Below are 144179 nucleotides of genomic sequence, written 5' to 3' on the forward strand. Positions count from 1 at the left end.
GACACCCAAGGCTTCGAAGAGGACTTCGGCACAGAGTGTGATTCCTGCTTGGAATGACGGTGTCGACCATGGCTGGAAAGCCTCAGAAATGACCTGGGAACTTGAAGCTTGTGTCTCTCTTTGGTTAGCTGGAGCGAGGAGGATAGTAACCACTGCAGTCTTTGGCCGATGCTGGGTGGGCGGACACTCCTCTGCTTTGACTCCCGAATAGGAAGCCAAGCTTCCCAGCGAGAAGGCCACCTCAATTTCAATGTCAGGGGAATCCAGTTCCTCTATAGCTTTCTCCTCCTCCTGCTCCCCAAAGAAGGTCCAAGATATCTTCTGCCTGTCGTTTTTTGTGTCATGGAGGCTGAAGCGATGCGTCAAGCATCTGGTTCTGAAGGGTCTTTTTGTTGCAGAACACAAGACACGCCAAACAATAGTCCTCACTGTTTTTGGGAGACAAGCACAAATTGCAGACTTTGTGGAGGTCTGACCTTGGATACTTGGCATGGAAAGTAGGACACAACTGGAATGGAGTCCTGGGGGGACATACTCTAACTAAAGTGGTGGAATTCCGAGAGGTCCGAGAAGTCTTCTGGAAGAAAGCGGTCGAGCAGTACTTGACGGTGGAAACCACTGAGTAAGTGTGATTGTTTCTATTGTCGAGGAACAGATCCGACAGCATGGTGAGACCATCATGCATTGTCAAACCAGAGCTCAAAATGACACATCTGAACCCGCCTGCAGAGAAAAAACAATTAAACAATGGAGCTGATGCCCATGTGTATTACAGCTAATAGGTTGAGTCACCAGGTTCTGTGAATTGAAAAGACCTTCTTAAAAAAAAAAAAAGTTGTACACATCTAAGCCCAACACTTAATGGCTGGAGTATGCACAGTATGTGTATCTACAACTTCACATGCCACAGAGAATTTTCCTAAGTAAGGACAATAGGGTATTCACATGCTTTAGAAGGCATTTGTAATGAAATAGTTTGTAGTGGAAATGTTACCCAGATTTTTTATTTTCTGTAATGTGGTTGAGGGTACCCTGGGTTCATAGACCATGTAAACAAAATAAGATAGGATTTGATTTTTGTTTTCACTCCTTCCTGGCAAATAAATAGTTCTATCATACAGTGATACTGTAGGTTAGGCATTCTGTGAGATTTTATTGGGTTTCCATTTTGTTGTCGCTTTGGATGTGAATTTGGATGTCATCAGCAAACATGCAGAAGGGGGACAGATCACATTGAAATCTACCTGCTAGTGGGAGCACATAAATTATCAGATTCATAATCCCTCTGACCAGATGTGCAAGTGCTAAGTTTAGATGGAGCAGGCACTTTTTAAGACATGTCAATTCATTGAGGTGTTGTCGTGGTCCTCTCTGCCACAGGTTGCAAAGCCGATGAGAAGTATCCACACGTGCGATCCTGAACCTAGGGTGAAGAGGCCTTCAATGATGTTAACTAGTGCAGTCTCTGCTCTTTTTGGTTGCTTAAAGCCAGGCTGAAGGTCGTTTAGTGGATGACTAGACTACACATTTTCCTAAAGTTGCCTTGCTACTACTTCCTCCACATCCGTGTTAGAACAAGTCGGTCACAAACTGATTGGCAGGTGATAAGGGCTTATGGGTTTGCTATTTGCTTATTGAAGGTGGGAGTGTTAAAAATGTACTTCCAAGGTAAAATAAATGGAGATTTGTGAAGAATCAATATCTCATTATATTTAAATTATCAAATAAATTATTCTAAAAATAGTAACAAACGCTGCAAAGCTCCAGGCTTACCGACTCACTTAAAATAGGCAGGCTTCATCTCTAGACCCTCAGAGAGGCTCCTGTGTTCAATTCAGTGATGCGACAGCTACATGGCTCAAGCGCTGAAGACAACATAATATTTCAAACAATTCAGTTACGCTAAACGGGTGTCTAATTAAATAAAAGTCACACGTGGAGGCCACAGTTCCCATTTTCTTCCACAAAATATTTTTTATACAGATTATCTTAAAAACATCTATGGAATGGAAGTGTGTTTATGGTCCTCTTGTTTACCTCAAAGAACCGAACACCTCCTCTGGGACTCTCAGCCATAGAGCTGGCTCCGGCTTGTACAAACCTGGGGCAATGCCGGACACAAACACATGATACCAACCCACAATCAGTGTGTCAGTAGAAGGACAAAAACCGAAACATCCAAATAATCACAGGATTACCTGTACATATTGTTCAGCCTCAGGGTACCAGGATCTGAAAAGCAGCAGAAGTAGCCTAGTTCCCACTTAATGACGACAGACAAAAACTTACCTTAACAGTGAGCAGCCAGCACTACCCACAGAACCCCAATGCAGGAGATCTTCCACTGCCAAGCAGCAGTATTGCAGAAACCATTCTGTGTTGTTTTACTGAAATGGGTTACAGTGACTGTACTTCACATCCATCAATACACGTTTTTTGCATGTGTATATGTCCCTCTCCATTTGTGCCCACTTGCACAGCATTTCTAACACTGGGAGTGGATACTTACCTTTCTCCATTAGTAGACACCTGTGGTCCAGCCAATGTGACACACAATTCTTAGGCTGAATGTCCTTACACGTGTGCATGGAGCGCGACCACTACATTGAATCCAGTACATCGCCAGGCTACTGTATTACCTCCAACACACCTCCTGATGTTACTTTGTCAAAGTTACATTGCAGAAAGTAAACTTAAGATTTATTATATTGAAAATAGGGTAATGGTAGCTTAAATTAAAAAAAGGATTGCAGGGAAGGTCTCCATCTAAGAGAGAATAAGGGCAGTTGATGTGGAGAGGATAGAAACATACCAACCCTTAGCATGAAATTATGGCCCGTATTTATACTTTTTGACGCTAAACTGCGCTAACGCAGTTTAGCGTCAAAAAGTTTTGCGCCGGCTAACGCCATTCTGAAGCGTCATGCGGGCGCCGTATTTATTGAATGGCGTTAGCCGGCGCTAACAGACCGGCGCTGCCTGGTGTGCGTGGAAAAAAAACACGTACACCAGGCAGCGCCAGCGTTGGGGAAAATGGCGTTAGGGCGTCTTAAAATGGTGCAAGTCAGGTTGACGCCAAAAAATCGCCTCCACCCGATTTGCGCCATTTTTAACGACGCCCAGACGCCATTTACATGACTCCTGTCTTAGTAAAGACAGGAGTCATGCCCCCTTGCCCAATGGCCATGCCCAGGGGACTTATGTCCCCTGGGCATGGTCATTGGGCATTGAGGCATGTAGGGGGGCACAAATCAGGCCCCCCTATGCCAAAAAAATATATAAAAAAAATAAAAAATTATACTTACCTGAACTTACCTGAATGTCCCTGGGATGGGTCCCTCCATCCTTGGGTGTCCTCCTGGGGTGGGCAAGGGTGGCAGGGGGGGTCCCTGGGGGCATGGGAGGGCAGCTGTGGGCTCATTTTGAGCCCACAGGTCCCTTAACGCCTGCCCTGACCCAGGCGCTAAAATCCGGCGCAAATGCGGGGTTTTTTGCCCCGCCCACTCCCGGGCGTGATTTTTGCCCGGGAGTATAAATACGACGCATTTGCGTCGCAGTCATTTTTTTAGACGGGAACGCCTACCTTGCATCTCATTAACGCAAGGAAGGCGTTCACGCAAAAAAATGACGCTCGTTCCTCATACTTTGGCGCTAGACGCGTCTAACGCCAAAGTATAAATATGGCGTTAGTTTTGCGCCGAATTTGCGTCGAAAAAAACGACGCAAATTCGGCGCAAACGGAGTATAAATATGCCCCTATATTTGTGCCATTAAATCAAATATCGAAAACAAAATATAATGCAGTTTTCATGTGCTAATACAACAAATCAATTCATTTCAAATTTGGAATTAATATTGCATAAACCTTGCATTGGTTTAACGATACTGTAAATGGCACGGGCTGTGTAGGTACTCAGGCAGAGACTTCCATCTATCAAAGGGATTTTTACTCTGTTATTCCCTGAAGGTTGGATATTGACAGGATAATCTTTTGAAACCACAAGGAGGGGTCACAGGCGTTACAGCTGAAGCAGCCTCCAATGAGGCTCTGCCTTCCTTTACTGTGCGTAGAATACTTGGCAAAGTTCAATCGTTTCTTGAGAGTTCCTGTGCAAGGTTATTTAAATATATTTGTATATATGCACAACAAAGCCAGTCAACTCAGTTTCAAGGAGTAAAGCAAGACAAACAACAATAAAACAAAATAACTCGCCCATCATGACAAAAGCCTTAACACATTAGTCAAAAGAAACTTATTGAGAATGTTAAGTGCAATAGCGCCTATATGTCTGCTCCTGTAGGTGCTACAGACAGGTCACAGCTTGGTTGTAATCTTCAAATGACCAGATCACAATGGTTGCCAGAAAAACCACAGAGGCGACATTAGGAAGCCAGCGTAACTCCTACATCATTTCTCTGGTAATAGGAACCATGCTTAAGACAGGAATATACCTGTAAATTCCAGCAGTTGCTGGTGGGATGTTGCAATTCAGCGTGCAGGAATAGACAGGACATTGTTAAAATAAATGTTGCACTTCTTTTATCCAACTAAATGTCTACATTAAAAAAATGCAGGAATGCCGGGGCTGCAAGTTTGCCTGAGAAGGGGTAGATTTTTGGGGTCTGCTGAATGACACATTTTCAGAGAGGAGGCTAGGCTGCAGAAAGCAAAAAAAGGCAGAATCAAAACTGTATAACACAAACTCAAAGAAAACCAAACACCGAAGGTCACTGGTTCCATTAATCTAACCTAAGAATACTCTATACCTGAAGGGGGATTGGAGAAGTATTATCAGGAATTATATATAGAGGTCAAGCCGAATGAGATGCAAAAACAAATGAGGTGAGGAAGGGGCTCAGACAATGTATCAATCCTGTCACAAACTGATGTAGATAAGCAAAAAGAGCCCTAGGCAGACCTAAATCAAGCAGTGGGTAAACTCCTTTCAGAAAGTGGTTTGAAAAGAGACAAAAGAGTAAGGGGATCGAAATCATGAAATCATATTTCGGTCACATAAAACCTATGTTGGCCAATGTTCACCTTAAAAAATGGAGGGACCTCAAGATCATACCATAACAGTGATTCAACACAACTAAAGTGAGGCATATACACCCAGGACTGTGGGAAAAGGGCACATCTTACAGATGAAATAGGCTAGTTTGGTAAACAGTAAGCTGTACTAGGCTACAATTTCCCTAGTCAAAGGATGGGATCATTTACAAAACATTATAGAAGAAAATTATAAAATATGTGCCTTTTTAACATGCTTTCTACAGGCTAAATGAGCGTGAAAAAAGCGTGCCGGAGACAATAACTAAGATTAACAAGATCAGTGAGCAGCAGGGCAGGGAAGTGAAAGGTTAAATCTGATGCTGGTGTTAGGATCTGTGTGCAGACTGCTGAACGTATAATAACCTCAGTGATGGAGCCTGCTCTGACATCTACTGCAAGGTTATTCCCAACTCAGAACCAGCACTGGATGATACTCAACCTGGAGGTAATGATGAAGAGGTTCAAGGCCTTGACGAAGACCAACATCAACATTAAACCTGGAGGTGGCCAAGTATCCTGCCATGTTGATACAAGAAACATCACAAAGATGCTGGGATGGGTATTGTTGTGGTGAAATGTATGACAACTACACATGAGCATTGTGTAAAATGTTAAAGACAAAAGTTGATAATCTCTTATAGCCTTAGAGTCCGCCAGAGAAACTCTACTGGCCATTAAAGGCCCACTCCAACGTTAAAGGCCCTTGCCAAAGCTATTGCTGTGAACAAAGAACATTGGAAAGTTGACACTCCAGGATTGTACCAGCCAGTAAAAGCCCAGAGCACTCCATTGTCTCCAATGGAGGTCCCAACATTCCAATATTCTATTTAGCATTAGAGAAAACTGACATTTATATTGAGTTGGGCGTGGCTAAAACCTAAACATTTTCATAGGAAATGTAGATTGCGTCTTTGAGTGGGAATACTTGCATCATAATTGAGGGCATTTCATGCTGTGCTGCAAAGTGCAAGAATGTTATAAAATTTATAATGTAGAGCAGGTCAGCATGGGTAAGGAAATGGATGTCAATGTGCCAAGAGAACTAATTTTGGTAGTGTTGAGAGAGCGTAGTTTAAATATTACATATTATAGATGTGAAATGCTTATGTTCTAACAAATACTGCATTAACGATATTGTTCATTGAAACATATTAAATGTGGAGAATTGTTCACATGTGTAAACTAGTGTCAACTATAAGAAATAATCATTCATATTATACCTAACATTAACACGTATAAAACTGCATTATTAGAATTCGTATATCCTAAGTTAGCGTGAGTCGAGAACTAGCTGTGTAACTCTCATATTAAAGCGTATTTTTCTGTTTCTCCAGTGTCCTGACTTGCAAAAGACCATGACCCAGCGATTGTTCTTTTCTTTACTTATTTGCAACAATGCTAGATTTTCTCATCCGCATGCATGCAGCTTTTAGTATAAAATTATGAACTTCGAAACAATTATGGAAACTTCCAAGGACGGTAAAGCGTGGAGAAGAGAACTTTTGACCTGATGTGTGCCAAAGAAACGAAGTAACCCCGGATGTGCCACCTACGAAAAACGTCAATTATGAAGACCAATTAGGAGTTAGAGAAATATCATGAAATGACAAATGCATTACTTAATGTATAATTTGATAGGTTACCGATGGTGGGGTGTAGTGACTGTCCAATAGAATTTTGGGGGAATGTATTACGAAAAAGGGATAAAAACCCATGACACAAGAGACAAAGCGCATTAGGTAGGGAATGATATCGATTGCATCCAGAAACTCTGTCACTCTGTTTGGTGATTTGAGACTTAGATAAAACCATCCTTGCCCATAGACTGCCCCATTATACTTTCCCCCTTATGAGGAAAGTGTCCCTTGCCTTTAACTTAGATAGACTGACGGTGATCTAACTGATGTCCTGAAGACGAAGACTGATCCTGTATGCTGACCTATTCCGAGGAGGGTAATTATAGATGTTGCTAATGGAAATTCATTTATTTGCCTTTTCTTTCTAGGTACCAACTGCTGTGTGTTTTTTGATTAGAGACCTTAATTAAATGTTTTCCAAATTGATGTTCTAAATTGTTTTGCATGAAGCCCAACATGCTAATGCCAATTAGAGGTTAGATGAGGCATTCATCCCTACTGACAAAACTGACGTGACTGACGTAGTACTATGCTGAACTAGGACCTTTAGGAGGTTCTATGTATCGCGAACTGCTTATATTCACCTGATTGTCTTATGCTTCTGATCTTTGCATTATTGAAAGCTTATCATGGTTGTCGTCTTGTGATTATGTTCATTTGCTCCTTGATTTTGAGATTAATACATTTGCTATTAGATTGTAATCAATAGGGAATAAAATTCACAAAAACTCCATTAAGGTGTGGTTATTTGTGACTGAAAGGTCATGGTTGCGCCGAAGGTATATTGATGCCTAAAGTGAAATACATTGTGGTGATATATGTTGACAATGTTATTGACGTATTGATAGACATACTAATCAGTTATCTCGTCTTACGGTGTCTCACCACTGGGTCCAAAGATTCATCGGCCTAAAACGAGTCCTGATGTGTATAAATTAACATAGACGGACGCGTTAACAGTGTAAAAAACAACATGCCAGGCCTAGCCACAGCAGACCGCAGATGGTGGAAGTAGATGCAGTGTTCACAGGAAATAGATATTTGTAAAATGTAATTACATCATACTGCGTGAAAATGTTTGTGAGTGGCAACTTAGCTGCAATATGAATTATTCTTAGAAGCACTGACTAAACTTCTGTATAATGCATGCTAATAATGACATACAACACCCAGGCAGACACATTGACATAAGCCATTAATACAGCTATATGTAGATAAAGGAATACACTTGCATACATGTGAAACACCACTCGTGCACAGGCATAATCATACCCCTGCCCATAGACCGATATCAATGCACACATCTGCGGCCTCACAAAACACATACCGGGACAACACACATGCAGTTCTGCATGGATGGAACCAGGCAAAGGCAGACAGAGGGCTGGACAGTGGAGTCTTCATGTTCACTTAAATTCGATTTTCTATACAAAGCAGCAAAATATTAAGTAGGAGAAAAAGGTAGATTATCAACAACCATTCAATTCCTTCGACTTTCCTTGAAAATATCACTTTTAGAAGATAATGGAATGCTTCAGCCGCGTACCACCATTAAAAATGTCACATTATCACAAGCAAAGGCTCCTCTGTGCTTGCATCCCACTTTTGTGCAGTGTAGGGCAAAGCTGGCAGTTCCCATCCGCTCCTCTGGCTCATGTCGCCACAATTGTTGTCATATATGAAGAACTATTAAAAAAAAAAAGAAAAATAGGGACCACCGATGGAGAATCGCTGGCTGCTTTTAGCTACTGGCAGCGGGTGTCTGTAAGGGATTACTGTGCTGTGGGTATGACTGTTGTAGTATGCTGTACACTGGAGCAGCAGTGTCTTTAGTGAAACACTACTTTGCGGCTGGAAATCCCTAGCTTGACATGCAATAACTTTAACGGTAATCAAGCATCAGAAGTGGACAAGGGCTACATCTCAGATCCGTTTGGCGGGTGTTCTGGATTCATATTTGCTCACAGGCACATTCACCAGCTTTGACGACGCAGGGCTGGTCCTGAATGGGAATCGTTCCCACTGTTCAGGCGAGGCGGAGGCGCTCACCAGGGCTGTCCACTACCCCCCTTGTTATCTGCCCTTTACACTGAAACCCTATGTGTAGATCTGACCAGTCTTGTTAAATGGGGTGGAACTGAAAATAAGTACGTATGCTGATGATGTGGCAATGTACGCATCGAAGCCCTTCCAAGCTATTGATCAGGTAGCGGATGCGGCTAAGAGATTCGGGGCTGTCGCTGCTTATAAGCGCAGTTTGCTGATATGCAGACCCGCAGTTGCATGGCTATATATATTTTGTATCATCTGTAGCATTTTTTATGTTGTTCTTTTCTTGGCTTGTGTATTACCAATTGTTGGTGCTGTAAAGTTTTACGGAATAATTCGCTGTGATCATATTCAGTTCAATTAAAAAACAATTTTAAAAAAGAGCCACATTTACTATAGCCTGAAAATTTGCACATCCTCATTGACTGTCTCTGGTGCAGGATGATGTTGTGCACCCGATTAACACAAAATAAAAAATAAAATGTATTTCGTAGTAGCCTACTCAAACATGAAGGAGGGGGCTGATATCCCTGTCAAGTATGGATCCAGTTATACAGATCTCCATCCCAGTAGGAGTCTTTAATTTACCACAGCGGATGGGGTGCAGGGTGCCACTGCAGAGTCACGGATAGTAAGGCTCCTCGTGTGCTGGAAGTGTCTCTGTAGATAAACTCCTAGCCCTCCTTTAGTAGGGTGCCAGGCAGTGCTTAATCTGTGCTTGTTGTTTCCGGTGCTGAGCACCGGCACTTATTTTTGAGGCCCGGGGCTTATTCTTCCGCCTCAAGCATTTGCTGCGAGCAAAAGACACATATGGGAAAGACGGAGGAAGAGAAAAACGAAAAAGTGCCACAAAGGGAGAAAGTAGAAAGCTGCCAGAGTGAGCTGAAGGGGCAGGGAGTGTTTGTACATGGATTGAAGAGGCCCGAGATGGCTTCAGGATTACTCTGCCTCAGTAATCCGTGTTCCCACATTAAATTGCGGCAGCAGCGTGTTTAAGAGGAGGGCTTTGGGCACCGGCACCTTTTTATTTACAAATTAAGCACTGGTGCCAGGGCCTAACCACGGGGAGTGCAGTCTGGTTCTGGATCCCTGGCCATTTTCATGCTCTCCCAGCGGCACTTTGTGGGGGTACACTAACCATGCATCACCTCCAAGATGCCAGACAGTCACGGCTTTGCTTGTCTGCGTCCCTAAATCGGTATATTGGGGTCCTTATTTACATGGTCAAGGCCCTCATGCTAATGAGGGATTCACACATTTTATTCCACAAGTATAACTTTAATTGCAGAGGCACTGCTCTTGCCCCAGCACAGTAGGCATCTCACACAGGGACGTACAAAGGTCTCTTCCTCCTTCTGTAATACTAAATTGCCCAGGGTTGCTAACAGTGGGCGCAAAAGCTTGTTGCAACAACTTGCTTAGAAGTTGGCAGCGTCTTCAATCAGATTTGCTCTTGTAGCACCAAATCTCACTGTGTTGACATGCTCATGGAGTTGCTCTCATCAATGAAGCGACAAGCCTGTCTAGGAAAGGATGGTTACAATATAAAGAAATCTGCAATGGAAAAACATTCACACTCCTGGGACGTTTTGATTCCATATAAAAAGTGTTTCTTTAAATAGTTCACAGATTAACGTAGGAAAAGTGCCATAATTTTTTATTCCTCATAAAATCTGTGTTGTATGTAAAGTACAACAGATTAAAAATAGCATTTCAGACTGCGATTTCCCTTCCTCATTCCAGCCAGTTCCAAGCAGCGCAGATTGCTTTTCTTTTATATTTCATTTGTACACAGACATTTCTTAACTTACCGTTTTGTAAACAGCCACACATACAGCATACGACAAATAGTCATTTTCGAACATTGAGGACTTTTATGTCAGCCTGGTTTGCTCAGTAGTCAAGCCTGCGGACTCTTCTAAGTACAGTGTAACCTCTGAGGGCACAGGGATCCTGGTGCCATACCTATTATGTACCCGTTGCCTCTCTGGCGGTTTTTCTGAGCATTCAATTCACAGCTGGGAAAACCACACATGATCATGTGATCTGTAAAATGGAAAACAGAAGTTAACTCAACTCCTGAGTCATAGTTTGGCACCTGTCACACCAAGGCACTCCACCAGCCATATACAGGCATAAAACAGGCTTTGGAACTGGTTCTGTTAGTGTCAGATGTGCTTTGGCCTAAGAGGGCGGAGCATAACCGGTCTATTGACGGCTATGCTAACTCTCTAAGTAAGCAAGGACAGTGCAAGGGACCGACATGGACATGTGCCGTGGTTGACCTAAGTGGAGTTACAGAAAACACACCCCTAATGTTGCTGCTGTAATTGGCCACTACAATAAAAGTGTTTATTTTACATAGTACGCTATTCGTTTTTTTTTTTTTTCAAACCAGTGTAAGAAGTGGCTCCTGGTGTTCATTTGTCCCGGAAGTATCCACACTTTGGGTTAAAACACCATCATGAGTAGTTGCGGAGAGGAATCCCATTTTTAAGTCTCCAAACACACAATGCGTTTAGCATATCTTTTACCCCACATCTGTTCCTGAAGAGCATGACTGTTGTAAACGCTGATCGACGCCATGTCTATACCTTATTCAGAACATTCATGCTTAGCTTCTCCCTGAAACCAGATCCCACAGTGGAGCGCTACACAATGCTGTGCCTTATTGCTGACTCAGTGTTACGAGTGTCCTCAGAAGACACCAGGCGGGCTTTGGCTGGAACGCTTGGGTGACAGCAGACACAGCTCAGGCAGTCAGTCACATTGTGCGTGAACAGACGTCTGCATGGATGGAGGTACTGGTAAAAGAGAAGCATGAAGAAGATTGCCATGCAATAGCCAACAACCAACTGCACCACCAAAAGTGGGGCACAAAAGTACTCAAATACATCAATCTTGAAAAAGTACCAGAGAATGATGAGGGCTGCGTTCTCCACCAGGCGTACACTGTAATGGATGGAGAGCCGCAACCAGTTCTGTGCCTGGTCTATCAAATCCCTGTCAGCCAAGTTTAACTGAACCGCAGACCAGCAGAACATGTTGATGCCGGCATACAGGAATGTCACCATGCCCAACACCACTATGGTGCCAACTCGACTAAAGTTCTTATCCACATTTTCAGGTAGTGGTGCTTTGCTCCTCCAGAACTGAATCCAAGGGAGGAGGAATAAGACAATCATGTTTATCAAAGCAATAGGTACAATCCACACCTTGAGGGCAGTGCAGAAGAGCACCAGGACCGTCACACGGGTGGCAATTTCCAGACTTCTCCACAATACTATGCACACCAAAGCCAGTGGGCGCAGCTGGATCTTGTAGTCATCGTACTTGATCTGGATGGCCAAAATGTTACAGACCAGCGCTCCATACGTGACAGATGCCAGGGCAATCACCATAAGAACAGCTGTGAAGAAAAAAAGGAAAAATCTCATATTATGGTTCAGCACGCTAAACAATGTATACACCATGTTAGCCTGCCTTGGTCTGCTACTCTGACCACAACGTGGATTGTATCCTTGCTACTCTGAGAGCTTCAAATTTCTGCTGATATCTGCCGATATGAAAGTTGTTAGCGCTCCGCGCGATGACTAACTTGTGATCCCGTTTGTACATTCTTGCACAAGAAATGAATAAGTGAGTTTTGATAAAATACCACCAGTTGAACAAACCTAGTCTCTTTGTGGTGGGCCAGCGAGTTCAAAGACTGGAGAGGAAAACAATGTAAATTTGAGCGTAATTAGCTTTAAGTAAGACGTTTAAGGGCCATTTCACAAAGACCTTTCCACAGGTATAAAATAGAATGACACAATCCATTGCAGGCCACAGTTGCTGTTTTCTAAGTAAAGAATAAAACACACAGATTTTACTTCACATTTAGCAAAGGCATTAATAAATATGGATTTGCACAGGTACAAAAATAGTGCAAGTTGATCCAGCCCATTTTATTTATTTTTTTACTTTTGATGTAATAGGGAATGATGCCTATTCATTTAGTTTTATGTTTCACAGCGCGTAAGCGATGTGAACAGCACAAAATTGATTTATTCAGGGATTTTTTATATGTTTACAGGTGATAATCCACAAACGTCTTACAACTTGGGCCAGGCCCATGAACTGCCTAAGTGGTGATATATTTTTGCTGTCTTTGTAACCTTTAACAAAAGTTTCAATTTGCAAGCTGTGTGCTACTTGTGTTCATTTTTTTCCCCCAGTCAGTGTTTGACCTCTCAACCTTAGTGTGGTCTTCCTCCAAACATTTTGCCTTCACCCTCCTATTCTTCTGAATTTGTTTTTGTTGGCCTTAGAACTCTATGTATACCATATTAACATATACCCAGGGCTGGCCAATTAAATGCTATGAATGAGCCTGTAGCACTTTTTGTGCCACCCACTTAAGTAGCCCCTTGAAACATATCCAGGGTCACTGGAATTATGCAACAGGGGAGGGTCAAATTATGTGGCAGGGTTGCGTAAATTAGGTGGCAAGAAAGGGCAAATTATGCAGCATTATGAGGCACATTTTGTGATAGTTGAACTTCATTATTTTGCCATTATTAAACTTGTTAACACTGTACCTCCTTAGCACAACCAAAAATAGCAATAAGCTACAAAAAGGTGACCAGTCAAACTTTGCAAAGGATGGCAACACATGGTGCTGTGTTTTTACTTACATTTGAACCATCCGAGCTAGGATCCATTTTTTTATAAAAATTTGCAGATTATGCTTCAGATAATGGATTATGGGGCAAATCTACAACTATGCGAAAAAAATTGTAGCTGCATAATCCCAAAGGCCTTGCACGTATTGCAGGCCTGCCATTAAGGCTTGCTGGAAGCTTTAAACTGCTGATTCCACATGGCAAAATAACCCCTGGCCAAGCCTTAAACTCCTATTTTATTACAAATAAATCACCCCTAAGGCAGGCCTTAGACAACCAACAGGACAGGATGCGCTGTAATTAAAAGTTTGGGTGTGTAAACTTAAGTTTTACATGTGCAGATAGTGAAAAACTCACAAATTCGTTTTTCACTACTGTGAGGCCTACCTCTCCCATCGGATTGCAATCCATGTTTGGGGTCTCATAAACTGTAATTGAAAATCCTCTTTAATGATAAACTCTGACTTTAAGTCACAATTGTGAATATGTCACTTTCTACAAAGTTGGCATTTTCCTGCCCTATTTGGTGCCTGCATCATGTTCCTGGGTCACATGACTGCATCTAGTTGACAATTGGACTTTGTACATTCCTCCCAGAGCTACAAAATAGAGGTATTAGGTGTGCCTGGATAGGCCATCACTGGCAGGATGGGGGCAGATCTAGGCACAGCCCGCCCTACAGGTCAACAGGATGTTCCCTACCTTCACACAAAGAACATCACACTAGACCATTCTGCCTGCAAAGAGGTTGGAGTCAGTGCAAGGATGCAGGAAATTCCAAGTACCTGAAAGGGAATCTCTAGAAACTTCTTCAACTTCAATGAAGGCACTGGGTATAAAAATAAGACCCTCAGATCCACTCTTCAGTTTACTTTCTGGACCTGCCAAAGGATTCTCAGAGGACTGCCTGCTGCTGCTGCTTGCTATATATACCGTAAGGACTGTTCTGCTGCCTCAAGTCTGCCTTGAACCCTCAAAAGCCTGCCCTGCTGCTTGAAGCCAGGACTACTCGAGTGACTCCAAGGGCTAATTGGCTGGCCTGCACCTGGACCCAGCCTGAGTGAGGCTTGACCCTTCAAATGGAGCTCATCCACTCCTGGACCCTTGGAAGTGGTGCTAAAGGTACCCAGATAGCCATAATCCAAACTTGGGACTTAGAAATGTTTTGGCTAAAAAGTGTTCTGAGGATTGAGAGAATCTCTGGATCTCGGGATCTATCTTCTTGTTGATCCACCCAAGGTGCATCACTGATCGGCCTGACTTAGCTGCAGCTCCCTCTACATTCTAGGCTGCAGCAAATCCTGTTCAGCGGCTCCTCCAAGAAGCGGTGTCTGGCCTCGTGGAGCCCTCGTCTGCACCAGCCTGCTGCTTCGTCCTGCTGGAGATTTTCGACTTCCAAAAAAGAGACTAAGGGGGTCATTTTGACCCCGGCGGTAAAAAATGCCTACTGCGGCGGCGACAGCCACCAAAAGACCGTCGCAGCGGCTACCAGCTGTCTACCAAATTATGACCACAGCCGGATTTCCGCCAGAAGGATGGCGGAAATCCGGATGTGGTCATGCCGGCGGATGGCTGTAAGGTGGCGCTGCAGCCAGCAGCAGTGCCACGCCAATAGACCGCCATCAGCTGTATTATGAGAATAATACGGCCTGGTGATGTTCTGCTGGCGGATGCTGCTGCTGGCAGCAGCGCCCCGTCTCCTGCAGGAGGGCCCCCTGGACACAGGTAAGTGGGTGCTCTGACAGGGGAGGGGGTCGGGGTGTTGTGTGTGTGGTGGTGTGGGGGTTTATGTGCGTGCGTGCATGCAGGTGTGTGTTGTATGTGTGTGTGCGTGTATGTTGAGTAATGTGAATGTGTGTCTGCGTGTATGTATGTAAGCTTATGTGGATGTGTGCATGAATGGATGCATGCATGGGTGGATGAATGTAGGAATAGGTGTGTGTGTGCGTGAAGGGAGGGGCATGTATGAAGGGTCTGGACAGGTGGGGAGGATCCTGTGGAGGGGGTGGGGAAGACCCCTATCAGTGACAGGGAAGGAGTTCCCTGTCACTGATAGTGCCTGCCGCCATGTTTTTCGTGGCGGTAAGGAAGCCTACCATAGCCGTAGGCGGGGTCATAATCATGCAGGCGGGCAAGTGATGGCCGCTGGGCTAGAGATTCTTGTCTCCAGCCAGACGGCTGTTACTGCCATGGCGGTTGGAGTGGTACATTGGCGGTTTGGCTTCAGCCAAACTGCCAGTGTCATAATATGGAGGAAAGTACCGCCAGCCCGTTGGCAGTACTTTCTTCCATATTACCCCCGACCGCCAGGGTCATAATGACCCCCTAAGTCTGAATGTAGAAAACTTCACTGTGACTTCGTGCAGCAGCTTACCAGACAAAGATGCCTGTTCTTCGGACACCGCATGGAGTGTTGCCAAACTGTACTTTACCTTCTCAGACATTTTTCCTCGAAACGTCTTCTAAGTCCAAAGGTAAGCACAGACTGAGCCCAATCCACTCCGTATATCTGGCTCGCACTCAATCAAGGTCAGTCATAACTTTGACTTTTCCCCAGACTGGCACTTTGATCTTTTAGACATTATTTCACACTTTAAACTTTAGAAATTCATAACTCCTATTCTACTGATTGGAGTTATGTCATTTTGGTGTCAAATAATTTATTAAAATGTACTGTATTTTTCTAAATTGTTGAAGGATTTTTCTTGTGTTGTGTTTCACTGTATTAGTGTTTGCTGCGTATGTACTTCACACATTTCCTCTAAGTTAAGCCTGACTGTTTTTGTGTCAAGCTTCTAGAAGGTTAAGCACAGGTTAATTTAGTGACTTTAGTGCTTCACCCTGAAAAGGACTGTGGCTTTTGCTTGAGATGGGATTTCACTCCACTCAAGCAACCCAATTTCTCATTGTCAGTACTTTCATTGTGAAAGCAAAAATCTATGCAGAAATTCTGTTGGATTTGCTGCACAAACAAAGGTGCAATGTAGCACACCATTTACACAAATACACAATTTCTACTAAATAACACTTCAGAGATTGTTAGCACAAACCAAGAATACAGCACGGGGGCCGTGTACGCCTTTCATTCTAAAAATTAATGAGGTCTGAGCAAAAAATGCTAACAGATGAAACCATCTCATCAAATCTCGGATCAATGAACACATTAACGTCAGATGTTTCCTTTTGGTGCTGGCGATAATCGATGTGCGCAATATGTTGTCTCCCTCACTTCACACAGTAAATGGAGCGCCGGTATCAAGATCTAACTTATTTAAGTCTTGTAACTTTGTACTTTTCGCTTTGGGGCAGGGAGACGTTTCACCCCATGGGAGGTAATTTATGAGCATTCTCCCTAACCCTGCATGTTAAGGGATGAAGATGCAACCCTCTCCAATCCCCTCATAGTAACTTATTCTGTGTCTGCCAGGTGCAGAGAATGATGCATCTGCACAGAGGAGACGTTGTTGGCGGCCGGCGTCATCACTCCAGTATCTGGGGGCCTCCGGGACCAGTGAGAGATCACGCATGGACTGGACAATCTTAGCAGAACTGAAACAGAGGTTTGTGCGTTTGGGAAGTCCATCTTCCAGACAGCGGTGTTTCTAATAGTGACCCTCGTGCATTTGAAGCGCTTCCTTCAGAAGGCCTCAAATCTGGATGCAGAATAAATAGCAGGAGAAGGATCTAACTGTCCCAAACAGGCTTGGCCAATACAGCGAATAAGCACTGAGGCTGAACCCCGACGTTCACAAGGGTGACAAGCAGAAATTATTTGCCACTCCAGTAAGTCGACCTAGCCTTATTTGTAATGGAAGAGAGGGCAAAAACCAAAGGCAGGTGTATTTCCCTTATTAATAGTTATTTTACAAATTAAAGAGCGATTCATGTTCTCTCACTTTCTCGCGTTTACACAACTTTGCAAGGAGGGCATCATCAGGTGTCAGGTCAGATTTTCTTTAATGTGAATTTGGAGAACGTCAGTTAACAGCGTGGACAAAAGGCTTACAGAATGGAACGAGCACTTGATATTTAGGTTTGCCGATTATCATTATTTGAAACCGTCAATCACTCACGGAAGGTGATCCATCGAACACGTGTACGAAAAACAGAAAAATAACACATCTCTCTTCACAGGTTGTTTGTTCCTTTAATTATTCAGATGGTGGGTAGATCACATACAAATCACTAGAAGGCCAGCAGATGGCACCACAAGACTATATATTTTGGGTCCTGGATAGTCAGAACAAGAAAGCATAAAATGTATTAAACGTAATATTCTTTAAAACAACTGTGTAACTGAGGGTTGGGAAAACAAGTTACTTTCTCTTCACTGGGCCTGTATTTGTGAAGAGCACTTTTCGTTACTGTGAACTATCCTACGAATACGTTTTACGCCGAGCAAATTAACGAGAGCAACGGAGAAGGTACATATCTGTCAACCTAAGAGAAAGACATATTTAGCAGGGCGTTCCCATTAAAAAACCGGGGAATTAACCTTTTTAGGGGGTGAGAGTGTCATTCTGCTGAGATCTATGGATGCTTATTGAATTTTAGGGGGTGGATATCTTTGAAAAGGGTGAGATACCCGCTAAATGCCGCGAGTTGACAGGTTCTGAGAGGAATGATTTTTGGTCTATTGAATATCAGAAAGTTATTTTAAAAATGGTTAACATAGAAGACTCGGAGGTAGAGCCACAGCGTAAAACTACAAATCGTCCCTGTGTATCTCCGATTGGAGAATGATGACCGTGGAATTGTGGATTGGTGGGGGTGGGGGAATTACTATGTGGGAGAGTATCAAAGAATGTAGGCGGGAGTAGCAGGCGAGAACTGAAATGGGCGCAAGCAAGTCTGACATGAATATACTACTTTTTTTCTCCATTTTTGGGAAGGCTCACACTCTTTGACAGCTCCGCGACACTCAGGTACGTGCATAGTGACAGTATTGGCAGCGGCAGAACTGATAACATCTGGGTCGTGATGCCCAGCTGTAATTGAATGTTCCTCAAATGCTGGGGCCACATGACCTAAGCCTGGTGGTTAACACCACACCAGGCCCGGTTCCAGGAATTTATATCTGGATGGGACAAGGGTGCGTTTGGGTGGGCCAATGTGTGCCCAATTCGACATTTCTGGAAGTAGCGTACAACCCAGGATCTGGTGCCACTGCACCTGCTGCATCACTGACAGGTAAACTCTTGTCTACTCTTCCTCAACACACACCTCCCCACTGCAGATTGCCTCAGACATGAGCTAAGGTCGCCATCGCGCTGTTTTCTTTTCACGAGCATGCTCAGAGTTTTATCTCAGACAGTAGAAAAATAGGGAAACTCATCTAAAGGCGGTATTTTTCTCCCTATCAGTACACAAGTAAAACAAATATTATTAAAACAATTCACTATAAAATGTGTTCTAGAGATTTCTAATTGACCCCGACTGATAATTAAAGTAAACAAAAGTGAAACAAAAAATCACATTTGCGGAAATGAAGGAAGCACTAAACAGGTGCTTTCTCTGTGGCCTCTTTTGCTGTTACTGGGAGGGCCAAAGGTCCAGTTTGGGTGGGCCTGTCCCACCCTAGAAGCGGGCCTGGTTAAAATCTGTAGACCTACAAACCTGAAGAACAGCACATGTGCGGGATCCGCTGGTAGTCATTATTGTGAGCTGCTGTTCCCATCACTGGCCTCTTCTGGATGTAGATGGTGGATGTCACTCTTCCGGAAGTCCGATCAAGGCACCTGCGGTACTCGTCGGTCTGTGGAGGGGCCCTTGCTAGGGTGACCAGGCCTCACGGATTTGCAGGGGCAGTACCGTGTTTTTTTTTACCTACCGTCCGGTTATATTTCAGTAAATTCGGCTCGTGGCCCGAGTTTCAGAGCAGGTCAACTCAAAATACTGGAAGACTGCTTTTGTGTATTCCAACGCAACACTGATTGGCAAATGTAATCAGAAAGCACGTTGATGAGCAGGTAAGATACCGTACATAAATTTGCATTTTATTTTCTTGGTACCTCGTTGTCTGTGTTATTATGTGAATGTCATTCTGTGCCCCTGGGATAATGTAAAACGGTTGTCCTTCGTCTATTTTTGTGAAATGTCCAGTTTTTTTTGGCTTAAAAAATCTGGTCACGCTAGCACATGCGCAAAGACCCTGGTGGACAGGGCTTTAAGTGGGATGAAAAAACTGGCAGGCCTGTCAAGGGGGAGTGTCCTATAGGATTAAGGGTCAGGCCTAAAAACGCGTAAGCTAAAAATCTGTGCTTCGCATAGTGTGCCGCCCAACTGGTATTTTGCTGCTTCTTTTTGTCATTGCATCCAAATATATAATACAATGGACATAACACCTAAAAAATAAGCCAGGACTCGTGGCTTTGTCAGAGGTTGCTGGAGTACAAATATCTCTTTGGATCAAGCAGCTGTCACAATGCTGTCTGCCAGTCAGGCTGGCACTCCCAGCAGTGGTTTGGAATAGTGCTGTTCACCACTCAGCACAGCAACTATGTTTGATCAATTTATAATATCTCCCCAAAGTAGTGGACTGAATATATAAAAAAAACTGTATAATGCAGAATGTACCCAAACGGTTTCAAGAACAACAATCCCCAAAAGCTTGTGGATAAATGAAACAACCGGAGCTAACGCATGGCCCAACACACAATGGGTTGGTAAAACCTAAAGCCATCTAAGAGCGTCAGGGGCATCAGGCCGGAGTGGCCTGCTGGTGACACTATTAAAATCAGATATGCATCTCTGGACCCCAAGTTGAATGTCGATCTTTGTGGATTGCTTTCAACCCAGTGCTGTTTCAGACAGTGGACAGAGTCCATTTTGGTCCAGATACACAAGAAAGGAAGCCGGCAGACCCCAGAAAACTACTGAATGATGAATTTACTGGACATAGAGGAGAAGTGCTATACGTGCATCCTGAACGAGGAGCTGGAACTGTGAGCCAAAGAAAAGCAATTGATTTCATGGTTCCAAACTGGGTTCTAAAGGGACTGCAACTTTGAGGACAACCTGTTAACTCTAACCACCCTGATCAACCAAGCAACATAAGCAAATACTCCACCATTGTACGCAGTTTTCATAAATTTTACACATGCTTTTGACAACTTCCCAAGAGGACGCTGTGGGCAAAATTAAGCAACTGGGGAATTTCAAAGTCATTGCTAAAAGCCATCTTGTCACTTTATAGTGAGACTGGGTTAAAATGAAGGTTGCAGCAAACTTGTCCACCTCCGAAAAGATCTCCACTAACAAAGGACTTAAACAAGATGGAATCCTGGCCCGTCTCTCTCCTTTTCAATTTAGGTATGTTAGATTTGGAAACAAACTTGGACTGTGCCAGGACTTGCCCCTCTCATTTATTCAGGAGAAAAGTCCACATTTTGCAAAATGGAGATGATATGGTACTGGGTCGCACCCGGTTGAGCACACAGAGGTCTCTGAATGCTTTATGCTGCTACTGCATACAACGAGATCACCATCAACTTTTCAAAAATGAACGATGAACGTTGGCAGGAAAATAATTAAACAAGGTGCTTGTTCATCATGGACACCCGGCTAGAAAGAGAAAAAAGCTTTAAATACTTGTGGGTTTATCTGGGCCAAAGGGGCGGCACGGAGGTGCAAGAATATTCTTTCCAGACAACAGCCCGAAATATAACAAGCTCTCTGGGATGCCTAAAAAAGAAACTGGTCTATCAAAACACCAGAGCCTTTGCTGATGGAAGTGGTGAGTAAACTAATCCCCGCAATATCTTAAGATGCCATCATGCTTAAAGACCAGCTCTTTGTGTAGCTAGAGAAACAACAATACGCCTGCTACTCTGGGCTGCTTGCCCTCCCCAGATTGCATAAGTCTTGTGCAAACTTGGTTGGTATTTAACCTGACAAAAAAGGATCTACTGCTCCATGCAAAGTATGTGTTGTATTGCAAAAAACTAAAAGCACAATAAAACACCTTCTTTTGAAGAAAATGCAGGAACTTAACTCTCTGTGGGGGTATTTATTGGTAATCGCAATCACAGTCTTAGAGGCGATAATAGGAGCGAATCTCACAACTAAACCTACATCAAAATTATTAATGAAACATGCTGAGATAGTTTCAGCCAAACAGCATCTAAGGTGCATAAAGTCCAAAGCTCAAGGCAGTTGGGCAGTAGACCTTTGCTCACCAAGCTTTCTTCCAGAATACCCGAGACAGTCATTCCCAAAGCAGACCAAATACAAGTTTACGAGACTCTGATTGGGACTGATTCCTTTAAGAACCCATTGGTCTGGGCGCAAGAAGGGAGAAGCCATGAACTGCTGCAGATTCCGAGATAAAGCTGAGGAGTCACTGACTCATGCGATATGCATTTGCCAAAGATTGAAAGTCCTACAAACCTGTAAGACTGCAGTTTTGGGCTGCCTAAAAGGAGAATCCTGCCAGTTATCAGGGCACTTTTTAAATTTCATGAACGCAGCAGTGGAAGAATTGAGTAAGGCAGATCGAGGTAGCCTGAGAGCAGAATGAAGTTCTTGGTCCCCACTGATTCCAGCATTTTACTGAGTCAGGTTTTCATCCCTTGTGGCTACTGAAACCCCATCTCAACAGTAAAGCAGCTATGTCATTTCTTGAGAAATGGAATCCACTCTGTCTCGCTCACCAGCTCCTTGCATCATATAGTATTCTCTTTTGCTCACCCTTTGGATTGCTACTACAACCCTATTGGCAGTATGGCTTATGGTACACTCGCCAGAATGTTGAAAGTGCAGATTCAAAGTTTTCACCACAGTATGGACAGCCGAAAGCCACAGACACTTTAAAACTTGCACTTTATATAAGTATTCCATGGATTGTTTGTACAATCCAATTGGTACTATGAATAGTGAGACACTCAACAGAATGCTGGAGGTGCAGACTTGAGGCTTTCAGTTCAGTGTGTATTATATATATATATATATATATATATATATATATATATATATATATATATATATATATATTCATTCTAAACAAAGTGGAAAAAGCATTATGGGACAAGTCTCGCTAGGCGCTCTTGAAGTTTTGACAAGAAAGAGGACCGGCTCATCGAAGGATAATGGTGAGCACATATCGTCTCATCGATGCGACCCATAATTGATTGAAGAAATGGGCCCGGACATGAGCAACCTTTATTTAAGTGACAGCATTTGTACAAGAGACTGCCGTATTGAATGGAGAAAAGAGATTTTTGTCAATTGATAGAACCGTTGACATCATTGAGTTGTAAATACTTGAACTACTTTAAAAGTAATTGAAAGACTTCCGAGTATATAAATGAAAGAACCACATCTCCCATAAAGCCTTTTACCGGATATAAGGCATGATAGTGAGATCACAAAAATGGACTAAACCACCAAGATGAGGACGAAGGTCGAAAGGCGTTGTGGTGTTTAATGCTGTATGCCTATTAAAGAATGCTGCTAATTTAAGTTTCCGGGTGTGCAGCTTTATCTACTTTTTTCAGTGTTTTTCCCCCTTATAAATAATTTGGCTTGTAGAGATAATGTGTAATAATAGCTACTGGAGGACGAGGCAGGGAATGGGCAAGACAAATGTAGTTTGTAATGATTTAAATTTATTGGAACATCATTTAATAGCTACCCCTTGTAATATTCTAAATTATATAAAGCGGTGTAGAAGCATATTTGATGTTGGAAACAGTGTATTGTGGGGTGTGAGAGAAGTTTGATTGAGGACAGCGGGATGGTAGCTAAGGTAAAGGTGTTAACATGACTTGTGAATTGGAGGTTATATAAGGTGGCCACTTTTACACCTACATGAAGCATAACTCTTCTTTTAACTTGCAGACTCTCATTGTTTTTAAGATTCATGGCTTTGTCGGTGGTGGAACAAATTACAGTACCAGGTCAGTCATTGGAAAATGTCCAAATTGTTTTATGTTGAAGGAGGATAGGGACAGTTTACAGGCTTCCTAAAGTTGTGTTCTCAATTGTAAAGCAGGCTCTGATGTTGCTGTCAACTATACTACTGTGCGTCAAATAGAGGCAGCAAAAGATGACTGGGGCAGGTTACACCTGACACACAGGGTCAGATTGGGAAAGCGGGTAGTCAGGCGCTGGCCGATAAGCCACTGCCTCAGGGTCACTTGTGGGACCAGGCTCACCACAGAAGAGACTGAACTCATCATGAACAGCATTCACCCCGGTGCTCCAACAGATGCCTATCCTCAACACATCTACAACAGAGCCAGTGCTTCCATCGCCCCCAAAATCCACAAGATGCTGAACTGCTCCATCACAACAGCCACCTTCCCCAAAGATTGGAAACACGCCAAAGTTCGACCCCGCCTGAAGAAACCCACAGTCGACCCATTAGGGCTCAAGAACTTCCAATCTATCTCGCTGCTACCCTACTCTGCCAAAGTCCTGGAAAAAGCCATAAACTTGCAGCTGTGACAGTTTCTCAAGGACAACAACTTTCGGGATACCTCTCAGTCTGGATTCCACAGCAACCACAGCCTGGAGACAGCTCTTCCTGCAGCCACCAATGGCATCCACACACCCTTCACCACAGACACAAGGCAGCACTCATACTTCTCGACCTATCAGCAGCCTTTGACACACACAGCTCCTTATGCACCAGACTCCACGACGCAGGATTCCACGGAAAAGCCTTGCAATGGGTCTACTCCTTCCTCACCGGAAGAATGCAGATGGTCAGGCTCCCACCCTTCTTATCCAAAACAACAGAAGTCAGCTGTGGAGTCCCTGAGGGATTCTCCCTGAGCCCAAAGCTCTTCAACATATACCTGGCCCCGCTGGCAGCCATAGTCAAAGACCACAAAATGAACATCGTATCATACGCCAATGACACCCAACTCATAATATCCCTCACTGAAGACGCTGACTGAGTTAAGAGGAACTTTCACATGCAAATGAAAGCTGTCGCCTTCTGGATGAGGGAGAGCTGCCTTAAGCTCAACTCAGACAAGACCAAGCTCATCATCTTTGGAAATTCCACCTCAGCCTGGGATGACTCCTGGTGGCCCACATCGCTCAGCGCACCACCTACTCCGACTGGCCACACCCGCAAGCTAGGAATCATCCTCGACTCTTCCCTATCAATGACCCGACAGGTAAACACAGTCACCTCTTTCTGCTGACAGACCCTCCGCCAACTCTGCAAAATCTTCAAATGGATTCCCGTCGACTGCAGCAAAATAATCACCCATGCCCTAGTCACTAGCAAGCTCAACTACGGCAACACACTCTACGCCGGTACCACAACAGAGAACATCAGGAAAGTACAACTCAACCAAAATGCCACTGCAAGACTCATCCTCAACCTCCCCTGCCAAGAACACATCTCCCAAAACCTGAGGACCTTCCATTGGCTCCCAGTAGAGAAGCGAATCAACTTCAAACTACTCACCCACACCTACGAGGCCCTGCACAACATTGGACCAGCCTACCTGAATGATCACACCTCCTTCCATAACCCCACCAGACCCCTCCGCTCTGCTCAGCAGGTGCTAGCTACCATCCCACACATCCAGAAAACCACGGCCGGAGGAAGATCTTTTGCATACCTTGCAGCTAAGAGCAGTAACAACCTGCACAGGCACCTCAAACAAAGCCCATCTCTCACCATCCTCAGGAAGAACCTCAAAACATGGCTCTTCATATGAGGCCCAGACCCACCACCAGAGACTTGAGACCCTCACAGGTGAGTAGTTGTGCTTTACAAAAACTGATTGTTTGTTTTAGGGCTTCTGTAAACTGTAAACTGGCCCACAAAGACTCAAGGCCTCATCAATCACAATGCACCAGTTTGCTTGCCCCAGCCTGCACCCCCCTAACAACAGCATGGTAGCACTGTACTTACAATACAGTGCACCATGACGCTCTGTCGTAGCTTGACTCTAAGCAAGACTGCAGGTTTAAGGATGACAGTATTTATGTTTGTATGCAACTATGCCAGTCCTACAACAAGTTGCAACTGTCGTCCCAACCCTTCCAGCTCACAAGCAGCACCTCACCAAAAACCAAACAGTAAAAGGTGATTTGTGGCAGCCTTTACGCATGAACTCAAGAGTGGGACATCTCAGGGAGTGTTGCGGTTAAACGGAGATTACCCCTTTCTCATACGACCAACATGTCTCAAGCAAACACAGGCAATGAAGGAGATGCAGTAAAGTTTTCAATAGGTTTTATTAACAAAACTGCAATCCACGATAAGTTGCATGGGCTGCAATGATAAGGATAATGAACAGTGCATGAAGAAGAATTGTGAACACGAGAGTCATAAATACAAAGACCCCCACCTTCTTGCAATGACATGAGATATGAAATATGTCCTAATACCCTAACATGGCGAACCTAACCCCTAACCTAAAAGAGAGCTAGGTATGTAAAACCTAGTCTGCCAATGCCATGTCCATGAGAAGAGCCCCCAACCCTCGTTACCTTGTAATGAGGTCTCTAAATCAGACTCCATAGGGACACGAAGACTGGGTCAGTGTCAAGGCGATGTGCAACATGGATAGCGTTGATGGCATCTGGTAGGAACCCTCTGTCTATGTGAGGTGCATTTATATAAATCTGCTCGGACCCTTGACGCAGGTCTGTTCCCAAACAATAGCTAACACAACATGCTTGGGGCGGTAATTACATAAACAATTCCTTCGAAAGCACAAAGTGGGAAATTACCTAATGGGAATACTTATATCTTATCTATCTCTGATGCCGATAGTGACGTCTTAGCAGAGTGGCACTGATAGCACAAAACTAAAACATTGTCCTAACAAAAAACAATGCAGCCATCTTGGAAAGATATAATTAAATAATTGTGCTAAAACAGAGCAAGCTAAGTAGAGTAAAAGTCACTGGGTGACGGGGGCACAGGTCTGCAAGCCAAAAGGTTAAGCTAACTCCTGCTTCCCATTAAAACAAGATAGGATTCACTACAGATAGTTTATATAGTTGTTATGGCACTTTGCTGGACTAGCATCAAAACTTTTTACACAAGTCCAGCAAAGCTCAGGGAGGCCCATTTAAAACAGCCTAGCATCACTTTAAAACCTGACTTTGAGCAGGCGTTAAAAAATGACGCTAAAATGAAGCAGTGAAACTTTGTAGATTTCACTCGCTGTTCTTGTGGGCCTCCTAGCAGGGGAAAGCCTCCCTTGCATACATTATACCTGGCGCAGGTTTAATGTACTGCAAGGGTTTACAAACTGGTGCAATGGTCCCATTGCGCCAGCTTGTACATGCTGCGCTTTGTGATGGACTGTTTGTGCCGACAAGTGTAAAAAAAAAAAAAAAAAAAGATGCTCCGGTGGCAGAAGGGGCTTGTAAGCGAGCCCTTCAGGGGCACACTGCACCACACTGGAGCATACATTTTTTTGATGCTCCAGTGGTGTAGTGAGCCGACCCATATTTACAAGGCCACACAAAGCCACTTTGTGTGGCTTTTCATGGCCTTGTAAATATAGACCCCTTTCACGTACAACGCTGCGTGAAAAGGGCGTTTTGTGGTTGATGCTGTGGGTGTTACCATGCAAAACCCATGGAATCCGATGGAATCTGACACATTCCCAGATTTACAAGTCTGGGAATGCATCAGATTCCTAAGCCTCCTCGGGGGTGGGATTAAAGTGGTACAACAAGAAGAAATGACATTATTTCCCCCTGAATCTTCCTCTATGTGTGCTTCATTTTGCAGCACAAATAGAAAGAGGAAAACACCATTAATCATTCTTTATGTTCAGGAAGGTGTCCCTTCCTGCACATAAACAATCATTCCTGCAATGCAGGCACCATTACATCATGGTGCAAAGGTGCATGTATTGGCGCTAAGCAGCAATTTGTGCACCAGCCCAGGGGACAAGGACAGGAATGCGCTGTATCTTGTAGATACAGCGCATTCACGCCATTTTGTTTCGATACAGTCGGCGCAGCAAAAAGGCTTGCAACAGTGCCCTGCGCCAAAATTTAGTAAGAGGCCCCTAAGGTCTTTCCCGGTACCGGCCAGACGATTACAATGTGTCGCCAGTTCATGGGCACTCCCCTGCCATGCTGTCAAACTGAGGCTGGGGGCAGGTGTTGTTCTTCTGGCCCTTAGGCCCGTCTCACCTTGGCCCCCTGCCTCGTATTGTCGACCTGGCCCAGAAGCAGTTTCCCCCACTGGGCCATCACTTTCAGACCATGGTGAGAGTAGGGAGAGTGGGGATATGCTGGGGTCTCTTAGGGGTATTCTTACCTAAGCTCCCCCTCCCCACCAGAGTAGCAGCAGCAGCCCTCTGTTTTTCTTTACCCCTTCCCTTATCAGGTCATATTCTGAGGCCATAGTGGGCTGGGGAGGGGGATGAGTGACAAAAGTGGCCTCGCCAGGTGTTGTCACCTTGGTCCCAGTTTCTTTTAGGCCTTGGTGGAGGGATGGAGAGGTGGGGGAGTGTTTGCATAGGCCTAGCTGTGAGGACACCTTTCACGCAAACAAAAACAAAAAATAGTGATGTAGCATTATGATCTCAGCTGCTGACGTTGGAACTGAGGAAGTACATTTGAGTTCTGGCTTCAGTTCAACATCCAGTGATTCTGGGCAAATCAATTAATCTCCCTATCTAATGTAAAAATGAATTTCATCTTGTGCAGTGTAGCTGGTGCTCTTGGTAATCGCTCCAATGCCTTTGGGACGAGCTCTTGCTATATAAAAATACAAATAAAATATATTAACGATTTGGCCCAGAGCGAACTGTGATCTCAATCTGACCCTACTGACACAGTGCCCACTAACGCTGAAAGGCTTTAATTTTATCCCCCATACCCGTTCTACTTAAATGTGTGGTATATTTCCCTAATCTCTTGCAGAAGATGGTGCTGTTTAGCCAGACCCTTCCTTGAATAAGAATATTCCCACACTGCACTTCACAGGAATATCAATATTTGTGCCACCCACCCGTGCCCGAGGACCCCCTCCACTCCTCTCGTTGTCTAAGGGGCATAAATGGAAGTGTTGCACTTTTTTCAGGGTGGCGCCCAACTGCCCCAGTACTGCCTTCAACTTTGCAGAAACAGATCCAGGGCACTAATGAGGTGACCTGCTCTTTTATGGCCACAAAAATGGTGCGGAGGGAGGCAACCATTTCAGTTCCCTGTTTACAACTGTGAACTGTGGTACTTCCTGGGCCTCCATTACCCCTGCTCTTGTAAAGTTAAGTTGCGTGGGCGAGACTGGGGGGGGGGGGGGGGGGAAGAGACATTATTTTAACCTACAATCCCTCTACCCCCTTTTTTTGCCCAAGCCTGTCAGATGTACATTTGTTTTTCTTTTTTTGACTAACAGCAGTGGCATAACGAAACTTGAGGGGGCCCCCATGCAAAGTAGATGGAGGGGTCCCACTCCAAACTCACTCAGGAGATCTCAGAATAGCATGTTGTGGTGAGGGGGGGTCCCCTGAAGCTTGCCCCCGCACCACGGAGGCTGCAGGGGCCTTTGTTACGTCACTACTTAACGGTGCATACTAGGATGCCATTTTCATTGATACTGCAAGAGCATGATAAAGGCTGTCTGTTTTCAATGAGATTGACGTTTTATTGAAGACAAGCGTACTAGCGTTGTATGTTTGCACCACTCCCTGAACTGCCCCAGGGTAGGAAGAGGTATTACTTATCTCCCAACCCTCCTCATTTATTTTTTAATGTTTCCTAATGTTTTCAAATATCAGGTGAGATGAAGAAAAATGCAGTCCTGCAGGTGTTTACTTTTCAAGGCCCTCCCACCTAGCACCATGGCCACGGGGATGGTGCTTTGCAGAAGAGCTGCAGTATTGTCGTAGCAGGCTTTTCACCCATCAATCGCTGTTATATCCACTACCGTTCACATGTTCTTCTGTTTTCCACTGCTCTTCTTTCTTGAGTTTCTTGATGTTTGCTGATTATCTGTCACAGGACATTACTCCAGGCAACAAAATGTGTTTGTGTTTTTGAACAACCAACTTCGCAAACCAGGCTGGAAGTTGTGGTATCTCTGCGAAATTACCTTGACTAGTGTTGAATTTGTGACTGCCTCTGTACCAGTCGCTAAGACTACTGAGGTATGGGAAGAGAAAGTGCTGGCAAAAAGTGAAAAGCAATACTTATTTTGCACTGCTGTGAACTGAAAGTCCTTTTTTGAAACAACAAAGAGGCTGATGTTGTGAGCAAAGTTAAAAGTTCTAAATATCTAATAAACTCTCCTGGGGCATTTTAATTGCTATCCGTGAACACCTAGGTGTGAGTGGAAGATATTTTAAATTAGGGCAGAATGACTGTAGCAACAAGGGGTGTCAAGCAAGAGTGCACCCCTTCTTTTCAACCTACATTGTCTGAAAAAAGCTTTGTATTGCACTTGATAAATAACCATCCACCACCATTATGAACGGTTTCTCTTCTGATATATTATTATGCAGACAACGTGGTATTCTATTTGCATACTCATGTGTAATTCAGATTAACCTATTTGCTTTTGCTAAATATTCCAAAACATTACATTGTGAGAAAACAGAGTTGATTGCAGAGGCCCCCTAACTTTTTGCCCCCATTTTTCACTTTTTGCTGGTGTTTTCCTGACTCTGATGGCGCCCTGGGTACTGATAACCCGTCCCAGGCCCTGTGCTCTGTATAAAACGAGTATGCAAATTAGGCTAATTATAATTGGCTATCTCAACCAACCTATAAGTCGCTAGTATATGGTAGGGCATGTAGGCGTAGGGACACCAGCATAGGTAGCTCATCCATTGGTGTACTGCAGAGGTGCCTAAGGTCATTTTAAAGGCAGGCCTGCCTTGCAGGCTGCTTTTAAACTAAAGTTATATGCAAATTCGACTTCAGAATAAAAAGTAATTCCTAAGTCTTAAACTACCTTATTTTTACATATAAGTCACCCCTAAGGTGTGTCCTTTGTGCCCCTAGGGTTGGGTGCCATGTAACTATAAGCAGGGACCTTATAAAATTGTTTTATAAGCCTTGGTGAGGTAAAATAACCAAATTAGTTTTTTCCTCACTGTAGTGAATGACATCTATAGGCTAACATGGAGAGACTTTATTTTATTTTATGAAGTGCCCTTAAGTGTCAGATACCTTGAGTTTGGTATCAAATTACTTGTTATAATAAATTAGATTTAATATAACTAGTTCAGGTAAAGAGTTTTATTCTGCCTGAAAGTTGCCAACTTCAGCTCTGTAGTGCCCTTCTCTGATTGGTCAGCCTCTGGCAGTCTGGCCAGGCAGCCTTGATGAGGTGTGAAGTGGTGTGGGTTGAACACAAAGGATGTGCCTGAGGAGGAGATCTGCCTCAGCAGATGGGGACGCGGGGAGGCAAACTGGTCTTCAAAGGCAGAGAAGGAGATTTGGAGCAGCCCAGTACCCCCCTCACATCCTGCAACCCAGACAATTAGGTGACCTCCTGATTAGATTAGGAGAGGGCAGGAGAGGGGTATGTTTAGGATTTTTAGCCACACCAGTGGGTGGGCTCAGCCAGATCTAACCTCCAAAAATCACTTTCAACCATGTGATTGATTTTTGCCACACTGGTCATCAAAGAGTGGAAGAGCTTGCCCGTGATTGGATACCCAGGACCCCTTTGCTTTCCACCCCGGGAGCAAGGATAAATATGGCAGAGCTGCACCCACACCTCAGATCCCTACAAGGAACAAAACAAAAAAAGAAGAAGGACTGCCCTTCTGGACCCCTGACCCACACCTGGACACTGCACTCTGAAGTACTGCACCAGCTGCACACTTTGGCTTCACCATTAAAAGAACTTTTCCTGTCTTCTACTGCTTCAAGAAGGGACTCCCTGTTTGCTGCAGTTACAAAGGAGCTGCTCAGAGTCCCTTGCATCAAGTCCTGCATGTAGAGCCCTGCTGACCAGCGTCCTGGGGCCATTTGAGGATTCTGACCAGGTGCATTCTGAAAATTGTAGTCCCAATTCCCAAAGAGCAACTCAGAGCTTCTGAAACCTTGGATCAAGTTGTGGACACTTCAAGGACCCAAAATGGACATCTGGAAGAAGATCCAGAAGCTTGGAGATTTTAGAGAAAATCTATAAGTTGAAGAGGTGCATTCTGGGCATTGTAGTCCCAGGCCTCAAGAAGCAAACCAGAGTCTCTGAACCCTTAGCTGGTGCTGTGGACCACTTTCCTGATTCAAGAACACTTCTGAAAGTGAGTGCGACAGTGTTACCTTGTGGGTGGCCTGAACTCTGGACTTTGTCCCTGTCCAGTGTGACCTTTTTTAACCCTTTGAGCGCTAGTTGCTTCTATGCGCTAAAAAACATTGATTCTTTAAAAATTCATATCTCCGGTTCCCCGTATCCGCTTTTAATAATTTTGGTGTCATTTTAAAGATAAAAATATAATCTATTTTTTATAATCTGGTGTTGGATTTTTGTTTGTGCTTTGTGTTTCACGTATTTACTGTTTTGTGATTCTTAAATGCTTTACACACTTGTCTCCTACGTTAAGCCTGGTCACTCGTTACCAAGCTACCAAGGGTTAAGCCTGGTTTAATTTATTGAGACCTAACTGGAAGTTAGGGGCCTGTTGCTAAGTGTAGGTACGTACATGCCCGTACCAATACTCCACTTTCCAATATACGTGACTAAGTGCAGGCCCTTTTGCTGCTCCCTCCAATCAGAAGGATACAATTCAGGAATCAACTCTTCCAGTTATTTCATCAGCACAGATACATTTGATGACAAGTTCAAGGATAAAGCATAAGAGGTGAAACGGGATGCTACAGTCCAAGAAAACACATTAGGTTTTTATTTTGATTACGGCAACTTCCTTTTTTCCTGTGATGGCAGGATTTGGCCGCACAATAGACACTTGTTGCCTGGAAACACACTTGATCTCACAGATCCTGCTCTGTTGCCATAAAGTTGACAGATGTAGCCATGTTGGATACAATCTTACATGAAATGATGCATTTTAAGTGTTTCAGAATAGGAAAAATGATATTTTTTGACAAATACACACTAAAGTGAAATAAGTAAGAGATGGAGGGTTAGTTTTTTTGTATTCTTGCTGAATGACAGAAAAAACATTCTGACTGTGTGAGTTATTAGCCTTATCAACGCTGTATTAAGCATTTTCCATATTTTATAGCTTGTATAGTTTATTATAGACCATAGCAAACCTATTAAAATAAAATAAAAATCAATACATTATGACAAAAATAGTTTTCATATTTACTTCTTTCTATGCTTCTAAAACGTTCTAAACAAGGCCCTTAGTCTAGTCGTTCTTCCATTTCTTCTTTGGAAAGGTCTCAACCAGATTCTACTATTGCATGAGAAGATGCGCTTGGGAATAAATCCTCCAATAGGTAGCCACTTAGTGGAAGTAACATCTAAAACGATATGCACTCAGTTGAACAGAGCTGAGTTCATTACCTCTAGTAGCCGGGATGTACTTCTCGAGCACACTGACGTACAACTGCAAGGTCAACTGTGGGGTGGAGCCCAGAAAGGCCTGCACAACAGCTGTCCGTTTGAAGGCATTGCGGTGCGTGGCCAGCCTTCGGGCTGAGTGTCCAATCTCCTGCTCAATCTCTTGCTCATAGCCACCTTGGAGTTTCTTCTTGCGAGAAATGCTGACGTAAGGCTCCTCCTGCCGGCCTATCTGGAAGTACACAATGAGGGCTTCCACACACCTGTAACGGAAAGTAAACATAACACAGTGATCCCCTTTGAAGTGTGCTATAGACGGATGCACTTTAGGAATCAACAGCAAGGCAGTTTACAAGGTAGATGGTTAGAGTCAGTCAAACTAACAACTCACCAAGATGTCTCCTACAAATTGCAACCAAAAATATAGCCAACTGCTTGCATATATGTTTTCTCTAGACATGAAGAGTGGCTCATACATATCACGACCCAGTGAAGGAGCAGCTGTTGCTGAGACCAACAGAGAACACGTGAACAAAAGAGGGGTATGAGCGGACACAAGGGAGATACGGAAAGAAAGCATGGGATCCACGGGCGAGTTGGTGACAAAAATATCTGAATGACAAGGTGATTGACAGGTTTAAGAAAGTCGCTGATCTTATCTTTACTCACATAATCAAGTAGCCCACAACCATGCACGCTGTTTATTAATAAAAAGCAACATTTGTTAGCAAAAACCGAATTGTTCTATGAAGCGCTCAATCAACATGTTGTTATAATTACTATCATCATCATTATTATTATTACAAGTGCTTGTTCAGAAATGGGTCACTGGGTCTGCTCTTGTGACATTAAGCAAACTACCGATAGGGTGATTTGTTGCCTCTGTGAGATTTTCAACATCCAGCGATTTTTTGATAAGGGTTTCAAGGCTGCAGATGCAGCTATGCAATAAAGAGAGGATCAAGCACAGTGGTGTGAAGGAGGTTGCAATGAAATCATGTGACATCTGAAAACATAATTCTAAAATCATCTGGGGAGTTCTGACCCAACTGTACGTGGAAGAACCAGCTGTATGGGAAGCACCAGCCATGCGAAGGGCCACCCTCTTCGACGTGCCAGTCACATCACAGGTTGAAAAATGAAATTCCCACACCTATATCCACCAAAACATGTTTATACCAGAAGCTGGCACCTTCTCTGCTTATTCATCACTTTTTCACTGTATTTTTTTTAAAGAATATATCAAGCCACTGGCATTCTTCCTCCGGCTACTTTCTTCCTGTCATATAATGTGAGCGTGTTGCTTATCATTCATACTCCCGGTCTTTCCTGTTTAGTAAATAGCGGGCTCATTCCGGGCCAGCTGGGTAAAAAACACACATGGATGAGTCCCCCAAGTATCAAGGTAAGTTTGGCACATTCTCAGGATACAGACTAACATATCTAACCGCAGCAGCAACACCTGCCTGGGCTCTTGCAACTACAGTGCAGCAGCTCCCACTTCATGGACCTCCACGATCTATTACCTTTATCCTGTCACCCTGCTCTCTCCTTTTTCCTGTGTTGAGTCAATGCAGGCAGTGGCTAGCACCCCAAATATTTTAATGGAGGGGCAGCCACTGATGAGCAGTGCCTGATCAATACCAAAGCTGTCAATCATGGCTTGTTATAAACATACTTTGTAATCAATGACTGAGAACTCCGACACTGCGGCTGAAGTCAGTGCGAGTCTTACAATGCATCAGTGGGTCCGGTCCGGTCCCCCTGCTTCCGTCCATCGCACTGGTCCTGTCTGCAGGAGTTCTCCACGCCAATCTGAATGCTGATCTCATGCTGCTGATAATGTTAGCAGCATCAGGATTGGCTGGAGAGGGCTGCCCTGAAGCTCCTGCAGGCACTAGCGGCCTGTGCCTGCTCTCAACCAAGCTGTCTTAGACAGCTGACTTGAGAGGTTTACACTGCGCACATCAGGCTGGCCGTGGCAAGACGGCCAGCCAAAGTGACATGGGCACTGTAAACTGGTGGAGTGAGCACCACTCCCCTGCTGTCAATCAGCAGCAGTTGCCCTGCACACAAACATGACTCAGGGTGGGGAGAGGGAATAGTAAAATGGTAATAAATTAACTTCATGACCATTTTATTTTTCACATTTTGCGGCACTGGCAGCAGGTGGGCGATGTTCTTTTGCCCCAGTGGAGGAGCTGCTGGTGAATGTAGGCTACAGAGCAGTTGAAGTTTCTTTGGACATGCTCACCTAGCCAGTCTTGATGGACTGTAGTCACTGTGAATTAACAACACTACCCATGAGGTAGTAACAAGTACAATTTAGAAGGAGAATTCTAACTTGGAACGAGAATCCTAAGGTTGGAATGAGTTTTAATTTAAAAGTGGAGTGTAATATTTAGAATTGGAGTGCTGTATTTGGAAGGCAGTTTTTATGTGATTCACGATAGAGGTAAAGTTCACCTGAGTGAATATTGCAGCCTTTCACAAATTACATTTTAAAATGTATTCAGGAGACACAAAGTCAAGACAAATAATTCAGGCACAATAACAACTGCTTAACTGGACACTGTAAAGTGAATAAAATATGCTTTGAAATAATTGATTATTCCACATGATTCTGCTATATTTTGTGCCTTTAGAAAATTAGGCTTAAAAAAGGTGAAATACTGTTGATGGAGAAGGCTTTCAAGCAGGCTGGGCAGGGATGAGTCTTGGCCAATTCTGGGCAGGTCCTTTCCTTATTTTGAGTTGTACCTATACAATGAATAATAGTAACACAGACTACCAGGTTACTATCCTCAAAGTATTTTTTATTTTGGTAATACTGCCACCTTAAATTTACTCTTCTTGAAGGCGTGGCTTGGAGTGTCAGGATGGCAGTCGCACTCTAATAGTGCTCCAGACCCCTCCATCATCCACAGCCATCGAGCTGCCTGAATCAGATCCAACACTTCCTCTAGGACACCTGACACCCTTGGCTACTGGGTTTGCCTGCGATCAGCCTTAGCCGTCCCAGCTTCCAGTATCACCAGCAATCTGCAGCCCACTCAACATGGAGACCTCTCCTGAATGAGGGCCGCTCCAGCAGTCATGTTTGGGGAGCAGTGGGAGGACGCGTGCTAAGTCCCATGAGAGGATAGCGATTGGAGGCGAAGGAAGGGTGCAGCATATGCCAGGGCTTGTCCATCGCTGCATGTGCCTCCTTTAAACCAGGCAAGGACATGGACACTTGCTGGAGTGGCCCGGCAGCTAATGATGCGTGGGGAGGTGAGTGCAGCCTCCTTCCCTCCCCACCCCTTTCTGGAGGAGGTCACCCAGTAGGGTTTTCCTGTTGCCCTCATGTTGCTGCCGGCAGTGCGGGAGATCAGTGAAAGACCGGGACACAACTGGGTAGGGAGCGCCTGTTCAGGGACACTACGAGGCCCCAGTAACCATAACAGGCGGCCCGTTTATCCTCCCTGACGTTTGCCCTGGGCCCCAGATACTCAGTCTCTTCAGCCCTTTGTTGAGCGGGGACTGCCACATTGCTGCCACTCGCAGAACAGGAGCTGATGGGCCATATATCACCACACCTCCTTAAAGGGACCCTGAAGGGCTCCTCATTAGAGCTAGAACTTGGCAAGCAAACTGGGCGCCCATCAATATTTTTCACCATAGAGAAGGAGACATTTTGAAAGCAGGAGCCCCCTCACATGTTGGGCACGGCTCCCCCTCATCAAGGTGGATTATAAACTAGATGTAGCGCTGAGTTTCTCCCCTCACTCCCTACATTTGAAGTGGCAAGCAAGCCATTGATAATACTGAAGTACAGCACTTCCACATTTGAGCCCCCTCCAAGCCCTGGGGGGGTAGGCCAGAACCACTGATAATGCTGAGGGGAATAGCAAGCTCATCCAAGTCCTGCAGGGCAACTTGTTAGAGACCTTGATTTCTTGGACTTGCATCTCTGGAGACAAACTGGCCTCAACGTATTATAAAGGTGACGTGGGAGAGTGTCCTAACAGTGCTTTGATAGCCACTACACAACGGTCAGAACAAACACTACATTTTCTTCATCAAGCACCTTGCAGACCAGCCTGGTTCCTGAGAGACAGACTGCTCATGCTGCCGCTCAACGTGGCAAGTGGGTCTGATCTCTATCGAGAGCAGAGCTGACCACCAATGCTAATCAGACGCTATGGGGAAGGACAAGGCCGTCCGTCCAAAAACCTTGCAAACGGTATTGAACAAGGTCATGCATCAGGGCAAAAGCTAGGTGTGGGCACACAGAAATCTTCCTCTTCTGACCAGGATCTGGCGACCATCCTCCAAGCCATTCAGGCTTTGCAGGCAGCGGTGGAAGACAAGATTAGGGCAGTGCGAATTGAAGTTGGCCAACTGCGTCACAACCTCCGTAAGGCTACAATTATGATTATAGAAGCAGAATCTCACTTCCGAAGTGGAGGATGATGTTGACATTCTTAAATCCCAGGTGGCTGGCCTCCTAACACACACCAAAGAGCTGCACCACCGCACCAAAGATGCAAAGAGCCACTCCTGAAGCAGCAATATACGTGTGCCTGGTATCTATGAAGGCACAGCATCCCAGCAAATGGTAGATTTCCTCAAACTTGGATTAAATCCTGGATGCCTCAGGATGGGTTATACACTTGGTTTGCAGTGAAGAGGGTCCACAGAGCTCTGACACCTAAACTCCACTGGGGACTCATCCTAGGCTGATAATTGCCCAGATTCTTAACTACAGACACAGAGATGCCATCCTCAGAGAAGCCTGATCCCGGGCTGACCTCCATTATGGGGTGGTCAGGGTCCTTCCCTTCCTCGATCATACATGAGAGGTTCAGCAACAACGTTGCTCTTACTAGGAGGTCAAGCAAAACTCAGGGTGACAGACCTTCAATACTGCCTCCTCTTCCTGAGTCAAGTTACGCGTGATCCACGCCAACAAATCTCACTTCTTTGAAACACCAGGGTCCACCTGGACCTAGCTTAAAGAGGAACGCCCATTACATGCCTCAACAGACACCCGCATCGACAATCCGGCACAGTTGAACTGCATGAAACTCAATTGGTGCCCAAGCCCCACCAACAACGGCCTTGCTCCCAGAAATGACACCACACCCAACAAGCTAAAACATCACTGCACTCTCTACGAGCACAGCACTCGATGCCACCACCCACACCATGAGCCTATGGAGCAGTGAGGGGGGCCAGGAGCTAGAGGAGCACCAACTACTGTGATAATGTAATTTGCTGCAGACACAAAACTATCTCAAAGTCCTACACTATAACACACACAGACGGTCGAAAGGAGACGTCAAGGCGTACACACCGATACCTACTGATATTACCTCGATGGCTGACACTAGTTCTTAATTACAGAGGGGTTCACCACTCCCATCTACTTGTTCACATTGTTTTATACTTGTGTTTTCTTTTGCAGGGTGACAGATGCTTCTGGGGCAGAAGTATGGGGAGGAGGGGAGTTGGGGTGGGGATTCAGTAAACTGTTATTGCTAATCTTGTGGACTGATTTGTTATCATTACATATTGTTGTTTTGATGCACCAGGACACCCGCTAGTGGAACATTCTACACATTAACAGCAAAGGCACACCTTTCTTTCTTCTTGCAACACAAATACACCCATCAACCCCCCCATACAGGAGACTGATCTATTTTCCCTCATCCTGATTGTCACTTATCCCTACTGCCCTTGCAATGATGCCTTTTCGTTACGGCCTAATGGACTGAGTGAATCAAACAGCAACCCTAGGTTTTTCCCATAGGTATCTTCTCAAGATCATACTACGCCAAGAGACTCACCTCCTAGGTAACCATTGCCCTTTCTAGCCTGCAGGGGCTATGATAGAGTCTATCACTTAGGACATGTCCAAGGATCACGTGGGGTGGCTATCCAACTAAGGCGATCCGTCCCCCTGACAGTCTTCAGTGAACACAGAGATCCACAGAGTAGTTTTACGGGAATAACGGGACACCTAGAAGGACAAATTGTTAATACAGTAAGCATTTACGTCACCTAACCCGGCGCCTCTTGCCACCTTCTTTCAAGACCTCTCTGGGCTCATCCTTGACCTCCCACAGGGACTCACTGTGATAAGGGGGGGAGGGGGGTCTTCCTGCAGTGCCTGATCCCAGGGCTGACAAGACCAGATCTCCCACAGCATCTAGGCCCTCTGGTGCCTGTGCTCTCACTGACTGGGTTGATACCCTTGGTCTCTGTGACACATGGAGAACATGGAACACGCAACATCAAAGAACACACACAACCACACATACATCTAGGTGGCATACCACACCCACACACATATAGATCTCATACCAATTTTTCAACAAATATCAGATCACACACCCCTCCTCTTTCACCTCCTCCACGAAATGACCAATGCCCCCAGTGGCGACTTATCGCCTGGAACTTCCAAGATAAGGCATATGTCCAAAACCTCAAAACCGAACTGCAAGTCTATTTTCACCGGAAGGTTCCGTAGACTCAGTGAGCTCGCTCTGGGCTGCCAGAAAAGCGAGCGTGAGAGGCATCAACCGAGGACTTGTTCGAACCTGTGAGCGCTCTTGTCCCAAACACAACTCAACCTTAAATGTATGTGGCACACCTAGAAGAGACTCTTCCAATGCACCAAAGCAGCATAGACTCGCGCCAGCTAGGCCTCCTATATGAATAAATCCCTCCTCCTTCCTTGGAAGCAGTCAAACAGATATGGCGTGCCACAATGGCCAGAAACTACGGGTGGTGAAATTACTTTACTGATTGGCCTCTCAGCCCCAGGCAACCAGAACAATTCCTGAACTCATAGATGCCCATGGCAATTCTGTCTGTGCCACCTCAGAGATAGTGCGAACGTAGGTACATTACTATCGCCGCCTATACACAAGGCCCCCAGAGGATGTCACGATTTCGTCTAAGTTTCTTAGAGAGTTGCCTCTTTCCCGAATCAATACAGCTGAAGCTCAAATGCTAGATGAAACATTAACGGCTACCAAGATCAGTCCTGCCATGTCAACAATAGCTCCAGGGATGACTCCTGGGCCAGATAGTTTTCCCACTGAATACTACATGGCATTCCGAGATACCCTTACCCCCCCCAAACTCTTAGCGCTATATAAAGAAGTCAAAGAAAGGAGTACCTTTCCACCAGAAATAGGCACTGCCACGAAAGTGGTGATCCAGAAAATGCAACTGCCCCCCTCTGCATGTGCAAATTACTGGCCCATATCCCTTGTTAACAGAGAGGTTAAGATTTTTGCTACGGTGCTAGCTTCTCAGCTCAAAAAGGTCCTTCATGCACTGATACATCTTGACCAGCGAGGATTCATGTCAACGTGCAGAACCAGACACTGCATGTGCCGCCTCCACATGGCCCTGTCCCAGCATCATCTATTACCACCTGCTTTAGCCTTAATGTTCATCGACTTTGAAAAGGCATTCGACACGGTGGACTGGGAGTACCTTGGAATGGTGTTGGAACATGCTGGATTCAGACCTCAATTCAGGAGACTAGCCCATGCTTTCTATTCTAACCCCACAGCGCAGGTCCAAATCAATGGGACTCTTTCTCAAGCCTTTCCTATCAGCCACGGAACTAGACAGGGATGTCCCTGTCCCCACTCCTCTTCCCCCTAGCGATCAAGCCTTTGGCATGCCTTTTCTGAAGCAATGCTCAGCTGAGTGGGTGGACATGGAATGAAGGACAAGAAGATAGAATAGCTTTATATATGGACGATGTACTGCTTTATCATGCAGACCTGCCAAAAGTGGTCCCCGATTCCATATTGGTACCCGTAGCCCTGTCTTGACACAGCTTTGATTGGTAAGATACCATTCCCATCCGGTGCCTTAGCTTCAAATACCTTGGAATCTTGGTGGCTCTTAATCCAGAGCTCACCTAAGTATTAAACCTTGACCCGCTGATGAAGAAGGCCAATCTGACCTCACCGCATAAATGTCATGGACTGCATAGCGCTTAATAAAATGATGATCCTACAGAGATTCCTAAACGTATTCCTAAATCTACCATTCCTAATACCAGGATCTTGGTTCAAGGCTCTAGATGGGGTAGCAACATCCTTCCTGTGGCGAGGAGATAGATCCTGTCTCGCCCTCACCACTTGTCAAAGAACTACACATGAGGAAGGACTGGGAATGGTCAATCTCTACATCTACTATCTGGCCTCTCACCTGATGAGTCATGATTGGTTCAATGGGAACCGGTCTGATCCTGCATACCAACTAGAGCTGTCACATCTAGGCCTTCCCCAGGTGTTGGATATGCTCTATGAATCTCCAATACCTCAGGACACTACACCAGTGACCAAGACAGTTTTACTGATGTGGAGGGCTGCCCTCTGTTACACCCAATGGTACAATACACTTACTCAGCAAACACCCCTCTAGTGTGGCACTTTGCTACATGAGACAGCACAACAACACGCTTTCAGGAAGTGGGACCTAATTGGTATTTCACAATTAGATGTGTGGTCGGGGTCGCACATGAGGTCCTTTTAAGTACGCCACACAACATACGCTCTCTCCACCACAGAGTTCTATAAATATCTGCAACTGTGACACGCGCTACAGCCTTTCTGCCACATCCGACCTGTTCCCCGAGTTTAGTCCATTAGAGGCAAAGCTCCTTATGGGTGCACTAGTAAGAGGTGGTTCTCTAAGATATACAGTACTATGATCATCAACACCTCAAACTCTTTGGATCACCTTCGGTCCCGATGGGAGGGCCGGCAGGGAATCCTTGAGGATTTCTCGAGGGATGCCCTAAGGGCACTGAGGATCATCACAATGCCCCCTAAGCTGCGCTTGATTCAAGTGTACTACCTACACACAGCCTATCTCTCTCCCGACAAAATGCACTGAGGAGGTCTCATCCCCACAACCCTCTTGCCCCTGCTGAGAAAGCTCCTCCCAACTTCTACCATATGGTGTGTTCATGCTCACGAGTCCAGGAGTACTCGGAGGCAGTAGTGGAAGAACTTACCAAGATACTGGGTTGGGAAGTTCCCTTTCCCCTGGAAGGCTACTTTTGTGGGTATCGGAGGAACAAGAGCCAACAAGACCTTTCTGGGTACAGCACTAATGTCTGCCAAGCACGAAATTGCCACACGCTGGTAGTCACACAACCCTCCAACCACTTCCCGCTGGCACAGGGGAATAGACTGGTGTGCACAACGAGACAGATCACTTTACGAGGCTAGGTAGTGTCCCCGTAAACACAAGTGAGTAAGGGGAAATGGCTTAGGCAGCCAACTTAGGGCTTCAAAGGGAGATAGCCATATAACAATTATTTCATAGCCACTGTAACTAATTTGTGCCTATGACTGCTTTATTTGAATGGTATGCAACCCTTCTGGATACAACGTATGTGTGTGTGTAATTGTTTTTATGATTCAAAAACAATAAAATGTGTTTATCAGAAAAAAATACTCTTCATACAAATGGTCAAATTGACACATTTAGAGCTTTATTGAAAAAAACAAAGTCAGAATATACCATTCCTGTAATAATTCTTCTCCCAAGTCAGTCCCACAATCTTTTGAACCTACCAAGCTGAGTAGTGTCATGCAAGAATATCTTGGGGGCTGAACAGCCTACCACATGCCAAGTCCCCAATCTATACTGATCTAATTCCACCCTGGAGGTGACCTCTCCCCCTAACAACATATCTGAATGCCATAAAGACAATCTGTGGTGATTTGCTCCTGCCCACAAAAACACTGCTACTTCCGTGCCCCAATTCTACAATAAGCAAAAACAAAAGATGATGAACGGAATGCGAAACCAATTAAACATTCATCCCTGTCACAGATCTGGGTTTAGTCCATCAGTTTATTTGCTTGCCAAGCCATTCCAATTTAGACCCAGCCATATGTAAACCAGTCTTGACCCTGTTCCCCAGGGGATCAGTCCAGCCCGAACTGCCGTGGAGGTCTTTCCTGGACCAGAAACAAACATCCTGGGACCGGTTTCAGGGTATCACCCTTCATCAGCCAGGCTAGCTTGAATCTGGTGGCATAGCAAGCATGGGACCCACGTCTAGGCATACCCTTCCCACTTGGGCGACAAATGCAAAAACAACAGATGATGGACGGAATGCAGAACCAATCAAACATTCACCCCCAGTCACAGATCTGGGTTTAATCCATCCGTTTTTTTGCCTTCCGTGCCATTCCAGTTTGGACCCAACCATATGCAAATCAGTCTTGATCCTGTTCCCCATGGAAACAGTCCAGCCACTAATCAGGCTTTGGTAGTCCATTTAAAGTCATGTGACACTATGGCAGAACGAGTTATTTGGGCAGGCACTAAAGAAATGCCACTTCCCTTAACCTCTACTCTATCTTGCAGTCCTTCACCCATAATTCCACGTTTTCCCATGGGAGCCAACTAGAGTATTAGAATCAAGTAATCTTAGGTTAAATGACTAGATTGTTTTTATAACATCCAAAAGACTTCTGGGCATCTCAGCAAAGACTCAAAACAGCTAAGAAAGAGCACGTGTAACTTCTGTTATCCCTTCTTAGAACTTCTGCTTGACCAGAACACTTTTCCTCCTTCCCTGGCTAACTCCACAGACACTTTCCCGGCCCATATAACCTTTTTTTAGGGGCAAGCGCAAAGTGCTCTGTCCCCTGTTGCAATCTCTCTTTGGTCTTCCAACCACGCCCATGTCACGTCAGTCACTTTCATTGGTTCATGAGCCTGCCTTTTAAAATCTGCTTGCTTTCATTAGTAAAAGGCATGCATACCTCATGCCTTTTCTGCTGTTTAGCCCTCCTCGAGCGCACCAGCCAACTACTGAAAACATTCGAGGCTCCACGTTTTCTGTTCGGTTTCTGGACTACTTTTTCTCTTTATTTCGCAGTGCGATCTCGGTAGGCAGTAGTCGAGCGCTTTGCATGACAGTGATCCTGTTACATAGGTGATTGCGCTTTTGCCGGTTACATGGATAACTGCACTTTTGCCGGTTACATGGATAACTGCACTTTTGCCAGTAGGTTTCACTGCGAGCAAACTTTTACTTCCATTTGTGTGTTTGCTTTGCGCTGATGGCGGCCATCAGCTCGCTTACGTGAAACTTTTACTTTTCAGTTTATACGGCTAGAAAAATCCGGTTACTTATGTGAAACTGTTTTACTTTTCATTTTCAACTTATGTGGCAAGAAAATTCCTGTTAGGAGGTTACAATTCTAATAGCTCTTACTTGAGCAAACGCAAGACCCATTGCATTGCACATGCTTGTTTCTTTAGTCTTGGCTGCCATACACAGAAAATGTACCAAAACAACTGTGCTTCACTGTCACTTTGCTCTCCCAGCAAATACTGAACTCTCTGAAGGAGGAGCTTCACACAAACAGCAACAGCATGCATCAGCTGGGCTCTACTCTTCTAGCTCCCTGGTATATCACCATCATGCCCCCTCCCCAACTACAGGCCAGCTCCTCTCACCCAGTCCCTTACTCCCATATTGACAATCTATCCCTTATTGAGTCCAAGGTCAGTAAGAGGATCTGCAGAACCCCTACGCTTGGTCAGCAAAACGCATCCCGTCTGGCAGGTTCATGCTAAAATACTGAGCTGGACGGTGTTCCTGGTGAGACGCAAGGTTCAGCTGGAGAGGCAGTTTTTAGTGAGAAGGCTCCTATATAAGATTCAATGAAAATGTCACACACTATTCTATACACTAGAAACATAGCTGGGGTGTAGTTTGACTATTTTTTTGGTTATCCAGTGCTGGCATCAGCAATGTCAAAACAGCCAGTGAGAACGCTACTGGCACAAATGACAGGTTACCATAAAACCATCTGTGTAAGTCCAGGAAATAGACAATACAAAGATGGTTAAGCATTATTGAGCAAGCCCTGAAGCAGGGAACACTGGTGAATTTAAAAAAGACTTGCTCTCATTTTAAACCGATATTAGGAGAGAACAACTGTTGTGAATATTTAAGTATTAAAAAAAAATCTAATGGATTCTGATTGCAAAGGCATGTCACAATTATTACAGGTTTAAGAAGAGGGAGCCACGAAGAAAAGATATCTGTGGACTTTAAGGAATGACAATTGCACCAGCAACACAGGACGCTCCTCTGAGACATGCACAGTATTTACTTCGAAGAAAACCGGACGCTGCAGCAAAAATATAAACCCAAAGCGGGACGCATGAAGCATGGCAGGTAAGCTACAGACTAAGATTAGTACCGACAGAATTGTGCTTTTCTACGCAGGCGCACTTAGTGTTAGAGCCTCTCATCTCTTCTTCGAGATGTAGAACTTTGCAAGCAGGACGCTACTGAAGTAGAGTACACTACTATCAGCGCCTTGAGACCCTATGGGTGAGTAGTGTGCTCCTAAAATAGCTAATTAATTGATTGACTACAGCAGTCTTTGTTCTTAGAAGTTGCGGATGTAGATTTCGATATCAAATCATGACTCCCGTCCATCCAAAGGCAGTCAACTAAAGCCCTACAAATTAAACCAGGGACGGATGCTCATTGTATCACCGTATTACAGGACATGTCCCTCAAGGACACGGTGTCAACACTGGCATTGATACTCTTAAGCTACATCCGGAACACTTACTTAATAATAGGCACATTTAATAATAAATAGACGTCCTATCATTTATTCATTCATTCATTCCTTTTATTGTTAGGCACATTTTTACTTGTTAGCAGGTTCCCATTATGTCCTTCTGTATCGCCGCTGCATCTTCCTGCGAGCAACAGATTTGATGGAGCTGGTGGCGATGGGATGGAACATTATTGTCAGCTGACAGTTGGAGGTGTTTGGAGTTGAAGTGATAGAGGTTGGAAACCAGGAGCTGCACAGCTTTTGTCAGTGACTTGAAGATGCATTTACACAGGCAGCCCATAGGTGGCTCATAAATTAGGCTGAGAGAAGGCCTATGTTCGTGAGACCATAAACAGGCTTTCAGTGAACCAAAATCTTTAACCAGTTTGGCAGCTCCAAGTTCCGAGATTAATTCCGTGGGAACTATTGCCCCGGGGAACCGTCGGGATTCCATATTTAGGCAGAATTAAGGCAGCTGAGCGCCTTTTTTTCTGATTTGACACGTGACGAAAGTGATACCACATTTTTCCTGAAGTGACTCAGGACTGAGGGAAAGAAAAGTGTGATTTAAGTGTACAAGTTAGTGGTTCTGAGTAGCCCCAAAAATGTACTTCCTCTAAACTGCAAAGAGTAAGAGACCTGCAGATTACACACAGGGATATCATACTCCTATAAAGGTACATAGTTCAATGATAGGAATGTATTCGCCTAAGCTCAGATGAGTCAAATGTATGCAAATGAAGTGAGGGATTCTTACTTGACTTGTTGAATGTTAATGTTGGGTTGTTTTATATTTACAGTGCACCACAACAGTGTTTGTTATTAGAAGGCGGAGTACTCTTATGACATGCCCATACCGTGATTTCCAACAGCCGCTCTTATCTACAAAATGAACTATAAGTATGTAAATGGATCAGCGTGAAATGTTTTCGCATAATGAATGTTAAATTAATCAGGTGAAGCAGAGTCCTTGACCTACTTGTCCTTCAGTTAAAAAAAAGTATTGAAAAAAATAAATGACTGCTTTACATACATATCGTAAGTAGACACTGTTTTATTAATGAAAACAGGACATTAATTATACCTGGTTCTGGCGATGCATTTGTAGTTCTTACAAAAATAGGTATATGTTATCGATATTAAATACAACTAAATGCCCCCCCCCCCTCTAAGATATGTTCACAGTTTCCTATTGTAGGTTAACCTCAAAGATTATCAAAACTTTGGATAGTCTCCCTCTAAGATAACTCGAAGATGGATTCCAAACACAGGTTTTACCACCAAGTGCTATTAGATAAAATGGGAACGCTCTGTGTACACTTTAGGTACTGGGGTAAAGTACTTGTGTTCATATTGTGACAAAGGTTAAGGAAGAAGTGGTGCAGTCTTGCAATTCAAAATACAACATGTTTTTTAATGCTAATTATTTATATATACGTGCATTTTCTATATTTCAAGCCATGGCAATGTTTTGGCCTCTTTATCTTTGAGAGAAAAGGCCATTACACGAGAACACCACTAGAGGGCACTCAAACACAGTGGATTTTATACACCGAGTAGGATCTATTTCAGGGCATGATCTAAAGTTATTTGCATATTTCGTCAGATACTCCTTCAGCATAGCAACAAAAAAAACAATGAAATAAACCAACAACAAATATATGATATTTGAATTCTTTTGAAAAATGATTTGCTTTCGTGACGCTCAGCAGTACAACTTGAGAGTGGCAGTAGAGCTGTACTGCTGTTTAATGATTCGGCTGTGAATATGTTAGAGGGAAATCTGTTAATAAAATAAAACAAATCATTTTGACACAATAATATAAGTTTAATCGATTTTCAGCTGGGAACAACAGGCAGTCTCACATAGAGGACCTGACTGAAGTTCAAAGTTCTGGTTCAAACACCAGTAACATTTATACTGTAAAAAACACAAAAAACTGTGGTCAAGAGTTCAGCATTTACGTAAGCAACTACAAGCAGTACAGATAAGGTAATGAGGTGCCTCTGGAAAGAAGCACTTGCACTTGTTGGCCTCATGGGTGGGCAAGTTACACTGATGTCATTCACCATATCTATCTTTCTGCACAACAAGAGATTATATGTTGCGTGCTGCTCATGGTAGCCCTCCCTTGCAAATACTTATCTGACCCTTTACACAGTTCCCCTTAACACAATATGAATGACTTGTGGTTTTTAGGACCCCTGTGCTAAGGAAGGATACACCCTTCTGTTCCACCCTGTTCATGCTAAGTGAACATTTTGAAAGCAACAGTTGGTGCAGCTTTAAAGAAAAACTCTCATTCTAATGTGGCTTGGGCCTCTTATGTGTTTCAGCACAGGTAACTTAACAATGCAGCATGTGTATATGTTTCCTAAGTAATAAGTGTTTGTTTGTCCTAAATATGACCTGCCTTTTCTATTGATCCCACAGTCTGTCTTTTTTAACATGTCATGTATTAAGCCTTTCACCACTAACATTGGTTTACAACTATCTAGCCTAAAATGTTTGTATTGGGATTTGGGAACTTATGTTTGTTTGTATGTGATGTATTCCTATTCTTCCAACATCAAATATTTACCACACTCCAAACTGTATCTCTAACGTGTACAACTTTTACACGCTGTTGGTCTTGCTGAGGATATCGGTCGTCACTGTAGAGAGTCACTTGGGCTCTCCCCAACAATTATGCACACTGTTAGCATGAGGGCCTGGCTCCGGCCCGAGGTGTTAAATAAAAGAGCACATGGACACAGAGGGTCTTTTGCTGCTCAACAATTATCAGAGCATGCTGTGCTGTGCTGTGTATTAGAGGACCGCGTGCAGTGCAGCCTTTTCATAACACTGGAGACGAGGACGGAGCGTCCCACTGCACTCTTTTCCTGCTTGGCGGCAGGAGTACCCCCTCAGTCCATTTGCCCGGCCTGACCTGCAGTGATGTCGCGCCCGCGCTGGGTGCGCATTCCCCTCTGCTGGCCCTCCCACCACAAGTGTGAAGCGGGACTGGAGCCCGGGAAGTAATTGGAGGTAACGCGGTCCCGATCCTGTCTTACTGGCATCCTCACGAGGAGAGCGGCTGAGGACTCACTGTAGTGACTCTGGCGGTTTTGGTGCCCCGCCCACTGTGCTTTGCTTCTCCGCCCAGCGCGGTGTCGCGACGCCGTATAGATGGTGTCTCTGTGTGTGCACTCTCTGGAGCCTGCTTACTGCTTAACCCCTTCGCTGCCAGGCCTTTTCCCCCTCCTGTGCCAGGCCTTTTTTTGCCTATTTGGAATAGTTCTCGCTTAGGCCCTCACAACTTTTTGTCCACATAAGAAACCCACGCCAAATTTGAGTCCTTTTTTTCCAACATCCTAGGGATTCTAGAGGTACCCAGACTTTGTGGGTTCCCCTGAAGGAGGCCAAGAAATTAGCCAAAATACAGTGAAAATTTCGTTTATTAAAAAAAAATGGGAAAAAAGGCCTGCAGAAGAAGGCTTGTGGATTTTTTCCCTGAAAATGGCACCAACAAACGGTTTGCGGTGCTAAAATCACCAGCTTCCCAGCTTTCAGGAACAGGCAGACTTGAATCAGAAAACCCAATTTTTTCAACACAATTTTGGAATTTTACTGGGACATAGCCCATTTTTATGATTTTTTTTGTGCTTTCAGCCTCCTTCCAGTCAGTGACAGAAATGGGTGTGAAACCAATGCTGGATCCCAGAAACCTAAACATTTCTGAAAAGTAGACAAAATTATAAATTCAGCAATGGGTAATTTGTGTAGATCCTACAGGGTTTCCCACAGAAAATAACAATGGAAATAAAAAAATATTGAAATTGAGGTGAAAAAAACAGCCATTTTTCTCTACGTTTTACTCTAACTTTGTCCTGCAATGTCAGATTTTTGAAAGCAATATACTGTTACGTCCGCTGGACTCTTCTGGTTGCGGGGATAGATAGGGCTTGTAGGTTCATCAAGAACCCTAGGTACCCAGAGCCAATAAATGAGCTGCACCTTGCAGTGGGTTTTCATTCTATACCGGGTATACAGCAAATCATTTGCTGAAATATGAAGAGTCAAAAACAGGTATCAAGAAAACCTTTGTATTTCCAAAATGGGCACAAGATAAGGTGTTGAGGAGCAGTGGTTATTTGCACATCTCTGAATTCTGGGGTGCCCATACTAGCATGTGAATTACAGGGCATTTTTCAAGTAGACGTCTTTTTTACACACCGTCTTATATTGGGAAGGAAAAAATGTAGAGAAAGACAAGGGGCAATAACACTCGTTTTGCTATTCTATGTTCCCCCAAGTCTACCGATAAAAATGGTACCTCACTTGTGTGGGCCCGCGACAGGAAATGCTCCAAAACACAACGTGGACACATCACATTTTTCTAGAGAAAACAGAGGTGTTTTTTGCAAAGTGCCTACCTGTGGATTTTGGCCTCTAGCTCAGCCACCACCTAGGGAAACCTACCAAACCTGTGCATTTTTGAAAACTAGAGACCTAGGGGAATCCAGGACGGGGTGACTTGTGGGTCTCTCACCAGGTTCTGCTACCCAGAATCCTTTGCAAACCTCAAAATGTGGCTAAAAAAACACTTTTTCCTCACATTTCGGTGACAGAGAGTTCTGGAATCTGAGAGGAGCCACAAATTTCCTTCCCCCCAGCGTTCCCCCAAGTCTCCTGTTAAAAATGGTACCTCACTTGTGTGGGTAGGCATAGTGTCCGCAACAGGAAATGCTCCAAAACACAACGTGGACACATCACATTTTTCTACAGAACACAGAGGTGTTTTTTGCATAGTGCCTACCTGTGGATTTTGGCCTCTAGCTCAGCCGGCACCTAGGGAAACCTATGAAACCTGTGGATTTTTTCAAACTAGGGACCTAGGGGAATCCAAGACGGGGTGACTCGTGGGGCTCTCACCAGGTTCTGTTACCAAGAATCATTGGCAAACCTCAAAATTTGGCTTAAAAAAACACTTTTTCCTCACATTTCGGTGACAGAAAGCTCTGGAATCTGAGAGGAGCCACAAATTTCCTTCCCCCCCAGCGTTCCCCCAAGTCTCCTGATAAAAACGGTACCTCACTTGTGTGGGTAGGCATAGTGTCCGCAGCAGGAAATGCCCCAAAACACAAAGTGGACACATCACATTTTCTCAAAGAAAACAGGTGTTTTTTTCAAAGTGCCTACCTGTGGATTTTGGCCTCTAGCTCAGCTGCCACCTAGGGAAACCTACCAAACCTGTGCATTTTTTAAAACTATAGACCTAGGGAAATCTAAGACGGGGTGACTTGTCAGGCTCTCACCAGGTTTTGTTACCCAGAATCCTTTGCAAACCTGAAAATGTGGCTAAAAAAAACACTTTTTCCTTACATTTCGGTGACAGAAAGCTCTGGAATCTGAGAGGAGCCACAAATTTCCTGCCACCCAGCGTTCCCCCAAGTCTCCTGATAAAAATGGTACCTCACTTGTGTGGGTAGGCCTTGTGCTCGCAACAGGAAGTGCCCCAAAACACTATCTGGACACATCGAAATTAGCAAATAGAAAACTACCTGTTTTTGCGGGGGGACCTGCGTTTTTGGTCCTGGGCTCAGCAGCCATCTAGGGAAACCTACCAAACCCAGACATTTCTGAAAACTAGACACCCGAGGGAGTCAGGGGAGGTGTGACTTGCTTGGATCAACCAATATTTTCTTACCCAGAATACTCAGCAAACCGCAAATGTAGCTAAAAAAAAATCACATTTTCCCCACATTTCTGTGTGGGATCACTGCACCGGGACAAATTTCCTACCACCCAACGTTCCCCTCAGTCTCCTGGTAAAAATGATACCTCACTTGTGTAAGTGGGCCAAGTGTTTGTGACAGGGAAGAGCCAAAAACACGTTGAAATTGAGGGGGAACCAAAGTGGGTCCAAAAGGGCAGTTTGAAAAAAACATTTTTAGGCTGACAACTGCAGCAGACATTTTATCGGTATAGATGAGACAATGCTGGGTGGTAGGAATTTGTGGATTACTGCAGATTCCGGAAGGTTCCATCACAAAAATGTGGGAAAAATATGTGCTTTCCAGAAAAGTTGCAGGTTTGCAGGGCATTGTGGGTAAGGAAATGGAGCGGGGAGCATGTGAAACACACCACCCTGGAATCAAATAGATGTTTAGTTTTCAGATGTGTCTAGGTCTTGTGGAGCCCTCACCATTCCAAGTGGGACGATTTTGAGAGTTACCAAGCTCTCATGGCCCAAATGTAAAACAAAAACCAAAAATAATCAAATGTCCTCTTGCTTGCCATGGGATAAGATGTTTTAGTGTGCGGGGGAGAGCTGAAAGACTGTTAGCCCCTTCAGTTCGGGTGGGGGCATAACCAGGTCCATACTGGTTAGTAGCCACCACCCCACTATTTTCTTTAATTTTTTTTATTCCCTGGCATCTAGTAGACTTTCTGTCCCCTCGGGGTGTGGATAGGGGGTAATTGCCCAATCTGTCCACTGGTGGGCAGAACAACTTTGGCCCCATTTATTTGGGGTGGGGGTATGGCCATAGCCCCAACATCTTAGTTTGAAAAAAAAATATTTCCTGGTCTCTGGTGGGCTTTCTGCCACCCTTGGGGGCAGATGGGACTTTCAAAATAGGCCAGTCTGCCCCCAAGGGGGGCCAGTTATGGCCAACAGTAATGTGCCCCCATGGGGAGAGTCCCTGGCCCAAGGGGCTGCACCCTCCAAACAAAACACACACAAACACGCACACCAATCCATGGTGTCTAGAGCTTTCTGCCCCCTTTAGGGGCAGATTGGCCTAACAAAAATAGCCTAGAAATAATTTGCCCCCCCGAGGAGCGGCCCTTGCCCAAGGGGCCGCTCCCCTTACTTGAAATAGCCCACAAAAAAAAATATTCTCTGGTGTCAAGTGGTTTCTGCCCCCCTGGGGGGGAAGAAATAGCCGTAAAATTATTTCCCCCCCCCCCGGGCCGCTCTCCTTATGTGTACATATAAAAAAAAAAATCCCTGGTGTCTAGTGGTTTCTGCCCCCCTTGGGGGAAGATAGGCCTAATACAAATAGGCCGATCTGCCCCCAATGGGGGCAGAAATGGCCTAGAAAAAATGTTGCCCCCAGGGGAACGACCCTTGCCTAAGGGGTCGCTCCCCACAAATAAAAAAAATACCCCAAAAATAAAAATCCCTGGTGTCTAGGGGGGTTTCTGTCCCCCCGGGGGCAGATCGGCCTAATTGTATTGTAATGTATTGTATTGTAATGCTCAGAGAAGCCTGAAAGGAGAGGAAAGGCCTTTCCTCTCCTTTCAGGCTTCTCTGACCCCCTCCACGTGATCAGAGGAGAAATGCTTTGCATTTCTCCTCCGATCCGGTGCTGGAAGCTCAGCTTCCAGTGACGGAGGGAAGGCATCTGATGAGGTCAGCGCGCAAAAGCGCGCTGACATCATCAGATGCCATGGGGGAGGCGGGGTGGAAGGGGAAGCGATTCCCCTTCCATTCCTGCCTAGGGGAGGGGTGTGCCTGGCCATCGGGGCGTGAGCGCTAGCGCTCCCCCCGGGGGCCCCTGGCAGGACGAGGTGATCTCGTCCAAGGCACCGGGGAACCGGTGCCTTGGACGAGATCACCTCGTCCAAGGCACACTAGGGGTTAAAGTCCCCCCTCCCGATAGCTGCCCTCCGTCATGCCTGCTGGAGGGACCGCTCCAGGGTGTCTGTTGGCCCGGTAAGCACAGAGTCTGTCTGTTTATGGTGCAAAACAACCAAAAGAGGAGAAAATAAGCAGGAAGAACAAAGTGAGGACTTTAGTTTTCAAAGTCAGTGGTGAAAAAGAGGGAGGTTACGCCAGTCCATAAAGGCACACTATCAAAACCTACAGTTTGGGTCTGGCATCTCCATGTGAAAGCAGAGCAAAGAGCTCCTCACAACAACATAACCAACCACACCCAACACCTAACACTGGGGCCCACTTATCAGTCGCTGCGCTGCCCCCGATCGGTCAGTTGGAAGATCCCACCACAGCTGCGCCACGATGGCGCCATTGGCTTGGCCGGCCTCAACACTATTTTTGCGCCACCAGTCAGAAGCATGGCACTGTTCGAAGGTCCCTCATGATGAACATGGGAGGTGACAAACTATATGAGTTACTCGAGACGCAGCCTAAAACTGGTGGTGACGACGACTTTGACGATGCAGTGGTGGCCCTCAACCAATACTTTGATCCCCATCTCAATTCAGATTATGAGCGGTTCAAGCTTCAGCAGGCCCATCAGACTGACATGGAGTCTGTGGACATTTATGCAAGGCTGCGAAAGCTCGCAAGCACATGCGTGGGTCTCAACCAGCATAAAGAGATACAGGCACAGATTATCCAGGGCTGCTGCTCCAACATGTTGCGCACGCTCATATTGAGACAGCTGGGCATCACATTAGAAGAGATCCTGAGTCTAGCCCACTCACATGAGCTCTCAGGCAGCTGGGCAGACGACATGGCCACTGCATGCGGTCAACCCCATTTGGCACATGGTGCAGAGAAGCAGGCCACATTGAAAGAAGAAGAGGTCGAAGCCCTTCAAGCATGCCAAAATCAACCACTCCCACTATGCCCCCAGAAGCCGGACAGCAAAGAGTGTGGCATCTGTGGGCTCGAACAAAGGACGCCAGGGGTCTGCCCAGCAAAAGGAAAAACCTGTTCAAAGTGCAGAAAGCTGAACCACTGCACTAAAGTATGTCGAGGGGAGTGACCCAAGCCTAAGGCTGCACCAGCCAGGACAGCAGCTGTGAGGCAGCTGGCGTCCGAAGCTGTCGGGGGAACAATGACCAGTGAGACCTTGCCAGGGAGTGTCCGATATGAGGGCAAAGACGATGAGGACATCTTCGTCATCTCGTTTGCCAGATGGCCAGAGCAGAAGTGGTATCTGTCCCCCATGTACACTGTGGACATCAATGGTGTCCTGCTACAGTCCTCATTGACACTGGAGCCTCTGTTAACGTTATGGGCACTGGTCAGTACCACTGGCTATCACCCAGACAGCCTCTTCTGCCCTGCAGTACTAAAATCTACACTTATGGAGGACTTGACCCCCCTGTCTCTCCAAGGGGTGATTGAAGTGACCATTACCAGCGTGAATTGCTCCACGAAAAGCAAGGTTCCATGTCATTGAAGGGAACCTAGAAACCCTGATGCCACACTGCCGAGGCCCTTGAGCTCAAGTTTCTTGCATAACAGATCAACAAATCGCATGCCGAGGTGCTGCTGGAATAATTCCTGCAGATTTTCAAAGGGCTGGGTAAACTAAAAGAAAAACAATTCCAGATACACATTGACCTGACAGTGAAGCCCACCGCTCTGCTACACAAATGAGTGCCGTTCCTCTTGAGGCCTATGGTGGAAAAAGAACAGCAGACCCTTGGGGAGCATGGGGTGATCAAAAAGTTCAGGGGCCCACTCTGTGGGTGTCGCCCCTCGTGATTGCTCCAAAACTGAAGCAGCCAGGCGCAGTATGCCTGCGCTTGGACATGCATCTCCCCAACAGCGCCATCAAGAGGGAGCGGCACATCACCAATTGATGACATAACTGCAGACCTTAATGGAGCCCAATGGTTCCCTAAGCTGGACCTGAATTCTGGCTACCATCACCTGGAGTTGGCACCGGAGAGCTGCAACATCACTACATTCTCCATGCACGTGGGGATTCGGCGATACAAGTGCCTCAGTTTTGGGGTCTCCTTAGCCGCCAAAGTATTTCAAAATGCCATACGGGAGATCCTGTCCGGCCTGGTAGGCATGCTCAATCTCAGTGATGACATTCTCATTTTATCCGAAACGTTAGAGGTTCATCATCGACACCTGCGAGCTACGCTACAGCGACTCTTTGACGCCGGCCTCACTCTGCACAGAAAGAAATGTGCTTTCTATCATAACTCTATTGATTCTTTGGCCACAAAGGCTGATGCTATCTGAAGAGCACCAATACCGCAAAACTCAGATGTTTCTTGGGTATGGCGACCTACTGCAGGAGGTTCATTCCCCAGCTAGCCACCATGGCCGAACCTCTTCGGCAGCTCACACAGACCTACGCCAAGTGTGAATGAAGCCTCAAGGATGACAAGGCATTCCACACCATGAAAGGGGCGCTGCTGACAAAGTCACCATGGCATACTTCCACCCCAGGAAAAAGACCGCAGTAGTGGTTGATGCCAGCCCTGTCGGGCTAGGCGCAGTCCTACTCCAGGAACGAAAGGATCAGGAATAGGCACCTACGCAAGCAGAGCCCTCTCAGCAACCGAGGCTAGATATGCCCAAATTGAAAGGGAAGCTTTCGCCATTCGGTGGGCATGCCAGCACTTCCATCTGTACCTTTGCGGGCAGGAGATCCAGGTGGTCACCGGCCACAAGCCTCTAGTCTCCCTCTTTATGGGTACTGCCCGCCTGGTTCCTCCACGAATCAAGCGCTGGGCCAAGCTTCTCCAGCCATACAAGTTTAAAGTCATCTATCGACGGGGTCAACAATCCAGCCGACTACTTGTCGCGGCATCCCCTGAGAGATAGCAGAGCGTGTCCCAGGAGGATGAGGTAGAGCGGATGGAAAGTTTCACGAGTAAGGTAGCACAGACAGCGTGCCCCATGGCCATGACAATACTGGAGATTGCAGAGGTCTCTGAAAAAGATGTAGAGCCAAGGAAGTGCTGGCCAGGAGGGAGTGGAAGCACTTCCTAGATGGGACACAGCTGTTTGAGCCTAATGAGTGCATGTCCATGCAGCTGACATCGAAGGTGAGAGACAAGCTGTTTGTAGAGAGCAAATGCCTCCTTACTGCGATGTCTGTGGGACCGGGTGGTCAAGCTCGCCCACCAGGGGCACCAAGGGAAGAGCCAAAACAAAAGCTCACCTTGGGAGCAAGGTATGGTTCCCATGGATGGACACCATGGTTGAGAAGCGAGTGAGAAGATGCCACTGCTGTGCCATCACTGCCAAGGATCAGCCCCCTGCTCCTGTGCTCACTGAACTACTGTGCACCTGGCCATGGTCCAGGATGAGTATGGACTTTGTGAGTTTTCCTGAAGGCCAGTTGACTGTTATGTTGACTGATTCCTGCACCTGGCTTCCCCTGGTCACGCTGGTGGCATCCATGGCATTTGAGCACGTCTGGCCAGTGCTGGAGAAGACGTCTGCCATATTTGGTCTCCCTGACGAGATCAGAACAATTTCCACGGGCAAGAATTCCAGGAGTCCCTGGTTCAGCTTGCCATACGACAATGCCGGATCACTCCCCATTGGCCGCAAGCCAATGGGGACGTGGAACGTTTCATGAGGACATGGTCCAGGATGAGTATGGACTTTGTGAGTTTTCCTGAAGGCCAGTTGACTGTTATGTTGACTGATTCCTGCACCTGGCTTCCCCTGGTCACGCTGGTGGCATCCATGGCATTTGAGCACGTCTGGCCAGTGCTGGAGAAGACGTCTGCCATATTTGGTCTCCCTGACGAGATCAGAACAGACAATGGCCTGCCTTTCCACGGGCAAGAATTCCAGGAGTCCCTGGTTCAGCTTGCCATACGACAATGCCGGATCACTCCCCATTGGCCGCAAGCCAATGGGGACGTGGAACGTTTCATGAGGACACTCAACTGCGCTCTTTGGATAGTGGTGGACCATGAGAAGGCGCAGAGTGTTGTCTTCACAAGTTCCTAAGGACATACCAGCAGACATCTCATAGCACAACAGGCTATGCCCCGGCGGCTCTCTCAGAGACTTTGGCCTTCATTACAACATTGGCGGTAAGTGCTGCTTACCGCCATGCCGACGGCCGCCAACATACCACGACCGCGGAGGTATACCACTACCCGTATTATGACCCACACATAGACCCACCACTGTACAGACACACACACAAGTCCGTCACACCAAAGGTCAGTGAAAAACTGGCGGTACCAAATCCCACACCATTACCCCAACAGAAATACGCCCACAGCATCATGACCCACGAATCACCACAGCGGTCATTTAACGGTTATATTAGGAAGTATTTTATCGCGGGAGGGAACAGAAAGAGATCTACCGATGTTTGGGCTTTATAAAGTTTGTTTATTCAATGTCTCAAAGGAGCATTTAGTAGTTGACAGATTAACTCAGTATCACAGGTAGACTGTAGGAACTAACATTTTTTGCAGCATAAAAAATAACAAGCAATGGCAATGCCCCTGGGTCTGGGGGAAACGAACACCAAAACACCAGTCTACTGCAGTATACATGTGAGGATCCACATGATGCAATACCTATCTACAGGCTGTGACACAGTTTAATAAACCACCCTTAAAGGCCTATTGGCATTAAAATCTGATTTTTGCAAATAACAAGTGAGGCCTACTCCATTTTTTGTAAATTGTAATAATAAAAAGATTATACCCATGGCCTCCAACATAACGTTTGCAGTAAACCAATCTGGCCTATAGCATCGATCACTGGCTTCTCAACAGAACCAGCTCAGGCAAAAGATTGGAATAGTCCTAAAATTACAATTATGTCCAAAACTACAATATGCAAACAATATATAACCCTTTCTAAAATGGCATACCAAGGACTCTCAAAGTACAAACCTTCTACCCAGAGGTTTTCTCACAGGGAGTAATCAACATCAATATTCTTTCATAACATGGGAATCTGTGATATTCCTTGTAACGAAACACCTAAGCTTTCACGCAGTGTAATGACAATGTACCCTTTGGAGTGCCGCAATTTAGACTCTATCCTTACACGTCACAATTGCGCAATTACACATTAACAATATATTCACTGTGTGTCTTAATTATATTAGTGTATGTGAAGCATTATATGTATTCATTAAATGTAACCATTGCAGAAACTAGGGATTTATACACATATGCACGAATGTTCAATTGATAGTGCTTCCATGTATTCATTATTCAAATTTTACATTTACACTTTGAGTTATATTTGCATATGTAAACATGTACTGTTTTATTAACATTTTGCACTGTCTTAAGTTACACATGTGTGTATAACCATGTATTTGAAACGCACATTAATTAAATGCTTAACGTTAGCCTGACTACAGGCCCCATTTTGAAATGTACTTTGCTTTGTCAGCATGTACTTTCTGTGCAAGTACATTCTCATGATTTACATTAGCTCGAGAAAGGAGTATTGTATGTATTAGTTGACTGATAGGGAGGTTTGAGAAAAGAAAACTTGGCAAAGAGCATGGAGACCTAATGAGCAGATGAAGTTTTCTAATTATAATGTACCAGGAAGGGGAGATGTTCAAGGATGAAGTAACTGTCTACATTCTGGTGGGATGGGAAAATTAGGTGATGATGCATATGCACATCATGAGTAATGAAGCAATTGGCTCATTGTGGTGTGGGAAAAAATACAAATAATGCATAAGTTTCTGTTGTTTTTACCAAATGTTCACACAGTTTTTAGGACAAATTCCCTTTAACATTGAGTGGTACAGACCGGTCTGCTCCCCTTTATTCTAGCAAGTGTGAAGCTTTCTGCTAAACACATTAATTTTCCTGAATACTTCTACTGAGATTTTTGCTATGCTGACACCTTGCCAAATTTTTCTGAGACCCTATTTCAAAACCATCCTAATTCCCGAATTATATACGTGATTAGATGACTTATATCTATCTTGTGTTCAGGAGAGAACAGAAGTTTCCTTATGGAACATCTACTTCTTACTCTCAGTTTTTATGTTGCAGTGGTTCTGACTATTCTGTATTTTACTCTGCTATGGCTGAACATACTGAGATAATTCAGCTTGCCAGTTGTACTGCTGTACCCTTTGAACATACTCTTGACATGCACATATACTGGAATGATTAATAACCTGAAATAAAGCCTTGTCAACTTCTTTTGGTCCTTATTGTGTGGTCACATTGGCTTCTCAAGTCTGAAATGTATTATTGATGCTGACTCCCTTCAATGTTTCATGTCAACCTTTAAAGATCCGTACAACCAATGGGGAAAAATCTTTGATGAATTTACTAAGAGACTGTTGATAACGTCCCTGGGCACCCTCACTTAAAAGCTATAGGGTTTAACATATACTTTTCATATAGCATTGATCAATGGTTTTTCCAACTGCTTTTCACTATAACCAACCCTGTTGGTATTGAACATAGGCTTTCCCACAAAGCAAAAGTGCAATACATGCATAGCCACTGCATGTTTCCAGGTACCACTATTAGACGGATGACCAACAAACAAGGCATCATTTTTTGCACTAGCTAATCAGGCTGGCTGCCAGAACAGAACTGGAATGGTAAGAACACAAAGTCCTATTCTTATTTAAAGAAAAATCAGGTTTCTGAAAGAAGATACTGTTTCTGTAATTATAACTGGAAGCACTTCCAACCAACATAAACAGGTCTGTATGTTACAATCCTTCTGATTGGCTTCTGACAGTATCCCATGCTTCCCAGTCAGCGTTTTGCAGTCCACGAACACTAGTGTGGCACAAACGCAAACAGTTTTTGGTGTTTGGCTACAAAAACTGCCTTTTTCTCTAGACAGCCTGTACAGCACGATTTGGTGTTTTGTCAAACCAAATTTTGCTCCAGAAACACACTGAAAAGAAGGGTTGATTCCACATTTCAGTGAAGGTTTTGCTAGAATGTAGTTGTTTCATCTAACAATCGGAATATATGCCTAATAGTGCACAGAAACCGCCTCATATATTGGCAAATTCCTCTCTTGGACAGTCATGAAAAAGTCTGATCAGCTATGCTTCTATTATCTTTGTGTAAGCTTTCCCGTTTTAGGTTTATGATTAAACCACAGTGAAAGAGAAATAGCCCTTATCAGTGTAAACATAGGGACACTAGTAAACAAAAGCAAGTCCGCTAACCAACTAAAACGACATTCAAAGAAAATAAAGTGAGAGAAAGTGTCATTTGTTATTTCTTCCTGAAGAAGCCAGAAAAATGAGACTTTGTTACAGAAGACAGCTGAAAGAATGTCTGGTCTAGGACCAGTCTGCTTACATTGTGCTGTTTGAAGATGGCACTAAAATGTTGTTTATGTTTCATTATTTCTGCCAGTTTTGTGTGCTTGGATTACAGGTGCAGGGTTTAAAAGCATGTTTTCAGGTCTGATTTATTTATATAACCCACCACATTGAAAAGGTATTAAAATCATTTTTGATCTTTTGGCAGGGTTTAATTCTACCACTATGTGGAGAAATGGCTGGCTCATAGGGACTCTGGTCAATATGCACTATGGCATTATCCCATAGGCACAGAAAGTTTAAAACCCTTTGATTCCCCAGACCCCTTTGCTCATAAGTCAAGGTTTGAGAGCAGGTCAACTACCAAACATTCTATGCATTAAACATTCAATGCAAAGTGTAATGGCAGATGCTTGCAAAAAGCAGGTTGTCGCAATGCGCATAGGGAAGTTGTGAAAGCGTGTCACAAGACTTTCCATATACCAAAGAAGCCTAGCACTAAAATACCAGAGCTGCAAGGTGTCCCATTGTCATGTGTAAAACATTCAGCTAACCTGGCTTTTTAGCCAACTGCACTTTATTACATAGAAGGCCAAGTTTCACTTAGCATGTCAGATTTTTTTTCTTACAAGGATTAGGAAGTTTGTTCTGAATTTATAGAAGACGTGCCATCATTGAAGACACTGGATCACTAATAATGGAAAAGCATGAGAGAAAACAGTTTTCTCCCAAAGATGGCTCACCAAATCCCAACAGAGAATCGGCATTTTTCACAGGGTGAAATCACCTTAGATCTCACCACAATTGATAAACTTAATATAAATACACCAATAAATGGTTGATGGTGACTTGCCAGACATCACTGCCATGATGCCATTAACACTGATGTCATTGAGAGCCCATTGGAACTCTCAATTAGACCTTGGCAGAACTCTTGTTAACATCTACTCCTGGAAGGGTCTGTCTTTGTATACTGGCACCTGTACCTGCATGAAGCTGAATAAATACTACTGATAATCTACAGAGTGTCACGTGTTGGCTTGTGCTTCCTACCACCCATCTTACATTGCAACAGTGGGGACAAGTACTGAAGAAACTGTGCTTAGCACTGCACTATTAAAGAACAGAAGAGATGGACAATACCTCCTTTCAAAAGTGACGGTAATGTGTCTTATTTGGGCTGTGAGCCCAAAAGTGCCTTTTCTGCCTGGCAGCCCTGAGCAGATGAAAGTTGCACCGGTTATTAGTGCAGAAACATGTAGACGAAGATGCCAAGATACCATCTCGTCAGTACTCATAAGGCTTTGTCATTTCCAAAATGCTAAACTGGCAATGACTCCAGAAAGCAGTTTCTGAAAGGAATAAAGGTCTAAAAGATCACAAGTGTGTCTGCAGAGACCTGTGGCAAGTTTTCAATTTTGTAAAGCCTTCCTGCTGCTAGGAGGGTGAATTAACACCAACCAGTGCATTTTAGCATTTGCAAGGAAGCAGTCAACTGAAAAACGTGCTGCCAGCAAGAAAATGAATTAGGACTAGTTGCAACGGCCATACAATAAAAGCTTAATTGAGGAAAACACTGAAGTTGTTTGGTGACTTAATGACTTATTAAAAGGAGTGTTGGAGGAAAAGCATGGTGGCCTGTAAGATCCTGTCAGCTTTCATAGCCATACTGAGATATATATTTTTTTATCAGTAATGAACATGTAAACATTACATTTTTCTTTATGACATGCATACGATTGCATAGTACACAGTGGGAATACACATGGGCATCTGCAGAAATTCTTTTTAGGGGCTGTCATAATTTTAATGTCATCTATTCTGAGGCAGTGTAACACTATGCCGGCCGTAGTGTTACACTGCACTGTGAGCCCGCACATCAGGCTGTACCTAAATCCAGGGTAGGGCAGGCACCCCACCCACCCCCGCTGACGTCCATGGGAATACATGTTAACAGTATGTCACGCTTTGTTCAAATGGCTGCATACTTGCCCCTTTTGAGACTTTACTTGTGTAAACCTCTTGGAGGTGAGAGTGTCATTGTAAGGATTTGTGGCGTCCCACGCAAGATGTGTTTTGGGGGACAACTTTTAATTTTATTGCCCATTTTCTGCTAATTGCCACAATGCTAAAAATATTGAATTGTATGTTAATATTTGAGACAGAGAAAGTAAAGTTTTATACAGAGACAGTTCCCTTTCACAGGGGCCCCTGGGAAGGTGGGGACCCCGGGCAAATGCTCACTTTCCTTAGGACTTAAAGTGTCTCTGAAGACAGGGCTTCCATGCGCCCACAGGGACAGTCTTGTGAGCTCCACCAATGTGCATGCACCTTTTGCAAGCTTACTCTTTGAACCGCAAACTTAATCCTCCCCATGCCTTTTTAGGTCGAGCCTGCATGAACAAGGGCTCTTGCTCGTGAGATGTTTTTTGTGCTCTATAATAAGCTGGGAACCCACCCATTGCTTACCATTCACTTGCATCACTGTCACTCTTCTTTGCTGGCTTCTAATTCGGGAGAACTTGACATGCATCACTTTTTATTTCTTTCTGGGAAGCATGGACCAAGCATAGATTAATTACATTAGATTAGTGTCCCTTCACTGGCCATCCACTGCTCCCACTGTGAGACAAATACTATTTCTTATAAAAAACAAAAACGCTTTGATGTGGTCAACATTGACTGGTCATAGCTGTTTACCTTCTCCCCTTCCCATCCCTTTTTATCTTAACCCTTCACTCCTGCCGTGATATCTCTGTTTCTCCCCCCTCCCGAGTCCATGCGCCTTCTGCCCTCCCACATGCACCCTTCTCTATTTATTCTCCACCCTTACAAAAAGAATGAGTGCTTAATTTTTATGTTGATGATGCTAAATAATAACCATGATATAGGTGTTAAATTCAAGCAGTGTTTTGCATTTTAAAAATGGGCATTCAACTATACTGCCACCTTGACCCACTCTAAATAGATAAACCACGCATATAAATGACCATGGACACTACATCTTGGAAAAACCTCCTTCGAGTTATATACATGCTCATTAGTAATCTTGTGTTTGCTCTGGCCTCTTTCTAAGCAGCAGGAGGGCAAAATTTTCGTTGATGGCTGGAGAACCACACACCACTGTGCAGAAGACAGCTGTTTGCAGGGAGGTACCAGCAGGCAAGCTCACTGTGCATTTCAAGTTCCCCCTATAAAAGTGATCCTCATAGCCCTGGTTCTGAGTCTTGATATTTCCATTTTAATTTATGTACAAGCCTTTGCCAGTCAATAAAATATGTTTGCTTATGAATGTAGCTGATCCTTTTTTTCTAGTTTCTTTCCAGCAACAAATGGCCCTATTTCCTAAACGCAATGCCTTATTTCTGAACTGCATTGATTCCCACATTCTTAGCCATATATGCTCTTACACTGCTCTTCTTTCTGACCCACAAAGGTCACTTTTCTCACCCAAATGTAGCCCTCTTTCTGACCATCAATACCCCTCTTTCTGACCTACAGTACACTTCTTTCTGACCAATAGTTCATTCTTTTTTTACCCCCCAGGGCACCACTTTTTGACCCACATACATCTATCTCTGTCCTTCTCTACACTCAGACCCACTCTCCTAATCACCACCCTCACCCGATTTCCAAAGCCAGTAGCTCAACCGCAGGCAAGTCCTATTTAACTGCTGTGTGTTATGTATAATCATAACTAGGTTCCTAGTGGTCAGGTGTCCATCAATCAATCAGAGTTTGTAAAGCGTAACTACTCACCCGTAAGGGTCTCAAGGCACTAGCGGGTTTGTCCACTGAGCTTCAGTGGAGGAGCCAGGTTTTAAGGTCCTTCCTGAACTGGGGTAGCAATGGTGACTGCCTAAGGTGCAGGGTATGCCAGCTCTTTGCTGCAAAGTAGGCAAAGTATCTCCCATCAGCTGAGGTTTCCTTATGTAGGGTACGGGGGCTAGTGCTTGTTGAGCAGAGCAGAGAGGTCTGGTGAGGGAGTTGAAGGTGATGCAGTGGTTAAGGTAGGCGAGTCCTAGGTCGTGGATGGCCTTAGCATGGGTGAGGAGCTTGAGGTCAATTCTCCACTCGATAGGGAGCCAGTGGAGGTCTCTTAGGTGATTGGAGATATGTTCATGCCAGGAATGTCCAGGATGAGTCTGGCGGAGGCACTGTGGATGTGCTGTAATTTCTTGAGGTTCTTCTGGGTGGTACCGGCATAGAGGGCTTTGCCATAATAGAGTCTGCTGGTAACCAGGGCATGGGTTAGGGTGTTAAGCAGTCCCTTGGGATCCTTCTTTTTTTGTTTGAGAAGTCAGAGTATGTAAAAGCAGGAGGATGTGACTGAGTTGACTTGGCGGGCCATGGTGAGTGAGGAGTCCAGGGTGATATGATGCAGAGGTTTGCGTGCATGGTTTGCTGGGGGGTGGGAGATGTGCAGAGGGTCGATGGCCACCAGAAGTAATTCCAGGCTAATCTGAATGGTCCCAGGATGAGGCTCTCGGTCTTGTCGGAGTTGTTCTTAAGGCAGCTGTCCATCATCCGGGCGGCGATGGCTTCCATCCCATTGTGGAAATACTTCTTGGCAGGTGTCAACTTATTCTCTCACTAGTAGATGATCGACTGCATGGCCAGTCCTTACCGAGCTTTATGAGTAACCTTCAAGGCATCCTTGCTTAAGCCTCATTCTACGGAGTGACTACTGGGTTCTCTTCAGGACAATTCCTCCCGTCCTTTATACATGCTATTTGTATGTCACTTTCTGGCCAGATTGTCCAACTGTCAGCATATTCAACACTGGAATGTTGACTCAGACAATGTACATTATTATAATTTGTTGCAAACATCATTGTAGTACAAGGTTATTTTCTACATTCTGCTTGCACCCAGCACTATCTATGGTAATGGCAACCTGCATGCCAATTGTCTTCTAGCTAAATGTATTTTTTTTTATTTTTTTTTATTTCGTTCTTCAGATTATTGACACATACGGATTGTATTTTTCTAGGTGTTCGACGATGCTGAACTACTATTCTAACTAATTTTAACAGAGTGTGTTATTTAATTCTCTGTTTGATAACATGCGCTTGCAAACTTGCATGTAAGCTTTCTTACTACTTGGGGAACTTCTTTGTTGTTCTGTATTTGGATAAATTGATCATTTATGAACTGGGCATGTGTTTTGTTTGGGTTGATACAAGAGCACTGCTTTGCTATGGTGAGACGAATGACGTTGTACGCGTCTCCATCATGTCTTGTTAGCAGTTGCAAGAATCAATGCGCACCAAGTTTTTTTTTCTCTAGGATTTTACCCTGTTTTCAGATGCAAGGGATTTATGCTGTTTCCAGCGGCAGAGGATTCAATCTGTTTACAGCTGCATGAGCCTAATTGCACCCTATTCTCTTTTTGTTAACTTTTTGTATTTTAAGGAGCGTAAATATTCCGACGTTGGGGAACAAAACAAAAACAATTCTAAGGGTATCTGATCGGGGCCAGAGGCCTTGCCTTGAGCCCAAGATTCAATGTCAATTTCTACTTCAGAAATAGAGATCGATGGTTTCATCCTCAAGCTTTCAGTTCGGCTCAGTTTATGTCAAATATAGCATTCAATAAATTGAAGAACTTCCTCAGTGGTTGAAATACAATCATTGCAATGGAGTGCTTGATAAAACCAGCAAAAGACATCTCCAATAGCAGCTGGATCAGCCACAAGCACACAATTCTCATCCCTAGTCTTACGAATAGTATTGGCATTAGAATTATCCTTTATTCTATACAAAAGGATCCACCCCATACCTTTGCTATTTTTGATGCTGGACATCTGCCAAATACAGCAACCCCAGATTTACTGCTTAAGTGATGCTCAAAGAGCGACAGACTGCTCTAAGATGGCCTCTGACGGTGGCCCGTCCCCTTAGACAATACTATGTCCCAAGTCAGACTCTAGCTCACCTAGAGTGTGTCAGTCCTCCATCTCAACCACCATAGCTGCCTTGGATTGTCAAGCAGCAATCTGGAGTTTTGACCCCAGCAAGAAGCCTTACATGCATCCCAGACAACAGAAGCTAATACAGAGCCGATGTTAAACTCCATAAACTCATGTAGGTGGGAGGCCATAGATTCAACATAGTCTGCATCTAAGAGACGTTTACACTAGAATGCCCAACCCCGGGGCCCTAATACCTGAAGTTAGAGAATTATGGTCGGATATGACCCTACGATCAGGAGACACTTTAGAAATTGAGACCAGCATATTGCTAAAAGGAAACATATCCACGCGCGACACAGATTTATGAGGGGCCAAATAGAAAGTAAAACCATCTCCTTAGGAAGCTCAGCATGCCAAAAACCAAGTAACGCATATGAGGAAATAACCTGGTGTACTGCCTCCCTAAGTCACTGCTTACCCACAGGGATCCCACTTGGATTAACCCTGTCAGAAGTTGCCTCAGACAATAAAAGGGGGTGTTCAGAGCTAAAGATCTGACAACAGAAAATCAAACATCTGTGGATCGTCTGTATTTGGACCATAAGCTACACATATAGTAAAGGAGACACTATCCTTGAAGGTCGCCAAGAACCATCGGTCCCTTGGGTCCACCTTATGGCATTGCACTCCCCACTTCCCACTGCAAATCAATAATGCAACACCCCTCTGTACTGAGGTAAAGAATGAGGCAGACAATACTCTATAGCCAAGAGCCTTTAACAAGAAGCCTTCAGACTTGGCTAAATGCATCGCCTGCAAACAATTTGTGGCTAAGGGTATTCATCTCTTCCCATACCAGTTTCCCCTTGTGTGGCAACTAAACCCCATTGATGTTCCACAACACAACATCTAGTTGCTGACCAGGACACCTACTCTCACAATCTACTCCCATTGAGGCTCTGAAACCATGGGCTACCCCTCAGGATTATGGTATGCAACAAATGCAACTTGAGGCAAAACTACAAAATACCGTTGTTCCCCAACATGCCAGATTTCTCAGCCAAATAATTACCACCCCTTTTCTCCTGTCACTGAGTGTTTATCAAACAACCCATACCATCACCTCCAGAACCTTCCAACCCTACCCTTCCCTCACTCCTGACTCGCTGACACCCCACCCCCAAACAATGCCCTAAAAGAAAAAAAGGCCCATAATCCTATAATTCCCCACCCGAGGGTTTCCATCAGGTCAGGCGCCCAGCCAGGATTGGCCCCTGGTCTGACCCCTCTGGCAAGTACTAATATAGGATTACAGAGCAAAGAGAAAAGGAAAGGAAAAATCTGAAAAAGAAAGTAAAAACTAGCAAGTAAGGATTGTGAAACAAGAGAATAGAAAAACCCTTGTGAAACTCAAAGACCAGAAGAAAACAGCCTATGGAGGACAGAGCAAGAAAAGGAACAGGGGAAAATACTTTTTCTTTGCCCACCTACCTCGCCCTCCCTCATAAAAAAAAAAACAGAGAGAAAGAAGAAACAGAAAGATAAATTGAAGATAAACAACTGCCAAGCAGTCTCAAGCGGTGGGCTGCCACTTTGTTAAGAATTACTGAATCTTTGGACCCTCATAACAAAAAAAGGCTGACACTTCCTACTGATTCGCAATGTTGCAGGTTTCATGAGAGAGGCAGTTGCACCCAACTTCAGAAGCACTGTGATAAGCCCCCAAATCTGCAAGTGTCGCACTGCTGTCTGGTGACAAAATAAAGTCTACCACGCAGGTTTTAGCAGGACCCTTAGGAGAAGCAGCACAGTAGATCTCTTGGTGAAGGATAAAATTCTCAATGAAAATTAAAGTGGCTTGTGGATAACGGGTGGACTTATTAGGAGTTCTCAATGGAAAGCAATGTACTCTCTGCATCATGGAGTCGAAATCCCAGTCACTTAAAGCAGGAAATGCCACTCTGAAAAGATGGACCACAAACCCCCAGGGGTGGTCCCCAAAACCCTCAAGTTATTTTTCTGTGATCTATTTTCAAGACCCTCCCGCCTAGATGAGAGAGTGGTCAGCTGGGTATTGTGCTTGGCAATCACTAAGCAATTTTCCTCCACCTCTGTTTGGAGAGCCTCCTATGATTCCTCCACTGCCCCAGCTGAAATTGTATAATATCCATGCTTTTTGACATTTCACAAAGAGCAGCTTGAGTTTTCATGTGGGCAGTGTTTAATACAGATGAACCTCTGCCATAATCCTCTTGTGCTGCACAAGAAGTTGGTGAACGGCACTCAGAGTAGGAGCATCCTGAGTGTCCTGAGATGATGGAGCTGGCAGATAACTCAAGGGAGGAGGGCCCAGCCCTTAAGCATTATTGCTGCAGAGTGGCTGGACCTCAGTTGGTAGAGTGATATAGGGCACTGAGAAAAGTGGGGCGTGATTAGTTGGTGTCAGTTGTGTCGCACTGGGATCGCAAACTAGCTCCTCCATTCTGTCCAGTGAGGGGATAGGGCTGACTATTACTCGACCAATAGCCATTAGGACTGAGTCTTCACCTCGAGTTAAAGAGGGTAATGAAGAAGTAGCATGGTCTGAGCTCAAGTCGGACTGGTTTGGACACTCAATACACGTAATACGATCTCTAGTATTCTGTGCGCCCAGGACCGATTTATCAATTAGATCCTTTTCCTCCTTCTCTTCACTATCGGACCAATCTGAGAGGGAAACGAAAGCTTCCTGATCATCATCCAGCAAACCAACCAGATCCCCCCGGTACACAAGAGAATGGGATGGTGGCTGTATTGGCTGTGCCCAGTAATCCTTACCTTCTTCAGCCGACAGCTGACCAAATTATCAAAAAGAGTAAGATTAGGATCTCCATCGAGGCAGTAGACTCCTTGGTGCCAATGGCCGACACCGAAAGAGAAAAAGGAGTGAGGTATGGAATTACTGGCCCAGAAGGTGACTCTGTATCCTTGCTGCTAAGGCTGCAGGTGTCGCCAGGAACCATTGAGGCAAAAGGAGGGAGTTAAGAGACAAAAGAGTCTAAAATTCGTTGAGACTCCACCAGCATGCCCCCTCCAAGGATGAGAAGAGGAGACTGGAATTACTGAGCCAGGTGGCTTTTCTGAAGTTGCAGAGTCCTGGCAAGGCAAAGGAAGGCTGCCCCCTGCTGCTTCAGAGCTATGCATGCCGACTGCCAATGGTTGCCCTGAAAGTTTAGCCACCCTATGACCACAACGGCTATCATAGGACACCGAGGGCTTTCTGTCTCTCCCTTTGGTGAAATGCAAATGTTCGAGTGTAATCACCCTCCCTTCCTTGATCTTGCTAGCTGGGGAGAGATCCCAGCTTAGGTCACAACTCTTCACAATTCCCTGCAAGATAACCAGAATCACCTCAATCACTCCTACTACCACAACCTCAGCTTCCTGATGCCAGAGAAATCTTGTTAGACGTGATACAATGGTGTGTTATAGAGTATGCAGTAGAGAAGACAGTTGTCATCCCTGGACCAGGGCTGCCACTGCCTGTTAGAGAAATAAGAACAGCAACAATGTAGCAACAGCAAAAGAACACCTTTTGCCAAATATACCAGCTTATGTCCTCCTTGCAGGTGCAAGTCCCATTATGCTGGATGCAAATCCTCTATGGTAGGACACATTGAAGTGTCTCTGCTGCCCAAGGCCGACATCCATGAAGCAAATGCTGGGAGAGGCCTCTCACTCGGCCTATTTTTTTTAGCGCATTAGTATATGTTTGTCTGTGTGTGCTTTGTGTGGAGGGGTAACCCCTTGGGCAAGGGTCGCTCCCCAAGAGGGGGGCAATATTATTTACACAATTTCTGCCCCAAGGGGGGTAGGAGCAACTAAGGTGCCAGTGATTTTTTAGGTTGTTTTTTTGGTGTGGGGGGGTGGCCCCTTGGGCAAGGGATTCAGCACCGTACTGGTGGCCATTTCTGCCCCCCATAGGCCTAGTCTTTTTAGGCCCATCTGGGCAGAGACCTCTAGACACCAGGGAAAATGTCTAAATGTTTGGTGGCGGGGTGTTTGTCAACTGGCGAAGTATTTGCATTTGTGATTATAACAGTTTATGTCTCCTTTTTGTTCTAGTTCAAAGCTTTTGCTTCCTTTGATGTGGCGCATTGTTGTGTTGGCAGTGGTTGACCTGCGGTTTTCGTAGTTGCATATTTTAGGGAAGTAAAAACTATTTATTACAAAGCAGTATAGTTGCCATGCATGAATGACATGTTTGTAGCTGGTATACTAAATGCAGGATTGTTTGTGAAATTGTCCTTAGATTAGTGCATAATGATATTTGTGTTTTTTATGTGTAATTTGCTTTTCTTTTTTCTTTTTAGTGGGATATCATTGGTGATTGCTGTTACTGTGCAGAGTAGTTGCTGGTGAGTCCAGCTTTTTAGGCAAGTGAGTGGTATAGTTTTTGAGTTTATAACTCTTAGTGATAAAACCACACTTTATTTATTACTTATCGTACACAGAGCTGGTTGTTGGTGGTGCATTTGTCCAGTTACTTTTCGTAGGAAGGATCATGGTTAACTGTAGGATGACTGCTCAGCAGGTTGTTGGTGTGCTTTTTGAGTCATCTTCCGACCATGATTATGAGACTGACTCTGCATCTGAGGCAGAGGAGGAAGTGCAAGATTCTGGATGTGAACTTTCTGTCAGAGAGGAATCATATGATGATGAAGCCACTCTCAGTGCTGATGACGTGCCTGTGTTAGAGCAGGACACTGATGTGCCAATGGTGCAGCAGCCAGCGGATGAAAGGTTTCCCATTGGAAGACATGAACTCTGGGATGCCTCCAACATGGAGCAGCCACAGTTTCCTGCCTTTATTGGTCTCCCAGGGTGTAAAGTCAATACGGGAAACTTTTTGCCTGTAAATTTCTTTCAGTTGTTTAAGGACGATGTATTTTTTAAAGAGATTTTTAAGCAGATTAATTTGTATGTGGAGCAATATTTGAGGGAGAACGCTGCCATACTTAAGCCACATTCTAGAGCTAGCCGGTGGATTCCCACAAATCTGGAAGAGTTAAAAAAGTTTAACTTTTTTGATGGGGCTGATAAGGAAGCCATCACTGTCTTCATATTGGTCTACTAGTCCCTTGATGGCAACTGCTATATTTCCTGCCATCATGAGTCGTAACCGGTATGAGCTTCTTCTTTGGATGCTGCATTTTGTTGATAATGCTTTAGCCTTGCCACGAGATCACCCTGATTCTGACCGTCTTTTTAGGATTAGACCTGTTCTTGATCATTTTGTAGATCAGTTTTCAGAGGTCTACGCTCCAGGCAAAGAAATATCTGTAGAAGAGTCTTTGGTCCGGTTCAAGGGTCATTTGGTTTTAAGGCAGTACATTCCTAGCAAAAGGGCACGGAATGGAATCAAATTGTTTATGATGTCTAAAAGTAGTACAGGATATGTTTATAATTTCCGGGTCTACACTGGTAGGGATTCCAGTATTGACCGCCCTGGTTGTCTGCCCACTTAGTTAGCGATAAAATTGTGTGGAACCTTGGTAGACGGCTGTTAAACAAAGATCACCATTTGTACGTACATCATTTCTACACTGGAGTGCAGTTGTTCAAGAAATTGTTCAGAATGGATGCTGTTGCTTGAAGCACAATCCACTCTAACCAGACAGGCTATCTAAGAGAGCTTGTCTGTAAAAAAAAAACTTGAGAAAGGACAGTGGAGTGCCTTGCAGAATGATGAGCTGCTAGCTCTGAAACTTGCAGACAGGAGGGATGTCTACATGCTAACTACCATCCATGATGAGAGTACTTCACATGTGGCTGTTCAGGGTCAAGTTGCTTAAGTGCGCAAACCTGTGTGCGTTTTAGACTACAATAAGCACATGGGTGGTGTTGTTAGCATATCAGTGGTCGGAACCTCACACTGCTGCTCGTAAGGCTTATGTTTGGTATAAAAAATTAGCGGTTCACCTGTTCCACTTGGCAACTTTTAATGCTTTTGTTGTGTTCAAGAATAGTTCTCCAGAGTCAAGGATAACATTTGTGAAATTTCAGGAGTCTGTCATAGCGAGCCTTGGTGTGCTGGAATAGGCAACAGCTCCTAGAGAAGCAGTGGTGGAGGATGTGCTAGATTGAAAGATTGCCACTTTGCTGAGAACATTCCTCCCACGGCCAAAAAAGAGTTTCCTGCTAAGAGATGTAGAGTCGGTGCTCGAAGAGGTATCCAGAAGGAGACTAGGATGTGCTGCCCTGATTGTCCTTCAAAGCCTGGGCTGTGTGTGGGTGGCTGTTTCAGGAGTTACCACACTCAAAAACATTATTGGGAACTACCGTGAGCGTAAACTGCCTGTTTTATATTTTCATATGTTCAGTTTCACGGTTCGCATTATTGTCACGTATTTAGTTAGAGCTTTTTCGTTTGTAGTTTTGTACTTATTTCTAATTAGTTACTGCTTTCTTTGTTGTTTAAAAAAAAAAGTGATGCCGGTGTGCATGGAGTGGCGCTTGGCTGGCAGTGAGTGTGGAGTGGCGCTTGGCTGGTGGTGTGCGTGGAGTGGCGCTTGGCTGGTGGTGTGCGTGGAGTGGCGCTTGGCTGGCAGTCTAAATAGTGACTTACTGTTGGCCACTGCAACACAATGCTAACCAAACGCCAGTCCACACACTCCCATAAGCTGGTGTGATTCTTCTGTCAGGCATGTGGGCGCATAAAAGTGATGTGCCCTTGAATGGCGCGGTCTGTTGATGCGAGTGTTGTAATGTGCTTGGCCCGTGGCTGGTGGCATGAATGGTCTTGTACATGTCATTTATTAAAGGTGTGTGAATGGACTGTAAAGCGGTTGGTGCCTTGTTGCGGCTTTACAGCTTCGAGCTGTGAATCATTGGTTCCATTTTTTGGCCTTTCAGTTATTAACAGTGCATTTCATTTTTGGGACATCTCTTGTTAATAAAATTTGATCTACTGAACCATCACTCACCCTTGTGCCAAATCCAACCAGTATGTGTGGTAAAAATGAAAAGAACTGCTCCACTGTTATCATGCGTTGCAGCACATCCGTGACATGCTAGGTGTCTCGGGTCGTTCCCCAATGATAAAACATACCACCAACTTGGTTGGTGGGTGAGGGATCTTTTTAACATAACCTAAGTGCGTTTCTTTTCACAGTTTTAGTGTTTGGAACATCACAGAAGGATGTGGACAAATCAAAATGATCTATTACAAAACTACCTGTGTTTCTGGGAGGGAGGTGGGGGTGCACCTGCGTTTTTGGTCACGGTGTGGCCTTCATCTAGGGAAACCTGCCAAACCCAGAAATTTTTGAAAACTAGACACTAAGAGGAGTCCAGGGAGGTGTGGCTTTCGTGGATCCCCCAACATTTTCTTACCCAGCATCCTCTGCAAACCTCACAATGTGCTTAAAAAGCATATTTTCCACACTTTTCTTTGTAGAATCACCACACTGCCACTAATTTCCTACCACCCAGTGTCCCCTCAGTCTCCCAAGTAAAATGATACTTCACTTGTGTGGGTTCCCGAGTCAGCCTAAAAATGTATAAAAGAAAAGATTGTGCTTATCAATTTCCTGTGCTAGCCCCTCAATCTCTACATGTTTTGTCCTTTTCCTGTTGCAGGCACCTCGGCCACCCATACAAGTGAGGTACCATTTTTAATCGGGAGACTTGGGAGACGACTGGGTAGAAAGAAATCTGTGGCTCCTCTCAGATTCCAGAACTTTCTATCACTGAAATGTGAGGAAAAAGTGTTTTTTTTTCCAGCTTTTGAGGTTTGCAAAGGATTCTGAGTAACAGAACCTGGTGAGAGCCCCACGAGTCACCCCATTCTGAATTCCGCTGGGTGTCTACTTTTCAAAAACATATAGGTTTGCTAGGTTTTCCTAGGTGCCGGCTGAGCTAGAGGCCAAAATCCACAGCTAGGCACTTTGCAAAAGAAAGGTCAGTTTTCCTTGGGAAAAAGTGATGTGTTCATATTGTGTTTTGGGGCATTCCCTGTTGCGGGCACTAGGCCTACCCACACAAGTGAGGTACCATTTTTATCGGGAGACTTGGGGGAACACTGGGTGGAAGGAAATTTGTGGCTCCTCTCAGATTCCAGAACTTTCTATCACCGAAATGTGAGGAAAAAGTGTTTTTTTTTTTACAAATGTTGAGGTTTGCAAAGGATTCTGGGTAACAGAACCTGGTGAGAGCTAGTCACCCCATCCTGGATTTCCCTAGGTGTCTAGTTTTTAAAAATACACAGGTTTGGTAGGTTTCCTTAGAGGCCAAAATCCACAGCTAGGTACTTTCCAAAAAACACATCAGATTTCAATGTAACAGAGTAATGTGTTCATGTTGCGTTTCCTGTTGCGGGCATTAAGCCTACCCACACAAATGAGGTACCATTTTTAATCGGGAGACTTGGGGGAACACAGAATAGAAGTACAAGTGTTATTGCCCCTTGTGTTTCTCTACATTTTTTCTTCCAAATGTAAGACAGTGTGTAAAAAAGACGTCAGTTTGAAAAATGCCCTGTAATTCACATGTTAGTATGGGGACCCCGGCATTCAGAGATGTGCAAATAACCACTGCTTCTCAACACCTTATCTTGTGCTCATTTTGGAAATGCAAAGGTTTCCTTGATACCTATTTTTTACTCTTTAGATTTCACCAAATTAATTGCTGTAAAAGAAATTCAAGGGTGACGTCAGATTTGTACTAAATATTAAAGAAAATCAACTGTAAGAAAGTTACCATTTCCCCGTGTCAATTTCATGGAGACTAATATGAACTTTGATCTCCCGCTTCTGCCACTCAGTAATTAGCAACTGATTATGTGTCCCAGAGCAAACAATAGGTTGACCTGGCTGGGCAGAGATGACCCCTCTGAACCTGACAGAATAGACCGGGTGGGGCTGTGAGCATTATTTTTGACATTATAGTGCAAAATCCTGCTTGAAGTTCGCATCCTGCTTGACAGTTCTGCTGGGGATTTTTATATATAATATGGGGGACTCAATTCTAAAAGGCCTCCCCTGTCACAGGCAGCGTTAGCTGACACCTGACAGGGTTCTTCCTTTCTCCCACCAGTCAGTAATGTTCAAATCACTATAGGCCTCTTTTTGACATTGGAGTATCAAAGCCTGCGTGACAGGTCTGCTGGATTTAAATATAACACTGGGGTGTACTTCAATGGAGGGTAACAGGATGCTGACACAATTCTTGTATATCCACTGTCTAGTTGCTAAAAACCCTACCCTACCGGACTTCTGCTCTAGGTTTATTAGGATTCCAGTGGCCGCTTCAACCTGGATTTTAGCATTAGATACAAGAGGATACTAGGATTACAAAAGCATATTAACCACATACACCTGCAGACTTCTGAGCCCACATTTAATGAGCTGAAGACTTTAGATATCTTGAAAAAGGTCCAAAGTGAGCTGGGTTAGCCACGGAACCTTTACCCCATTGGGTAGAGCAGCCCAGGGATCATTCCGACCCACTAGCTCTTACAGGCATAAATGAGGCATCTCCAGATGCCTTCTTCAGAACACTTTGGGACTTGTGGAAAATTAGAATAAAACTGAGCCTGCTGTGTTGGACCCGAGAAGAGCCCTAAAGGACTAGAACTGCTCTCTCTCTTGCACTCAGGACAAAAAAAGTGGACCTTCAAGGGTCACAAGGCTGACCTCCTGTTCAAGCTACAGTAATACAACAAGATACAAGAGACCTTGTTCTGCAACTGCCCAGCTCACCAATGGCAACTGGATCTGGTCTGGACCCTGCTGCTGTCTGCCGGAAACTGAGTGGGTCTTTAACAGCCTTCCCTGAGGGCCTGGGGCTTTAGAAGTGTACTCCTTTGGTTTATCAGGACGTTTAGGACTAAGTCAGAAGGTGAAATCTTTTCCCCAGGATGAACCACATTGGTTTATCTGGGCTGCACTTCATCACAGACAGTATTAAATTGCACCTAGATCACAGTCTACCACCACCATTGACAATCATTGGCACTTTGTACTTCTTGGTGCTATATTTACTCAAAACTTTCACATATTATAGCTCTGGTATCCCTAATTGGATTTCATCATTTTGGTTTTGTTTAGCTCAGGTGAATTTAGTGACTTTGAGGGTTAACCCTGACAAGGACAGTGATTATTGTTTGAGGTGGATACTTACCCACCTCAACTAATAACCTGATTTCTTACATTGGTGTCAGAGGTGGGATTCAGGACTTGTGATTTACAACAGCGGTGAATTAAGTTAAAACAAAAATCTCTTTTGTAATCCGACATCAAAATCAATTATTAGTTTTTAAATCGATGCTTGATTTTTAACTGCCAATTTTTTAATTTTTTCTAAATTTCATTCCTACCCCTATTCTGCACCTGTGGTTTTTGAAAGGATGGAAGTGGATCTGAGCAGCACTGAGAGCCTCTGCCGGACAGATCTGACGCAGCTGTGGAAGGAGAGAGGGTTTTGGTATAGTCTACCACACAGGAGCAAGAGGATGATGGGCAGAGGATACAGAGGAAAAAGAAGAGTAAGCGGAAAATGGCCTTGCCGTGGTTTCAGGTCCAGTGAAAGAACAAGTGTGTATAGACTGCAGTCACTTGCCTTGTCCAGGGTGGACAGACAGCAGCGTGACCTCTAGCAGATAGACCCATTCAGAGTTGGAGCACAGGCAGGCTGAGAGAAACCTACAACTGGCTAGCCTTACCCTGGAAGAAAAGAAAACAGCACTGGAGAAAAAGAACCTAGCCTTGGGCCTGGAAAAGAAATAGATACTGCTGGCTCATACAGTCAGCCAGAAATAAGATTATTATTATTATTCTTACACTATGTATTCATATACATAATATTTAAAATTACAATGTGTACCTCTATAGAGGGCAGAGTACAATAAAACTTGTGTCCAACTCAACACTGTTAATATAAATTTAATCTCAGAGATATTGAAGCAATATAGAAATGTAGTTGATTAAAGTGAGACATACAAAAGTAATAGAAAAGTTAAACAAACTGCAATAAAAAGTGTGACAAAATCAAATCAATTTCATATGAGTTATAAGTCCTAATATACACATTGATAAAACTGATGTACATTCAAATGTAATGTGCAGCCAGTTTCATCACACAATACATATACAATTGCAAATCAATGCACACTGCTCTCCGTAGAAACCCCTGCAGGCCAAACAGATGAGCTCAACCGCTCCCTCCTCCCTTGGTGGCTTCAGTCTGCACTCGACAACACCCGATTACTTAACCGAAGAGAACTCCATCTGCATATACTGCTGTAATGTAAACACTGTGTCCCTGGCCTTGCACGGCAAACATAGCGAGTGTTAGTATAAAAAAAAAACCGAGGGCGCGGCACCGAATGACTCGACCCATCTACCCAGGGCCTTTTTACCCGCAGCACAGGAAAAACAGGACCTAGGAAAATAAGGCGCATAGGCCGCCAAAACTGGAGCACACCGCACCTGGAGATTTAAAGGAGGGTTGCCTCAAGGTGAAAAACCTTTTACAAGTGCGTGTCTGGTAGAGCCACAAATTAACGTTTAGTGACAGTAATATGAACAAAACTCAACCCAAACGCACGAGGCGTTTCCTGCGCTTTCCTTGAGGCTGGAGCGCAAACAGCAGCAAGTGCAGACTTTATCAGTGAAGCAAGACAGGCAGCCAGGAAGTTGGCATGCAGCTTTCAGTTTTCGATAAGCCCTAAGTTTTATCAACACGTTAAATTACGGTTGTTAAACACTGCTTTTCTGAGAAGATTCAGCGCGAGCTGCTATGAGCCATGTTCACAGCACTGCCTTGTACGGACAGCTGGCTGTGGTGCCATTAATTAGGTACTACATTTCTTTTTAGAAGGATAAAAGTATGTCGTTAGTGTGTAAAAATGCTAATACCCAATTCGAAAAGTTTTTTAACCAACCTAAAAAAATCAAGACAATCTCGCGTTGAGCAGTATGGCAACATTTCATTCAAGGGAATATACCAGAGCATTTGACAGATAAAGGCACCTGCTCTGAGGCATGCAGCCACGACGGAACAGGGTTTCGAAATACTAAAGCCACAGAGATCACGGACAATGCAGACAGGAAATGTTGGTTTCTTCCTTTGTGCCATCGGTACTGTGAAGAGGATGATATTAAACACACAGCTGCCACCAGCAGCTTTCAAAACAGAAATACCGATGAAAGCTAGAAATAAAATACGATTTTCTCATCTTTTCTGCATCCCACGCCAGACCCCTTCTACAGGCCTTTTGCCTCTCTACTTACGCAGAACTCATCCATATTTACAACTTACAACGGGTTAACTGGCAGACAGCATCTTTGTTTCACCCTCACGGGAGAGGGGCGTACTAGATGGTAGTGGTGGAGAGACTCCTAAGGCGAGTGAAAAAGAACACCCACTCGATATGGACGCCAGATGCCCCACCTCACATGGTGTGCAGCTTAAATTAAAAGCGGGGAACGCTGTTATTAGACGATGGAAAAGGAACGTCCAATCAAAAAGGTGATATTTAAAGATTTGCTAGGACTCCAAAGCATGGAAACAGGACAGAAGGTGAAAAATATACAATCGGTTAACTGCTCGAATGAGCATCTGGGGTGTAATGAAGCATTTTCAAAAGGACCCATTAGGAAAATGTTGCATGCCACCTGGTTTCCTGTCTCCTGTATGTAAAAGGATATCAAGAGGTAGAGGTATCGCATATATATTTTCACCGTATCAGCAAGTTGACTGCATTTTAAATGATGAAATAAATAAAAAAAAAAGAATCAAGAAGTATTAGAATGTTTGGCAACCGAAGTCTACTAATGTACATACAGAAAGAAAGAGATTGATGGAAGTGTCAGAACGGCACAATGCGAAATGATGGGGCTCACCTGCAAAATACATTAAGTGGCCCACCAAGCATAGCATCGTAGTACCGGGGTCTGAATGTGTCGCAGCTAGACCTTGGGTCACTGTGCTTCGGTTGCCCGCCAAGGCACCAACTATTGGCTTACATAGCCGACCTTGGACCAAGTCAGCAGTGTGGTGTATGTGTGGCACTACAGACATAACTGTAAGGGTGTATCAGGAAAAACCAGTACATTTTTCATGGCAGTGTAGTTCTGGCACATTGACAATGTTGTGAGCCTTCAACTATACTAAGTTTGGTTCTTTTGCGTTTCAAGTCGGAGCCCTGGAGACGATCTATGGCGTGAGGACCGTTGTACTTCAGGTTCGGCAGGTTTATGTGTTAAGTAAGTTTTTTTTTATTTTTCCTGTAAGATCTGCTAGCAGTTTCCCTATAGTATCACAGAAGTTTTAAATGTCAATAATAGAGCTGCATAGTACACTGATGTCCTTTGCAAAAGTTATAGCATAGAGAATCCAGTGACATTCTCTTACCAGGACAGCTTGCACAAGACATAGCGCATAGAGGTGAGTGACACTCTTCCTAGCAGAGCTTCAACAAGAAGTAGCACATAGAGCTTAGTAACAATTCTTCGGCTAGTACAGCTTTGAGCAAAAGGTAGCACACAGAATTCCATGGTATACCCCTTCCAGTACAGCCTGAACAGGAACTAGCACAGATAACTCAGCAACAGTCCCCTCCCAGAAGAGGGTGCACAAGAGGCAGCATAGGAAACCAAGTAATATTTTCTTCAGGCCTCGAAAAATCATAAAAATGTTACTAGACCCGCAGGTCGAGTAGCTTGAATAATCTACTCAACCTAACTGTAATGTACTTGACCCGTAAACGGGACTCAAATTGTGTGATCCTAGGCAAATATTGTATTTTACAGTCGCCTTTTTCTTTGTTCTCACATATGAGTGCACCTTCAAATATGTGAGTTCAGCATTTCTGCTGTAAAGAAAAATCCTCTTTTGTTTGATTAAATACACTAAAAGTTTGCTCCATTTATAATAAATCTATCCCACATATAGGGTACACATAATCCATGCATGACTTTCCTCTTAGTTTACTAATAGCTTTGCCATAAGGTCAGCAGTGCTCCTTAGAATATGTTCAAACACTTACTTTTAATAAATATATCACTAAAGCATGATGTGGTAGCGCACTGTCATTTACAGATAGTACATTTCCAAGAAATGTCCAAAAACCTTCCCACTAACTTGCAGCTTTACTGATAAAACTATTTAGTATATTAACAATAATCTGTGAAAATTGGGTTTCAGAAAACATTTATCATTTGCACATCAAGTAAAGTGCTCTGACTTTTTTTCATTCTATTCAAATATTTTTTTCATCACACTGAAGTAGGAAACATGGTCCTTCACAGCTACTGAAATATATTTTGAATTGTTTGCAAAGTTGACTTGGTTATATAAATGTTGTGTGTTAGGGAGAACCTGATACCAAAAGCCTTTAATTTCACATAGGTCAGACCGTTCACTTTACAAACTCCTGGAACTCTGCAGTCACAAGGAAAGGTATTTGCATTGCAAGAAGACAAACTGACTTTTGACCTCTGCTCCCAACATAGAGTGTGACAAGAATAAGGCATCTTAATTGCTAATTCAGTTTCTAATTGAACAGAACACCTGTTCTTTGTCCACTTTCCAGAAAGGTCAAGTGGAATCTAAAAATAGCTCAACCTCATAAAATAAAACTCATAGGGAATGGTGAAGTAGACTTTTCAAGCCCTGCTCTTTCCAGGAAAGTCTGCACTGGAGGTAGCTAGAGAGCTCAATAATATTCTCCTCCCAGTAGAGCTGCACAAGAGATAGCACGGAGCCTAGTAACATTCTCTTCCCAGGAGGGCTTGCACAAGAGCTAACAGAAAAAGCTCAGTAACGTTCTCCTTCCAGTAGGGCTTGCACAAGAAGCAGCATATACAGCACAGTAACATCCTCTTCCCAGGAGAGCTTGCACAGGAGGTAGCACATGAAGCCCAGTAATCTCCTACCAGTAGAGCCTGCTCAAGATGTAGGACAGGGACCTCAATAACATTCCCACCCCAATAGAGCTGGTGTACCATTTAAAGTCCACCCACCAGAAGATCCTGAGTTGCTAATGTAACCATGCAGTCCATTTATGAATACACATACCTTCCAAGCAGCATACGCAACATTACTCAAAACAAACTCTCATTGCATAACACCTGTAAACATTTGCTAAAGTTAAAATACTTCACAATTTCCAGACAAGCCGTCTCTGCACAAAAACCATCCTTCTCCCATTAGTTTAAAAATATAAAACTATGGCTTTAAGCTTAAGGATCATGTGTGTCAAGATCTAGCTCTTGTTTTACCACTGGATCCAAGATAACATAATTTGTATTTGTAAAGTACATTTACTCCTGGGACATACTGGCACTCAATAACTGATGTGTCTTATTACCAGTCTCAGAGAACTCGATAGAGAGTCCCTCTTCAGTTCCCCTCAGACGAGTGCTGGCAGCTACTCTTCTGCCAGTATTAAATTATGGCCATGAAGCTTTCCCAGAGCAGCTTACTAACTTCGTGGATCAGCTTCAAGGTAAAGCCTACAAGAGTGTGTCAAATTGCCACAGTATATCCAAGGCTGCTTAATAAGGCTAGAGCTGGGTCTAGAAAGCCAGAAGTGGGTCTATATGGGTGCCTTTTAAAAATATTATACAGGGTTTCTAAGGTCCCACCTAATATGCTGAAATCAGTAATTCACCCTATCTTCAACCTAAAAGCTAATCCCTGGTCAAATTTTCTAGCTACCGCATTTCAGGCTCTGCAAATTGATCAGTCAGCTTCCGATATGCTTATTCTTATGCAATCAGCCCTTAAAGTGGTTATAAAGAAGCAGCCCAGACCCATTTCTATATGATAACAGACCTGGTCAATTTGAATAGCTCTCCGGTGGTAGCGGGCATGATACCATCTTAGGATCTCCACCCTTACCTGCTGACTGAGCAGTTGTATTTAAAGTGTGTGATTGGGAAAGCCTACCTGTCACAAATCATGGCTGCAAGGTTCAGATTAAAAACCCAAACCCAAAATGGTGCTCCCTTTTCATGAATACCAACTCTGGACTTTGCGTGTATAGATCTGAATCGTTCAGCCACCAACTCTGTTATTGTCCTGCACTGAGGAATGCACGTCACACTTTGTTTAAACCTCTTTTTTTTAAGCAATTGTATAAGAACTTGTGTTCAAGCCAGGAATTTTTGTTTTTACATTGAAAGAACCGATCGACTTACCCAGATTTGGAAAATTCATTCACCAAACTGCAAAAGCTGTTGAATGACAGCCTTAAAGCTGGCTAGACTTTATATTTTGCTTTACTCATGTCTACACTGCAATCAACTTAGTTTCTGTTGTGGAAATAAGGGATTGCTGGCCAGTATCTAAAATAGAGTCTTTTCTGCATATGCCACTTTTGTGTACGAGGCCTTGCTCACTCGGCTGGCCTGTTTGTATCTGTTCCCAAAATTGAGTTACTACATTTGATAGAGTCCTTTTGCACTTGCCACTTTAAGGTATGAGACCTTGCTTGTCTGTCATGCTCGCTTGCACTTGCTCCCAAAATAGGCAACAACCAAGCTGGAGCCCCTTTGAACATGTCGCTTTAATGTATGAGACTGCTTGTTTGACTTGTTTCCTCTTAGTTGTTTTTATACTAGACTTACAATTATTTGGATTTTATGTGTCTCTTTGAATGGCTCTGAGAACACGTGGCGACTTTGGGTCAGTTATTGAAACCAATGCCTTACAACAGCAGGAAATCTGCTTAATGGACTCCCATTTTAGTGTTTTGCCTCTTTTTGGTGAGATAATGGTATATTGATGATAAACTCTAGTATCCATTGCCTACTTTTATTGATTTAGATTTAAAATTGTATTCTGCTTATCGTAATGCTGCTACATTCGTTTTTTGGTTTTAATTACTTTGATATTTTTGACACTGTAAATTTTTACCTTTTTAGATTTTCTTTTGTAAAGATTTTAATTAATCATACACTAAATGTTTATACATTATAAAACACTGAAAAAACATTATGCCCATCTCAGTGGTACTTATTTTTTAGACCTTTGAAGGACAAAAAGGCAAGGTGGACACACAGGACTCAAACCTGTGACCATTAGGTCTCACACAGATTCCTGGAGTGGATTTATTAATCCACCCCGCCACCAGATCTGGCTCATGTGGACAGGGTTCTGTGTGTATGCTTTTGGCAGTTGTTTTCTTTTCTGCTATTTCCCAATGAAGAATTAAAGACATATGAAACATGATGGCAGTCAATTGCTATTTTTAGGATAAGAGAAAATGGGTTACATTCCATAGAGGAGCACTGGGTGCCATATAAGGAGAACTTTAGGCCAGCCCTGGGCCCTGTATATCACTCAGTGGTGTGTACAGATAAAGGACAAGGAAATATGTGCATTATGGGGCTGTATGGGTATGGACCATAGGCAGCATACCCTGATCTGTAGTAAATAGGCACAGGATGATGTCAGAGTGCTCACAATTTGCCCTGCAGAATTGGGGCCATGGAATCTAGTCCTCTTTTTTCTTTAGGTACTGGAATTGTACAATACACCCCATTCTGCTTCCAAGAGTACAAGTACCAGAATGAAAAGAACAAATATCATGCGCAGATACACCTTACATTTGGAAGAAAAGACTGGCATTAGCAGAGATATTTGTTTACAGACGCTGGAAGCTACCTGTGAATAAATGCCAGATTTTAAACAGCCTGCTTTGAACAGCCAACCATGTACACAAATAACACAAAGAATGTGCACCTACAGACATGCAAAACTCACTTACAGGCACACATGCAGATCTGCAATGTAATTTGTAGCACTGCCAGTCAGAGCTGTCGTTTTGGTCAGCAGAATTTTGGCAATTTGTGATTTTTTAAGTATATACTTCTAATGGAAGAAGGAAAACTCACAAGAACCAAAATACAACGTTCTGCTTTTCTGATGTGTTGTTATCTATTTGGGTTAACCACGCCCACCTCATGCCCATCACTATCACTCGTTCATAGGCTTGCCCTTCAAAAATCCTTTGTTACCGTTGGTAAATGCTTTACGTTTGTCCCTTCTAGGGGCGGTTTGGTTACCGCCTTGGACATCGACCAAGGCTAATTGCACTTTTGCCAATAAGTTTGACTGTGAGCAAACTTCTTTTTTCTTTTGTGTGTCTCCTTCATGCTCATGCTAGCTGTGGCGCTTTGAATCGGCTTGCTTATGTGAAACTATTTTACTTTTCATTTTCAAATTATGTGGCAAGTCCAGTTAGGAGTTCACAACACTAATAGCTCTAACTCGAGCAAATGAGAGACCCATTGCATGGCAAATGCTTGTTAGTTCAGGCATGAAGCACTGCAAGTGGATGTGCATGATTAAGAGACACACTGAGCATCGGTCTGTATTAAGACTGATAGCCTAAGGGTGGTCTTCACTCCAGCTTTTTTCCTACCTCCTCAATTTCTCAGTCCTCGTTTTTCTGGTATTAGGACTTATGCACTTTAGCACTGTTAAACAGTGCTAAAGTGCTTGGGCTCTCTCCCTTAAACATGCTAATATTGGCTTACCCTCAATTGGTATATTTAATTTACTTACACCTCCCTAGTAAAATGTATAACATGTGCCCAGGGTCTGTAAATTAAATGCTACTTGTGTACCTGCAGCAGTGATTGTGCCACCCACTTAAGTAGCCCTTTAACCATGTCTCAGGCCTGCCATTGCAGAGCCTGCATGTGCAGTTTTACACTGTCATGTCAACCTGGAAAAATAACCCTTTTGCCAGGCCCAAACCTTCCCTTTTTATTATACATATAAGTCACACCTAAGATGGGTCCTGGACAAACCAGAGAGCAGGGTGCAATGTATTTAAAAGGCAGGACATGTACTTTTGAGTTTTACATGTCTTTGTAGTGAAAAACTACCAAAGTCATTTTTCACTACAGTAAGGTCTACCTCTCCCATTTGATAACATTGAGACTACCTAATTACCTCTTATACATGTAATCTACAGTCTGGAAGATATATATTTTTCAAGTTTGGTGTCTCTGGAATCACAATTTAAAATCACAGCTTGTGGTGAATCTTACTTTAAATTGAAATTCTGAAAATGACACTTTTAGAAAGTTGGTATTTTCTTACTTGAGCCATGTTGTGTCTGCTGCCTGGCTCTGCTCACTTGTCTGGGGTGAGTGACAGCTGGGCTTAGTGTGTTACCCCTAGACAGCCACACACAATTGGAGATTAGGTGTAACTTGTGGGCTATCCTGGCAGGATGGGAGGGAGGAGCTGGCCGCAGCCTCACTTACACCTTAATAAGCTGAATCCTGTCCCCACACAAAGGGAGCCCCATTTAGTGAGTCTGGAGCTGCTGGGCAACACCTCTGTGCACTTCAAAGGTCTGTATTTAAGTCTCTCCCACTTCAAAGGCCTAACTTGGTATATGTACTGGACCTCTGACACCAATATTTCAGTACAATTCTGGACCAGTGAATACTCTGCCAGTAAGGACTGCTGAGCTGCTGAAGGACTGTCACTCCGTAGGACTGTACTGCTTTGCTGGACTCCTGCCTTGCTGTGCTGCCCCACTGCTCCCATGCCTGCCTGAAAAGGACTGGACCTGCGTCACTTGAACCCAAAATGACTCAAAGGGTCAGCTGGCTGGCCTCCTGATCTGAAGTCTCAGGGACATAAAAGACTTCCACCCACCCTGGTTCTGCTCCTCGACATCTGTGAGTGTGCCCTGCCAAGAAGTGCCATCCTAGTTCTGGCCCCTTGGAAGTGGGCCTAATGTGTTTGATCCACAGGAACCGATGCATCCTCTGCTGTGGGAACAGAACTGATACATTGCCACTGCTGCATGAACCAAATTTGATGCATTACCACTACTGTGTGAATCAGAACGGATGCAACAGACTTGCATCACTGCCTCTTGGGACAGGTGCATTGCCTTCAGAACCACCACTGCACACTGCTTTAGCTGGCACTAGCTCCTTGCATCCCTCATCAATGGCAGCCTTGACCATGACACTACTGTACAGCTCCACATTGCAGCCTCAGCATTCATCGGACCCAACACATCGCCTCAGCTGCGCAACACATCCGACAATGGCATTCGCTTCACAAGCCCCGTTGATGGGATCCTCAATGACAAATGCACAGGACTTCGCATTGCAGCCCCGCCTCATCTCGGAACCAACACATTGTCTCGGCTGCGCAAAACATTTGTGTCTCAGACCCACTCAATGTGTCGCAACCAGGATTTAAGGTACTTCAGTTCAGTTTAACTGGGTCCCTGTAGCCAGCTCGCATTCCATCGTGGTCAGCCTGAACTACTGACTTTGTCTGACCCAGTGTGGCACATCCAGATATCCCTGGTTGGTGCTTCTTGCTTGTAAGTGCTATTTTACAGTTTATTCTTTAAAAATCCATAACTCAATTTCTACTAATTTGATTTTTGACGTTTTGGTTATGTTTAATTTATTACATTATGTTCTATTTTTCTAACCTGGTGTGGAATCTGTTTGTGTTGTGTTTTCCGTCTTACTGTTTGATTTATTGCACAAATACTTTAAACATTGCCTTTAAGTTAAGCCTGACTGCTCTCTGCCAAGCTACAAGAGGGAGAGCCTATGTTATTTTAAGGTTTGCCTGACACCCTGACTGGGATTGTGGTTGCTGCTTGATCAGGGCTCATAACCCAATCAACCCCAACCCACTTTCTGCAACAACAAAAAAAAGAAATCCCACCTCACGCACCTTCGGTCCATAATATATATTATTTCTGTTAAGCTCTGACATGGATAAACGCTACTTAGAATTTCTAAAAAGGATGCTAGTGCCCAATTTAAAATTCTATTATTTGCAATGGTTTTAAGTTAAATGTAAGGACTGATTGGATTATGCCAAAAGGTGAAAATGCAATGCAGTGTGTAAAACAAGCAACAAAAACACACACATTTATTTCCGTAAAGATATGTATTTTGTGGAAATTCCGAGAAGGGTCAAAGACCTCTTCCATTTTGCACCACAAAAAAAGATTTCTAAACAACAGCACAGACCAAAGCTTGAGAAGGACGTTAAGGAATGGTTGCCTCATATAGTTGCGTCAAAGGACAACAAAATCAATTACTGCATCATCAAAAAAGAATCAACTGCAACAATAACACACAAAATCTCTTTCTACCTTGCTTTACTTTAGCCTTTTCAGAGCAACACACTAACAGATCTGCTCCAAAGCTTCCTTCGACAGAGATATTAGATATTTACAGAAACTATCCATTCCCAGATCCATACGCAATTCTGCCAGCAACCTTTCACTTCCATACTCAGAACGTACCAATGCAGTAAATGCCCTACATGTTACTGTTGTATCCTGGCAACCAAAGTGTAATCACCATGGATCTTTGCTGTGTGCCAGGATTCCAGACAGTTGGAGACTGGATGCTGGCAGAGAGGGCTGAGCTGGTGCGCTGACAGGGGTTGCATCACTTTTACTTAATAAATGTTTGAAGCTATCTACCTGGACCCAAGTTATTCTAAAATTGGTGACGAGGGTGGGATACTGAATATCTGCGTGACCTGTCTTAAGGAGGCAATTTTTTTGGCTTGTGGAAAACTTTGGATATTCGAGGAATCAACCCCTGTCGGTTGTTGGACCTGTGTTTTTCTGTGAGGGCTCATAGGACTGGGCTTTTAGACAACGTGTGAAAGGAGAACCCAGCGTGACTATCGGAGCGCGCATAATTGAAACGTCATGGAAAGCGGTGAGAGAAACCGCATTTTGGAAACGACATCGGACATTGTTCGTCATGTGTTATTTCACAGATGTCAAGAAAAAAAACAATTGAGTGCCGGCACCAAATCGAGCACTAAATCGAGGGACAAGCACCGGGTGAGTGTGATGAGGAGTACTGTGTATTTAGTGCGCAGCATAGCCAATGACACGCATTGTGCATATTTAAACAAAGCGCGCATGTGGCACTTACCTGAGGAAGCACGAGCGAGTCAGCGAGAGTTGCGTGCGCTGTGTACTAGGTGCGCGGTGTGGAGTACAAGCGTGATGCACGCTGTTATGGCAGGACGTAACGTTGGTTGCTATAGCAACAGGGACGCTGCGTGGAAGCAGTGACGTCAACGCAAGTGAGCGGTGGAAATTTATCATCGATTGCCAAGTAACAAGAATGCCAAGTGCGTTGGAACGAAGAGTATTTATCTGCAAATCTGGAACTACCGATATTGCAAGGCACAACAGGACACAGCAATAGCAAGTTGTGTGATTGACATTTTGAACACTGAGAGACATTGTTATATGCAACTTGCAATAAAAACATAATGGAGTGCTGAAATGACAACGGTGAGCACTTTATTTATTTTAGTTAGTTATTTTACACACAACGCATAGTTTTTGTAGCTAAGTTGTGCTAAAAGTGTTTGTTACTGGGTATAATATTTTGCAGGTTGATTTGGTTGTCACAATGGATATGTTGTCTATTCTAGCACCCGCAAAATTCTTACAAAGCCTTGGTACACCATGTATGATCTGGGAAGACTGGCGTGAAGCCTTCAAGACATATCTCGAGGCGATAGAGGGTAATGCACTTGATGCTTCTTGGAAATTAGCGATTTTGAGACACAACTTGGGCATTGAAGGGAGAAGAGTTTTTAAAACTTTACCTAGAACAGTTCACACTGCATCCTCTAATGCTGAGGGTGACGGTGATGATGATTCTGTGTCTGATAATGCTAACGGAGATGAATATAGCAAGGCTATAAAAGCACTGGAGGATAATTATGGTAAGAAAGTTAGTGTAGTAGTGGAAAGGCACAAGTTTTTTTTCCAGGAGTCAAATTCCAGGTGAAACCGTGGAACAGTACAAATTTGAATTAAGAACATTGGCTGTATCTTGTCAATTCAAGGATTTGCAGGAAGAATTAATAATGGATCAATTTATCAATAGAACTAACAATAGTTAAATTCAAGAGCTTTTATTAGAATTGAAGGATCCAATATTATAAAAAACCATAAACATAGCAAGACGTATAGAGAATACATCAAAGTACTTGACGGAACTCAATCTTAATCACTGTCAGAGTTGTAATGTGCTCAAGAATGTGAATGTCGTAACTAGAACAAAGAAGGGAGGATCCATGAGAAAAGACAAAAGAGAAAGTTATAGGTGTGGCAGCAATAATCACACAGTTGATGCTGGAAAATGTCCTGCTATTATGGCAAAATGTTATAATTGTAAAAAGGTAGGACATTTTTCACGTATGTGCAAATCTGGGAGACAACAAGGTTTTGGTCAAAAACAATCTGTGAATGTTGTCAAAGAAAGTGGTGTTGACTATTCGGAAAATGAGGGAGAAGAGGAATCAATCGAGGTGTTAACGATAGATGACGCAGTTGGTGTAATCAGAGAAGGGTACATGCCACCTAGGTGTATAGTGAAGATCAATGACAAGGAAGTAGAAGTTTGGGCTGATTCGTGTTCGTCGTATGCCAGAATTAATGAACAAATGTGGAAGGAACTGGGGATTGTTGAGATGTTCTTGCCAGATGTTGAACCAGAGGGTTGTTGTGGTGGCAAACTACCACTGATAGGTTACTTTGAGTGTAATCTTACGTATAGAGGGAGATGCTCTGAAGCACGCATGTATGTTGTTAAACAAGGGAAAGCCCTTCTAGGGTGGAGGGAACAAAAGGCCTTGAGGATTATTTTAAACCCTAATCATCCTGATCAAGTGTTATTAACTAATGATAATGAAAAGGATAAGTGGAGTGCAAAGTTTCCAGGATTGTTTACTGACAAATTGGGATGTTTACGAAAGTTTGAGCATCGCATAGTTTTAAAGTTAGGGTGTATCCCCAAGGTACATCAAGTGAGAAATGTACCATTTGCATTAAGGTCACAGTTGAAGGGGGAGTTAGACAGGTTATCTAATGCTAAGGTTATTGAACCTATTGAGTCATCGGAATGGCTTAGTCCCATTGTTTTAGCACGTAAACCGAATGGAAAATTGCGACTGTGCATTGATTTGAGGGATCTCAACAAAAGTATTTGGGTGGATCGACACCCATTACCGCATATAAATGAATTATTGTCCACGGTTAAGGATGCAAATTATTTCTCTTCGATAGATTTGTCGAATGCATATCATCAAATTCGCCTACATCCTGAGTCCAAACATCTTACATCATTCATTACTCTAGAGGGTGCATTTCCATTTGTAAGCATGCCATTTGGTTTGGCGTCTGCATCATCTGTTTTTCAAAGGATCATGGACAACATCTTAAAAGCTATAGCTAGAGCCGTGGTATTTCAGGATGACGTTTTAGTATGGGGTGCATATATGTCTGACCATGATGCTGCATTAAATGAGGTGTTACAGAAATTGCAGGATGCTGGACTTACCATCAGTGCTGAAAAATGTAATTTTGGGGTAAAACAGATAGATAATTTGGGGCACACATTATCAGGAGAAGGTGTGAAGCCTAAGTGGAAATTATTGGACACCATAGAAATGGCACCGCCTCCAACTGACAAGGAACAGTTCTGTTCTTTTCTGGGTCTGGCGGAATACTATTCAAAGTTTGTGCGGCAATTTGCAGAAAAGATTCATGTTTTGAGAGAACTTATGAAATCTGCGGTTAAATTTGTTTGGTCATAAGAATGTCAGCAAACATTTGAGTATATAAAACATGAAATTGTGGATTCTGTAGCACTAAAACCATTTGATCCCCGCGATCAGTCTACTGTTGTAGTTGATGCTAGTGCGCATGGTTTGGGGGCAGTTCTCATGCAGAGGAAGGTAGGCCTGGAAAGAGTAGTGGCATTTGCATTGTGGACTCTCAAAGGTGCAGAAGCAATGTATTCAGTAATTGAAAGCGAAGCACTAGAGTGTTGGTGGGGCGTTAACTATTTTAAGACATATGTATGGGGTAACCGGTTTGAATTAAGAACTGACCATAAACCTTTGATAGATATATTTACCACAAAGGGGGCAAGTAAGGCTACACCTAGGATAGCCAAGTGGTTATACCGATTGCAGGAGTATGACTTTGAACTCGTGTATATACCTGGCATTAATAACAAGCATGCAGACTGTTTGTCACGGCTTCCTTTGCAAAAACTTACAGACGATGAGGACATGCAGGATGGTGAAAAATGGTTGGTGGCCAGTATAAATGAATCGAGTGGGGGGTGCCATCGATATAGAGGAGTGGAAGCAAGCCATAAAGGATGATGAAATTTTGAGCACAATTTGTTAAATGCTGTTGAGGCGTGCAAGAAAGAAAAAAAAATGTTTGGTGAATATGATAAGATTTGGTCTGAATTGTCTGTAATAGATGGAATTTTAAGAAGAGGTGAGAGGTTAGTTGTGCCTATGAGGTTGAGAAATAAGTTATTGGATATACTGCATGAAGGTCATGGTGGGATGTCTGGAATGAAGAGAAGAGCGCGTGTGGATTTTTGGTGGCCGGGAATGGATAGAGAGATGTGTTCGTAACTGTGTTGCATGCATGTTCAGCGACAAATCTCATGTATCTGAAGAATCTCCTATATCGTGTACCAAATTGCAGGAAAAAACATGGCAAAGAGTGGCCATGGATACTTGCGGACCATTTCTTGCCAAAGGAATTGAGAATAAGTATGCTGTCGTATTAGTGGACTATTTCTCTAAATGGACAGAAGTAGCTTTTATGAAGGAGGTGAAGGCTAGTAACAGTATAGATTTTTGTGAGGAAGTGTTCCATAGGGAGGGTTATCCAGAGTGTGTGGTTACAGATAATGGACCACAATTTGTAGCTGTACAATTGAAAAAGTATAAGAAGGATGCTGGGGTAAGTTATTACACCACTGGTGTATACAATCCCAGGGAAAATGATCTTGTGGAATAATTTAACTGTGTGTTAAAGGAGTGTGTTCAATTGGCTGATGAACAAGGATATGATTGTAAAAAGGCAGTCAGGGAGATGGTTTAGAGTTATCGGAATGCACCTCATTCTGTCAGCAAAGAGACACCTTTTTGTTTATTGAAGGGAAGGATTGCAGGTACTAAGTTGACACCTGCATAGATGGAAAATCAGATGTTAAAAAAATAAAAAGAGAAGATATCGTGGTTAAGGTAGGGGTCTATCAAAGCAAGTATGTGAAAAGGCATAATGACCGTGTGAGGAACATAAGTCATAAGTTTAAATGCGGTGATTGGGGAAGAACGTTTTTGTTGAATAGTCAAAGAAAGGGTTTGTCAAAATAGTCCAAGCTCAAACAAGTTAAAGACGTGATTGGTAGCAATGTATGGTTGAGTGATGAAAAAAATGGAACACACGTAAATTAACCCGGTGTAACAATCTAGAACTTAATATAGGTTGTGATGAGAGGTCAAGAATTAATGTTGATAATATGTAAAGAAGTTAACGAATTTCTACTAGACCGGTGTGGCTAAAAGATTGCATTTATAAATAGTAGTATTCACATTTACGCAAGAAAAGAACAAATTGTTACCTAACAGCTGGGACCAAGTGAATATTATGTTTGTCATATGTAGCAATGTGAAGTTTTCATTTTATGCAACAATGTGAAGTTCTCCTTTGCCATTTTTGAAAAATGGGAGATGTTTTGTATCCTGGCAACCCAAGTGTAACCACCATGGATCTTTGCTGTGCGCCAGGATTCCAGACAGTTGGAGACGGGATGCTGGCAGAGAGGGCTGCGCTGGTGCACTGGCAGGGGCTGCATCACTTTTCCTTAATAAACGTTTGAAGCTATCTACCTGGACCCAAGTTATTCTAAAAGTTACACATCATGGTACATGAAAAAGCAGCCATGGGTTTTACTTCAAATAAAAGAGTGTGACATGTGTAAAGGAACTTCAGACTACTTATAAATGGCCAGACAGTTCTTGCACCTCGGGTGAGGCTAGCAAGGTGCTGCCAACTTAGCAGCACTTCCCAGAACCACATCTCCATAGTTCTTAAAACCATTTAAATAAAGTATATATACTTCCTATGCCCTCATGTGCACAACCTTGTTTAATAGCTATTTACCTAGCTAGCAATGCTGTCTTCAAAACAATCGACATATGCGTGTGTGGCAGAACCCACCACCCAGCTCATCAAAAAATGGCACAGAATATTTTCAAATCCACAGCCACATAACACACTAAAAATAATTAGTGGGGTCAAACTCACTTTACTTTCAAATCACAATATTAGTGCACTAAAAATTTAACCTAATCCATAAACCAATCAAAGAGCAAACAAAATGAAGTCCAGTCTTTTACTGTGACATAATACATGGGAGCCTGCAATCCATTCCCTAACCTCGTTATTACAGGCAGCTTGTGATCTGTCTGGTGTCACCTGTAAAAACAAGGTAGCCAACTGTAACAAGTAATTGCAGTTGAGAACTGATGTCACAAAGTCTGCTGACAGAGCCAGCGATCAGGGTGCAGGTCACCAAGTATCATTACATCTGCAGCTTAAGCAAGGAAACCGAACTTTCTTTTCCTTCTTCTGATAGCTTTTTCCTAGAAAGAGAAGAGGATCAACAGAAAGGAGATATTGATGGCAAAATGTTTATCTTTCCACACTGTAGATGATTACAGAAAAGATAGAAGCCTCACGTGTCCACACATTCTGAAGTGCAGCTTTTTAAAAAGAAAAAATCTGATTTACGTTAAACTAACTCATATTTTTTGCAAAAATTACTAACTTCTTTATGGTGTGTTAAATGTTGCACTACAGAGCCTCCTTTTATACTTTTTGTTTGCAATGAATATGAAAGAAAATAAACCAAGGGTTTAAGCAGTCTAAGAAAAGGTTTATGTTGTGACCTCTGCCATATATTAAAAGGATGCTGGAAGTCACCGGACCTTAAAGACTAAGGGCCTGATTAGGATCTTGGAGGATGGATTACTCAGTCACCAATGTGAGGGATATTCCATCCGCCTTATTACGATTTCTGTAGGATATAATGGAATCATAATATGGTGAATGGGATATCCATCACTTTTGTGACAGTGTAACCCAATCCACTAAGGTTGAATTCAGGCCCTAAATCATCAGTGACTTGCAATACCCACTACAGTATACATCATGGGGTACTTTATCCAATATATAATTTCAGCAGAACTCACCACTGTGAAAAAAACAAAGATTTCTTTAAACCATTTTACCTCACTCTCTTGCAGGTCAGACTGAGTTCACAAATTGATTCAACCGCAAATTTCTCATTGTACCCTAAAAATCAGTAAATTAATGGGATGTTTTCTCTTTCCTTGAGGACAGTTTAATATTAAATGGCAGCACTCAAAACTTTGGCTTCGGGGAAGGAGTTCATTCACTAGTGATGTGAACCCTTTAGCATTTTATATGATGGTGGCTAGCCCCTGTCCCTATGTGTCTGCCTTGCCTAGAGTTGATCCTCTGAAGACTATTATTTCTGCCGTTCACTCAACAAAGGAGGCATGTGACATCCAAACAGAGAATTCTAACAAGAACAAAATGTCCAGCAGAGTATTTTATTATTGGATTTATAAAACTTGTTTATAATATGAAACTAGGAAACAGAGAACCCGATATTGAGAAAGCCAACTCTAAACAAGGGAAGAGGACCAATGTCACCAAGGACCAGTTTCTAACTTAGAAGAATTCTAATGACCAATAAAAACAATTCTCTCAAGAAGGAAGCAAGTAGGGGGGGGTGGGGTGGGACAGCTCACAACTCCGAATGACTTCCAGCAAAGTCTTTGAGGAAGAGCACAAATGAAGCATTTGAAACACAACAGGTCTTGGGGAAGTCGTCATAGTACAGAAAACAAATAATAAGATATTCAATCAAACATCTTGTCACCACAAATAAATCAAGATCTGGTTTGGAAAATAGCTACCACATAATCTCTTATAAGGACTAAACAGCGGTGAAATATCTGTCCAAGTATTTTTAGTTTCAATACCCCATTTTCCACTTGTTGGAAGTGTGCTGATGGGAGGAATCCTAGTGAAGTGACTAACGCTATAAGTGTAGTTGATATTCCACCACAGCCATTGTCAGAGCCAGAGCTACACAGTGTTAGTATTAGTATATTATAAGGGTTTTTTAAACATGGAAGGGTACCAACCATTTATAGTTTTTCAACTGCACGACAGGACGACACATATTTCCTGTTGTCAACAACAAACATTGGTAAACACATCCACTTGTGTGTCAATGGCAGACTGGTCGTTAGAGAACCCTTCTCTGTCCTTACCAAGTCAGAAAATAACCCAGTAGTCACGCACGTTGATGTTCAAAAGAGCTAGAGACAAATTCATCCCTTGGGAAACCCTCAGCCGTGGAAGGATGGCGTTTCTTAGAGACCTGGATGATTCCATCAGCACACATTGATGGCAACCTGTGTGTAAAGCTCTAATCCAGGACCTTCCCTTCTCATCTCCCTGCGCATGGCCAGGCCTGTGGTAACGTGGTCAGCACTGCCGCATTCTTGCAGAGGAGCGACTAATCGGGGTGTCCGGTAAGCAGGGGAGATGAGGACAACACTGCGCGATGTTCTTCAGTAGGCCCTGCCAGATTATGTCATCAGGTTACACATAAATACACTGTTTTTAAACTACAGAGGTAAGCCAGATGGAATCAACTGGTGGACGGACGTCCTGGTTAGCACCACGCAAGTGGATAAATAATTGTCTTGGAAATATCACCTTTCAGCATATTGGCAGGAAACGGTATTTCCCCTCGAGACCTTTACACCCAACTCCACTGTGGCTTTCCCAATGGGGCCACGTGTTTAACTCTATGACCCGCAGTGCAGGGCTATGCAAGGTCTCGGCTCCAGAGCTACTGTGAAAAGTGGAAAGTAAACAGAGATTGTGTACAATCCGTATCCAAACAGAAGAGTGTACAGAAGCCTGCAGTGTACAAAAGGACAGGGCCTCATTTTGTCTGAGAGAAAGCAAAGCAGAAAGAGTCCGTGCGTGACGAGGAGGCTGGCGTGTGCGGACACGCCGGGCCTCGCTCACTCAGTGCACGTGCTTAAGGAAAGACGCGACCAAAACATGTCACCGTGGAGGCAAGCAAAGATGCATCCGTATTACCTGTGTTCGCTGGAATGAACCTGCCCATTTGCATCGGAAAAGTATAAATCAGTGGAAGACACGCAGTCCTTTAAATGGGCAGGTACTATCCGGGAATACCTGCAGTCCTCCAATTTGAAAGTGAGAGTACCTGCACCTTTTGGCAATGCATTTAAAGGGGCAGTACCAGCACTTCCCAAGAGCAAGGAGGTACTCTGAGTAGGGAGTACCAGCACTTCTGAATTTCCATTTAAAGCACAGGTACAGCCAGCGGCGCGGCTACATGCACGGAAAGAGAAAACTGAGGGCCCGAGTACTAGTTGGCCGCTGCCAGAGAAGTAAATGCATCAATTTACTGGCTATCACCACCCGCGCTGGAAGAGGTAAACGACCGGTGCCGGAGCTTCACCCAAGTCTGAGATGCAGAACTACGTGCTCATGGCACATGGCTGCAGCCGGTCCAAACTGCGCAAATTGGTATTTTGTGGTGTTTGTCCCTCTTCATTTGCAACAGTCCTTACCTGACAAAAATTGGAAGCACAAACACCAGTTTCAAATGCAATTTGTGCCCAACTTTTAATCCTGTTTCAGGCGCAAATGCAAGTTGGTGCAAAAAATGCCATTTGCAGTCCAGGTGTAATCCTGGCGTTAAAGGGACTAACAGGGACTCACTGATGTCAGTACCATTAAAAATAGACGTATGTATGTGAGTACAGAACACTCCATCATCTCAACCACTCCCACTGCACAAACACAGAGGTTCAGACTGGGGGCCAAGTGCTTCTGCAAAATTGATGTTCATCATCCCGACTGCAGGAGCACACTGAACTCTACTGAAGTTTCTTTGATAGACTGTACCAAGAATAAAAAGCTGCACGATTTGATTCCTGTTAGAGACTGATACCAGGAAAATATGAGACAGTCTTTACATGAAGGCCAAAAAATGACCAAATATCTAATGGCCACACAGGATAGTCTACTCCATTAAAGGCATTAAACCAATTAGCAGCAAGGCCTTTCGTACAGAATTCGTGCCATATGATGTGCAGGTCGATTAGTGCTTAGAGCTTCAAGTTACAACTGCCATCACCATACTGGAATCTCGAGTCTTGCATCAATATGGTGTGTGTTCTTAGGCAGGTCAGTGTCTTTCCGTGTCTTAGTAACGGTTTTATTACATTGTCAATGTAATACTGTACCCTCGGCCATATATAAAAAAGAGTTTAAAAAGCCACAGTAGAATTAGCAGAGCGGGTAGTTCACGAATTCGTAGGATATTGACAGGGTCGTCATGAAGTACAAAGGGCACTTTTACAGCCATTACTATACACAATGGAAGAAAAACCGTAAATGCTGCTCAACTAGTTACCACGGAAAGTTGAGGAAAAATAGTGATCTGGTTAAAAAACATAACCACTAAACAACAATAAGTAAAAACTGAAAGTTAAAAAAAAATATATCCTGATTTACAACAGAGTTCATTAAAATAGGAAATCTTATCACAGGAATGTAGGAGGTTCAGGAACATACCATGGGTCAAAAGGTTTGGGGGATCCAGTTGCAGACTATAACTGCTAAAATATATATATTTTTTAATAAAAAAAAAACTTTTTGTTTGCACTCAGGTTCTGTGTGATTAAGTGGGAAAAAACAATCACAATAAAGCCTTTCTTCTCAATGCTCGTGCCATGGGTGTAGGACTTTAATGGTTCCAGACGAGACGCTTTGTGGTACTTCTGAAGTTGACAGCAACAGACAGCCTGTGGGCATGTTCTGGAACATTTCTACCTGGTTGCAGGATTTGGGGTGTTTTGTCAAGATCCATTCCCATCCCTTAGTTTGAGCTGGCTGTGCATAGCTGCCCCTTGACATGATGGTGTCTTGGTGCCGGGACAGGCTACCCACTCCTCAACTGTGCAAAAACACGCTTCTAGACCCCGAGTAAGGTCCCACACAGAGACTCACCCATGCTGCTTTAAGGTCTGCAGCAAAAGGCCATTAAGGCTGCTTCTGGATATTATGACAGGCTTTTCTAACTGTTGGACTTTTTTGCTTATGCAAGGTCATCCCCACTCTTTTTGCCTCCTGCCTCCTATTTTTTCTGACCTGTTGCTGTTGGCTTTTGAACTCTGAGCACTTTACCACTGCTAACCAGTGCTAAAGTGCATATGCGCACTGTGTAAATTGTACGGTTGATTGGTTTATCCATAATTGGCCTATTTGATTTACTGGTAAGTCCCTAGTACAGTGCACTAGAGGTGCCCAGGACCTGTAAATCAAATGCTACTAGTGGGCCTGCAGCACTGGTTGTGCCACCCACATAGCTCTGTAATCGTGTCTCGGACCTGCCACTGCAGTGTCTGTGTGTGCAGTTTTAAACTGTAAATTCAACTTAGCAAGTGTACCCACTTAGCAAGTCCAGGCCTAAACCTTCCCTTTTCTTACATGTAAGACACCCCTAAGGTAGGCCCTAGGTAGCCCCAAGGGCAGGGTGCAGAGTATGGTTAAGGTAGGACATATAGGCCCTCATTCTGACCCTGGCGGTCTTTGACCGCCAGGGCGGAGGACCGCGGGAGCACCGCCGACAAGCCGGCGGTGCTTCAATGGGGATTCCGACCGCGGCGGTAAAGCCGCGGTCGGACCGGCACCACTGGCGGGGTCCCGCCAGTGTACCGCGGCCCCATTGAATCCTCCGCGGCGGCGCAGCTTGCTGCACCGCCGCGGGGATTCTGACCCCCCCTACCGCCATCCAGATCCCGGCGGTCGGACCGCCGAGATCCGGATGGCGGTAGGGGGGGTCGCGGGGCCCCTGGGGGCCCCTGCAGTGCCCATGCCACTGGCATGGGCATTGCAGGGGCCCCCGTAAGAGGGCCCCTACATGTATTTCACTGTCTGCTGCGCAGACAGTGAAATACGCGACGGGTGCAACTGCACCCGTCGCACAGCTTCCACTCCGCCGGCTCGATTCCGAGCCGGCTTCATCGTGGAGGCCTCTTTCCCGCTGGGCTGGCTGGCGGTCTGAACGAGACCGCCCGCCAGCCCAGCGGGAAAGTCAGAATTACCGCCGCGGTCTTTCGACCGCGGAACGGTAACCTGACGGCGGGACTTTGGCGGGCGGCCTCCGCCGCCCGCCAAGGTCAGAATGAGGGCCATAGTTATGTGTTTTTTTATGTCCCGACAGTGAAATATTGCTAAATTCTTTTTTCACTGTTGCAAGGCCTGTCCCTCTCATAGGTTAACATGGGGCTACCTTTAAAAATGATTAATGTGTAGATTCCCTTTGAGAGCGGATAGACATGTGGAGTTTGGGGTCTCTGATCTCACAATTTAAAGATACATCTTTTAGTAAAGTTGATTTTAAGATTGTGTGTTTGAAAATGGCACTTTTAGAAGGTGGGCATTTTCTTCGTTAAACCATTTCTGTGCCTGTTTGTGGATTCCCTGTCTGGGTCAGTTTGACAGTTGGGCTGGTTGCACCTCTCACTAGACAGTGACACAAAGGGAGCTGGGGTGTAGTTTGCATTTCCTGATGAGCCATCTGTGCTAGGAGGAAAGGGAGGAGTGGTCACTCACACCTGAAAGGGCTGTGCCTTCCCTCACTCAATGCAGTCTTCCACCCCCCTGGTGTGTGTCTGGGGCCTGGCCTGGGCAAGGCACGATTTAACAAACAAGAGAGACTTTTCTTTGTAGTAGGCCTACTTCAAAGGGCAAAATGGGTATAAGAAGGGCACCCAAACCCATAGACTTCAGAACACTTCAGGATACCAAGAGGAACCTCTTCCTGGAGAAGAGCTGAAGAGCTGAGGAAGAAGAGCTGCCCTGCCTGTGCTTTGTGGAGCTATCCTGCAGTTGCTGCTTCTGCCTGTGCTAGAGGACAAAGACTGGAATTTGTGATGCCTTCCTTCTTGTGAAGATCTCCAAGGGCTTGATTTAGAGCTTGCCTACTGTTGTTTGAAGTCTCAGGGACAGCAAAGACTTCTCTCTGCCAGCACCTAGAGCCTATTGAGAGACTCCTACTCTGCCAAGTGGTACCCATCCAGTTCCTGGGACCCTGAGAAGAGAAGCTGGCAGCCCAAGAGCGAGAAATCCACGCACAGACCACCGTGCAGGGAAAAGATCAACGCAACTCCGGCTGAAAAATCGAGGCGTTGCCGGCTTCGCAGCTGAAAATAGACGCTCGCCTGCACCACGACCGGAAGATCGACACCCGCGGCTGGAGAAACGACACGCAGCATCACTGACGGCGACCGGTGAGATTGCAACCCGCGCTGTGTGGTTTTCGGATCATCGTGCGGCTGAATTTCTGACGCAATCACCGCTGGCCGTGTAAAAACGCCGCAAGGCCTGCTTGGACCCAAGAGTGCTGACCGGATCGACGCATCGCTGTCCTGCGGAGAGAAGAAACAATGCACGCCAACCCGACTAAAGGAGAAACAACGCAAGGTCTCGCTCGTGAGTCAAATAGACGCATCGCAAGCCCTTTTTGACGCACACTCGCCCGTGCGGTGTTATTTTTGACACACCCAAGGTACATTTTCACGCTAACAGCGTTAGCGTTGTGTTTAAAATTACATGAAGACTCTTTTTGGTTTTTAATTGATAACTTGACTTGTGTATTGCAGATTTTTGTTGTTTTGGTCTTGTTCTATTTAGCTCAATATTCTCTATTTTTCTAAACCTGTGTTGTGTCATTTTGTAGTGTTTTCACTGAATTACTGTGTGTGTTGGTACAAATACTTTACACCTAGCACTCTGAAGTTAAGCCTACTGCTCGTGCCAAGGGGGTGAGCGGGGGTTAGCTGAGGGTGATTCTCTTTTACCCTGACTAGAGTGTGGGTCCTTACTTGGACAGGGGGTAACCTGACTGCCAACCAAAGACCCCATTTCTAACACTAACCCTATAGGCTTTGAGCCAACCATGTTATCGGTACTACTTGGGAGCTGGTTCTAATATGATCTACTGGCAAGGCAAGATGCCTAGAGATGGAAAATATGTGTAGCAAGTCATAACTCTTTGCCTTGTGGGAGTTACCATTCCACTCCCAAGAGACCTTGATGTAAATGTAATTTTTTCTTAATTTGTATTATTATTAAATTATTAAAAATTAGAATTACAGTAAATGTGATTATATAAATTGATAATAACTAGAATAGTATTCATGATTATATTAAGTACACCAAGTATAATTTATATTTTTTGAATTAATGTATTTTTCCAGAGCTGGTGGTGAATGACCATAAAGTATCATGAAGAAGACAAACAAGCATATCCTGCCCCTCTGATCCACAGTGTATAATTCATTTATGATCAAATGTCCAACATGGAGCTATGCTGACGAGCCCGCAGAACTACTTATCATGGGAAACTTTGTTAGAAGCAGCTCAAGTAAGGAATCACATTCCACTGTTGGACATTGCAAGAAATGTAGAAAGCAACACAGTTCCCCAAGTATTTTGCCACAGGAAGTGCAGGAGCTTGTTTACTATGAAGAGAGATTTACAGACTATTATGCGAAAAGCTGAATTAAGTGTCAGTGATGAAGCTGAAACAAGTGAGTGCACAAGTAAATGCTTAAACAGAAGTGCATCATTAAAGTCAAACATCTATGCTGAAGAATGTTTATTTTGTGGAAAGATAAAATGTTACAAGGGAACATCAACGTCTGAGAAATTAATCAAGGCCATGTAGATTAGAGTGGACAAAAGGCTTCAAAAGTGTGTAACCGTTAATTGTGATTCAAAGATCTTAGCAGTTTGTAGTAAGGACATAGTGGCTGCAGAAGCCCATTATCATGCATCTTGTTATAGGAACTATACAAGGTTAAAGCAAAGGAGGAAGATGATGCATCGAGCATTCAATCCGATTATCACGACAAAAATAAGAGAGAGGAAGCATATGATGTACTATTTACATACATTAGAACTGTGACTGTTCCTAACAAAGAGGAAATACGTGTGACGTCTCTCACTGAAAGGCTTGAAACCCTCATGACAATCAGAGAAATACGGGGAATTGATGAATCAACCAAGAAGCATATTAGAAGAAAACTCATCTCTGAGTTTGGTGACAGCCTCCATATGTTCTCAGAGAACCAAGGAAAAATATTGGCCCAACCTGATAGTGTCATGCTACAGAACGTTGCAAGAGAAGACCAGAATTTGAAAATAGAATTATCAGTTTTAAATGTTACGGTAACATACATGAACAAGATCATTGATCAAACATCATCACACATAAGAACAATGATTAAAACAAACTTGACATTAACACCATGGCCATATCAGCCATCAGACGTTGATAAAGATTCATTTACTGTGCCTGATTACCTTAAAGTGTTCCTATTAGGACTTTTGACTGGAGATCCAGAAAACACAAAGCCGTCCGAAAGTGTCACCTTACTTATGCAATCCTTCAGTACGGACTTTATATATGTTGTCACAAATGGCCAGCAGAACTCCCTCCCTCCAGCAATTGTTGCTCCCATATGCCGTAAAAACGATGACAGGCAATGCTGAAATAATTCACACTATAAACAGACGTGGTCATGGGATTTCATACTCACAACTGGAAGAAAATGATACTGTCTTGTATCTTCAGAAACGTGTTGCTACCTTAAATGAGCGAATTGTTCTTCAGCCTCATGTCTTCACTAACTTAGCATGGAATAACATTGATAGGCTGGAAAAGACTCTAACTGGTAAGGGGACAACTCATTGAGTCAACGGTGTAGCTGTGTAGTCCAAGGTGTATAGACCACAACCTTTTAAAGCTCCACTCCTAAGCACCGAGAAATAAAAACAAAGAACACTGACTACCACCACAAATACTGAAGAATTATTCATGTAAGTTTCTGGTGAATGAGGTGGGCATCAGCCATTGAAGACAAGTACCGAAGCCATGCCGGGATGCGTTGCTCAATTGAAGCCTGCACAAAATAAGAACATAATCTGGGTTGTTACAAGACAAGAAGGATCCTCGCACAGATAATTCCAAGTTTGACAGGATTTAACAGCAGTACTAGAGACCTAGTTAGTCTATCGCAGGATTCCATTGGCTACTTGCCACCATGAATGCCCCTGCAACTGAGTTGACAACTGTTTCTGAAATTTTGAAACAGCCAGAGCTGATAAGGGAATCACTGCATTTGGTGAAAATTGTGATGGTTATGGCTCAAGCTATCTACGCAAAAGCAACTGAGATAGTGTGGAAGCATAAACCAATGTAAGAAAGAATCATTCTTCGAATACACACCTTTCATACCATTTGCAGTTTCATGTCTGTTCTTGGAAACCCCTGTCAAGATGCTGGCCTTTGTGATCTTCGCATTGAAGCAGCCATGATAGCAGAAGGATCAATAGCATCAGTACTGGAAGGGCGTATCTACAATTGTGCAGTTAGAGTAAACAAGTGCTTATATGAAGCTATGTTGAGACTGGCTTGGTTGGAATTTATCCTCTGGGTGGAGAAGAATTACGAAGAGAACATTCAGGTAGTCTACTCCCTCATTGAGGAGGTTAATGACTTTACAAAAGACCTCTGCCAACAGAGATTAGACAACCTCTTGCAGAATGCTGCCTTTGCCTAAGTAAAACAGCTTTGTGATATATTCCTGGAACATCTTCATCATGGCAATGGAGACCTCTCTGCATTTTGGATGTTGTATGTGGATATTTTTGAAAATGTCTTGCTGGCTCTGCTGCGTGCTGCTGGAGAAGGAAATTGGCATTTATAACTTATCGCCAAACGCCCTATGATCCTATGGTGTTTTGCGTACAACAGGATGAACTACACTAGATACCTTCCGGTATACTATACCCGAAATTATACTACTTCCAGTGTAACATCCAGAGATACACCACAACTTCATCAACGGATGATTTTCAGTTCAACTGTCAGAAGTTAACCCGTTTGGAAGAATTCAAGTCAATCAATCAATAGAGGTAACAGTCAACAACGATACACAGACTCTGGGTGGTTCGACAAGGTTCAGCCTCAAGGCGGGTGCTATGAAAAGATATTTTATGATGGCTGAACACACAAGTACCTTTTTGGGTCAGATAAGGTCTGTTGTGAAAGACAAACAAAGCTGTTTTAGCAACATACATGCAGAAAAATGTTACCCCTGCTACCTAGAATTCTTTCACACTGCTTGATGGCATGGTTCTTGTTCAGAGAGTAAAAGGAGAGGAATTAAACTTTGGTGAGGTGGCATTGTCTGTCTTGTCCACGGCTTAGCGGGAAGGAATAGGAGTCAAACAATAAAAAGTTGTGTTTGATATGTACAATGAGATGTCTATTAGGAGCAGTGAAAGGACAATCAGAGGGGAAGAACTTGGGCACCAGTTACAGAGCATCTCACCTTCCCAGATTGTCAGACAGTGGAGGAAATTCCTAAGCCACATAGGGAATAGAACAACTCTCACTGCATTTCTTGTCAACAAATGGAGGAAACTAGAGTATTTTGTAAAACTTGGGAATAAAACACTGTTCAAGAACTGTGAAGATAAATGCTACAAAATCACATCTGAAGGGATCCAGGACAGTACACACAAAGAAGCAGATGGTCGTTTGTTGCTGAATGCTGCTAATGAGGGTTATGAGGCAGTAATGATAAGCTCAGATGACACAAGTGTGTTTATTATGTATTTGGGATTCCAAGACAGAATAATGGCTGAATTGTTTCTGAAATGTGGTACTAAAATATGCATGCAAGTTCTTGACATTATGAAAATAGCTTCAAGTCTTGGTGCAAATCTTTGTCGAGCTATGATAGGTCTCCATACGTTTACTGGACATGATACAGTAAGTGCATTTGGGGGAAAAGGAAAGGTAAGTGCATTTAAAATCCTGTCTGCCAACAGACATACACAGGAAACATTTTCGCAGCTCGGAGACATATTGCATCTCTCTGAAGAACGTATGGACAAATTGGAGTAATTCTTGTGCTTGCTCTATGCACCAAAATCTTTGGTTCATCATGTGAATGACTTGAGATATCACCTATTCTGCACAAAGAAGGGTGAGATAGACAGTCATCAACTTCCACCTTGCAGGCACTGTCTGACGAAACATGCCAAACATGCAAATTATCAAGCTGCTATAAGCAGGAGATGTCTTCTGAATGATCCACAGAAACCTAGTCCAATTGGGAGAGGGTGGAAGTTGGAAAAACACGAGGGAGCAGATCAACTGGTAGGGGAATGGATGAAGGGGGAACCAGCCAGCACCTCAGGCTGTGTTTGATCTACTAGCTTGCAACTGCATTAGGAACTGCAAACTGCCAACATGTGTCTGCTGTCTAAATTACCTCAAGTGCACCGACGTGAAGTATTCTCACCTGTGAACATCAAACAGACACAGAAAATGATGACATCTATTCAAAAGAAGATGATGATGACAAATGTGAATGATAAAATTGTGTTTATGTTCACTTACGACATACATTGCTTATGTAAGATGTGACAACTATTATTTTTTAAAATTGTAAATGAAAATTATGCATTTAATCTATATCAATATATGAGGAATACAATGAAGTTTTGTTATTATTTTAAGGACTATATTATTATTACAATTAATAATAATAATTATTTTTTAATTATATTGAATGTAACCAATCTGATGGAATCAGATTTCTTTTTCTATATATTATGATGAATTTGTATGCTATTTATCACAAATATGAAAAACATTATTTTTTCAGACTATGGTTGCTAATCCAATTATATCAGACAAAAGGCAAAGAGTGATGACTTGCTATTACATATTTTCCATCTCTAGGCATCCAGCCCTTGCAAACTAAATAATGTCAAAACCCATCCCCGAGTGGTACAAATGGCCTAAATTTGAGGGGCCAGGCTCATGGCCTACTAGTAGTAATATTCAGTTGAGCACAGACAGGAGAAAGCATGATAGCTCTTTAGTTCAATAAGAGCTCCGAGTTCAGATGCAAAGGTGTCTTAGGTTTTTGTTAGGAACAAACTTATTCCCCAATTGTGTAGCAGTATTTCACACCCCACAGATTAACATATCACTGATTTTCCCCTTGCTGAGCACTCTCATGGGTCTTCCTTTTGCCATTTTGACTTTCGTACCACACTTTCACTAGGTTCCAAAATTGCATTGACCTTAGTTCTGGATGACTTACTTCTTTTCACATCCCATTTACTCCCACTATTTCGTAATATTAGGCTAAGCCGAACGATCCTACCACTCACTTGGTGCCAGCTGTAATATGTGCAACCACAGAAAAAGTATCTAGAATTTAGCAATATTTAATTCTAACAAGTCATCCTCATTAACACTTGAGAGTTTCTCAGGAGGTTGGAGCCTACAATAGAATCATGTTTTTTAGGCACAGACGCATCTCTTATCGTCTTATTTACTTGACAGTTCAGAGCAGGCCTGAGTGGCATCAGAGAACTGTGCCCATTGGGTGGTAAAAAGAGGTACAGAAAATAAACACTCACAGAATACTTGCCAAGCAATAGTAAACAAATACAAAATATTTCTTAGCTGGTGAAAGGAAACATATTTGCATTCACAATTTAGAGATTCAAGGTCTTCGTGAAGACGAGTAGGGGGAAATAATATGAGGGAAAAAGATGGCGTGTGCAATTGAGGAGAATTCCAGGCAAAATCACTATTTTAAGTTATATACCCAAAAGGAGCTGAAATCTGCAAACAAGAGCAAGACATCAGGGTTGATAAATTACTATACCACTTATGACAGCGAAGGCTATGGATAGGCCAAAAGGATCATTAGAAATCTAGAAACAGAAGATTTGATGGAGCAATGAGTACATTAGCTTAAATGGAGAATACACTTAGGGAAGGGACCGTAGGAACATTAAGAGGTTGGGAAATGCGCTGTAGCAGGATGTTTATTTAATGGTGTGTAACATCGAAGACTGGTGACTCATATGTAACTGCATTTATATTAATTTTACAATAGCATTGCAACAGCATTTTCTTCAGTACTTTTTTTGAAGTGTACAATGTTATGAGATTGGTGGCGATTCAGGGTGAGCAGGTGTGGGGGGCTGTGGGAGTTCCAGACTCATGTACCACAATCTGAGAAGGAGTGTACTAGGGTTTTATATTTTGTGATCTTAGTGTGGAGAGATATTTTACTTTTGGGGTGCACTGTCTGCCAAGGATCTGTATTCGTTTGGCTGAAACCTAAAGGAGTTTAGATGACAGACACGTCATTTTGAAAGTATGTCTAGACTATCATTGCTGTAACTGTGCCTGGTGTGCCAAAGTCCTAATGTGCAAATCCAGGTTGAGTTTTAAAGCCAAGTGATTTAGCAATGTTACCAACAGTTTGAGACATATTGACTGACAGTCACTGAGAGAAGGTAGCTGGCAGTCACGAGACAATCAGAATGCACCCACTTTTTGAAGGTTCTAGATAAGAAAATGCAGAGTCATACATATTTGGATTTTAGAGAAGCAGGTAATAAAGGCTGATACATATTCTGAGGGGTTGACTTTTGAGGTACAACTGTCCTTGTTCAGCAAACTGACGCAAAGCCCAGTTCATACAGTTTTGACCAAGAGGTTTCATATCTGGTCTGAAGAGCAGATGCATCAAATCTAAACCCTAAAAAACACTCCATAAGTGGCCTGGGTTCTTGTTGCATGTCACCTTATAGGAAGAGAACAACTTCAGAACATCCCCAGTGATACCAACCATTCCTATAAGGAGTCTATAATTATATTATGTTCTACAAGGTCACCAAGACACTGAGGAGATTAAGAAAATGCCTTTGTGCACAATGAGCAGAGCATCACCAATAATTTACAAGGTGTCTTTCTCTGAGCTGAGCCCAACTCTAAAGTTAGATTTGTAGTATTCAAACATGATGCTGTCTAAGATGAGATCTTCATGATGGAAGAGTGCTCAGTCGTCCAATATTTTAGCTTGGAAGGGGAGCTTGTGAAGAGTTTGAAGTTGCGTAGATAATTTTACCTAGCCGAACTACCTGATGATACTTAATGTGTACTTCTACTAAGAAACTGTTAGTTTTTTATTTAATTTTCAGGTGATTAAGAGAAAAATCAAGAGCAGCCAACTCCCGAAGACATTCTAACTGCTCTAATATCTTTGAAAGTCAGAAATGCTGCTAAATCCAATAGGTCTCCGATCTTGTTACACAATTCTGTCACAGCAGAGTTCCTCCAAATCCCAGTTAATGTATTTAACTTACTCCTGCAAGCTGAACGCATTTTAAAACGACGGGCAAATGCAATGCTCTTGGGTCTAATGCTGAGGCCAGGAAAGAACCGTGAGGAGTATGTCCCCTTGAGGGCTACGTCTCTTCAATAATGAGGTCCAGTAGATCTCCAGGGCACTGAGAAGTAAACGTGTGATTACACTGCATTCACAACTAATTCGATATGATCGTGCAGATATTGTAGCAGGAAGGAACACATTCAATAAGTACCAGGAAAGCGATGCATCCTCTGCTTGAAGACAAATCATATTCCAGAAGCAGAGAACACTTTAGATATATTGGGCAGGAATTACTAAACAGGTTTTGTGCTTAACTTTAGCAGATGGATTACTGTAAATTACCACGGCACCTCTGCCAAATATGCAAGGTACAGACTAAAGTCCAATCCATTCCTTCCTGACTGCCTCAAAGAGGCACCTCTTACCAACACTAATATTTTCAATGTTTTTATCAACAAAGGTTTTCATCCTTGTGGCTTATCACAGCCCGGACACTCAAGTCAAAACCGATTTATGTTTGAATTTAAAGTGACACTGACAACTGTATATCAGTTCCACTAATTACACTCTACTTATTTTGCTATCAGTATAATATTATACATATTCCTTCATCATATGTGGCCAAGATTTACTATCAACAGCATTCAATATTCCTGGTTACATCTAAGTTGCTTCATAAGCGACCATTTTACTACACCAGTAAGTCGTCTCCCCTCATTTCGGCATTCAATTACAAAGTCTATTTATATAAACGTATTACAATAAAGAAAAGATTAAATGTTTTAAATTTCTCTTTTATAGTTACATTCCTATCTACATAGTCAACACTGGCATTTGATAGGTAACTGGCATGTATTTAGAAGTTGCCTTATATTGTGCTAACATCTAATTTTCCACATAGTGGTAGTGTGGAGTCATTATTTTTTTTTAACTGTGTATCAACTTCTGGTTGACTTTCTTCTTTCTTGTTACACAATGTTCAGACTGGCAATAGCTTCTCCGCTGGAGCTTGCTACTTAATCATTAGTCGCATTTCAGTGCTAAGGTTTTTCATTACAATCGACTTTTTTTTTTTTTCAAATTCCGTATTTTAAATCACCTCTTCTTGTACCTTGCAGTACCGTTTTAAGAAAAAGCTTTCGTTTTTTCTTATGTGTATTTTACATACGTGACATTATGCTTCTAAAATGTGATTGATAATACACTTACTAAGTTGTAGTTACACCATTTGAAGAAGTCCTTTGGGGGAAATACACGGTGGCTGTTTCATTCTTCTTGTTCCAATGGGGCTGACCAAGTCCTCACAATAAAGGAACTGACAAGAACATGCACACGCCTATGAAGACTTTACTTAAAAGCATACTCTGCTTGTTTAAAAAATGCTTATTTTCTCTCTTTATATTGTGAATGTTTTTTCCTTCAATCGCTCCTGTTGCATTTGTTAGTAGCCAGGTGCTTCAGTGGTCTGAGAGCAATTCTCTTTCTTTGGGATAACACTGTATGCAACAATCATTCACCGAGTAATCCCTTGCATTTTATATACCAGGCACTTGTTTTGGAAATGCAACTGAAATGCTATCACTGCCGTTGTAAAGTAAGACTAACTAGAGTGTTGTAAGAAACGGAATCTCTCTACGCAAGTTTTGTTATGGGACCCCCTAGATTTTCTGCTCTGCTTTGGTTTGAGGCCTGCTGGTCATTGGTCAGCTGCAGTGCGCTCCGATGCACCCCTCTGTATCTCAGTGCAGTCCTTGTTAACAAGTGAGTAGCAATTCCCCTTGACAACTTACTAGCCCGACACTCAGAGATGCTAAATATTTATCCACTGTATAATAAATGCGCCGTGCACTACTTGTCACACAGGTGCTTGTGCATAAGCTGGCATCATGCTTAAAAATGTGTTGTTCTTATTTTTTAATAATTAAGATTATAATGTTGTGTGATAGATACCAAGATTGTCTTCGCGGCATGTATGAACATTGGGTCAAAACTTCTATATTAAATAGAATATCTTTTACAGTTTTTGAGTGATGTAGGTTTTGAACTTTTACTCATTCACAAGTGCTTTAACACAAAGTCACACCGCATCATGGTGAATCAGAAACTCATCCTGTGAGGGTTTAGCTATCTTCAGCCTCAAACGTTCAAGGGCCTCTACACAAGAGGGAGAAGACATGTTTCTGGGTTGCAGGTAGCCAAGCATGAAGCATAGCCACCTCTTTTCAGCCTTGCCTCTTTTCCAGACTCTGCATCTATTTATTTATATATGTATATATATATATATATACACACACACACATACACACCAGGTGTACTGCTGGATGGTGCCGAAAACCCTTTTCTATACCTGCTAGCTGCCCTATTTGCTATTAAATTTGGCAAATTGTGTTTGCAGATCTCTTGAACTCTGCAGTGAAATGACAACATTTTGATTTTCTAAGGAACCAGCATGAAAGACTTCAACTGTAAAATGCCCAGTCACAAAGTATTTCCATAACACGACACTGTTGACAGGCCAGCTGGAGACGGAGTTATAGATACCTGACTATGCCATTCCAAGCTGCACTATTTCAAAACTCATGATGACAAGGTAAACCTCTGCACCATCCCTGAAACGGCAACGGAAAGGAAGAGGAACTTTCCTTACTAACACCTTACGAAAAGAATCCATGCCGTGCCTACTGAATAACATAAAAAGGGTTCCCCTAACCTTCAGCCACAGTCTCTGCCTCCAAGGACCTGCTGCAGGATTGTGACAAGACTCCAGGGCTATAGGCGTCTTGGGTCTGGGTGACTACAGCACCAGCCAGTGGGGCTGCTCAATTGGGAACGTGCATGAAGCTGAGAAGACTTGAAATGATGGAATCCTGGCGCCAGCTAGAAAAGCCACTAAGTGACTGGGGCAGTGCTAGGTGGGCTTCTGAACCCCTGGAATAGGGTGTGGAGGATCCAGTGCGGTCCTCTTTAATTAGGGGGGGTTCACTGGAACAAAACCTCAAAGTTTACAAATGGCTGCCACTGGAATGTCAGACTAAACATCAGAAAGCCTGCAGCGTCATCATAAGGAAGAAACTTTAATTCACCAAGGTATAGTGCATCTCGCCAGCGTCGTAGGACTGACATCTAGTACATATTTTTGTTGCACTGATGCTCTCTACTGAAACTTTTGCTAGAGTCCTTTCCATTTTTAGATGCGTTTGCATTTAGTCGCAACTCACATCAAGAATTTTACCACTCACTCACGATCGGAGTCATATTCGCTACAAACCTAAGCAATGAGAACTATCCGACTGTCCACAAATAGGTTCCCAATAGTCGGTTTCATTGATTGAGCAGGTTAAATTTCCAAAACAGAGGTTCTACCACTGCGGCTCTAGTTCTTCCAAGATATTTCTTTATAATTTACTAAAAACAAGACCTTACTGTTTCACAAACATAAGTCGTTAAGTGTATTTGGTGAACCAAGTGATCCTTGGGTCAAGGAAATTCTTGTTTCTCGCTGATGAAGAAGTTGGCCTAGCTTGCCCTGATACGACTAAGCATTACGTACTCTCTTTCGCATTATGGGTGTTATAGTCTGTGTTTGTTTCCATTGGTGTAATTAGAATAACACACCTGATAACAATGATTTGTATGTCAAAACTTCAGGGCCTGAGAGAGTTTTGGTAATGATCTGGAGAGAGGTGGTCATCCTACCAACAGGCTGTAAATGCAAATTGTGATGCAAACTTTGGCAAGCTATGGTAGAAGTGGGCTGTACTGAGTGTTAACAGGCACATCTTCCAGACACTTGCTATAGATTCTGAAAGCTAAGATATCCCATCATTGTTCATCAATGACAGGGCTTCAGTTTAGAACTTCTGACTATGAGACAATGCTTTAGTTCTTCCCAAGCTCCGAATGTATTGATCCACAATAATAGGAGATCTTATCTGCCCTGCACCGAGACACTTCCAAAGATGGATTAAAAAAAAGTGGCTGCATGTGAATAACTGATACATTTATGGCCAGACACATTAAGTCCTTTGAGGACTGAAAACAAGAATTTGCCCTGGATGAGAAAGAAAGACTAATAAAATGAACTAAGGCACTGCCTCATGGATCCCAAAATACAGGCCAGAGGCTTTCAGAAAACCAGCGTAACCTGGACCATTAAAACAATCTTCTTTATAGTCAGACGTTTTAATCACCTCTTTTGATAGAATGCTAGTGAACCACCTGCAAAGAAAGAAGGGGTTTACCCTACTGAAGAAAAGACATGGTGGGATATTTGGAGAAGTGCAGAACTGACTTCAATCTACATCAAATCTACAACAAATAATAAATAGGCTTTTATAAACTCTTCTACATGTGATATTTTATTCTGAATGCCACAGTACCATAAGCGCTCATAAGTCAGACTAGAGGTAGACATATTGCAGACACGCAGGTTCATCTATACTTTAAGGTCATGTCTCAAGATGGAGACTTTGTGGAGATATATCCTCACCACCCGTGCAAACATGTTAAGAACAACAATCCCTTATGACCTAGGTTTGATTGTCTGGAGTGTAGGGTGAATAAATATATATATCATCTGCTTCCAGAGGCGAACAAGTGACCTTATTCATTTATATATCTACACACCAGATAAGTAGCATGTGGGGATAGATGACCCCCCTTTCATCTTACAGCGTTTGGGAATCGTGTCAATGTAATGCCACTGAAAATGCTAACATACAATTTATATAATCGCCCGCAAGAAATTACGCAAAGTTTGGCCACTGGTGGTCTCATACTTAATTCCCCAAATAGTGATTTGATGAGCCCTACCTGAAAGGATTCTTTGGTTTACCTAATTTAGAAAGTAAAATGTATTTTGAGGCTGCCCACAGATTTAAGCACAGTGCTATAAACCTATGGCTTGCTTTTGTTAAACGCCCCAAGAACAGAAAATGTGGCTGTTTAGCGCATCGCGTGTGGGGGTAAATAGGTGGCACATGGAATTAAAGATTTATCGAAATGGACAGTATACGCCTGAACTGCCTACGTGCTTGACGCATGCTGGGTAAAGCAGAGAAGAAAGACTTCAAGGCACTGATTGCTAAGTCTACAAGCATCTGTGAATGAGTCAACTGCACAATAAAACTCTTTAACTGTTCATAAAACCTATGCTTATCTGAAGGGTGAAACTGTGAGAGCAGTTAGAATACTACAATATGGAATGAGATCGCCTATTGTATAAGGATTAAAACAGTTATTAACGCTAAACTTAGCCAGTAGGGCTGGGTCATTTTTTTGTTTTAATTTGCTGTTTAGAAACCATGTTTTGGTTGGAGCAGTCCCTTCCTGGAATGAAGACGTCAGACAGTAGCTAATTGATAATCTCATGATTAAGTGCATGATAACGGTGCTCCCCATGCTGTGAAATAGGGCGGAGGGAAGCAGGGACGGTCGGCATCCATGCGCCTTGGGATGCGAAAGAGCAGGGCTAGGTACACGCACCCAAACCACCAGCTGGACGGCTACCGCGAATTAACAAAGGAAGAGGGTTAAACCCAGAATATGGCACAATGGTACGCCAAAGACAAAACTACTCAAAGAGACAGATTTCAACGTCAGCTGATCTTTAATGACAGACACTATCAAGCTACATGTGATATAAACTGTCAACATTATTGAAATCGCTTTGCCCCACCTCCGAGTGGGTCACACCCGGATAGTTCATACTTGCTGGTAAGGAAGGCTGGGTTAGCAAAACAGGAGATAGGAAACCAGACTTAAGAGAGCCCGAGTGAATTTACTGGTGGAAAGAGGATACTTTGAGCTCGCCAGCTGTTAACTGGGTGCTTTGTTAACACTGCTTCCTAAACCTATCAATTACTCCACGTAGTCTAGTTCGTACACATGCCGAATTATGCAATGTTGATCATGCATCCTCCGATTCTCTTTCTTGCACTGTAGCATTTATAAATGGATAAACAGAACTACAGCTACCAGAATGCAAAACAATCTCAGATCTGTGTGAGCTGCTGGCACCCGCGCCAGGAGTGCGCCTCGGTGTGTGCAGGCTAGTCTGGGCTTACCTGATGAGCGGCCCCAGCTGCAGGATGTGCATGAGCAGCACCAGCGGCCTGTCCCTCCCCAGGTCCCGGTGGATAAAGGTCAGCGTCAGCTGGACCACGACCGACGGCACCAGCATGAAGAGCAGCGTCAGGCCCATCCAGAAGGAGTCCTCGGAGCGGCTGTAGTCGGCGGCCAGCACGCAGGAGGCCACGAACTCCCCGCAGAAGAGCACGGTGGAAATGAGGATGCTGAGCGGAGGCCTGGCGCTGGAGCTGGGGCTGGGATCCGGGTACTCACCATTGCCCACCGCCGGGGGCGGCTTTTCGGACTCCCCGGCGGGGCTAGAGCTTACGCCGTCCATTCTCGGGCTTCCCATCCCCCCAGGGATCTACTGCTCCACTCCTTGATGAGTAGCAACTTGCAAAAGGGCCCCAGTCACCAAAAAAGACACCACTTTCTGCTCTCCGGGTACTGCATGCAGTCCAATGGGGAGAAAGTGCCTTCTTCACTTCCAAACTTCACTAGGCGCCTTCACTGCGGACGTGAATGATTCCTCTGACTTCCATTATTGCACACTCGAAGAGAAGCTTTAAGTTTCACTGCATCTCAAAAGTGGGGCTTGTAGTAAAGACTTTCCAACGAGTTCAGGGAAGCATCCGCTCTGCTCAGCTCCCAATAAATGAATCCATTCACTCTACCGAGGTTAAAACGTGCTATTCATTTTCTATGAAGCCAGGTGAGTTGAAAATCCGTCTCCAGATGCGTTTCCAACTAAGATGAAAATAAACCCTCTGGCGCGTCTTTGCTGCTTTCAGCGCCAGGCAGGCAGTGGGCCAGGCCAGCCGGGCAGAGATGGGTTTCCACTGTTGACAGACAACGCCCGTGGCCTCACAGGGTATGACAACAAATCACGAGGGAGCAATACAAACCCTAGAAGGCAAAGAGTGGGCCGGTAAATAAACGGGACGGTTTCATGCAATGACAGGCTGCCCTCACATTCCTTTAGGACTGTGGACTCCAGGTCCTCCCGTCTGCCCGTCCCCCACCTCCTCTTCCCCTGGGAGGGACCGGCAGAAACAGCCGGCTCGCGCCCCTGGGCAGATGCACTGAAGGGCGTGGGCTGCGAGCGCGGCCGGCTCGGACAGGCGCTGCTGGGTTCGCGGGGAGTGTGGGCTGAGCCTGGCCTGCGGCCAAGCACAGAAACTTTTCAGCGCTGCTGGTGAAGACGCGGCACGTCCTCCCCCTGACACAGCCAGGGACTGAGGGGGGCCTTGGGGGCGCGTGTCTGCATGGACCCCGGGGGGAGCTCGCTCCTCCTGCTGTGTCTTATCTCCGGGGGCCCCTCTGGTGGCTCCGTCCCTGGCCCCCGCCCAGACACCGGCTCTCGAGCCCTGTTGTGCATGATATGTTGAAGCAGGTGTGTCTGTCTGGGCTGTGCCAGCGCCTCGCCAGGTCCTAGCGCACCCATGGTTTCAGCGCCGTGCGCCCAGGACCGTGAGCTAAATCCCCTTAATATTCCAGACCCCGCATCTCTTTGTAGAAGGGTTTACATCCGAATTTGGAAGATGGTGTCTTCTTCATGAAGATGTACGCACAGGAAGCAGCACGCGGCCTTCTGCAAGAGACTCACACAGCAGGTCCTTTGTTTTTGCTTGGCTAGACTGACTGTATGTGTGTCATTATCCATTTGGACCCTGCTCGCTCGACAGCGTATCACCTGTTCACCTGTTGAAGGGACCGTGATTTATCGAATCACATCTCACAAAGCGTTGTCTTTGAACAAATTAGTAACGCAATTCTAAATGTAAATACATAACGCCGCGGAAAGTAATTTATTATGGTGTTCTGCGCGTTTCCAAAAATGCAAACAAAAGTGAACAGGTGTACGAGTTATGATGCTATCATGAAACGTACTTCTGAAAGGAAAATATTTGCTGCGTGTGACTTGAAAAGTTAAGAGGGGCATGTTGAACATAAAACATCATAGCTCCCTCTACCCCTACGGACTGTGCTGTCTTCTCATCTGCGTCCGCTCAGATGGAAGACGCCTGAGTGCTTGACTGCCACAGAAGGGATGCTTGTAACACAAACGCCACAAAAGCCGCCAGGCTAAAGCAACGACTGCAGCAGGTAAGTAAGTAACAGAAAATGGAGACTGTCGGCTCCGGCCTAGAATTGCCTACCTCAAGGACAGACACCAAGCATCTGCGAGTGTCCCCTCGGTTGTACTTCCTTATGATAGGCCAAACAGTCTGCGATGCAATCCCGTTTTTTGATAGCTGCAAAAATACATTTATGTACGTTTAATCCAATTTATTTACATAACATTTATTCTGAAATTCATGCACTGATCTTGAGCACCTGGGCCTACAGTGGACACCCCTGATATAAACGCAGGCACCAATTCTGATTGATCAAGGAGTATCCGATCAGAACTAGTACCTCTGTTAATACCATTCTTTTTGGCTGCCAAGCAGTCAGAAGGGCACTGACTCCTCACCCTCAGAATGTCCTTTATGGAATGGGTGGTCGACCAATTTCGCAGCAGTCCGTGGCCTACTGCTGACCACTAGTAGTAAGTAGAGCTAACCCATCAACTCGATGAGCCTGGGTAATCTGCAACAATGGGTCCCAGGGATTCATTCACCTATATAGAGAGTAACCAAAATCAATCAATAATCTTATATGCATGCACCCAATGGATCAAACATTGATCTGTAAATCAATAAATAAATAAGGGGATCCAATATTAGTAGAAAATATAGATTATGCGATTGTTTGGCTGCAGCAAATTATAGATATGCCTCATTTGCCACATACTCCATCATCTGCTACATAATCTGTTGCTTTTAACAAAAAAAAAATGTTGTTTCTAAATCAACAGTTAAAAAGTTACCAAGAACACAACCACATATGTTGCCGCATAGTGAAAGGCCCTCTGCAAAGGTTAACTGGTCACCTTTCAGTTGCTTATTGCTATAATTGGGTGTTAAACTAGTGCCCAGGCAGTGTCAAAATGATGGAATTATATTATCACAACATGTGCCGCATTACGCCACTTAATTTGCCTATTCATGCTACATAATTTACACAAACCTGCTGCATAATTTGACCCTCCCCTGCCGCATATTTCCAGTGGACCTGATATGGCCATATCAAACCTATTAAAAGGCAAAAACCAGATGAGAGCAAAATGTCAATAACTACAGTGTTGTGCTATGTGGCAAGTAAGATAAGTGCACGCAACAGACAAAAACAAGTACGAGTCTTAATTTCGAAGGTGTAAAAAGGATCAACTGCACAGAGCCATGTGAACAGTAGGAGAGTCCCAGTGCCAGTCCGAAAGTGAGAGTCAAACACAACCAAAGTTGATGAAAACATCATGAGCACTGTTGGCATTGCCTTAACGTTTAAGCCAGGCAATGTCTTGCCTCGTTGCGGCCCACTAGATATGCGACAGCAGCTGGTGAATACCTATAAGCTACCACACACGCTAGAGGGAAGCAAACATGGCTCAAATGGTAGCAGGAGCATGATATTGGGTGGGGAGAAGAAATAATTTAAATAGTTTGAGAAAAGCACAAAATAAATAAAAAGATACGTTCTAAATTCAGGTTTCATGCTTTGTTTTACAGAGGGAAGATGGACCTCAAAACAGTTGGATCAGATGTTTTCAGCCCGGTGCCGCTTGGTTCCAGTGACACAGTGAGAACAGGACTCACATCTGGGCTCACCCATGCCTCTTAGGGTGGTACTTGAAACATAGAAAAGGTGATGGGTGGTTGCTTGCAATAAGTCTAAACACTGGCAATAGCTCGGAGTAGCAATCCAGCTCATTGTTCTTTTGCTCACCATGCCACCTCAGTGTGGACCCAGCTATATGCAAATCAGTCTTGGCGCTGCTCCTCATGGGAACAGTTCAGCCCAAACTGCCAAGCCACGTCCTCCCTTAGCACACAAACTATGATATTCTGGAGCTGAAGAAATGATCATTTTTTATGTAGTGTGTAACTTTAAGTCATGCTGTGAAAGAGAAAAGAGAGAGGCACAGTACATGAACGATAAATTGAAATATATAAATCCAATTAATTATTAAAACACAAAAGTGAAATAGAGAGAAGAAAATTAAATTCTAACGTTCTGTGTCCCTTCTTCCAGCACAAGAACTATGTACTTTTTTGTTTTAGCAAGAACTGATGATTATGCCTCCTACACAGGGCAAGTGATTATGAACATACTCTAGAACTATATATGCATGTATGTGTATGTATATCTATGTATCTATGATGGTGAGAGAAATGACAGCATAGGTGCTCTATGCAGACTGGAATCTGAGAGCAGTTTCCATTAGATATGTGGGTTTATATCTTCTGCTGCTCAGAGCCCCGCCTTGCCCTCTTTTATGATCCACTGCCCGGTCTATTACTGCACCTGTTCACCCAATAACTAAGAGGTTCTCAAGTCTCACTTGAACAATGCCAGTAATTAACTAGCAAGTGCAGCCCAACATATCCACATGCATTAAGAAATTCCTCCTATTACTTGAAACTGATGTCGCTCCTGTGGTCAATTCTTTCCTTTACTGCAGTGTCCCCAGAGTTTTCAATCATGCCATTCACGAACACCTCCTGAAGACATCTTCAGCTTACACAAAAGTCCAGAACAACCACCTGCCAATGTCCGTTACCGTACCCAACAGGATAATGGAAAGGGTGGACATCAGATAGCCACAAGAGTAATTGGAGCCTAACCACATCATACACGACTAGCAGCTTGGGTTCAGGCTAGTTTGCTGCATCAAACCCAATCTGGCTAACATCAGAGAGGGAAGCCTGCCTTTCTTGGATGAAAATAAGAAATAAGCTTTAGTTCACCTCAACCTCTCGTTAGCGTACAACACTCTAAGAAGATTTAAAAAGTGGGGTATAGTTGTTGGGACTGCTCTGGAATGGATAAGATCCATCCTTTTCTAATCACAGGCCTCAAAGTTAATTGAATACTCATTGTGTGCCATGACAAGTGGAGTGTTATAAGAGTCTAACTCTAGCCCTCCTTCTTTTCAATCTTTTTATGCAGCTGCATCCACAGCATTATCAGGTGAAACACCAAATGTATACCAATGGTGCCCAAATTAATTTCCACCTAAAGAGTAAGACAGTAATCTACACTAACATCACCACCTGTAAGGACCATGTTTTCCTTTCATTGAGTTAGAGTACCCTATGTCTGAGTGAAACAAAACCAGGGATCCAGGTACTGGGCAGTGCAGATTTCAACTTACCCGAATGTGAAGCCTACGTATACCACAAGGCATGTGTGAGCCATGTTCATTCCAGAAAGTAGAAAGTCCTTCCTTACCTAATTGATGCACTGATGGAAGCCACCACTTGCGGCTCGCCATCCTCTGGAGTATCCTCCTTTCCTATGTACTGGCCATTATGTTGAGCTTGGTGATGCTGCCTGGGCTACTGCAATATTATTTACACCAAGTTCCCAAAGAAGCCTATTGACAGGCAGCAAAGTCTTAAAACCAGGCAGCCAGGTTATGCTACCAGCCAACAAGAGCATAAAGTCAACTTTGGAATTGCATCATTGGCTCCTAGAGGATGTGAGGATTGATTCTGAAGTCCTGTATAATGCCCCCAAAGCCTAACGGGGCATCATCCCACCTATCTACAACAACCTGCACCACGTGGTGCTCTTAACAAGTGCCTATAGGGAGCTATGGTCACATCTCATTACCTCCTCATCCGTCTTCCTTGTTGCGGTCCCGAACTAATAAGGTGAGTCTTCACTCCAGAGACAGGCATGTACTTGCACCACTAGAAAAACATACCCTCCCCTAAAAAGTTTTTTTTTCTTCTTTTTTTCAATCAACACTTCTTTTTCCCAGCAGAATCCTCTGGTCTCACCAGACATCCTCCTTTGCCTGTTTCTGCTGGAGCCAAGCCACACTCGCCGCCTTCTCTCCAGCTTGACAGTACACTTCTATTGCTCTGTTTAGTTTGGGTATGCACTTTAGCTTAGTGTTTCAGCTTTGCCCCCTACTATAGCTGTTGGAAGGATTGTTAAATGGCTGGTGTTTGTCCTCCCCATATACTCTGCTGAGCCAGCGTGGGGCATGTAGTGTGGACCCTGCACTAACAAAGCTCTCAGGGTTGTGCTCAGTCACCCACATTCCCCGTGCCCTATGTGAGCTCCTCCCTGTGATTCTACTAGTCACTAAACATAGTGGTTTATTACTTTGTACACTGGCAGCTAGGATGAGGGTGCCTGTGCATTCTTCTAGAACGCTAGACAGTGGATTGAGTACGATGAGTCTTCTGACCTCAGAGGGGTGTCATTTACTACGGTAAGTGACATGTTTCTCTGTAATGCCTCTTTGCCATGAATACGATTCTGTCTGGTGATGTTCTGTGTCAAGGCCAAGCCACACTGCTCCAGGGGATCTCCATGCTGTGATGAGTATCTGCGCTTCAGCTGGGTAACTAAAGGATATCGTGGGGAGCAGCAGCAGCTCACACACATGCTTTCCTTTTTGGGCTTATCTGCTTGGCTTACAGATTTGTTTTTTCATTTTTCGAGGTGTTTTTGTAATTTTTAACTGCTTGAATTTTACTTCAAGTTTCCCTCAAAGGCACTATGCAAGGAAACGTTTTTATCCTTCCTTGTACTTTAAGTGATTGTCAGACAAGCCAACAGGTATGCTATTTAGGGGCAGCTGGCAACCACAGAGAGTGGTGGGGCACTAAAATGGGTAGACGTGGGTGCATGCATACACCTGTGCTACATGCAAGGGGGTACATAAAATAACTTACCTTGCAAGTTGCTGACCAACACGTTCTCCTCGCTCCGGTTTTCATTCTAGGCTCCCGCGCAGGCCTCATCCAACTCCCTTAGCCAATCCTGGTGCTGCTCTCATGCTTTTAACCAGCATGAGAGCAGTGCCAGGATTGGAGGGAGCGGTCTCTCTCTGAGCTCCAGATGGCACTAGAGTCCTGTGCTTGCTCTCAACACAGCTGTATAAGACAGCTGGGTTGAGAGTTTTAAAATGTGCATGTCTGACTGGCCGTCGCAAGACCGCCGGCCAAAGAGACATGCGCACTGTAAACAAGTGCAGAGGCATCTCACCACTCCTCCCTGCTGCTGGCACTAAGCTGGCCCTGTCCTGTCCTGACACTCGGTTCGAAACAGGTGATGAAAAATAAAATGATGATAAATTACCTTTATTACCATTTTACCCTTCATTAAATTAACTTTAATACCATTTTATTTTTCACCTCTTGGCAGTGCCGGGGGGCACTTTTGTGAGTGGGGCGGTGCTCCTGCTTTCTAATGTAGGAGCCGCCCCTTAAGCTATATTTCATCACTGCACTGCTTAGTTTCTTTATTCTAGTTTATGGGATCATATTTTTAAGCAGCCATTTGTAAATCTAATGATTGTGTTGCTGTCTGATAGAGACAAGAAACTGATTTCAAGTCTTCAGTCAAATATGACACATGATCAATTTTTGTGGTAACTCATTTACATACTTATGTACCTGCTAGATGCAGGACAGCACTTTTAAACACTAATGCAATATGATTATTTTATATATTTTGTGGTACTGTGTTGTGAAAGGAACACATATTCTGTAAATGCACATGTACTGCTTAAATATTATACTGCATGACATTGCTGGCAGTTACTGAGCCGTGCTGCAATAAAGTTGCTCGTTTTGGTAGCCCTACTGGAAAGAAAAAATGTCAGCTGGTATCAATCTTCTGCCAGCAGTTGGAAAAACATTTTAAAAGGGTACTCTTTTAACTTTTGCTTCTGTATTCATTTTAGTGTTTGTTTCAGTGTCTTTCCACTTACATACCACCCAATCTCTTTGGCTCTGATTGGGGCCGGTTGTGTAAATGAGTTCTTACGTATGTGTTGTGGCCTCTATGCCTTATCTGTGGGTTCTTTGCAGCCATTCTTACCTGGAATTGATTCTCTTCTAGATCATCTGTTGTTTTGGGGTTTCAGTCCTAGGGATGGTTAGGTGTTCCTAGCAATATTCTGACCTATGCGTAAACTCTTGTTCAGAATTACGCGTTTGAAGTTATTTCATAGATCCGATAATTAGCAGATGTGTGAAATAACTTCAACTCTGTTGAATTTCGGCGGGTCAAGCCTGCTGAAATTTAAGAAGGGAAAACTTGATATTTACTGTATCATACGGATTTTCGTGTGTTAAATAGAAAAATGTGCATGTTATTCCCCATGAACTTCTAATAGGTGTTATTTATCCCACCTGAAAAATTACATACCCAGTGGTATGGATTTTTATTAGAGGCAACAAATAAAGCCTAGGCACGTAATCAGGCCCCTAGTCTTTCCTTTTCGAACCTATTGCATTCTGGAAGTTGTAGTCTGGGTTTATGTCATCTTCTTCATAAGAAATCCCACACTCTTGATTGTTAATAGAAGGTATTTGGGACTACGGTTCAGTGGCCTTGGTGTTATGGAGCCATCTGGTATTCTTAACTGTTGAGGTGATGTAATTTGTTGTGTGTGAAGTGTGGTGTTAGTTGTGTTGCTTTTCTCTGTGTTTCCACATTTTTGGCATTGCATGAAAATTGATCTCTAGCCCAGCAGGCCTTTGAGCGTCTTGAAATGTACACTTCTTTTAATTGTGTTTTTAGTGGTTCTTCCAGTTTTGCCGTATTCATTTTTGTGAAATTCTACCACCAGTTTCTCGACAATTGTTCGCCAATCTTACATCGCCTGCTGCTTTACTGTCTTGGAGTCAGGAGAATGGTTTCCTCAACTAGCAACATTCTAAATTAGTTTACATAAATACTGTAATACTGAGTGCCACTGGTGATGTTAGGCGAATTTGCTTAGGAGTTTCTCTCTGTTAGCTGACTGATACTATGGTGATCATCTTATGTTATGTAAATCCTGCTTACTTAACCTTTAGCACACTGGTGCATGGGCTTGAAATTCTGTGTACATGTTTACCTTTGATGACTTCTTTGCTTCTCCACACTACTTCTGAGGGACTTTAGTGATTAGTTCCCTTAATATCCTCTCTTGCAGGTGTTACTAGACATTTTCCTGTGACTGGCAAGACCCCTTCTGTAGATCGTTGCTGGTAACCTAGAGATTAGGGTGTCTTACTCTCCAACTGATAGTTTTGGGTTCACGATTCACTGTCACAATGGTCCTGCATCTACTTAAAGGTCTGTTCAGTAGAAAAAATATTCCAGCTAACTCTACTATAATTAAAAAAGCAGTAGCTTGCAAGCCACTTTTCAATGACTGAGCATTGTGGTTTTGTCAGAGAGAAGGTGTTTGCTCTGCCTATCTTATGAACACTGTTTTTTCATCTGAGAGACTCTTGATCCCTTCAGGTAGCTGCTTGGCTTGCCATATGCACCAGGGAAGGGCATCTAGTAGTGCCCCTCTAAAAGTACAGCCGTCACTGAGCATGCATGAATATCCAGTTAGTAAGCCACCTAATTTGGTGTTACATGTTGTACTTGTTTCAGTTTTGCTGGGTCTGTTTCAGCTGATTGCTTATGCTGAGAATACATCTCCATCCGTTGAAGTTAGAAATGTCTGTTTTCTTCAGAGCATAGTCAGGTATGCTTGTTTCCCTATTATTTTTTTATGCTGGTCATGTTTTCTTTTTTTATATGACGTCTTCATTTCCATAAGGGGCTTGTGTTCTTGTTACTCAGTTTCTGTTCTCTCTCTGGTTGAAGCACCTGCACTTCATAGTTTGCCCACATTCCATAATCAACTTTCCAAAGTCGTGACTCACCTGTAACACAGCACGGTGTGTGTTTTCTGGAATTTAGGCTTTTTAAATATGTGTGTTGTAGATCAATTTTTCTTGTGACATCTTTTCCAAGGTTTCTGTGTTCTCTCTGAATGTGACTCTATAGAGACAAGGTGGTCCATTTCACAGACACTGGAGCTGGCTTTGTTATTCCTGCAAACCAGCTCTGTTATTTCCTGGATGGCGGTATCTCTTCCAGGCACAAGGAGGTTATTCATAGAGGTATTTGTTTTTATGCCTACCAAGGATCTACGTTAACGTTGGGAAGAATGGTCTTATTCTATTTTAAAGAACATCTTTGTCTCTGCCTGGTCCTCTGTTAATTTTTTTTTGTTTGGGTCCTGCCATGTCTCTTTATCACCTCTTACATAGTTGCATGTTAAAAAGGGCCCTCTTCTTGCTTGCCTTTGTTTTTGGAACAGTTGGTTTTGAGAAGCCATGCAGTAGGTCATGTTTCAAGTTTTCATATTTCAGTCTTGTGGTAATTGCAGGCCACACTTTCTTTTTCTTCTCTTTCTTCTTGAGTGAGGGATGATAAGGGCGCTCTACCTCCAGATTCACAGAGAGAAAGGCGGAGACACCAAGCAAGGCACCAAGAAAGCTGCACACGGTGGCAGAGGAAATGTAGAGGAAAAAGTAAACAAGTTGCAGAAAAAAACCTCTAAAAAAAACACAATTAAAAAACAGAAACCATAAATAAACCAAATAGTAACACAAGACTGCTAACTAAAACTCAGAAGAAAAATCTAGCAAAAATCCTAGCACAAGCATTTTAACTAGAACTTGGATACCTTAAACAATGTAATGAAGTGAAACAGGCGAAGAATACAGATCCTCAAATCATAAGACACAGACTACCAGACTTCTTTCTCTTCCTTATGTACAAAACCAGTGATGACACCTTTTCCAGTGACCCAAGAAACAAAATACCACCATCTTGTATTTGCAAGACGTGTAGAATACCATTGTATTTCCTCTGAGAATCATGTTGTTTTGTCCTCTGACCACTAGATGTGCCAGACGTTATAAATACACCTGTTGTAAACGCCTTTCCCTTTTTCTATTGCTCAAAGAAGTGTATCTTCAAAACGTAGGTGTCTCACCTGCAAAAAAGTATCCCTCTTTTCCCCAAAGTATTGTATTTCTTAAGTGTTATTAGGAGGCATGCAGGATTCGAGGACCCCGCTGCGCAAGGCAACTGAGCAGGATCTGCAAAGACTTTTAAATCCATTCCGCGTTCAATGGGTCCACAAGGACTCGTGGTTCCCATTTGGACAAGCATAGTAGATCGGTATGTATCCTGTAAGCTGATTCAGATCCTGTGATTTCCTCCGGTGTCAGTTCTATCATTCTGTTGCAGTGGTAGACCGATAATGTCTAGGTCTGTGGTTAAAGGAATCTCTTGCCTTTGTGAGGTCTCTTTCCCACTAAATTTACGACATGTGGAGGATGCAGTCAGAGCCCTGCATGCTACATCCTTATTGTGCAAGGAATGTGGCAAGGAAGATGGGTACGGAGGTAGTGTCCTGATTACTTACTATGAGTCCAAGTTGTCCGTGTCACAATCCGTGGGCTGGGTTAGGCCTTTCCCAGGTTATCTACTGCTTGTTAGTGATCAGGATGTGAGTTCTGAAGGTTCTTTTTGGAAAAAGAAGGGGAGGGGCTATCATTTTAAATACATTTTATTTTTAAAAAAGTAATTTTTTTTGTTTCTCTTTCAGGGTTAACTAAATTTCCTGTCTCTAGGGATAGGACGTACCTCATTATGTAAGGACTGGAACAAGAAAGACCTTCATTCAGAGTAATAAAGTAAGTAATCTGGACATTATCCAACAAACCTTCCAATGGTTTAAACATGAAGGAAGTTCCAAGATAGTTGCGTGCCCCAGGCTGTGGAAGATACCGAGCTCAAGCTTCAGGGCAAAGCCAAAAGGCATGCATTTCAGAAAAGGCCATAAAATCTAAATATTCTGTGTTTCCGTCCTCTGTACCCGTTGCAGTTGGAGACTTTAATTGAAGGATGTCAGACAACGCCTCTCCTCTCACTCTGAAGAATGCAAGGGCTCTCAGCAGCATAACAGACGTTTTGCTAAGGCCCAGTGCTCCGAAGTAAGTGAAAGCGGAAGCGCAGTGCTACGTCATACCCCTTGTAACATAAGTAAATAATCCAGAGTGAACCCCACGCCCAATGATAGCCGGAAGTGACCAGAGGTTGTGGAAACAGTAGATGCTCCTACATATCAATATTACATAAACGCTTAGTCAGTAGAAAATCTTTTCTTGCACCAAACAACTTCTTACCAGCATCGTGAATAGTGCAGCGTCTCTCACGAAACAATGTTTCCACTTTGCTGGAATGAAAAGGTAAATTTCTGCCTTTTTCCGTTCGCAACAATTGCGATTTTTAATGAGGGAAGGTGAGACGACAATGCTCACACAGAGGTTGTGATAGAGGCTGGGACAGGTGAGCACTGACTAGGTGGCAGCCACCCAACCTGTGCCTGATGGCCACCTGGGCTTCTAACACTCACTCACTTTGAGCAGTGGCGTAGCAAGAGTGACAGGGGGCTTATGCAAGCAAGGTCATTAGACCCCGACTCCTAGTTTTGGCATTGAGAAATACTGCTCATAAGCGTGCACAGTGCTCCTCGCACCCCTGGGCCCCGGTGCCAATGCACCTGCTGAACAACTGACAGCATTGTTCTACCTCGGAGGTCTTCACGCCAGCCATAGAGGTACGTCTTGGCTGGGAGACAGAGGGAAGCAAATAGACGGGAGCACGTCTTTGGTCTCAGTTTTGGGGATTCTACCATTCTGGAAGTTTCAGAAGACATTTCAGGTATGAGGTTCGCCATGTAAAGGATGAACACCAACTCCTATCGGCTTTTTAAAATGCCCTTTTGGGACATGCCACCAGTGCTTAATTTGAGCCAGTGCTCAGCACCAGCACTTAATTGTCAACGCTGGCACTTATGACAGTCTGCCAGATGGCGGCACCGTTTGGTTTGTCTAATTTAGGGATGAGTACATTCACAGCTGTTTATTGATTTCATTTTCTTTGAAAGAAATGAATACCTGGCGCCCAAGCCGTTCTTGTAGCTTTGGGGACCTGTAATAGGCTCAATTGTCACTCTGCTAAGAGTGTGCTGGTTAGGAGTTGTGTTGGTACTGACATTGGAGGCGCTAGCAGGAGTAATGATTAGTGCAAGCTGTAGTGGTCTTCAGACGAGGGCCCTGTCACTCATTTTTATCTAATTTTTAACAAATTAAGCACCGATGAAGCTTGCTCTCTCCTTCCGCTCGCCACGCCCATTCTCTCTTTAATTTCCTCTTGCTTCTCTTCTATTTTTCTTTCTTCCCTCCGCAATGTTTCTCCTTCACTTATTCTGTCATTTACTCACTCCCTGGTTCTAAATTAGTGATGCTTCCCTAGACTGGCACATAATGTAGGGTGACCAGACGCCCCGGATTTCGCGGGACGGTCCTGGTTTTTTGGAAAGTGCCCGACGCATTTCTCAAAATTGATGAAATGTCCCGGTATTTGGGTAGTGCCAGGGTTATTTAATCGAATGTCCCTGTTTTTCAGCAGTGTGTGGGTTGAGCATCTGCACTGGGGTAAAATAGATGTGCTCATGCTCACTTTTCACTGCTGGTAATGTTGCACGTGATGTCACTTAGGTTGGTGTTGTAGTGGGAAGGGAAATCCTATAACGAGAAACATTTTCTCTCTGGATTTCCTTTCTCTTTCTACAAAGCAGCAGCAACGTTTGGAAGAAGAGCACGACCCTGCTCTGCTGACAGGAGTCAGAGGCCATCACCTGCAGCAAGATCCCGCCAGCCACCTGCTACCCTGGCCTAGTCGCCCTGCTAATCAGGCAGCTACCAAAGGGGCCTGGAGTGGAACCATCCTGCGTGACCCCTCACCAGCCCTAACCGCACCAGCAAGACAAGGCCCAGATTAGAAGGAAAGGTTGGAGGGAACAACAAAATGAAGGGGTGGAGGAGAGCGCGGGGGGTTGTGTTGTGAGGTAGACTTAACATCTTCCACACTTTACACAGTTAACATTTTCCATTGCTCTTATACAGCTGTTTCATGTCCCTTCTATTTAAAAACGTGAAGACTTATGTTTTGTCCTCAATTACCGTTTTGCTGCTTTCTTAGTAAGGAAAGATGTAGTGTCTTTTTCAAAAGGGATTTTGTATAGCAGTAGGACACTGCCTGAAAAGGTTGTTTACTGACTCCATTGAAGTGTTAATACAAATGGCACACATCTTTCTCAATTCGATTATGTGTCAAAGTAAATGAACATTGAACCTGGCTTCTTAATTCAATTGAAATATAAATTGAACTTTTTAAGATATGGCAATAGGAACTTCATATCACTGTCCCCCCCCCCATGTTTATAGGTTATACTAATACCAATAACAGAACCCTGAGCAGAATTATATTTTGCTGTCACCGGGTGCGTTCGAAAGTTTAGTGGCCAAAGCCATGTGGTATTGCTTTGTGTCACGTAAAAATGGTGCATGTGTACCTCTCTGGTTCGTTTGAAGAGATTAAAGCATTTTCCACAGTGAACATTACTGCACTTTTTCATGTTTGCAACATACTGGGTAAGTGATTTGCATAGACTGCCCTGGTCTATGTAAACAGTGTGATTTTTACCAATTTATCCTTTATGGCTGTATGTGTAGTTTTACCTTTATTAACATTTTGGGGTAGATCTATATTAAAGTGGTGCATCGGTCCCGATGCACCACTTTTCATGCACTGCCTGTGCCCCACCTAACAACACCATGGTTGCTCTGTATTTACAATAAAGCACACCATGGCACTCTTTTTCACAATAGTGTCATAATTTATGATGCTATTGTGGTGCTTTGCTGGATTAGTGCCATAAATTATGGCGCTAGTGCAGCAAAGCACTAGGGAGGTCCATAGGTTACTATGGGCCCGTCACTTTAATGCCTGCCCTAAGTAGGCATTAAAAAAGACGTAAAAAATGTCACAGTGAAATCTTGTAGTTTTCACTGCAACTTTTTTTGCAGCCTTCCTGTATGAGAACGCCCCCCCTGCATACATTATACCGGGCATAGGTATAATGTGGGACAAGGGGTTACAGAATGGTGCAATGCTAACATTGCACCACTTTGTAAATATGGTGGTGAAAAATGGCCTCCTTCATGCCACATTAGCATCCTCTGATTTGTCGTCTGTAATTCTTCATATGTGTCTTTGGAGGAGACGGTCACTGTAGTCCTTTTTCTATGTCTATGACAGGTGTCAAGTAGTCCTACTTTTGTGTCAATTTTTACAGCAAACTGCAGTCCTTCTTCTATGTCTATGACCTGTCCCCTAACATAGTGTTCTAAATGAACACCACAGTCTGCAGAGATGTGTTATTTGTGTACCTGACAGTGGCAGGTTTCAGTCTCCATAAATTAACTTTGTGAATTAAATGTCATGCTTTAGTGTTCTGTGTATAGCCTGCAGGTCACAAGTTCCAGGACTACTAAAATAGCCCAGTGGGCTAATGCACCTGCTGCACTGACATGCACATTACGAACTCTAATCCAAGACAAATAGCTCAAAGGTTTTATATACCTACCTTATGGCTATATCCATGTGTGTGCTGTAAGCCAGTTACCCAACCCCTGTGATATCTCAAGTGGAGCATGTCATGCTACTTAGATCTCGCTGCATACTTAGGTCCTGGTGCATGTTTCATAGATGTTTGTGTATGTGAGACCTGCAGATTGCAGATTCGAATACCAGCCCGTACACTACTTTTATATATTTTCAACGATGTCATAATGAGTTATTACTCTTGTGCTCATTATTATTTCGGACTCCGAATGGCTTCCCTTTTAACCTTAAGTTGAGAGGCATAATCCACTGTACAGTCAACCAACCAGCTCATCACCCCTGGACTAAAAATAAAAAGAGTTTGACTCTCCGTGGTAGGCACACAAAAACAGTAATGTACACATGTGACTCTCAAGAGAGAATTTTGTGGGTCTCAAATGAAACGCAATGGACTGGATCACTTTAAAGCTGGAAAAAAGTCAAATCCACACTTGTCAAGTGCAGTTCCCGAAATCAGCACTGTCCCCCCTAAGAAGGGATGGGTGAGATGTATTACGAAGGGACCTTTGTATAATGTGCCCCAGTCTCTCAGGCAAAAACCTTGACAAATAGAAGGCGTTGGTCGCCATTTTCTCTCAGCTCTACTCCCAACAATGAACAATCACAAGGACAGCTCATCTGCTTATGGTAAACATACGAATATAAAGAGGCAATTGTATGTTGACCTTTCACCAGGATAACTCGTTATGGTCGCCATTGTGCTCTACGACTTTCGTGTTATTTATTTCATTCCGTTATCTGTCCCCACTCAAATTGCCAAGTTGTGCTGTGGTACTTCAGACTCCCGCTCCTCGTCCCCAAATAAGTGGGAATTGCACACAGATGACTATTGGGGGTGGCCCGGCCCCCACACACCAGTTTCATATACTGTGTGACCCTCCGTCTTAGTGATCACGCACTAAACAAATGAAACCTCCTTTGCCTTCGGGACAGAGAGGAATAGGCCGTTGTGTTAACAGCACAGTGGTGCCTAGGCAGTGCATGTCTACTGAATGCTCATTAAGTGTTTGATGCCTGCCGGCCTTTGTGTCTCTGCCCTGCAGAGGGGCCAGGATTCCCCGTCTCCCTCCTGGCTGCTATGATTTTTCAATCAAAATGAACGGCTCCTGAATTAAAAACTCAAATAAATAATTGATATACTTATTTATTAATATTTTTGTCAAATAAAAACAACTACATTAAAGGCTCCCCCCTTGTTTAAAAAAATACAGAGGAACACACTTCCCTAAAAATCTCATCTACCTCGACTTCTGTGACTTCTCTGTTTTTCATGCATAGAGCCTGGTTATGGAATGGATGTATGGTATGCTTTTTGGCAAGGGCCCCAGTTTGTATGACCTTAAAGACTACTGGTAGCTGCCACTGTAAAATCGCTGTGCGTCTGAAAGTGTCTCTTGTGCAGCTTACTGTATGCCCAGATTTGTTTTCCTCCTATGCCCAATCAATACGGTTGTCTGTGGAGTATTTATAGAGTCTATGAGAGAATGGAGGTGTGGCAGGATGCTGAAAGGACCTCCCTTGTACTTCTAGGGTGATCACCAACCTTTGCCACCTCCATGCTTTGGGATTAACTCCTTGGCCAAGTGTTTACTTCCAGATCCAGAATGTATTCACTGGTCAACTTCATGGCCAAGTGTTTACTTCCAGATCAAGAATGTATTCACTGGCCAAGTATTAACTTCCCTTACTATTTACCAGGTGATTAGGGATGCCTAGGAGACCTAGATAGCTCAATGTAGCGTTGCCCTAAGAAATATCCTCAGGATTTTGCTGCTTGGAGTAGGACATTTTGAGGCAGATTGAAACAACATTTTGAGGTGTACTGTTGTGAATACTGCAGCATTTGTGCAGCACCTTATTTGATTGACCTTCAATAGTTATGCCTACTTCTAACCTGTGATATAAGTGTAGCACATTAACCATATGGTAGTAGACATCTGTACGATGTCCAATATATATGTCTAACTTGTGCACTATTGTCATGATGGTCACTTGCTGCCTACTTGATTTCTTGCCACATGCCCTTTCTGTCTTTTTGATCTCATAATTTCACTTTTAAAAGTTGCCTGGTGTTTGTCTAAAAAAACAGGAGTGGTTAAAGACGTACCACCTGAAGGGATTTACATTTGTTGTCCAAATGAATGACCATTGATAACTGGATGCAACATAATAAATGAGAAGCAGAGTATTGTAAATAAAGGCCATTAGGGATGATTTGAATCCACCATTCTTCTTCACCACCAGACCACCACACACTCTCACAGGTGCTCAGAATCCATTGCTTCATTGTGCTGGTGAGCCTCAGATAAAAAAAAACCTATATGCTTTGGGTGCAATGGAAACAAAAAAAGAGACTGGCGGATTTTCTCGCTCTGTTCCGAGAGGGGAAGGCCATGACTCTGCTTACAGAATAGCTGCAGTGCTCTAAGCTTGTCTTTTTGAAAAGACATCTGTCAAATGGGTTAATACAGAATAAAGATAATAAAAGCGACTGCTGTCCTGCCTGGACCAAAACGTGATGGAATGTGAAGCAAAACACGGAAGAGAACAAAAAGTATAAAAAAAACTTGGAAATTATTTAATTTTTCATGGCAATTGTACTTAAAATTGTGGGATGTGAGCACCTTGGTCAATGTTGCACTAATCTTGCAATTCGCAAAATCATGAAAAACTGAGGGGTCAGCTACTGTTTCTCTCTCTCTTCAACCCTCTTCAATATTTCTGATGAAACCTTTGACTAAGTAGTAAAGAGACTTTAGCAGTTCATCCCATATGTATGCTGATGACACCGAGCTGTACTTGAGTCTTCTTGCCCAAGGACATCTTTCCTCTTCCCCTAATTAACTAAGATAACCAGACTTAAATGTCTATACACCAACTGAAATAGAACCATCATAAACAGAGTTCTTGCTGAGTTCTCAGCCCCGCCCCTTGCAATAGTCACCGTGTGCCTCAGTTGCCTGTGAATAACCCTTGATATACATAGATTTAGAGACAGTTATTAGCTCACAATCTGAAAGTACCCTACAACCATCAGACCACTCCAAGGAATCAAAACATTTGTCAGAAAATCCGATTTTAGAATTTTAATTCAATGATTACTCCAATATTGTCTGGACCATGGTAATTCTATTCAGGCAGTGAATCCTAAACTGCATCTGACACCACTTAAGGCTTGTTGCACTTGCTGCTGAAAGATTGGTTTCTGAAACAAAAAAATCTCATCACACATCTCATATGCTCTATACTTCCCAAAAGTTATCAACTGAAGTCAGTTATTCATACTGGCATGTGTATTAGTGCAAAAATCTATTCACACTGGATCCACAAATTATCTGTCACAAAACGGATGATCTCCGTATGCTTAAAGTGCTTCTGTAAATCGATCACTCTTCTCTTGGAAAGCGAAGAAGAAAATAACACGATCTCAGTCTTTCACAAGGAGTGCTTCTATCAACTGGAAGTCTAGTCCCTTGCAAACAGGAGAAACCCATACTATATAAATTAAAAAAAATTACTACTATTCCACCACAAATTCCACATGTGTTAAATTTCAAAGGTCCTATTTGTATAATACTGCTTCTTTTGATGTAATGCTGAAAGGATATTGGCTGTGTATGTCTTTTATGACCCTTTCATAGGTATATATGTCTTATTTCTACATATCAATATATAACATCTATTATTTTTGCACTGTATGATACCTTCTGTTTAGCTCTGTAATTTTAATGTACAAGATTAACTGTTTTGTTTTGTTGTTTTGTGCTCTCACACTCTGTGGGCATGGTTCACTTTCCAGAAAACTACCAATCAATAAATAATCTTTAATGCTAAATTATACCATACATCTATAGTTGTTAGACCTGGCATCCTTTGTGTGGTTTCACCTGTTTTTTTGCCTCTACCTTTTGTATTTCTGATTGTGTGCTGAATTTCACTTTTGCCGGTTTTGGTACTCTGGGCACTTTACCACTGCTGATCAGTGCTAAAGTGCAAGTGCTCCCTGTGTAAATTGTGATTATGATTGGTTATCCATGATTGGCATATTTGATCTACTGATAAGTCCCTAGTAAAGTGCAATGTGTGTGCCCAGGGCTGGTAAATCAAATGCTACTAGTGGGTCTATAGCACTGATTGTGCCACCCACCTGAGTAGCCCTCCAAACCTGGCTCAGACGTGCCACTGCAGTGTCTGTGAGTGCAATTGTAAACTGCCATGTTGACCTGGTAAGTGCACCCACTTGCCAAGCCCCAAACCTTCCCTTTTAGTACATGTAAGGCACCCCAAGGTAGCCCCATGGGCAGGGTGCGGTGTATGTGAAAGGAGGCACGTGTATTGGTGTATTCTTCATGTCCTAATAGTGAAATACTGCTAAACTTGTGTCTCACTATTGCAAGGCCTTTGTCTCCTATGGGTTATCATTCAATGCCCTCCTCAAAGATACATCTTTTAGTGAAGGTGGTTTTTAAATTGTGTGTTTGAAAATGCCAATTTTAGAAAGTGGGTATTAACTTGCTTTGCCATTCTGTGTCTCTGCCTGCCTGTGGAATCAATGTCTGGTGGGCCATCAACCAGCTGATGGGTCTTCCTGAGCTAGAGTGGTGGAAGGAGTTGTCACCGACACCTGGCTAAGGCTGTGCCTGTCTTCTCACAATGCTGTCTCCAGCCCCCTGGAGTGTGTATGGACCCAGACCAGGGCAAGGCAGGATGTTGTGAACAACAAAATACTTTCCTTTGAAGTATTCTTACTTCAAAGGCCATAAGGGGTTAGACCAAAAGCCGCAGACTTAAAACACTTCTTGATCAAGAAAAGACTCTGCCAAGGAGAAGAGATGTAAAGAGAAATATTGCCCCTTTGCTGTGTGTTGCTTTGTTGGGTTGGGCTGCAGTCCCTGCTTCTGTTTTGAACAGGACAAGGACTGGACTTTGCTGTGTAATCTTGCTTGTGAAGGTTCTCCAAAGGCTTGTGTGTACTTGCCTCCTGTTCGCAGTCTCAGGGCCAGAAAAGACTTCACCTGCAGCAACACTTACCTCCATCACTGAGAGTTATGACCTACTGTTTCCCATTCCAGTTCCGGATCCTTGGTGGTGGTCCCTGCTGCAAAAATCTACAAAATCAATGCATTGCTCCTACAGCGCTTGTGTTTCCGATGCAACACCACAGTGCGGGAGAAATGTCCACGCATCACTGCTGTGCGGCCGAATAAATTATCGCGTCCAGCACCTTGTATCTCTGGTGCCTGACATCCTCGGACTGACTTCGACACAGGCCCTGCTGTGCGACTGAAAGAATCAATGCATCGTTGGACCGCGGCTGAGGAAGTCGATGCAGCGCCTGTTTGCTGCTGCTGCATCGACCCTCAGCGTATCTGGATCTCTGTTAGTGCGTCTGACCTTTTTTGGTTTCTTACCTTTATTTTATAATGGGACACTTAGTGGTTCAATGGACCTTTTGACTGTGCTTAGAGGAAATCCCACCATAATACTCTTTTTCAATACCAATCAATAAAAAAAGCAATAAATAGTATCAATGACCTTTGGAGTCAGTAATTCCAGACCCCATGACCCCTTTGGCCAGGAACAACCACACCTTTATGTAAAAGTTAGAAAGTTTATTTCCCTAGATTAACAACGCTAATACCATGTAACTTAATCTCAAAATCAGATGATAGACATACAGAAAAAACACTGGTTGACCAAATCTTCTAAAGAATCTCAATTTAATCAATGCATGGATCACTACACATTTTAGAGTTACAGTACAAATTAATAGCAAGAACTATGCAATAGAAATAGCATACATTTAGATTCAGCAAAGAAACTTCATCAACTGTTTTTAATAATAAAAAAGCACCTTCTGTGAGTCTCCTAACTAGCCTTCTGATTAGAATAGCATGTTTGGGCTTCATGCAAAACAATTTAATTAACACAAATTTGGGAAAAAATCTAGCTATGGATGTATCCAAATTAGCTGTTGGTACCTAGAAACAAAAGACAAATTATATTAAACAATAACATTTGGTTAATACCTCTCCTCAGTATGAATCAGCAAGTTGCAACTGTCTTCGTCAATTGGACATCAGTTCAGTCAGCATCGGATCATAAAAGAGAATGGTTCAGAACAGGGGACTCTAACTATCCAAACCAAAAAGCAAAGTCTATGGATCAGCATTCAAAATAAAGTTTAAGCAAATAAGTTCAAGATAGAATTCTCTAAGTAAAAGAAATCAAAGCGAAGCAGGAATAAGTCTCAAAGATGAGGATAATCGGAAAGGTGCGCTTCACTCTGTGCAGTTGGGCTAAGTTAAAATTCTTTAGAACTTTTCCCATGTTTCCATTGGTCAAAGAATTGTACATTTACATTTAGTCCAATGAAAGTATAACTTAAATTCTAAGATATAACCAAACTGTCTTTCACATGTCGATGATTGGCTCCTGTTCTCCTGTTCCCATTTTTGGACTCATCAGGTAACAATTTTGTACCTCTCTGTCCTTCAGTCAGTGCATCCATTGTTAGCTCCTGAGAACATCGCTTTCACACACACTAAACTCTACAATGTATCGATAACTAATACATCATATTCTAGCAAACAGTTCTCATGGGAAAGAAAGCATTTACTAGTGTTTGGTCAAGTATTCAATTCCCTAAACAGCCATTTTATGTGAATTATTCAAACAGTGCAACTTAACAAGAGGCTGTGCAACTAGCCCCAAAACCTCGCTAACTTAAGGCCTACAATTTATAAAGCAACTACATAATAATATTGAATATAATATACTACTACATTAATCTAAACATGGGCACATCATATCACATTAGTAAGCAATTTCTAAGGACATTTCGTGATAGGTGACGGCCACTCAAGTAGGCACTTTTTCCAAGTTGTGCGTTATTTTTTATATTGTCATTTTCTATGCAAATTCAACATTCAGAATACATGAATATTTATTAGTAAAAATTCAGCGTGCTCAATCCCTCCTCTGATGACTAAATATGTCATCACATTTACATCTTCCCACACAAATGTTTGCTCTGCTAAAATTTGTCCTCCCTGTCCCTCAAACTCCAGGTTCTATCAGCTCTTTCAAATCAGCACTATCATTAGTCAGATTGCTAATCAAGCTTCTAATATCTTTACTATTATCAGGAATATATGAGCAACAATGCTTCGAATTAAACATTTTGCAAACTCAGCCATCCTTTGCTAAAAGAATGTCTAACGCAAGGCCATTCTGAAGAGTCATAGATCTTACCGCAGCCATTTCTGTATCCATTAGGATCACAGCTTCTGACAAAATTGTCAGAATGTTATCCACAATAGTAGACAACTTTTGAATTTTCAATGAATTCAGAACAACTCCTACTGATGGAATGATTGCTCCAAATATGTCTCCAACTATGCCAGAATATGAATCTCGCTTTTGTCTAGCATGATGTAATTCAGTCATTTTAGGTAACTGGCTCAAGTTCTTTATCTGAAATACCTTTGGGAAGACTATCCCCAAGTAACATGTGCCATACCATCCTCTTGGAAGACGGCAATACACATTTGGTCCACAGATGTAATAAACTCCAGGAATTACTGGATCCTGTCCATTATACATGAACGTCCATTTACTCTGAAATAAAAACACATGTCTGCATTCACTGGTTCCCACAAACAGCATATCAGTTCTAAATTAAGGCCTATATACAACAGCTTTTCTACATGTTGCGCATCTAAGGCTAACCTTCCTTGTGCCTTTATCTCATTAAATGCTGCATAATCGTTTCTAAATGTCCTTTTCTCTAAGCCCTTTTCTAATTTCTCCTTTAATACTTTTCTCCTATCATCTGTCTGAACTAAGAAGCTCCTTTCTGTGGGTGTAAGCAATCATATCAAATTGTTGCAGTGCGTGAATGCAGTGCAAAAGGTCAACATAGGCTCAACGAATCTTCTCACTAATTTTATACTGTTCTCCTTAGCCAATGTACTCAGGTACTTTATTATAGGGACAAATGAAAACAAGATGTCATAATTGGAGTAGAAATACTGAATGTACTCCTGGTTATAGAATCTTGTTAGTAACAGACTACAACTTATTCCATAGGTAAGGGGCAAACTATGATAAGTAACTCCTTCCTCGACTCATGAAGGAATCTGCGTGCAAACATAACAATCTCCTGCATCCATCGTCTCAACATACTCACTCAATAAGCAATAGAAAACATTAGCAGAAAGTTTTCCTTGTGCATAATCTACATGCAGATATTTCTCATCTAATCTAAACTTCTCTATTTCTGTTAGTGTAGTAGTTGTCTCTAAAACTAAGCTATAGTTTGATTTACTCTTGTCAAGAACAGATATTCCCACAACCAATACCAGGCACAATATCAGGCATACAATCGCCAAACCAATACCCATATATGTACAGCATCCATTCTTCCTACCCTGCTGGCTAAGATTATTCATGATCTGTAAAGAATCAGAAAGTAGAAGAGAAAAATTATAACTATGCAGCAAAAATCAAAAACAAATCTTAAATCTTCTTCAGCAATTATGTACAGCTTTCAGCCTTACTTCCAGGATCCTTTTGTCAAAAATCAGTAAATTGTCAAAATCGGCTTAACAGCTTGTCAAAATCAGATTACCAAAAATATTTTCCGGTTGCTTTCAATTGTCTCTTTCTTTGCACTTTCTTACAGTTTACAGTTTTCAACAGTTCAGTTCACTGATTTCTTCAAGTGCCAAATAATGACCTGGAATGTCTCGATCAAAGAAAAAAGACAAAAATTATCTTTGGCATTCACTCGTTGTTGCATACACCCATTCAGGACCAGCATACCTTCGACTTGTGATTCTCTTTCTTTTCAATCTTCTATCTCCATTTAATTCCCCATCACTAAAATCTTCCTTTCTCGTTGTGTCTAGTTCCTCCTCAATTGCCATCAATGTAATTTCTTCTTTTCTCTTTACTTGTGACTTCGGCCACTTATCTCTTTTCAGTGGACCTTTCGTTAATGCTCTTTTCAGTGTCGTACCTGTAACTTCTCCTTGATCTGCAGTATTTTCTCTTGACGGACCTGCAACTGGTTCAGGAGGAGTCAGACCACATTGGCTTTGATCCGCCTCAATGCCTTCCCCCTCAGGGTCTGTCGTTTTCTCTGTTTGTCTCTCAAGACCGTCTGCTTCTGGGAGAGCCCTCCTCTGACTGGACTCTCCTGCTGCCTCAGTTGAGGTTGATTCACTTTCACTTTCCTGTGGGTCTTCTCCTTCGTCTCTCACAGAAGTGGCTGAACTGCTTTCAGTTTGCTCAGACTCAGTCTCAGTTTCTCCTTCTCCTCTCTCCAGTTCTGGAGTTTGTCTGGACGTTGTTGGTACTCTCAACAACTCCTTTTCATTGTCCAACAGACACACCACTTTCCTCGTATGGCTTGTGTGGATCCAATTCAGAACTCCAGCACACTTCACAGTTGTGGTAGTGATCAGCACTACCTGGTAAGAACCCTTCTGCCCAGGCTCCAAACACGTCCTCCTCACGTGCTTTCTGATCACAACCTAGTCACCTGCTCCCAGGTTGTGTCCTTGATCTTGAGACGGTTGCAGTGTGGTGGCTTCCACCTGATGAGAGAGAGCGAGCGAACCACATCAGCCAGACCTTTGCAGTAGTCCAACACCATATCATCTGTTATGTTCACATGAGCATTTGCAGGAACCGCTGGCAACCTCATTGCTCTACCCATGAGGATCTCATGCGGTGACAGTCCTGTCTTCCTGTCGGGAGTGTTCCTCATTGTCATGAGAACTAACAGTAGTGAGTCAGGCCATTTCAGATTTGTGGACGCACACATTTTCGCCATTCTTGATTTCAAAGTACCATTCATCTGTTCCACAAGTCCTGATACTTCAGGGCGGTAGCTACAATGAAACTTCTGCTCATTGTTTAAAGCTGAACATGGCAATTTAATTATTTCATTGTTGAAGTGACTTCCTCTATCTGATTCTAAAGAGACCAGAAACCCAAACCGTGGTATCAGTTCCCTAAGCAGTAATTTTGCTACTTTGAGGCTGTCATTTCTTCGTGTAGGGTAAGTTTCAATCAAATGGCTAAAGATGCCGACAATCACGAACACATATCTCTATCCTCCACATACAGGCATCTCAATGAAATCCATCTGCATTCTGTTGAATGGACCTCCTGCTCTTCCAGTGTGGCTGAAATTGACCACTGCCCCTTTGCCCACATCCATTTGTTGACAAGTGACGCAGCAATGACAAACTGCTTCGACAAGATGTTTAAACTTTGGATTGAACCATTTTTGTTTAAACACTCAAATCATAGAATCCCTCCCAACATGTGCTTGACCATGATAATATCTAGCTAATTGAGTCAACAAACTATTTGGCAAAACCAATCGATCTTCTTCTGAAACCCATAGTTCATCTTCACGCTGGACACATTTCAATTTGACCCATGTCTTTTTTTCTTTCCTTTTAACATTAGCCTGCAATGTATTCAGTTCTTCCAAGGTATTTATAACATGTAATCCATAACTTGGGCACATCTCATCTTCAGCCGATAACAATTCCCATTTATCTTTGAACGATAAACAGTTCAGTATGCAAAACCTTGCGACTTGATCTGCATATCCATTTTCCATTGACACAAAATCTTGTGATTTCAGGTGTGCACTGCATTTCACCACGGCAATCTTCTCAGGCATTTGAATAGCTTGTAACAAATCATGAATTCTCTCACCATTTCTGACTGGTGAACCGGAAGAGGTCCGGAAACCTTTCTGTGACCACAACTGGTCAAAATCATGGACTATTCAAAATCCATACTGGCTGGATGTATAGATGGTAACTTTAAGCTGTGCAGAAACACGGATGCTTAAGTAACAAGTCCTGCCACTTGTACCGAATATACTCCCCAAAGCCAGGACGCTTCAGGTATCCAAGAAATTGTGCACTCAGCATACCCTGCTCTCAGTGTTCCAGTGTTCTCTCTTAAACAGGAACCATAAACAAAAATAATTTGGTCATTTTCCTCGGGTATCTCTAATATCGGGTCTCAGTTTTGTGCACAGATCAGTTACTTTGAGACAATCATGTTCAACATCTTCCAATTTGTCAATTTCAACATTTTCTTTCAGGAGTAAGGTTGGTGGGTTAAGCACTGTACACCTTTTCAATGAAGCATTTGGGATCGTCTCATAGAGAGTCAGCCTGGCACCTGTAAGTTATTGCGTTTTGGTTCGTGTAAGTTAAAATCAGTGGAGTGAGGGACCATAATTGTCAGAGGGTGTCCAATCACAATGCTTTCACTCTGGGTGAGGCTCAGTCTATCCGCAGCGACTAAACACAAACAGCCTGGTAAAGCTGCTGCAACTGGGTCCAAAGTGGCTGAAAAATATGCTAATAGGTGGTTTACACCACAATGGACTTAAGTCAAGAAAGACAATGAACATGCATCACGCTCAAGACAAAACAACGTAAAGGGTTTTGTGTAGTCAGGCATTCCCAAAGCGAGGGCCTTGCACAAACTTTCTCTCAACTCTGAAAATGCTTTCATACAGTCTTGATCTAACACTAAAGGATCAGTAACTTCTTTGTGAGTCAGCTACTGCAATGGCTTCAAAATGACTGAAAAGTTGGGAATCCACTGGCCACAATAGATTACCATTCCCCAAAACATCCTGACATCTCTCTGTGTGGCTGGGGGGACTCATCTGCATTACAGCTGTAACCCTTTCCCTGGATTTTGTCCTAATTCCTTTCTCAATTAGGTGACCCAAATATTTCACTTCTTTCTGGCAGTACTGTAATTTTGCTGGGAACACTTTATGACCATTCTTCTTCTTCCATAAATGATTCAGCAAGGCAATCGTATCATACTTGCATTCTTCTTTTCTTTTGGATGCAATCAACAAATCATCAGTGTACTGTACCAATGTTGATTGGAAAGGCATTTCCAATGACTTCAGGTTCTTTTTCAAGATCCAGTTGAAAATAGAAGGTGACTCTGAAAACCCTTGAGGATTTCCACACCAACAGTAGACTTGATCCAAAAATTTGAAACAGAAGAGAAATTGACTATCCTCATGAAGAGGTACAGAAAAAAATGCTTGTGACAGATCTATTATGGTGAACCCTTCAGAATCACATGGGATCTGAAACAAAATCACGGCTGGATTTAGCACTACAGGGCAACATTTGATCACAATGTCATTCACTTTTCTCAAATCCTGAACAATCTGAAATTCCCACAGGGCTTTTGCAAACCCATTATCAGTGAATTACATGGATGGCTCAACACTTCTTTTAGAATGCCTTGGGTCACAAATTCTGTAATTATGGGTTCAATCCCTTCAGTTGTGTCCTGTGGTACCAAGGAATCTGGGGAAAATCACATTTGGCTTGATTGGAACTTTAACTGGCTCAACTCCTTTATTAGACCAATGTCTTTTCCAGTAAAATCCTGCACTTTCACTTTAACTGTTCACTGTAATTCAGAAGGAAGATCTCTCACTGTGAAAACCGGAAAGAAGCTAATCAAAGGATACTCCTCACTCACTGTGTCACAATCTGTTACTGGGGTTGGGTCATCCTCATCATCACTGTTTGTCTGAATTTCAATTCCATCATTTGAGCAAGTAATTGAGCATCTTGTTTTACACAACAAGTCCCTTCCCAGTAAAGATACTGGACCAGAGTCACAAACTATGAATTTGTGTAATCCTTTAAAGTTGTCAATTTTAACCTGAACTGCTTCTGTAAGGGGTTGGTAAAATAATGATTCATGATTCCTACAATCTGGACTGTGTTCCCTGAAAGGGGCAAGTTTGGAACCTCTGCAGTTCTTACTGTAGAGCGTGTAGTTCCTGTGTCAACCAAGAATGAAACTTTGTGACCCATTACTTTTCCCTTTACATATGGACCCTTCTGATCTACTTCTAGGGAACCTGCAAGCACAAATTCTTCTTCATCCGAACTCTCAATCACCCAATCATCGTTTATTCCATTCTCACTGTGTAATGGGAATGTGTTATTACTCTGATTAAACCTTTGATCTGTGACCTGCTGAGGAAGCATCACATGCTGCTGCTCCATCGGGGCTTGAGGTATTTGAATTTGTTGTCTAGGTACCATTTGAACTTGTGATTGCATTGACTGCGACTGGGGCATCTGCAAACGTGTCATTTGCACCTGTTGCATGGGCTGAAAACCTTGCATCTGATTCACATTGCTCTGAAAATTTGGATTATGACCTCTCATTCTCGGTCCTCTCATGTTTTGGAAAGAATTGATGTCGCTTGTTTGCTGTACTAACCTCGGACACTCCCGCTTCCAATATCCGAGCCCTCCGCAAGGGTAACATGCAACAATCTCTTCATTCCCTGCACATCATTCTGAACCACTACAGTATTCAAATCAGGACTACGATTTTCATTTCCAATTCCTCCATGACCCCTACCTTTAGCTTGATTCTGAAACACCACATTTCCCTGCTCCTGTTGTTGTAGAAGATTTCCCTGCATTCCTGTTGTTCTGCTATAATCTACCTCACCATTGCCTTTTCCTTCAACTGTCTCTGCTTCAACTCAATTTCGTCAGTACAGTACTTTGCATATTGTAATACCTCATCAATTGGCTTTGCTTGCCACCAAATCAAATGACTCCTAATCCTTTGGCTAATTTCAGGTCTTAATCCTTCAACAAATCTGAACACAAAATGAATCATGTCTTTCAGCTCAATTGTTTCTGTACCACTGTATTGCTTAAACACCTGCAGAAATCTCTTGTAGTATGCATGTATTGCCTCTTTCGCTTCCTGGGCTGTCCTGTCTATTCTCTGCCAGTCAATATTCTTAGGCAAAATTCTAATTTTCAAAAATTCAATCACCATATAGTAATATTTCATTATGTCAGGAGATGGTGCGCCTGTTGCTGGATCTCTTTGTGGTTCTCTTGTCGACCAATCTACTCTCCTCTTTCATTCAATCCATAAATCTGCTGGAACTACTATCTCTAACAGGGTGTTGAAATCCTCCTACAGACATTTTCGAGTTTCACCAACCTCTCTGTCTGTTGGTACTATT

General features: G+C 43.5%; 1 protein-coding gene across 1 annotated transcript; it reads right to left on the minus strand.

The window, feature by feature from the left end:
* Positions 1-10379: 10379 nt before the first annotated feature.
* On the minus strand, positions 10380-116257 carry XKRX (XK related X-linked). The gene is made up of 3 exons (XM_069213294.1): positions 114655-116257; positions 32827-33086; positions 10380-12148 (listed from the first exon to the last, which is right to left on the minus strand). The coding sequence occupies exons 1-3, from the start codon at positions 115008-115010 to the stop codon at positions 11391-11393; spliced, it is 1374 nt and encodes a 457-aa protein (XP_069069395.1). The 5' UTR covers positions 115011-116257; the 3' UTR covers positions 10380-11390.
* Positions 116258-144179: the final 27922 nt, after the last annotated feature.

The sequence above is a fragment of the Pleurodeles waltl genome, chromosome 2_1, assembly GCF_031143425.1.
Source record: "Pleurodeles waltl isolate 20211129_DDA chromosome 2_1, aPleWal1.hap1.20221129, whole genome shotgun sequence".
Taxonomy (NCBI): Eukaryota; Metazoa; Chordata; class Amphibia; order Caudata; family Salamandridae; genus Pleurodeles; species Pleurodeles waltl.

What these genes read in the sequence shown, in the direction of transcription:
- XKRX (XM_069213294.1), bottom strand. Translation starts at nt 115,010, where the DNA reads ATGGGAAGCCCGAGAATGGACGGCGTAAGCTCTAGCCCCGCCGGGGAG. An exon ending in CAGCTGGGGCCGCTCATCAG is followed by an intron (nt 33,087 to 114,654) that starts GTAAGCCCAGAC and finishes TTTCCGTTACAG; the next exon opens with GTGTGTGGAAGCCCTCATTG. An exon ending in GTACATCCCGGCTACTAGAG is followed by an intron (nt 12,149 to 32,826) that starts GTAATGAACTCA and finishes TTTTCTTCACAG; the next exon opens with CTGTTCTTATGGTGATTGCC.